At 32.6% G+C, this 119,398-nt stretch overlaps 4 protein-coding genes across 16 annotated transcripts; 1 reads left to right on the top strand and 3 right to left on the bottom strand.

Annotated features, from left to right (window-relative positions):
• The first annotated feature begins 2,077 nt into the window (after positions 1-2,077).
• Positions 2,078-33,405, top strand: LOC127712405 (G-protein coupled receptor 143-like). 2 transcript variants are annotated; one of them, XM_052218812.1, is made up of 9 exons: positions 2,078-2,145; positions 13,249-13,563; positions 16,936-17,030; positions 17,544-17,632; positions 19,290-19,382; positions 20,156-20,268; positions 30,794-30,902; positions 31,591-31,675; positions 32,443-33,405. In XM_052218812.1, exons 2-9 carry the CDS (start codon positions 13,290-13,292, stop codon positions 32,641-32,643), a joined length of 1,059 nt encoding a protein of 352 aa, XP_052074772.1. In that variant the 5' UTR covers positions 2,078-2,145; positions 13,249-13,289; the 3' UTR covers positions 32,644-33,405. The 2 variants fall into 2 exon arrangements, with proteins under 2 accessions (XP_052074772.1, XP_052074773.1); XM_052218813.1 differs by having other exon boundaries at positions 2,078-2,164.
• On the bottom strand, positions 21,434-30,787 carry LOC127712403 (uncharacterized). Its single transcript, XM_052218799.1, has 2 exons — positions 28,361-30,787; positions 21,434-26,076 (listed from the first exon to the last, which is right to left on the bottom strand). The coding sequence occupies exon 2, from the start codon at positions 25,956-25,958 to the stop codon at positions 23,832-23,834; it is 2,127 nt and encodes a 708-aa protein (XP_052074759.1). The 5' UTR covers positions 25,959-26,076; positions 28,361-30,787; the 3' UTR covers positions 21,434-23,831.
• Positions 33,406-34,958: 1,553 nt separating the features above from the next.
• LOC127712404 (VWFA and cache domain-containing protein 1-like) lies at positions 34,959-72,380 on the bottom strand. Of its 10 annotated transcripts, XM_052218801.1 has the most exons (25): positions 72,285-72,380; positions 69,588-69,781; positions 67,780-67,842; positions 66,107-66,280; positions 63,855-64,063; positions 61,682-61,847; positions 61,024-61,252; positions 59,323-59,448; positions 57,510-57,583; positions 57,007-57,151; positions 55,248-55,526; positions 54,219-54,330; positions 52,273-52,453; positions 51,007-51,143; positions 49,361-49,527; positions 48,818-48,928; positions 47,892-47,987; positions 46,440-46,551; positions 45,502-45,597; positions 43,057-43,197; positions 41,913-42,016; positions 40,643-40,762; positions 39,238-39,371; positions 37,844-37,962; positions 34,959-35,638 (listed from the first exon to the last, which is right to left on the bottom strand). In XM_052218801.1, exons 2-11 carry the CDS (start codon positions 69,720-69,722, stop codon positions 55,309-55,311), a joined length of 1,539 nt encoding a protein of 512 aa, XP_052074761.1. In that variant the 5' UTR covers positions 69,723-69,781; positions 72,285-72,380; the 3' UTR covers positions 34,959-35,638; positions 37,844-37,962; positions 39,238-39,371; positions 40,643-40,762; positions 41,913-42,016; positions 43,057-43,197; positions 45,502-45,597; positions 46,440-46,551; positions 47,892-47,987; positions 48,818-48,928; positions 49,361-49,527; positions 51,007-51,143; positions 52,273-52,453; positions 54,219-54,330; positions 55,248-55,308. The 10 variants fall into 10 exon arrangements, with proteins under 10 accessions (XP_052074761.1, XP_052074760.1, XP_052074766.1 ...); XM_052218800.1 differs by lacking the exon at positions 37,844-37,962; XM_052218806.1 differs by lacking the exons at positions 34,959-35,638; positions 37,844-37,962; positions 39,238-39,371; ... (1 more) ...; positions 41,913-42,016; positions 43,057-43,197 and adding an exon at positions 43,785-43,810.
• A 4,406-nt stretch (positions 72,381-76,786) lies between these two features.
• On the bottom strand, positions 76,787-118,529 carry LOC127712402 (VWFA and cache domain-containing protein 1-like). 3 transcript variants are annotated; one of them, XM_052218797.1, is made up of 24 exons: positions 118,469-118,529; positions 106,733-106,900; positions 105,478-105,540; positions 104,424-104,588; positions 103,681-103,889; positions 103,048-103,213; positions 101,056-101,290; positions 99,941-100,066; positions 98,332-98,396; positions 96,985-97,129; positions 95,553-95,829; positions 94,705-94,816; positions 93,268-93,448; positions 92,302-92,438; positions 90,385-90,551; positions 89,206-89,316; positions 87,652-87,753; positions 85,864-85,966; positions 84,836-84,931; positions 83,449-83,583; positions 82,676-82,776; positions 80,476-80,595; positions 79,417-79,550; positions 76,787-77,142 (listed from the first exon to the last, which is right to left on the bottom strand). In XM_052218797.1, exons 2-24 carry the CDS (start codon positions 106,865-106,867, stop codon positions 76,835-76,837), a joined length of 3,393 nt encoding a protein of 1,130 aa, XP_052074757.1. In that variant the 5' UTR covers positions 106,868-106,900; positions 118,469-118,529; the 3' UTR covers positions 76,787-76,834. The 3 variants fall into 3 exon arrangements, with proteins under 3 accessions (XP_052074757.1, XP_052074756.1, XP_052074758.1); XM_052218796.1 differs by lacking the exon at positions 118,469-118,529 and adding an exon at positions 116,868-116,976; XM_052218798.1 differs by lacking the exon at positions 118,469-118,529 and adding an exon at positions 110,194-110,308.
• Positions 118,530-119,398: the final 869 nt, after the last annotated feature.

Raw genomic sequence — 119,398 nt, 5'->3', positions numbered from 1 at the left:
ATCATGTTCATTGAAGACATCATATTTAGAAACGATGGCGGAATGTGTTTATGGCAGATATAAAACATTTCTAAACATGCTAAAGTCGACCTGAAAAATATTTTGTGATTGTCAAAAACGGTTGCAACTTGTCCCACCTAACTATTTATTAAAACATAAAAAGGATACCAAGTATTACGAAATATAGCTTAACAATGCAACAGGAATAAAAACCAGCAATACCCGACTCCTCCTAAATAAATCCCATCAAACATAACCAGCAATACCCGACTCCTCCTAAATAAATCCCATCAAACATAACCAGCAATACCCGACTCCTCCTAAATAAATCCCATCAAACATAACCAGCAATACCTGACTCCTCCTAAATAAATCCCATCAAACATATTCACACCTTAGTCCTATAACATAAGACCACAATATGTTTCTGTATATTTGGGACAACGTCGTTAGGACGTAAGAGAGAGGCGAAAGATACCAAAGGAACATTCAAACTCATAAGTCGAAAATAAACTGACAACGCCATTGCTAAAAAAAAAAAAAAAAGACCAAGAGACAAAACAGTACACACAACACAACATAGAAAACTAAAGACTGAGCAAGATTAACACGAACCCCACCAAAAACTGGGGGTAATCTCAGGTGCTCCGGAAGAGTAAGCAGATCCTGCTCCACATGTGGCACCCGTCGTGTTGCTCATGTTAGTACAAACCCGGTGATAAGTCTAATTCGGTAGGTCACATTCGGGAAAAAAGGGACGGGATTGTAGTTGCGACAATTGAAACATATCCGTTGTCATCTGTGAAACGAATATTCAATAAAGACCAACTAACTCGTGATGGCATAGTCCTTGTGAGCAGCAACCCTCTATCAAGGAAATCTTGATAGGAAATACAAGCCCTGGAATATCGTATCAACTGGGTATGCAGGCACTACCGTAATGTTGCTACATAGAAATAGAAAGTTCACAATTAGAAGCTGAAATCATCTCTTTTGACGTAAAGTTTTGTTTTCAACCGACCTTCATTGTCAATTTCTAGAAGTAATTAAGTCAAGATATGAGGAAGACTTAACTGTATCTGTTTTATCCTTTATATATAGTTCGATGGTATAGATGCGTTCAACATTGTCACCAAATGTTCAATTATCTAGTGAGAGAACAAGTATGAAGTCAGCCTCATATAAATAAAGGAACAAGTCGCCAAGAAGAGGGACACAGTTAGTTCCAATGGGAATGCCGATTGTTTGTTGAAAAACACGTCCTCCAAACGTAACAAATATGTTGTAAATCAAGAAATCAAGCATCTTGATAATGTTAGTTTCAGAGAATTTTTTGTTTGAATCGGAGTGATTTTTACAAAGTACGATTTATCCTTTCCTAAGACAAAATACTTGTATCTACGATGGGCGTTGGCCATTCTCAGGCTTTTATGAAACAAAGCAGACCAACTCTTTCAATTTGTCTTTTGGTTTGGAAATGTGCATACAAAACGTTGTAACAACGTTGAATAATGTTACTATAGTAACCCACATCGTTAGATAATTCTTATATTATTTGCATATTAGGGATCACGTTTACATAACTGGTCGAGGGGGGCTTCCGGTAGTGTCTCTTGAAGTTATTAATTTTTATGCCAATTTTCTCTGTTCTTTATAATTTTTGGATTTATCATCTATTTATTATATTTTAGCACAACGTTATTCTCTATTCTTTATATTTTTAGCCGATTTTTCTCTATTCTTTATTTTTTTGTCATTTATTCAGCCTATCTCGCCCATTATTCCTTCATGTAAACCCCATCCATCCCCTCCTTGATGTGGGTCGTCATTTCTGTAATCATTTTTTTTTCTCTTCTTCTTCTTCTTCTTCTTCTTCTTCCTACTTCTCCTTTATTATTATTTATAATATAATTAGTATCATTTTTTTCACATCAGATTACTATATTATTCAGTATCTCAGCTAGTAGTTTACCGAAAAGGAATCACCGTTTTAAAAAGCCAATAAAAAATTGGTATGAGCACGGATATGTATCGTTTCTTTTAGAGTGTTTCTACTGAATTTTGTTGTTGTTACAAAACAAGAAACCAGTCGACATTGTCACATGCCAAAACAATAAAAAAAAATCACAGACAAGAAAGTAAACAGTAAGCAGATTAATTGACTGTTTGACATTTATTAATTTATATGATAACATATTACTTTCATTACAGTGAAATGATTTGGATATGGGGAAAATAATCAAAATTCTAGTTAAACATGGGTCACACGGAAGTTGAAATAGATCCTGCATACAAATCTTCCTGATTATAAAACAAATGATAGATCATTAATATCTATACTTACTAAATACCTAATACAATTAACTGAGTCCGGAGCGATTTTCTGATTTGGTTGCCAATCTTCTCTCTGGATTTGCGGGCTGGAACGATATATTCCTAAAGGATAAGAGTGTCCTAATCCTCTAGTGAAACCCATCTTGTAATTCTTGCCGTAAACTCAGGGGCGAAACTTAACTTTGTAAGGCCAGTAGCCAGCTGGGCTCCTAGACTTGAAAATCAGTTAGCCCAGACAATAAGTTAGTAGCCCACTTCATTTCACTATGAGTGTCACTGGTGAAGCCCGCGAAGCGGGCTGAACTTGCTAGGGGGGTTTGGGGGCATGCCCCCCCATGAAAATTTTGAAATTTTAGACTCAAAACCCTGCATTCTGAGCATACCTGGAGGTGATTTAGATGCTTGGGAAAATGTAAATTTTGTCTTATTTTTTGTTGTTGACTTCAATCAAATTTAATTAAAAAAATAATCAAAATTCTAGTTAAACATGGGTCACACGGAAGTTGTAATAGATCCTGCATACAAATCTTCCTGATTATAAAACAAATGATAGATCATTAATATCTATACTTACTAAATACCTAATACAATTAACTGAGTCAGAAGCGATATTCTGATATGGCTGCCAATCTTCTCTGGATTTGCGGGCTGGAACGATATATTCCTAAAGGATAAGCAGTTCCTAATCCTCTAGTGATACCTATCTTGTAATTCTTGCCGTAAACTCAGGGGTGAAACTTAACTTTGTAAGGCCAGTAGCCAGCTGGGCTACTAGACTTGAAAATCAGTTAGCCCAGACAAAAAGTTAGTAGCTCACTTTATTTCACTATGAGTATCAGCGGTGAAGCCCGCGAAGCGGGCTGAACTTGCTAGGGGGGTTTGGGGGCATGCCCCCCCATGAAAATTTTGAGATTTTAGACTCAAAACCCTGCATTCTGAGCATACCTGGAGGTGATTTAAATGCTTGGGAAAATGTAAATTTTGTCTTATTTTTGTTGTTGACTTCAATCAAATTTAATAAAAAAAAAATCATTTACAAAATGGGAATCTTCATGCCCTGTGTACCAGTTTTTTTTTAATATCTTTTTAAGACAACTAAAGAATTCTCTGTCCTTAAATACATGTAGATGATCGATGAAATATTTAATTTTATTTCTTTAATAATTTAATTTAATTTATTAAATATCTTGATCGATTTATTTTTGCGTAACTACGTACATTTGTAAAAAAATGACCCCCCTTTTTTCTCAAAAGACTTGTACACGTATTTCAAAAGCATTGTCATAAAATTGATATCTCCTCTGATTTTCTCTTTTTTGTAAACTGTTCAGTAAGTAGGAAACTAAAATCATTTTGAACTAATGTTATTTATTTGTGGTCGACAATATTCTACTTTCGTTTTTGACCTTCATTCTCTGGACACTACGTGGGGTTTGAAAAGGGAACTACAAAAGGTATTGTTTTCCAGATTCTTAACAACATTATATATTATACGTTCTTTTATTTGACTGATATTATTTCATAACATGCTATTGTCATCTTCTCTGAATTTCTTCGCTTTCTTGAAGCCAAAACCGAACAGGGTATTTGATCGCTTCATATTGTAAATGACCATCGGAACGTCTCTCTTGTTATCCTTGCAAACATAGGATACTTTCCGGACTTTAAATAGACGACCAATCAGTGACCTGAATTAACGTGAACTATATTTAGTCAATGGTAAACACTGATTTTACATCCTTGTTTATCACGACCGCGACTTTGCGACAATACGACTGTCGACACTTGCCTGTATACATTTTAAAAAGATTTTTTTTTCTTTTTGAATTTATATTTTTGTCAGTGAAGTAGCCGGCACTTGGAGCCACAGTAAACAGCGGATTTCCGTCTGTCGAGTACTTTGTTTTCAATTCGCCACCTGGGCTACCACAACTGAATAAAAAGATCGCCCAGGTCAATTTCTGGTTGCCATGGGCAACTGGGCGACCGTTAAGTTTTTTCCCTGTAGACTACAGTACTACCTGTGACTTTATCTTATTAATGGTGGCCATAAAAACTATGTCCACCATGATGGCCCTATATGTCCATCATTATACCCTGTGTTGCTTAATTAATACACAAGGTATTAATCAAAAACTAGTCATGGATAAATAGAAATCAAGACTGCATTGAAGTGTTAAATTTATACAACTTACAGGTCAAGTGTCTCAGGTAAAATATTTGTCAAATTTAATTACTGTGATTATGACAAGAAAATTCAAAAATAAAATGAAATAATAAAACTAGTTGAACATATAGGTAAATAATTTTTTTTTTAAATTGTCTCATGACTGTTTGTGTTGAAGTTATAACACATGTATAACTTTTAAACAATTCTATCAATTTAAGTTATTTTTTACATGTATTTTTTGAAAAGTGAAGAATAAATGAATATTATCTTATATAATGCAAACTTTGACAATGCCTGCCTCTTTCTATTTAAAAAGGGTTTCTCAAATTAATTTTTCTAAAATCAAAATTGTTTATACTTAGAGAGACTGATCTGCATTTTACATTGTTTAACGAATGTTTTAAAAGATTATATTTAGGACATTATTCTAAATAAAATTTAGGCAATTCATTATTTCTCTGTTGAATAAATATATTCAAAATATATTCATTACACCAAAATTTGATGATATTTTTATTGTCATATAAAAATATTATAATTAGTTTTGTGACAAAAAACCCCAAAACAAACATTATAATGCAAAGAAATAACAATTCTAAACACATGGAAAAAAATTATTAGGTTCCTGCCCTCAGTTCTAATGACTATTTTATAAAGGAGCCAATATTTTAAACATGTTCCATGTTTTCTCAATAATAATAATATCATTGTTTAGAAGTTTAGCCATGTTAGCATTTCTTATACTTTCTGTTCTTGGGTAACATGGATAAGAGACATTATTATGAGAATGTAAACAATTTTCAAATAGATTATTTCTTAGTTGTTTTGTTAATTTTACAATCTAGGAGGAAGTGTTCTTCATCGTCCAACTAATGGCACAGTTTACATATTCTATCCTCTCTAGGAATTTTATATTATCCATTGTTTCTATTTCTTAATTATGACCACTAATTCTTTACCACATTTAAGCATTTGAGTTGACAGTTAAGTTTTCATCATAAGTTTTTATTCTATTTTCAAAAATATATTTATATTTTTTCTGTAAATTCATTTTTAATCAAGGGCTTTAAAGATACTAATTCATTCAAGTCCCTACTTTATTATTAACTTTATCTAAAAGGCCTGGGTTGAGTGAAATATTCTTGGCAAATGTATACCAAGAATATGTATTATGCCAGTCCAGCAGTTTCGAGAATATAATACACAGAACAAAAAATGATTTAATTCATAGATCATAAAAATGTCACAATCTATAGAAGTGTACTTTATATTTTCTGGAGACAAATTCTTTTCATAAGATTCACTTTATTCTGAGAGATAAGAACATTTTATTTTGTTAAGTAAACAGACTTGTTAAATTACTGGCTTCATGGTTCCTTTAAACATGTCATTTGATAATTATTGTGATTATAAGTTAAAATTAATAATAATTCATTTCATAATTAAAATGAACAATTGAATACAATGAACATCATGTACAATAACTTTTTTATTTCTTAAAAAATTATTATTTAAAGGATTTTCTGTTTTGTTTTCAAATGCTAGTCAATAACTTATCTTTGATTTTATTTTCCATTTTTAGGCAGTTAAGCTGCCTTATGCTAGCACCCTAGATTTGTGTTCTTCCCAACGAATGCTGAAAAAAGTGCCATTGTTATAATCCAGAAGGCTAATATGTTATTTATAACTAATTGGACATTTTTTTCATACTTTTAATTCTGGAATACAAAAAATATGACCAGAATAACCTTAAATGATCGTCGAACGACCCATAATGTTTGAAGTTGCACATAGGAAATAGTGCTCAATACAAATCCGTACGTAGTTTATTATCCCCTGTGCTTTTGGCTAGGATGTCAAAGAACAATTGTATGAAATATTTCATCGCCGAAAATCCGTAATTACAAATTGTTTATATTTCCCAAATGGCAAAATGCGCAGGAATATTGTTCATGTACAACAAATCTCTTTGATAGAGGAAATAAAGTGATATATCTTAGTTGGCAGTAATTTTAACTTATCATGCCAAATAAGGTTGTTTTTTTATGAATGAAACGAGGTCATGGAACAGATCCGGAAATCGACGTTGATGGGATGTTTTAAGCAATGTGGACAACTCATCCCCGAGACAAGTCGGACCGAATCCACTCGAACCGTCTAAAAAGACAACTCGGACGGCTTGTCAGATTTTCTTAGGGTTTCATAAAATGTTAGACTAACTTGTATAGCGGAGCCATAAGCTTTTGTTTGTGCATTGGGGTCTATTTAGGGGTGTTTTGAGGGGCCTAAAGAAGGGATGGGTTTAATGAAGAACCCCATAGGATTTTATTTTTTTAAATTTTCAAATGACTATTTTTCCAAAACAGTAAGTGATAGATACACGCAGTCTTCAGTAATAAGAACAGGACAATAAAACAAATCAAATAAAATATAGGATGAGTCCCTGGGGGTCGTCCCAACACCCTTCAATTTGAAAATGTGCTTTTATCTTGTAAACGGTCGTGATCCCCACCCCTAAACCACATTTATACTTGTATGGGACAATATAACAAATAAAATGAAATACATGGGGATTCCTTGGGGTCACCCCACCCCCTCCTTTTTTAAGAACTTGGAAATGGTCGAGATCTCCACCCCTAAACCATATGTATTCATGTATAAGACAATAAAACAAATTAAATGAAATATAGGGGAGTCCCTGGGGTCATCATACCCCTTCCTGTTTGAGAACTTGTAAACGGTCGAAATCCCCACCCCTAAACCAAATATATTCATGTAAAGGACAATATAACAAATCAAATAAAATACATGGGGAGTCCCTTGGGTCACCCTACTCCCTCCTGTTTGAGAACTTGTAAACGGTCGCCATCCCCACCCCTAAACCATATATATTCATGTATGGGACAATATAACAAATCGAATGAAATATATGGGGAGTCCCTGGGGTCACCCCATTCCGTCCTATTAGAGAACTTGGAAATGGATGAGATCCCCACCCCTAAACCATATATATTCATGTATGAGACAATAAAACAAATCAAATGAAATATAGGGGAGTCCCTGGGGTCACCACACCCCCTCCTGTTTGAGAACTTGTAAATGGTCGAGATCCCCACCCTAAACCATATATATTCATGTATGGGACAATATAACAAATCAAATGAAATACATGGGGAGTCCCTTGGATCACCCACCCCTCCTGTTTGAGAACTTGGAAATGGTCGAGATCCCCACCCCTAAACCATATATATTCATGTATGGGACGATAAAACAAATCAAATAAAATATAGTGGGAGTCCCTAGGGTCACCATACCCCTTCCTGTTTGAGAACTTGTAAACGGTCGAGATCCCCACCCCTAAACCATACATATTCATGTATGGGACAATATAACAAATCAAATGAAATATATGGGTTGTCCCTGGGGTCACCCCACCCCCTCCTGTTTGAGAACTTGGAAATGGTAGAGATCCCCACTCCTAAACCATATATATTCATGTATGGGACAATATAACAAATCAAATGAAATATATGGGGAGTCCCTAGGGTCACCATACCCCTTCCTGTTTGAAAACTTGTAAACCGTCGAGATCCCCACCCCTTAACCATATATATTCATGAAAGGGACAATATAACAAATTGAATGAAATATATGGGGAGTCCTTAGTGTCACCCCACTCCCTCCTGTTAGAGAACTTGTAAACGGTCGCGATCCCCACCCCTAAACCATATATATTCATGTATGGGACAATAAAACAAATCAAATGAAATAAAGGGGAGTACCTGGGGTCAACCCCCCCTGTTTGAGAACTTGTAAACGGTCGAGATCCCCACCCCTAAAACATATATATTCATGTATGGGACAATATAACAAATCAAATGAAATATATGGGGAGTCCCTTGGGTCACCCCACCCCTCCTGTTTGAGAACTTGGGAATGGTCGAGATCCCCACCCCTAAAAAATATATATTCATGTATGGGACAATATAACAAATCAAATGAAATATATGGGGAGTCCCTAGGGTCACCATACCCCTTCCTGTTTGAGAACTTGTAAACCGTCGAGATCCCCACCCCTAAACCATATATATTCATGAATGGGATAATACAACAAATCGAATGAAATATATGGGGAGTCCCTTGGGTCACTCCACTCCCCCCTGTTAGAGAACTTGTAAATGGTCGAGATACCCACTCCTCAACTTTATTTTTTCTTGTTCGTCATTTCAAAAAAGATTTGAATGACATACAGGGTCACATATGCATATCACGTTACTAGACCAAACCAATATGTACTGGACTTTGCCCAATGTCAGGCGACCATGGGAATGACGAATTATGTGAGCTTTGTTTGGGAGACTTCGTAACGGCATCCTGTTACAATTATTTCTTGTTTATTATAAAATTTTATTGATGCAAAAAATTAGTCTAGGTTAATTGAATTTACTTTAATTATTTTATTTCTGGGCCTATAATAATTTTCATGTATAGCTCATTTTAAGGAAAACATATAAATCTTTCAAGCAGTGTAAAGCCCAAGAATGATTGACAAACTGTTTTATAATCACCTGTCATTTTATTCCAAACTTGGTATGGAGTGACATGATGGACTTGGGGTGAAGATGGGGGTCATTTACATTGATATATGAGTTGCTTTTGAAAACCTTGATGAAATATTAATTAATTTACCTTAATAATCAATTCATTAAATAAACATAAATGTACAATTAGTTATCAAAGGTACCAGAATTATAATTTAATACGCCAGACACGCGTTTTGTCTACATAAGACTCATCAGTGACGCTCAGATCAAAATAGTTATAAAGCCAAACAAGTACAAAGTTGAAGAGCATTGAGGACCCTTAATTCCAAAAAGTACAATATACGAATGTTTAATGTTTGTTCTTTCAAATCTTTTTAAAAAAAATGAAGCAACACTGCCACAGTTTTCATAATTACATTTGCCTTGGTTTTTGGTTAACTGCCTACAGCGCTTACAGTGCTTTGATTACTCAACATAATTACCAAGAAAAATATTAAAAGAATAAGAAACTAAGACAAATATACGGGGGCCAATACGGCTTTTTATACGCCCGTTTACGGGACGTATTATGGTATACCGCTGACCGTCCGTCCGTCGTCAACATGTCGGACATTAATTCAAAAACACTTTAACCAATATGCATGAAATTTTAGTGAATTGTTTATATCTATTGACGTGAGCTCCCTTTCGTTTTTAATAAATTTCAGATTTACCATTTCCGAGTTTTGGGGTTTTATTCATTAAAAAAAGGGGGATTTTCCAGTTTTCGGACAATAACTCAAAAACACTTTAATCAATATGCATGAAACTTTTGTGAATTGTTCATATCTATTGACGTGAGCTCCCTCTCATTTTTTATAAATTTAGGATTTACTGTTTTCGAGTTTTGGGGTTTTATTCATTAAAAAAGGGGGGATTTTCCAGTTTTCAGACAATAACTCAAAAACAATTTCACCAATTTGCAAGAAACTTTGGTGAATTGTTTATTTTTATCGACATAAGCTCCCTTTTGATTTTTATACGACCGCAAAAAAATTTTTGTGGTCGTATATTGGTATGACGTTGGCGTCGTCGTCGTCGTCCGGCGTCGTCCTGCGTCGTCCGAAGACACATTGGTTTTCGCACTCTAACTTTAGTTTAAGTGAATGGATCTTTATGAAATTTTACCACAAGGTTCAATACCACAAAAGGAAGGTTGGGATTGATTTTGGGGGTTATGGTACCAACAGTAAAGGAATTAGGGGCCAAAAATAAGCATTTTTGTAACTTCCAGACATAACTTGTGTGTTAGTGTATGGATCTCTCTGACATTGTACCACAAGGTTCCATATCACTAAAGGAATGCTGGGATTGATTTTTGGTGTAATTGCCTCAAAATTTTAGGAATTAGGGGCCAAAAAAGGGGCAAAAAACAAGCATTTTTCTAGTTTCATGACAATAACTTGTGTGTAAGTGTATGGATCTTTCTGAAATTGTACTACAAGGTTCCATATCACAAAGGGAAAGCTGGAATTGAGTTTGGGGGTAATTGCCGAAACGTTTAGGAATTGGGGGCCAAAAAGGGGCCAAAAAACACATTTTTCTAGTTTCCAGACAAAAACTTGTGTTCAAGTGTATGGATCTCTCTGAAATTGTACTGCAAGGTACCATACCACAAAGGAAAGGCTGGGATTGATGATGGGGGTAATTGCCTCAATATTTTAGGAATTAGGGGCCAAAAAGGGGCCAAAAACAAGCATTTTTCTAGTTTCAGGACAATAACTTGTGTGATAGTGTATGGATCTTTCTGAAATTGTACTACAAGGTTCCATATCACAAAGGGAAAGCTGGGTTTGAGTTTGGGGGTAATTACTCTAAACGTTTAGGAATTTGGGGCCAAAAAGGGGCCAAAAAACACATTTTTCTAGTTTCCAGACAATAACTTGTGTTCAAGTGTATGGATCTCTCTGAAAATGTACTGCAAGGTACCATACCACAAAGGGAAGGCTGGGATTGAGTTTGGGGGTGATGAATCATAAGGGGGTTCAAAAAATTTGGGGGGGGGATTTATTTTTTTTTCCTTTTTTTTCTTTTTTTCCTTTTTTGTTTCTTTTAAAATTTTCCATTTTAAGTTGGTTATTTCTGATTTATATTTAAAATCAAATAATAATGATATGGTAGGAGATACACACCAAACAGGATGTGTAAATTATTATATAATAAGTATTGTGCAATAGCAAGAAATTTTCAATTGCACAGTATTGCACAATAGCAAGAAATCTTCAATTGCACAGTATTGCGCAATAGCAAGAAATCTTCAATTGCACAGTATTGCGCAATAGCAAGAAATATCCAATAGCACAATATTGCGCAATAGCAAGAAATTGTCAATTGTACAGTATTGTGCAATACCAAGAAATATTTAATAGCACAGGATTGTGCAAAAGAAGATACTTCCTATAAATTACTTATTTCTTGACCAATTTCAATGGGGTTTTATTCTTGATTTCATGGGGTTCTTTAATATGCTGAATCTAACCGTGTATTTAGTTTTTGGTTTTTGGTTCCGTTTTCAAATTGGTCTACATTAAGGTCCAAAGGGTCCAAAATTAAACTTAGTTTGATTTTAACAAAAATTGAATTCTCAGGGTTCTTTGATATGCTGAATCTAAACATGTATTTAGATTTTTGATTATGGGCCCAGTTTTCAAGTTGGTCCAAATCAGGGTCCAAAATTAAACTTTGTTTGATTTCAACAAAAATTGAATATATGGGGTTCTTTGATATGCTGAATCTAACCATGTATTTAGATTTTTGATTTTTGGGCCCCGTTATCAACTTTGTCCACATTGAGGTCAAAAGGGTCCAAAATTAAACTTTGTTTTATTTCATCAAAAATTGAATTATTGGGGTTCTTTGATATGCCGAATCTAACTGTGTATTTTGATTCTTAATTTTTGGTTCCGTTTTCAAATTGGTCTACATTAAGGTCCAAAGGGTCCAAAATTAAACTTAGTTTGATTTTAACAAAAATTGAATTCTCAGGGTTCTTTGATATGCTGAATCTAAACATGTATTTAGATTTTTGATTATGGGCCCAGTTTTCAAGTTGGTCCAAATCAGGGTCCAAAATTAAACTTTGTTTGATTTAAAAAAAATTGAATATATGGGGTTCTTTGATATGCTGAATCTAACCATGTATTTAGATTTTGGATATTGGACCATAATAGGTGAATGTCCAATTTAAAATTTTTAAGTTCTTAGACCACATTCATTCTGTGTTAGAAACCTATGCTGTGTCAAATATTTAATCACAATCCAAATGCAAAGCTGTATCAAGCTTGAATGTTGTGTCCATACTTCCCCCAACTGTTCAGGGTTCGACCTCTGCGGTCGTATCAAGCTGCGCCCTGCGGAGCATTTTATTATAAATTTCAGACTATACGTTTCAGATTTATTGGGTTTTATTCATTACAAAAAGGGGGATTTTCCAGTTTTCGGACAATAACTCAAAAATGCTTTTAGCATTTTTTATGAAACTTTGGTAAATTGTTTATAACTATTTTTGTAAGATCCCTTTTGATTTTTATAAATTTTCGATTTTATGTTTCCCAGTTATAAGATTTTATTTGTTTATAGTAATAAGATTTTATTTGTTTATAGTCTGACAACAGATTTACTAAGTGTTACACAACAGCACAGTGTATATTGCACAACAACAGCAAGAAATCTTTCATATAACCAATTTCTAGTTCTTTGACTACATTTATTCAGAAACCTATAATAGATCAAATATTGAATTACAATCCAAATTCAGACCTGTATCAAGCTTGAATATTGTGTCCATTTTTGCCCCAACTGTTCAGGGTTGGACCTCTGCGGGCGTATCCAGCTGCGCTCAGCGAAGCAGTTTATTCCGTATTGGCCCTGTCCGAAAACCAATATTAACTCCGGATTTATATCGACAGGACAACGTCACTAGTATTGCACATGCTGATTTATCCGTAATAGGGCTGATTTACTCATATCATTTAATAATACAAAGAATTATTTATTATCCAGAAATGATTAATTTCGCCAAATATGTATCTGTATATATATCTGAATTAACTTCGTATAGGAAGAGATCCCCCTTGGTAACATCAAGCTAGATAATGTAGAAAGTACATTTCTCATTTGTATAACACTAATGAATATTCCCTTTATGTTTTTATTTAACAGAACACAATGGAGGAAGATAATCTCTAATATCAACAGTAGCCATGGCATCACCAGCTTTCTTCCATACCTGTGCTGTTTACAATAACATCACTAAACATGATCATCATCATGAGGCGAGAGTATTGGTGGAGAGAGTTGTCACGATTGTTGCTATGACATTCTGTATGATAAGTTTGCTGGTTGTTATCTATCTCTTGTTACCTAGAGATGTGAGAGGATCAGAATGGTGGAGAAATCCTGGACGTATTCTTGTTGGACCAAATTTAAATGCTATAATAAGAGCTGTTGTGATTACAAGTTTCCTTGGCACTTTAGGTAAGAAAAAGATGATGAGTCTAGAGCAGCTGGTCTAGAAATGTTTCATTTTTGTGTTGTTTTGGAAAAATGTTTGTTTATGCACATGATACATGTACATGAGTACACACCTTCATTACACACTTATAGATTATCTATGGTTTTGAAATCTAGAGGGAGTTTTTTGGCAACCATCTCATTGATGTAGCCAAGAAACTTCCTGGAGTTGAAAGAATGTTGATAATCTGTTTATTGCTTTTCCCTAGGCAATGTCATTGACATTGACTTATGACATTATTGTGTTCTCGCACAACTTATAAATTTGAGAAAATCCATTCTCCTGATCCATAAGAAATCGTGAGATAGAGAATTATCACACAAAGATCAAACCAGAAAAACAGGGATACTGTGTCTTGTGTTTCTATGTAAAATGAAGTCTCAATAAATTAGCAATGTGATGAAGAATGTACTCAAGCACCCATTTACACAGATTGTGTATTATTAAGTTGATATGGACCTATTCTTTTCACTGCAATCGAGTCAGTCCATAGTCATGATAATTCTGCAGACAAATTGTATCATGGTATATTGTAATTAAAATTCATAAATGTAGTTCATATTATTTTACAGAGATTGTTTTTTTTTCATTTTGAAAATGTTGTTGATATAAACTTTGAACCCGTCATCAATATTTTTCATGGTGTATACATTATATCAATGCTGATAAAAATAGCCAAGACATCTAGAGGGCAAAATATAGTCTTCAGCAATGATAAAAATAGCCAAGCCATCTAGATGGCAAAATATAGTCTTCAGCAGTGATAAAAATAGCCAAGACATCTAGAGGGCAAAATATAGTTTTCAGCAATGATAAAAATAGCCAAGACATCTAGAGGGCAAAATATAGTCTTCAGCAATGATAAAAATAGCCAAGACATCTAGAGTGCAAAATATAGTCTTCAACAATAAGTCTAGCTCTCAATCTTTCCTAGTCTGTAAAAATTGTGAAACAACAATAGATCTGTCATCAACACCTAATTCTCCAGCATTCAGATTTGGCATAAGACAACTAATGACGAGGTTCATACCCTACTCAATAAATACATTTTTAGAGGCATAAGTACACATATTATTACTATGAACAATATTTATTTATACAATATATTAAAAGTCTCAAATAATTATTCTTCTTTCAATTAATTTCGGTATTGAATTTTGTTTGTTCCCTGAAGTTCGAGAGTCTCAGCATTAAAAATTCAAAATGACCTTGTACGATCTGTACTTAGTATCTTATTTGTTGTTGGGATGTATAAATACCCTGCCACGTCTGGTCTGTGTTTTTGTTTAAAGATGTCTTTCTGCTTTATATCGATTTAATGAGTTCAGCCCTTTTCAACTGATTTTTATAGTTTGTTCTTATTTTGTACTGCCACTATTCCAGGTTAAGGGAGGGTTTGGCACCATCAAACTAGTTTAACCCCGTCACATTCTGTATGTGCCTGTCCCAAGTCAAGAGCCTGTAATTCAATGTTTGTTGTTTGTTGCTTTACATTGTATATCATATTTGTTTATCTCGTTCATTGTTTTGTACATAAATTAGGCCATTAGTTTTCTTGTTTGAATTGTTTTACATTTGTCTTTTCAGGGCCTTTTATAGCTGATTATGCGGTATGGGTTTTGCTCATTGTTGAAGGCAGTAAGATGACCCATAGTTGTTAACTTCAATGTCATTTAGCCTCTTGTGGAGAGTTATCTCATTGGCAGTCATACCACATCTTCTTGTTTTTATATTATATGTCAGCATATGGTCTATAGAAATCTTGTACTTTATTGAGGATTTGGTCTATAGAAAACTTGTACTTTATTGAGGATTTGGTCAAAGAATTTGGTCTATAGAAAACTTGTACTTTATTGAGGATTTGCTCTATAGAAAACTTGAACTTTATTGAGGATTTGGTCTATAGAAATCTTGTACTTTATTGAGGATTTGGTCTATAGAAAACTTGTACTTTATTCAGGATTTGGTCTATAGAAAACTTGTACTTTATTGAGGATTTGGTCTATAGAAAACTTGAACTTTATTGAGGATTTGGTCTATAGAAATCTTGTACTTTATTGAGGATTTGGTCTATAGAAAACTTGTACTTTATTCAGGATTTGGTCTATAGAAAACTTGTACTTTATTGAGGATTTGGTCTATAGAAAACTTGTTCTTTATTGAGGATTTGGTCTATAGAAAACTTGAACTTTATTGAGGATTTGGTCTATAGAAAACTTGAACTTTATTCAAGATTTGGTCTATAGAAAACTTGAACTTTATTGAGGATTTGGTCTAGAGAAATCTTGTACTGTATTGAGGATTTGGTCTATAGAAAACTTGAACTTTATTCAGGATTTGTTCTATAGAAAACTTGTACTTTATTGAGGATTGGGTCTATAGAAAACTTGTACTTTATTAAGGATTTGGTCTATAGAAGACTTGTACTTTATTGAGGATTTGGTCTATTGGAGACTTGAACTTTATTGAGGATTTGGTCTATAGAAATCTTGTACTTTATTGAGGATTTGGTCTATAGAAAACTTGTACTTTATTGAGGATTTGGTCTATAGAAAACTTGTACTTTATTGAGGATTTGGTCTATAGAAAACTAGTACTTTATTGAGGATTTGGTCTATAGAAAACTTGTACTTTATTGAGGATTTGGTCTATAGAAAACTTGAACTTTATTGAGGATTTGGTCTATAGAAAACTTGAACTTTATTGAGGATTTGGTCTATAGAAAACTTGTACTTTATTGAGGATTTGGTCTATAGAAAACTTGTTCTTTATTGAGGATTTGGTCTATAGAAAACTTGAACTTTATTGAGGATTTGGTCTATAGAAAACTTGTACTTTATTGAGGATTTGGTCTATAGAAAACTTGTACTTTATTGAGGATTTGGTCTATAGAAAACTTGTACTTTATTGAGGATTTGGTCTATAGAAAACTTGTTCTTTATTGAGGATTTGGTCTATAGAAAACTTTATTGAGGATTTAATTTGTGTTTTACCTTAACCCAGATGATAAATGAATATTTGTATCCAGCAAATGAGCCTCCTCATGTGGTTTTTATAGTGATAATTTGATTACCAGACCAAATATTTCATGATTATTTGATTATTTCATAATTTAGAACTGTATTTTTGATTATTTGATTATCTTGTTTAAAAAAACAATTAATGATTATGTGATTACTTGGACACCCCCATGAGGGGCCTGGCAAATGAAAATAAATTAGTAATTTGTTTTTAAGGTTATAGCCATGCCTATAAATGAAGTGAAAATAAATATTTGAATTTTGACCTTGGTTCCTATATAATATTCTCATGATTATCAATACAATCTGTTTCAGGAATTTTAGTAAGATCTGCAGTGCAGATGGATGAAAATTTCCCTGGTCCAAGTGAGGTGGTTAATGGTGGTCATATATTTTGTATTGTAATTAATGTAAGTATTCTATAAATCTGATGACATTGATTATCTTTATATTCAGGATTTCATTCAAAAGATGTTTTGTAAATGTTATTTCATATATGAATATAAGGGATATACAGATGAGATAGCACCTTTTTCTTCAATTTGAAAGATTGTATAACATGTATGATATGCATTTTGGTAAGAAATAGTTATTTTTCTGTCTATATGAATTTAAAAAAAAATCAGTTGCCAATAATAACGAAGAATGAACCTTATCTTGTTTACTTCTTATCTAATCTGGAACTTAATTATAATCCAAATCAACAAAAAAAAAAAATTATTTCAGACCACTACTGTCATGGTCAATTGTTAAACAGCAATTTTCTTAATTCTAGATTTACATGTTATAATCAGACTCGCATCATTTACCTGCATGTGTAATCAATCAACCAGATGAAACATTTCAGTATGTGCATGGTGTGTCATTGGGTTTCTGTACCATTGATGATATTTCCTTTAATTCACCTACTATTATCACTGCAGGTATTTATAGAATACTTCTATGAGAGTTCTTACTTTTGGATAATTCTGTATGCTATAGAAGCTTTAATGGTGGCCAACAACAAAGAGCTGTAAGTATCATTAGATTTACATCCGATAGCCACACACATGACAGTTTCATCAGATAGCCTCATGCATGACAGTTTCATCAGACATCTTCACACATGACAGTTTCATCAAATAGCCACACTCATGACAGTTTCACCAGATAGCCACATACATATTACAGTTTCATCAGATAGCCACACACATTACAGTTTAATCAGATAGCCACATACATGACAGTTCTATCAGATATAGCCACATACATGACACTTACAACAGATAGCCACATACATGACAGTTGCATCAGATAGGAAAATACATGACAGTTTCATTAGATACCCGCATACATGACAGTTTCATCAGATAGCCACATGTATGACACTTTCAACAGATAGCCACATACATGATAGTTTCATCAGATAACCACGTGCACATGCATGACAGTTTCATGACAGTAACAAACATGACAGTTTCATAACAACACCACACACATGACAGTTTCATGATAGCTACATACATGACAGTTTCATTACACCACCACACACATGACAGTTACATCAGATAGCCACTAATATGACAGTTATTTCAGAATCATTTCACTTTTATGAATATAAAAGAGATCTGGGGGTTTACAACAATAAACCAAAATTAAAGGATAATTAAAGACAAAATTATGTATTTAACAATTCCATATGTCAAGCTCTAATTGATGGAGTGTATTTCTATTTCTGCATGAAATATTTGCCTTCATCAAGCAACAGTTACATTACTGTGGTGTAGAACTACATCAGTAAAGCACTTTTTAGGGGAGGGATCACCATTGATGAGTCTAATGTATTAGCAACATTGATTAGTCTAATGTATGAGCACCATTGATGAGTCTAATGTATGAGCACAATTGATGAGTCTAATGTATGAGCACCACTGATGAGTCTTATGTATGAGCACCACTGATGAGTCTAATGTAGGAGCACCATTGATGAGAATGAGCACCTTTGATGAGTCTAATGTATGAGCACCACTGATGAGTCTAATGTAGGAGAACGATCAATGAGTCTAATGTAGGAGCACCATTGATGAGTCTAATGTATGAGCACCATTGATGAGTCTTATGTAGGAGCACCATCGATGAGAATGAGCACCTTTGATGAGTCTAATGTAGGAGCACCATTGATGAGTCTAATGTAGGAGCACCACCAATGAGTCTAATGTAGGAGCACCATCGATGAGTCTAATGTATGAGCACCACTAATGAGTCTAATGTATGAGCACCATTGATGAGTCTAATGTATGAGCACTATTGATGAGTCTAAGGTATGAGCACCATTGATTAGTCTAATGTATGAGCATCATTGATGAGTCTAATGTATGAGCACCACTGATGAGTCTAATGTATGAGCGCCACTGATGAGTCTAATGTAGAAGCACCACCGATGAGTCTAATGTAGGAGCACCATGGATGATGAGTCTAATGTATGAGCACCACTGATGAGTCTAATATAGGAGCACCATTGATGAGTCTAATGTAGATGAAACACAGATCTGACGCCTAATGTTATAAGCAAGCTAGTATCTTATACAAGTTTTTTCTAACCATAATATGAAATGTTTCGTTCTGCATGAACTATTTGCTGTAATCATAAACCAATTGAATTAAATCTAATTACCTTTACTTTGTTATAGACCTACAGCTGTAAAGTATATTCTTGGATGGATCATGCCTGGAATTGTATGTGGATCAGGATTATTACTGCTATATCATAATGGTATTAAAGAGTAAGTATTAAAATTGTTACCATGGTAACTTAAGTTGTCTGCCTTGTTTATTCAAATTAGTCACTTATTATTATGCCACATAACACTATGGTTGCTTTTTCCAAGACATAAAAGTAGATCTGAGTTGTTAGCAGGTATGGGTGACCTTTTGGCGAACAAAGAAATAGTTTATGGCAGGGTTACTGAAAACTCAAAAGTTTGCAAGAACTTCACAACAAGCTTTACAGCAGTTTGCAGTAACTTTAACATACCTTAACCATAATATGTTACACATTATTTATTGAACATGCTTTATTGTATGAAAACAGATTTCTTAGTTGATAAAATTTGAATTTGGAGGAATGTGAGTTTGTTTGATTTGAACATTATGCAAAATACAGTTAGTCAACCTTATTATCATACTTTGTTATGTTTCAGGTATTTGGCCATTTAACTTTATTGATTCCAGTGTTTCTAATGCAACTTTTGTTTACCCAAATGCCCATCTAGCATACAAAATGAGTTTTTTTTATGTTTTTTGGTCTGTGCGTCCGTTGGTTCTTCCGTCATTTCGTCCGTCCCGCTACAGGTTAAAGTTTTTGGTCAAGGTAGTTTTTGATGAAGTTGAAGTCCAATCAACTTGAAACTTAGTACACATGTTCCCTATGATATGATCTTTGTAATTTTAATGCCAAATTAGAGTTTAGACCCCAATTTCAGGGTCCACTGAACATAGATAGTGTGAGTGGGGCATCCGTGTACTATGGACCCATTCTTGTTTTATTATGTTTCAGGTATGATGGAAAGACAGAAATTGAAAGAGCAATGTTATACTTCATCTTTCTGTTGCCTATTTTATTAGTGTTGATTTGTAATCCATTCCTGTTTTATTTTGCATCAAAAGCAGGTGAGTTTGTAAAGGCTAATTTCTTCTCAATTTAATTCACACTTAAAGATAAATCCTCTTTTACCTTTCATTGATATTTATGCAAACTAGTTGCAAATTTGTTTCGGAAATAAAAAAGACAAAGTTTAATTTTTTTTTGCTTTTATTGACTGAAAAACAGAGTCATGCTGTCTTTCAGTAATTGTTAAAAGGTGACTGGATGTTTTTGTATTCAGTCCATTTCTAAACATTTATGCATGTCTATTACTAACATTTATACATGTCTTTTACTAACATTTATCCTTAAATAACCATTCATTCTCTTATGGTTGTGGCCTGTTATCTATTTCTTGCATGAAGAGATATTTCTAGTATCACACTGCACGGATACAAAAAAGTGATATGAAAATTGTGTTAATGTAATTGGCTTATCCAGCATCATGAGACAATATTTCTATTGGCTATTCGTTAGGTCATCAGGGGTTCCAATTAGTGGTGGGTCAAGGTCTGTGACCTTCCATTTAAGGATTCAGACCTTCCCACTGGGAGTTAGTTACACTCGATGGACTTTTGTATTTTTGCAGGTTAAAAAAATTACACAAGTATTTTGAACAAAAAATATAATGATCTAGTAACTTATGTGTTTGCTTTAATTCTTCGCAATTGTTTTGAAGTGCAGTCAAGGGACTAGTCATCCTACAAGATACCGGGTGACTCCAGAATATATTTAATACTCAAGCATAACTAGTAATGAGTCTTTTTGGTTTTGGAGTGACCTCTTCCAAAAGAAAACCTGACGAAACAGGTGATACAGCACGGCTGATTGATGAAATGCAGCCAGAATGACAGGATCTGACTAAAGACCAAAAATATTATAGGGAAAAGCGAAAACGTAAATTTTTCAATGATTCAACTGGTTTATCCCACATACAGTGAAAGAGGAAGTGTCCTGGTTTATTGGAAAACAAAATCAAAACTTGCCCCAAATAAGAAATCCTGAAACGACCTCTCAGCATCTAGCTATCTTGCCAAAAACAGTGATTAAAAGAACTGAGTCCAAGTTTGAAAACAAAGTTGAGCAGTTGTCTGACACAAAGTTAGGCAAGGATGTTCCCAAGGGGCGATTGAAAAACAATAAAAAATGTACAATTATTATTTTTCACAGCGTATAGTGATAAAGGAAAAGTCTTTTCTAACTGAATTTATTTGAGAAATTCTGAAAAAAATGAGGTTGATGTAGTAAGACGATGTTAATTTGGTCAATAGCAATGGACATTTTTGATTTCTTCATTAATAAAACAAAACACTCACACTTTATACCTGAAAATCATCTTCTTGTCAAATTTTAATACATTCTGAATTAAGTGTACAAAAAGTTTTAAAATGCTGGATGTAAAGTTTGACACTGGAACAAGACATACGACGTCATATTGGGATGTGCAAAAGACAGGATCAGCAATTCACAAAAATTTTTATGAAACACAATTAGTGTTGGAACAGAAGAGAAATAATTTTGACAACTCATGAGAATTGGATGTTACTTGATATCAACTCTTGTTATTTAAATTTAATAGTTATAATAAATCACTGAAGATCTATTTTAATTTTTATATTGAAATTAAGTAACTGAAGTTGATATATATCAAGCGATATCCCAAATTGTCACTCATTATGAAACCTATTATTTTAAATAAGTCAAAAATTTTCCAATTGATATGTTTTGTTGAAGATTTAACTTATCCATCAGTGTAACATGACATAAGATTTATTTCAATATATCTAGGTACAGGATATACCAGAACTGTATATCTCACTCTCCTCATCAATAGAACGAAATACTATATTCATGATGATATTGAAAATGATCAAACAACTTGCTAAAATTTAAATGTGGGTCTCCTCTCCCCAAAAGAGCAGGGGTATGGAAATATTTGTTGTGACCACTTGTCCCTGGGCAAGTAAAATTGTAAATTTTAATAGTCTGAAAGAAAACTTACTTGCCCTGATTTCTTTATGAATTTTGGAATGAAGATGATGTATTTTACTGTAAACGTGGATGTATTTTAAACAGTACAATGTCATCGTGTTACCATTCTCAAGAACATGAGTTCATCCTTGGTTTTTTATGCCGAAAACAATTTTATGCCTATATATATAGCTAAGATAGAAGAAGGCATTACGTTGCCCGGTCTGTCCGTCCATCCCGAATCAGAATAAATTTTTTGGTTAAGGTAGTAAATGATGAAGATGTAGTCACATAAACTTGATACTTAGTGTACATTTTAATTATGATGAAAACTTTTTAAAAAATGTAAGGTTCACAAAACATAGAATTATGGGTACATTCTGAGGTGAAATGTTTTCGTTGAGGAATTTAACGTTAAAGCTATAGTCAGATCAACTTGAAACTTGGTACATATGCTTATCATGAGTTGAACGTTTTGAAATACTTAACTGATATTACATGGTTAACTGAACATGCATTGGCAATCTTACCACATCTTTTTATTTTTATACACAAGATAGTGCAAGCAGGGCATGGTGTCCTATGGACAAGATAGTGCGAGCAGGGCATGGTGTCCTATGGACAAGATAGCGCGAGCAGGGCATGGTGTCCTATGGACAAGATAGTGCGAGCAGGGCATGGTGTCCTATGGACAAGATAGCGCGAGCAGGGCATGGTGTCCTATGAACAAGATAGCCCTAGCAGGGCATGGTGTCCTATGGACAAGATAGTGTGAGCAGGGCATGGTGTCCTATTGACAAGATAGCGCGAGCAGGGCATGGTGTCTGATGGACAGGAGAGCCCGAGCAGGGCATGGTGTCCTATGGACAAGATAGTGCGAGCAGGGCATGGTGTCCTATGGACAGGAGAGCCCGAGCAGGGCATGGTGTCCTATGGACAAGATAGTGCGAGCAGGGCATGGTATCCTATGGACAGGAGAGCCCGAGCAGGGCATGGTGTCCTATGGACAGGAGAGCCCGAGCAGGGCATGGTTTCCTATGGACAAGATAGTGCGAGCAGGGCATGGTGTCCTATGGACAGGAGAGCCCGAGCAGGGCATGGTGTCCTATGGACAAGAGAGCCCGAGCAGGACATGGTGTCCTATGGACAAGAGAGTCCGAGTAGGGCATGGTGTCCTATGGACAAGAGAGTCCAAGCAGGGCATGGTGTCCTATGGGCTTATATTCTTGTTCTATGTAGTGTTTTGTTACTGCCTTTTTGCCTATTAGTCCCTATAATCTTTAACTTTGTGTTTTTCTTTTTCTCCTCCCTTTCGACATCAAAAGACTCATCATTGACATTTGAATCAAATAAGTTAAACAAGGAGTTCATTGTTTTCAGGTCTTGAGTTGAATTACGAAGTATATATATCTGCTCTGATTTTATAACTTTTAATTCTTTAAAAGTAATTTGAAAAAATGTGAGTTAATGAGGACAACCCTAATTGTTTTAAATATGAAATCATAAATCTGAACCTTGATATTTTGAGAGTATTCAAATGGTGACATTTATGGTATACTATACTTCTGTTTCAGAGACAGAAAAATCAATATTATTAATAACAATAGAATACTGAAGTTTATTCCTTATAACTCTCTGGTCTGTCGTCGTCATTATTTTCTTTCAGTTCATCTTGTTCATGTTCTTGTTCAATGTTTTCTAGTAAAAGCTTTTTATGACCATCCCAACATTTCTTTTTGTGGTCACACCTAGTCATGACAAATGGATTTTTGAGATGTGGACGGTATTCAATCGTCACACGATGGTCATGTCCACTGTCCTCGCTACTTCGAACTGTTAACTTCTTTTTTGATTTTAAAGTATTGACATTTTCTGCCGAAAGATCAACATAGTGATTATGCGGACCTGGATCGGACGATGTTGCCCTTGACATGATAAGAGTTATTCCCCTTTCAACTGAAAGTTTTATCTGGTTCTTTCTCAATTTATCACTTTTTCCATCTTTAGGTAGATTATGGAACATTTTTAGATAATTGTTATTTTCCAAAACTATGTCTTTTAAGGATTCCATTTCTTTATACGCTGTGTTTCCTTCACTGTACAGAGGCATGATGGGATATCTCTGACGTATGATCCCAATGCCTCTGATTTCCGGAATAAACACTCGGATTCCGGATGCTCTGGTATATCTCACTTTCCCGTTTTCATCTAACACACCGATGCCTCCGTGCCCCTTTTTATTTTCATTTCCACTGTAAAAACTCTGTGGAATTTGAAAGAAATACCAACTATTTGTTCCATTATATGCTGTATGAATATCATTCCCGCCAGTTCGTTTTCCATTTTCTGTTACAAATTTTGCTTCCGGGTCATTCTTGTAATGACCTTTATAGGTAATGTTATAAGGATTCCAATTTGTAAGTGGGTTAAGGTATATAATTTCAAAGGGAACGGCATATGACCATCGCTGGTGATAAGATTTGCAGGCTTTTTTCTGTAATGAGTCTTCTTTCGTGCAATAGTTTAAACTTTTCCCTGCTACTTGTGGCTGTGATGTCATCGACATAAACAGATTGCTGTCAGAAAAAGCTCGTTTTCTTAAGGATAAGCGCATGTAATCAGGTCGTATTTCCTCATAGAATCTGTGATAATATGCAGTGTTTAATATCGTCTGTTCTTTACCGGGACAGTATGCTGGCAGATTCAATGCTTCGTCTGTCAAATTCCCGCCATAATTGTCTAAACCTGGTATTTCGCTCATTAAGCTGTCAATAAATCCAGGACTTTGATCAAATCTTTCTTTCCATTCCTGTCTGTCCCTTTGATTGAGCTTAAATCGGGCACGTCTTGTTTTCATCTCCTCTTCTTCTGAACGTAGGAACATCATTCTCGAGCTCAAATCATCGATCATTCGTAAACGATTCAACGGAAGGTCGTGCTTTAATGGATGGCAAACAATTCTGTATATCCATTGTGCGTATGAAGGTGATTTCCCATTTTCAGTGTATATAATTGTTTTGGGAAGCCATCCAAAATTCTCCATACCATCCTTTCGTCCTCCGTAAGATGTAAACATTACTTTATCTTCGAGGTCCTCAAAAGTGCTAGCATCCAACTTGTGCCTGTCGCTTAAAAAAGGTTCTAATATATCAGTATTGTTATCATATACCCACATTCCCTCAAGATAACACAGAACAGGTTTGAAATATTTGCGGTAATCTCTTTTTTTGTGATTTTGATCTTTGAAAGCCATAAACCATTCACGCATTTCTTGTACTTGCTCAGCCACAGTTTCTTTCTGTTTTACCTCAGGTGGAACTTCAGGAAAAGGTATTTCCTCAGTTTCTAAGAAATTTGATGAAGTGGTACTTGGCATGCGTAGTTCAGGATCATTATGCCGTGTTCTGAATTCAACTCCATTTAAAACAGCAACAAATTCACCAACACCAATTGTGCGTTTCATATGTCCGTGATCATGAATGGCAGCTACCCCTCTTTTCGATCTTGTTGTCGGAAAGTGATATGGTTTAGATCCATCGTTTAAAATTCTCGTCTGTTTCAATCCAGAATCTCCTTCACTTCGAGTTTTTTCTTCTATAAATAATTGCTGTAGCATAACCTGTCGGGAAAGCTTACCAATTTCTTTCTCTAGTCTCTCTATTTCCTTATTTGTGGAGATCGTCCGTATAGATAAGATCACACACATGTATTGCAGTAACTTCACTGATAAATATTTTATAAACATAGCAAAAGAAGTTCAAATTTGAATATTTTCTTCAACGATATCTTGTGATCTTAATTAAAACCTTGTTGGCAAGGTTTATTAGAGTTGACTATCAGAATCTGTATACAATTGACATCAACTATAACGAAAATAAATAGCAATTAGACATGTCATTGTATTTTAATGGTTACATTTATAAAAATAATCTTTTTTTAAGAGTATATACGACTCCTTATGAAAAAAAAACCTGGTGCTGTTTTGCTTTTATTTTTATAAAGCAAAGGTCTTTCCTGAATTGAGAATAGGAAATAAATGATTGATGATTGATATGTGCTTTTCAAAGAAATAACCATGATAATAGAAAATTTTGGCGCGAATGATAAGATAAATGATTTACCGTACTTTGTTACTCGTAAGCTATCTCGGAAAAGAAACATTTTGTGCATTAGAGTGACTGAATCATTTGGAATTTGAGGCAATGACCGATAACCTCCATTTATTCATAATGATAATTTAAAACCTCATTGGTTATTTAAAAACCCTCACCTTGTAGTAATTAGTAAGTATTATTATTACTTGCAGTACCTAACATGTTTTTGAATTAACATTGAGGTAATTAACGTTTGTAAAAGATCATCTCCTGTTCACTTCTGCTGTCATAAGCCTAAAGTTTTAAAAAAACCTCTTTAGTCTTTAAAAAAATCGGAAACAATAATATAAACCGTAGAACAGGTCAGTTTTAGGGAGCTACCATTTGATTTTTATGGGGGCTAGGATGAAATTTGAAAAAAGGCAGGACAGGAGTTTTGTATATAAAAAAAGGCAGGATGGGCAACTTTGCGAAAAAAAAAAAAAAAAAAAAAAGGCAGGATGACAATTTATGTAAAAAAAGTCAGGATAAACTAATAAAAAAAGGCAGGACCGAATAGAGTGAAAAATAAAAAGGCAGGACAGAGATTACAACTATAAACAAATGCAGTACAAAATTTTTCACTTTAATATAATACTGAAATAAGAAATAACTTACTTTGACAGAACAAAATATTGTTCACTGAATATCATCGTTACAACCATCCTCTAAATTATGAATAATTGGTGTCTAATTTATGACTTCATGCACAAATTTAATTGCAATTTCATGTATCTATACTTATCATGAAATTTAGAATTTACATCATTCACTGAACTGAATTTGTTTTGACTGACCCATTAAATGTTATAAATGCCACGGTTATATACTAATATTCGTATAATGTGAGGATGTATTATAAAAATGACACATAGATGTTACAGTTCACGTGTGCTTAAGCCTTATTTTCATGGTTCACTATTGAACATTACATTTAAGTAATAAATAATCACACGTTCACTCTGTTTTTGTTAGATGTATTTCTATTTGTTTCCCTCTGATGAGTTAAGCCTTTTTCAACTGATTTTTATAGTTTCTTCTTATGTTGTACTGTTACACTTCTGTCCCAAGTTAGGGGGAGGGTTTAACTAGTTTAACCCCGCTACATTCTACATATGCCTGTCCCAAGTCAGGAGTCTGTAATTGAGTGGTTGTCGTTTTTTGCTGTTTCTCATATTTGTTTTTCGTTTATTGTTTTGCATAGTTTGTTCTTATGTTGTGCCGTTACACACCTGTCCCAGGTTAGGGTGAGGGTTTGGCGCCAGCAAACTAGTTTAACCTAACCACATTATGTATGTGCATGTCCCAAGTCAGGAGCCTGTAATTCAGTGGTTGTCATTTGTTGCTGTGTTGCATATTTGTTTTTCTCTCATTATTTTGTACATAAATTAGGTCGTTAGTTTTCTCGTTTGAATTGTTTTAGAGTTGTCATTTCGGGGCCTTTTATAGCTGACTATGCGGTATAGGCTTTGCTAACTGTTGAATGCCCCATACGGTGACCTATAGTTGTTAATTTCTGTATCATTTGGTCTCTTGTGGAGAGTTGTCTCATTGGCATTCATACCACATCCTTTTTATACATCATAGATGCCAGGCTTCAAATTTGTACAAAGTAAAATCACAAAAATACTGAACTCCGAGGAAAATTCAAAAAGGAAAGTCCCTAATCAAATGGCAAAATCATAAGCTTAAACACATCAAACGAATGGATAGCAACTGTCATATTCCTGAATTGGAACAGGCATTTTCTTATGTAGAAAATGGTGGATTGAACCTGGTTTTATAGCTGGCTAAACCTCTCACTTGTATGACAGTTGCATCAAATTTCAGACGCGCGTTTTGTCTTCAAAAGACTCTCCAGTGACGCTCGAATGAAGAAAAGTTTAATAAAAGGGAATTTCTAAACTGCTTTTAGTATTAAGCTAACTTAATAGAGTGATACATTTCAATATAGAACGTTTCATTTGAACGGTCTTAAAATCACCGGAAATTTAAAAGACTCATATTGACTTACCATTAAAAATGACAATAATCTTCTTTATCTAGTGTTATTCTCCGCTGTTATAAGATTTCAGTTGTAGTTCTTAATATAATATATATAGTTATTATTGTTATGACGTTTGCTGAATATGGATTACTAAGATGGATGAGTAAACGGTAACAAACCCTATTTATAGACTGCATAGTACTCGTGATCTGTTAATTACGATAATATACGGCACTTACTGTCGATAATAAAACTTTATTTACGAAGGCATGATCTCTATCATCTGTAAATTATTTACGTCATTTTTGATTTGCAGTGGGGTTATTGACATATTTTAAGAAAAAAACTTTATTTGACAACAACTATTGTGTTGACAAGTTTAATCCAAATACCAGAAAAATCCGCTTTAAATGATTTGTCTAAGAAGAAAAGGCATCTTGATTTACAGTCCGAGAGTCCGTTGTTGATGAAGAAAAAAATTCGGTTTAAACGTATCATGAAGTTTGGCTCACATAAACATGGAACGTAGATCATGTGTTCATTATGAATTGATTGAACGATAATGTTGCTTGCCTGACGTCCAGTGGAAAATATGTCATACATATTCAGGATTAGAACATTAAGTAGGTTCTTCTGGAATGTAGGTCGACCGGAATGAAGGATGGAAATTTTAACTGCCTCTTGAGATTGAGGAAATGTAGCAGATTGGGGTAAAGATTTGCCTTATCACAGGCTACCTATGGTCCCATCAAAGTAAGCATGGCACTATTGAACATCCCTATTTAAACCGAACTTACCTGCATATTCATACATCCGACACAGGCGAACGGATGCCCTATTAAAGCAATGGTTTAACTGCCAGACCGGAGAAAAACAGGGATGAAAATATTTCTGTAAAAACAGGAAGGAGATATAAAGGGACATTTAAAGCTCATGAGTCGAAAAAAAAAAGAAATGAAAACGCAATGACTGAAAAACAAAAAACGAATAGACACATGAGACAAGTTCACAAAAATTTTAATAGAAAACAAAAGACTGAGCATTTATTAGGTTCATAATTTTAATTAGAACCTTTTAATGTATATATATATATTATGTATTTATGATTTTACCAAGATTTCGAGGTTCACTAAATCTGTAAATGTGATAGTTATGTCCCCACCGAAGCGGAGGGGCATCAAGTTTTACCCTTGTCCGTCTGTACGTTCGTACGTACGTCCGTACGTCCCAAAATTGGTTTCCGTTCTCTAACTTTAATTTGCCTCAACCAAATGTTATGAAATTGATACACAATACTTGTTACCACAAAACACAGATCAAGTATGAATTTTGGGGGCGTCACTTTTACCGTTCTAGAGTTATGCTCATTTACAAATGGAAAAATTGCTGAAATATACGTTTCTGTTCTCTAACTTAAGTTTGCCTCAACCAAATGTTATGAAACTTATGCACAATGCTAATTACAACAAAACACATATCAAATTTGAATTCTGGTGGCGTCACTTTTACCGTTCTAGAGTTATGCTCCTTTACAAATGGTAAAATTGCTGAATTTTTCGTTTCAGTTCTCTAACTTAAGTTTGCCTCAACTAAATGTTATAAAACTTGCACACAATGCTTATTACCACAAAACTCAGATCAAGGACAAATTTGGGTAGTGTCACTTTTACAGTTCTTCGTTATTTCCCTTTATAACGTTATATTCAAGCCGGTGCATCATCTGTGTCCCATGGACACGTTCCCCATTTATTTGAGCGAAGCTGGGTGTTAATGGACACACATTGTTATTTGCTTTTGGCAGATTGCTCTTTCAAATCACAATCACACCACGCATTTGTTTTCATGGACACTCATTTTAGGAACATTTCACACAGTAATGCGAATTATGAATAAAAAGAATTGAAGAGATCTGATCGGACTTCTTTTAAACTGAGTTCTACTGTGCGTATTGCTGTGTGTTTGTTCATTCTACATTGGCTAGAGGTATAGGGGTTGGGTTGAGATCTCACAAAACATGTTTAACCCCGCCGCATTTTTTGCGCCTGTCCCAAGTTAGGAGCCTCTATCCTTTGTTAGTCTTGTATGTTTTTTAATTTTAGTTCATTTATATGTTTTGGAGTTAAGTGTGACGTCCATTTTCATTGAACTAGTAGTTACACATTTTTGTTTAGGGGCCAGCTGAAGCCCGCCTCCGGGTGCGGGATTTGCTCACTGTGTTAACCCATTGGTGGCCTTCGGCTGTTTTCTGCTCTTTGGTCGGTTTGTTGTCTCTTTGAAACATACCCCATTTCCATTCTCAATTTTAAGATTGCTTTACGAAAACTTAAAATATATCACAGCAGACTGTAGACTATCATTGACAAAATTGTTTTTTTTTTGAAAGTTTTTAACATTTATAATAGTGTATTTTATTAATTATTTATTGAGAATTGACTTAACTTTCTTAACTTTCCATTTTAGCAAAACGTGCGTTAATATGGCATTATGGTAGATACACAGCTAGTGAAAGAAAACTGATAGATTCAATCCACTTCAAATTTATCCTCATTTTAGCTGCTTTTCTTACAAGGTAATAAATTCAAATTGAATTAATTTTTTTTTATGTTGTGCGCTTTAAAGGTTCTCAAATGTTTATTTTTATAGGTTATACACACGATACTACTCAGTTTGTTTTTCTTTCCTGACTAGGTCTGATGCATAATACATTGGTATGGAGTTCTCATGTTCTTTGAAAGTATGTTTCAGTCTTTTGAGTTAATCTACGTTATAGGCTGACACAAAAAAAAAAAATCAATACAAAGCGAAGTTTCCGCTGTTCAAATATCGTAAATAGAAGTTAAGAAATAAGATGCTTCGGACTTTTAATTTAGAAGTTTGGAGTTTGTATTTTTGCTATACTTTTTTAGAATGAAAAAAAAAGTAAACAACTATTGGGATCATATGAATACAAAATAGAGGGTGAGTCCACAGGGTTAACATCAGCCGCCATATGAACAAAAACGACAACAGTGAATGATACAGTGGATACATTTTGTAATCAGACAAGTACTCTTGTTGCTGATAATACAAGATAGATAAAAAAAAAACAAATACATAATGTAACATGTTTCAGTGATTTGAAACACTTGACACACTGTATGCGTCAGCCAACCAAGTCATGTTTCGAAACAAGTCAAAATAACAAGACATTAGCACACATGTTCCCTCTGTTTTCAGCCTTGTTTAATCATATATCACAATTCTGCTTTCTATTTTAGCTGGCTGCCAAATATAATTGATGCTGTAATACACATGGCACAAAATGACAACAAAACAGCAAAATTAACAATATGGATCATTATGGTAGGCTTTGTACTTTAAATTAACGGCAATGAGCCATAAAAAGAAGAGATGCATGCAATTTTTCTGACAATAAAATTACTTAAAGAAGAAAGTTATCTCAAGAAAGCTGAAATAGATTGCAATCACCATAAAAAAAAATTTGGGTTATGAGTTCAATATTATACAGTATGTATGAAATAATTGGAAAATAATATTTAAAAAAAAATTTTTATAATGTCTTTTAAAAATGGAAAAAATAAGTACTAGTGTCCTTTTTCTTATTGCAGGTAAAAAATATAGATAGTTTGTCGAAAATTAATATAGAAATAGAAAATAGAAGTATAATTCACTTCAAGGTTTATTCTGAAACATTAAAAAATAGTTATATATCGGTGATTTCCAGAAAAATATTCACTACAATTATTCATGATGGCTATTTAATGTCACAGTTCATACTTAAATTAAGTTATTTTCAATGAGCTATATTTCACTGTGTACTCGCACCCCTGTACATGGAAGAGATTTGTAAGTAATTTGAAATAATTAAGAAAGGTTTCCCTGTCGTTTTATGTGATAGTGAAAATGACTCTATGCTTATTTGAAGGATGCATTTATATTTTTTTAGTTTAAAACAAACCAAACTTATTAAATTTGAAAAAAAAAGAATTTTAAGTGTTTTATGTATTCATAGTATGGCAAGGACTTTTCAGTTTGTTTTATGTATTCATACTATCGAATTGACTTTTTAGTGTGTTTTATGTATTCAAACTATAGCATTGACTTTTCAGTGCGTTTTAAATCCACTGCAACCTGTGTTGTGTGCATTAGTGTTGTGGGGACTTCCAGAAAGCAGAATCTCATTTTCATCTTGGTGGAATAACACATCTACAGATCTGTCTGATGTTTCAACCAGTAATGTGAACTTTTCTCGCAGCACTAGCAGTGAAACTGAACCACTTATCAGCTTCCGCAGAAAGGAACGTAAATGACTTGCTATATGAATAATCATTGCTACCGTTGATGCAAGGTTAAAACACTTATCTTTATAACCATTATAACAGTGAGTAACAATCAAAGTGATACTTGTATTTTTATTTATATTTGTATTTATATTTGTTATTGTTTTGACAATTGAAACATGAATCAGTTGTTCATTTTATTATATGTGAATTTGAAATCAATCAGAATATTGATTGTTTAATATATCCACTTTGGTACTACCTTGTCTTTTATTTGATTGATATAAACAACTACACACATTGAATTAGATAAATATTTACTGTTGTACTGGAAAAAAAGAATACTATTTAAATGAAGTGTATCAAACTAGAAAATGTTTGTCATTGTCTACGTAAAATTCTATTATATAAGAATTGAGAACTTGAAATGATTTGTACATATTTACAATGTTTTAAGAGAGTAATAACACATTACTTTCTGTTCCCATTTGCTTATTAATGATAGATCTGCTAAACCTCAAATGTTCCTTGATCGATGCATGTGTGGCTTAAATTAAAAAAAATCCTTTCCTTGTTTTTCTACTATTTTCCTCTTAATTACATCGTTACATATTCAAATAAATTTGTTACTATTAAATTTCGAAAAAAAAATGCACTCTTCAAAGGAGAAAAGAAAAAAATAACACATTCCAAATTCATTGTACTGCCAAATAGATCTGTTAATATGTTTATTATTTAATATTATTGATACAAATATTGTTTTTAGTTATTAAAGTTTTAATAATTACAGAATGAATAGTTATTTTATTTCACTGTTTGACCTTGACTTTTGCCAACCATTTTTATCTCCAGATGGAACAAGAGAATAATTTTATAATTGTTGCGTTAATTTGAAGGAACACAAGTAGCTATATTTACAACCCAAGGCAAAGAACTATAAAACACTGCACTTAAAACAAATGATTGATCATACAGATAGTCATAAAGAACTCTGGTGCTCCTGGAGTAGTACCTGATCAACATATAGTCCTACAAAACTTGGATGCTCTTGGAGTGGTACCTGATCAACATATAGTCCGGCAGAACTCGGTGGCGCCTTTCTTAATGGCATTGCATGCAATAATCCAATGATATCGGTTTATATTTCATAACAATCAACATATTCATGGGTTCTTTGAAGTTTCAAAGTGTTGACCACATTACCATAAGGGACTATTTGTTCAAGGGCTTCTTTTTGTTATCTTGTAAATTGTAATTTGAAATGCAAGCCTTGAATATCATATTAATAGGCCTAGGGTTATATATACTCTTAATTGCAGGTGCTTCACGAATGAACTTTACTGGTTCGCATCTTAACAATGGTAATATTGGAGTCATTGTTTTTGTAATAAAGTTTAGCTGTCTACCAACACTCAGTGTCCATATTTTGCTGTCAGTCAAAGTGACAGATGAGGCTGACAATTTTTTCAAACTTTCAATGTATGTCCCAAATGTAAAATATGTAGTGAGACGATATATATATACATGTAAGGGAAATAGTTTTGTTGCAAGGATTTTTTAATGTGCAGATATTTTGGATTCTCCCAATACGGGGCTTCGGATTTTAACTTTTTCTGACTAGGCATTCTGAACATTTATACATGTTGCCCTGTTAAACGGACGCTACTCTCTGTCATGGGTTTTACTGCCGGATGAGAGAAAAGTCCATGGATGTTTTTTATATACCGCAGTCAACACTTGGGTTCGTCTTTTGAATATCAATATTTTGTAGCATTAGAAAAATAACTAAGACTAATATATGTTGTATTAATATATGTGCAGCAGCCTAATTATGAAGACCAATATTTTGATATAAGATGTATCATATAATGATATTATTTTGATTAAGTCATTTCACAGAATAAAATTTATCAAAAATCATATGACATTTTTTTTTTTGGTTATGTTGTTTAATTGTGATATGTTTAAGACATTGAAATTTTCATGTATGCACTAAAGTTACATTATCAAAGTTAAAATCGATCATTACAAATTGAATAAGAAAAGTTACAAATGACTCTAAGAATGTTCATTGTAATTAAAACCATAGAAAACAGAATTCTGGATAACTATAAATTTCAAAGCTGGTTTAATTGAGCAAAATGAAGATTTTTCTAACCAAATCAATGGAATCTATTCATTTGAACTTACGCTTAATTAATCTAACGTTAAAATTTATGTGCCTTGGTTCCTCCTTATTGGTAAATTTCACAGTTGGTGCGCCGGGTTATCAGAGATTTAAACGTAAGTGGTCTTTTCACTACTAAAACATAAACAAATGAATAGATAAATAAAAAAAAAAAAAAAACCCAGATAGTATTTATTGTGGAAGAATGATCTCACTTATAGAATTTATTAATTAAATGAAGATATTTTTTAAAAAGTAAACAAAGTCAGGAAGTAACTTTCTGACTAATTGACTCAAATCTATGACGTCTAAAATTAACAACAAACTGAAAAAGGAAAAGATACATATAAAGATTCCGACACCTGCTGAGTGGGGTTCGTAAACGTGAAAATGAATATTAATGTGTTCCAGTCTTTAGCAAACAATCCTTTAAATCATTTTTAGATTTTTGATATAAGTTTAAACCAGAGTTGATCAGAAAGTATACACGGGTATTTGTTTACATTTTTCTTATACTTTTTAGTAACATTAGTCTATATTAAACTTTTAGTTAAGAAGCCGAGTCACAATAAAAGTTTTGATTAACTGCAGGTTGTATTTTGTAGGGTGGTGGTAGTGATTCAGCACTACTGAATTCCTCTTTTTCTGTGAATTGTCTAAGTTCATGACCTGGAACAGCATCTAAATAAGGATCCACATCTTCATTTGCATATTTAGATCGGAAATACTTTATTCCGAAAATTATTATAAGAGTGATTAGGATGCCAAAAAATATAGATCCACCAATTATTCCTCCAATTGTACTTGCTTCAGTACCACCTGACGATTTATCTGTTGAAGTTGGGTTTGGTAGTGGTGCTGAAAATATAACGGGTATATCATTGATTAACTTTTCGCTCAAATATTTATTTCTCCCTGTTAGGTGCATCGATGGCCGAGTGGTCTAAGTAGTCGAATTACTGAATCAGTATCAACACTTAGGTTGTAAATTCAAATCCCACTCGTAACAGGTGCACTCGACTCAAATCTTTATTGACTATGATTGTAAGTTTATCTACTGAAGGTCGGTGGTTCTCGCCGGGGACTCCGGCTTCCTTTACCAATAAAAAATGACGGCCATGATATAGCACAATAGTGCTGAAAGTGATGTTAAAAAAACCAATTGACCAATCAATCAATATTCCTGTTAGATACTCAGGCATGATGAAAGTAACTTTTTAATCGATTGCAATGAAATAACCTGGTCTGTCAGTTAAATAATCCGATGTATAGCCGTGACCTCCTTTCGTTTATAAGACTTTGTATTTGTTCATATTAACAAATTGTCCTGTACAATACTCAACCTATCCAGATGACATGGCATCATATAATAGAAGAGTTCCATCATGCATCAATGAGCGGGAAATCTTTTTCTTATCTATGACATTACTTAAAAAACGCTAAACCTTGTATGCCTGGTAAATGTAAATAACACTTTATAGATTTGGTTCTCTCGGAATGCTTTTTGTTATATAAATGAACAATGATGATAATAAGGAACGGACAAAAAACTTAAAAGTTGTAACACAAATACTGAATTCGATGGTAAGTTCAGAGTTCGGACTTAATCAAACGATCGACGATATCAGCCAACGGAACGAATATAAACTAACCGTCATATTTCTGACTTGGTACATGTATTCTCGGAAGAAACTGTTGGGTTAAACCTGTTTAATAGCTAAACCTACTGGATTTAGTGTAAAGGCGTCATTAACAGTAAGAGAAAACCATGAGCTTGTTCAATGCCAAAATATATGTATACACAGATTTATAAAAGAAGATGTATACAGCTCTCTTAACAAGCAAAAACCATAAAGGTTAAACATAAGGACATACACCACAGGCGCAGGTACACAATCTACTGCACCAATATAGTAAATCATTTCAACGGCACTTTCAAAACGAAAATGTTAAGATTTCCATATCGATAAATAAAGGCAACAGTAGTATTAGGGATGGGTAATCGTTATCTGTAATCGTAATCGATTGTAATTGATTACATTTTTTCAAGTAACCAACAGTAATCTGTAATCGACGACATTTTCGATTACACGTAATCGTAATTTAATAGATTACAGCAAAAAAACATGATGATCATCGATTACTTTTCGATTTCATTTCGATTACTTCAGTAAAATAGGTTGACGAAATATGACCTAGTTTAAATGAAAATAGACAACTGCATGCATTTACCAGTTAAAATAGAATGAACTAATGAAGTTCTTGAAATTTTTTCAAATACCTAATTCAGATCTGTTGTCTCAAGCTGCATGATGATTAACCAGATCTAACAAATTTTACTGTATTTCAAGCTTTTGAAACAAAAGTCTTTAAATTACTTGTCCATGTTTTAAGACCTTTTATATTAAAAAAAAAAGAAATTAATTCTATACTACATTGAAGTAGTAAGCTTATTTGTAATGAAATTCTTTAAAGCATAATTTTTAATAAGATATAGCATTTTAGCTTATAAATGATATTCTCTTGATTCTCCATTATGTCATGATATAAAAATTAAGAAAGTATACAAAATTCTTTTGACAGTGACCCATTGCATTGCAATTCTTGTACAGTAATAGATACATGTATGCCATATTGACACTGTAAATATATATTCTTTATAATAAGAATTCTCAACAACATTTTTGTTTTTACTAATCAGATGATCATAGACTTCTAATTAATTAGAAACAGACTTTGTTTTGATTTCAATAATGTGTAATTAAGTGAGAGATTTACATTATATTGCCCTAGGTTATTTATTGTTCTCCATTGGCAGTAGTTTTATATCCTGTAATCAGGAAGGTTATTCAAACAAAAGGATAAATTCATTCATGTAATTAGAAATTATTATTTTCCATCTTTAAAATAAACTGAACTAATTATTCTATTTTTTTATATATATTTTTCAGAGGAAACCTCCAAAACTGATTTGAATTATATTTAAATATACCTGTTTAAAAATGAAAAAAAAAAACCAAAAAGCAGTGAGACAATTGGCAAAATATGGAGAAAAGTACTTACAATATACAGAAACAATTGATGCGATGGTCGCTGTCATTTCAAAAATGTTCTAATGTTTATAATCAGTCACTCAAGAATGTATATATAGTTGAATCCTTGGTAAGAGCTTAAGCTTTCATCTAGAAAACAACTGTCAACATAACATTTGGAAACAATGCTTTAAAAGCTGTTTTTGTAAAGTTCTAAATTTCCACCATAAATACGTTGAACAACAGAATTATGTTTAAATTAAATTTTTTTTTTATATTATTATTTTTTATGTAATTGACAGTAATCGGAAAGAAATGTTATTGCTTTTGATAAAGTAATCGATAGCAATCGATTACATACAAAAATCTGTGTAATCGATTATTAATCGATTGTACAAAAATCCTTCAAGTAATCGATTATTAATCGATTACATTTGTCAGTAATCGTGCCCATCCCTGAGTAGTATACCGCTGTTTAATAGTTATAAATCGATTAAGCGTAAAGAAATCCGGGTTACAAACTAAAAACGAGGGAAACACATCAACTATAAGAGGAAAAAAACGGAACAACAGAAACACTGAACTGCAAAAAAACAAAACAAAAAACAACCCGCCAACATACATAGAAACAGAATTTTTAATGACAACTGCCATATTCCTGACTTGGTACAGGAGATTATAAAAAAAAAACTGCTGAGCTGAACTCTGTCTATAGCATAATTAGGAAAATGTAAATGTAAATATATTAGATATAAAGACAATTCTAACGCAATTATTAGAAAGCCTTTTACTGATAGTCATTCAAGTGTCTTCTTTGATCACATGACCTCTTTTGTATCTTTTCGAAATTTAATTGATATACAATATTTTGGACTATTTGTGTTTCTTTTTACGGAAACTACTGAAATAAGAAGATCTGCTTCATACCTTGATCTTTCCCTAGATTTTGACACAGATGGACGACTTGGATGTGAAAAGTTTAGTTATAACCAACATGGGTATTGAAAAAAAGCAATTCTAAAGCAACGATATCTGCTGTCCTTATTCAAAGATATATGTTTGTACCATATCATGGAACATGTAGATTTGTCATAACATGTGTGGAATAAAAGGTGCACAAAGAATCATTATACTTTTACACGGATATTTATGCAAAGAAGGATACACATACTCTTCCTTCACCGGGAGAGGTGATAATGACCCTAGATATATTTTGGTAAACATGTTTTCTTATTTATCCATATTTCATACATATGCTTTGTTTTTGCATTTCCTTTTTGTCAGGAATATGACATTTGTCATACATTCGTTAGATGTGATTGAGCTTTTGATTTTGCCTTTTGATTAGGGACTTTCCGTTTTGAATTTTCCTCGGAGTTCGGTTTTTTTGTTATTTTACTTTTTTCGACTCTTTTTTTAACGTACCACAAGTATCTCTTGTTGTAGATTTTGTTTTTCCGAAAGTGCATTCCTCCTTTAATCTACAACATGGCATATCTATCTGTTGGCCTGTGTCCGTATATTCACACCAGCTACACTCTGCCTCGCTAAAACAATCTCTAAAATAAAATTTAAAACATGACATTTATAACTGCGGAATCCTTACCATTAATATAGCCACAAATATTTTTTATCTTAGCAATATTTCGAATATTTGTGCATATTTTGGAAAGAGCATTTGATCTACATATTTCGGTACATATGTGCATCGGATTGTTTCTATATTTTTCAAGACTAACTAGCAATTAACGAACAAAAAAACCAGTATACACTAAATAAAAGACATCACCAACTTACGTCTCTATCTGCTATAAACTTTATTAGTTAAACAAGTTAATCAAAATTTGAATAAGGACCCAAAGATTAAGGAACGATGCAGAGAACATTCAACCAGACATCAGCATAAGAATAAAAAATAGATGTATATAATGAATACTTGCATCGGTCAGTTTAATCAAGGAGGTTTTATATGAAAATGTTCGCTCCGAATAAAATGAAGAGGTGCCGCGGAATGATTAATGAACATTTTTTAATTACATTGAACCGGTACATTTCATTTAGACAAACAATAAGAGGCACTATGAATGACATTTTAAACATCTAGACACTCGGATTTTCTTATCAGTTATACTTTGTAGCAACATTTTTATAGATTGCGGCTATACCACAAATAGGAATAGATATTGATAATACGCAATGTCTTTCTCTAGGGACAACTTCTGTTTTGCTGCTATGAAGAACAGTCAATTAAAATACAGCTCTTTTAACAATGTGTTGCTTCCGATGCAATAAACATCAGCACTAATTCTCAAACCCAAAACTTTGAAGACCCGGATGTAGAAGTACTCGAACACGTGAGGAATTACATAATCGCTTGGGGGAGATAAACAGAATAGCCAAATACATCCATGATAATTCTTTGTGAGAAAATTTGAAATCTTTTTCTTAATATATTTTAAATCATCAATGGAGAATTGTGTTATACATACATGTGATCATACGTATATGGTGTAGATTTATATACAGATTTGACAAAACGACGTTAGATTAATATTCATATAAAAAACGTGAAGAATGATTTACTGGAGAGATAAAATGGAATAGCCAAATACGTTCATTGTAATTCTTTCTGAGAGAATTGGAAATCTTTTTCTTAATAAATATTAAATTATCAATGGAGAATTATGTTATTCATACATGTGATCACATGTATATGTTGTAGATTCATATACAGATTTGACCGAACGACGTTACAGTACAGTCTTATTTTCTTTTCTTTTAAACATTGTTTTTATATCTTATAATTGAAACAAAGTGAAAGTAAACCTACTCATTTTTTGGTCGGGAATGACATGTCGGAATATAGCATGCTTCCAGTCCATCTGTAACATCAGGTTCACTCACTCCTGATGTATCAGGTAGTCTCGCACTGCATGGGAAAGGGGCAGATCTAAATATACAAAAACGTATTCTGTATGCGTACGATTTGATCTTTAATTTGTTTTGAAGCAATTGCAATAAGAGACATAACAATACATCGGTTCATTGTGAACCAATTGTCAAATAAGCCTATTTCTTAAAGTTTACATCCTGTTTGTCAATTCTTTCTGATGCGTAGGAAACATAAGATATATACTGTTCATGAGCGTGTATTTCGTTATGTCTTTAAGAATCTTTTAAATGACTTGATGATAGCAGGAATTCATTAGTAGTATGAGGTTAACATATTTGCAACCTTTCTAGCCTCGATCCGATCTAAAACTTGACAAGTGCATGGTTACTTTATTGTTGTTGGAACCCTTGAGCTGGTTTCTGATTATATATTTGTTTTTGTGTGGTTGAGCTGAGTCTCACTGAGGAATAAAACATATTTTATATCTTTTGTATAAAATCTTAAACACTGAAAAATTCCGAAATATAAGACCAGCAACAATTAAATTCGTGTAAATTGAAATGACTCTCATTTAGACCTACTTTGTTTTATAGTTGATTGTGCAAACATTGTAGATGGAATAGATAATGGAAACGGATAATGTGTCAAAGAGACAACAACCCGACCATAGAGCAGCAAACAACCCACGGCAAGTCATGGGCCTTCAACGCAGCGAAAAATCCCACACTCAGAGGCGGGCTCCAGCTGGCCTCTCAACAATAATGTATACTAGTTCAACGAAATGAACGCCGCAATAAACTCCGAAACATACAAATAAATCAAAATTAAATAGACTAACAAAGCCTAGAGGTTCCTGACTTGGACCAAAGCACAATAATGGGGCGGAGTTGAATATGTTTTGTGAGATCTCAATCCTCCTCTATACCTCTAGCCAATGTGGAATAAACAATTCTCAGCAAAACGCACAGTATAACTCTGTTCAAAAGATGTCCGAGTCAGATATTATAATAGGTCACAGAAGAAACTTAGCAAAATGACAGTGATAAACATAAACTAACGAAGGACTACTAACAGTTACTGACATGCCAGCTCCAGACTTCAATTAAACTGATTGCAAGATTATGTCTTTATCATATGGAAATCAACCGTAATCCCCGTTAGGCATGATATAGATGATACGTTTTATGACACTAACAGTTATACTTACTTTGTATCATATGTGTTGGCACACACGTTGTAGATGATAGGTTTATGACATAATCAGTTACAGTTGCTTTTACATTCCACAACATCTGGTGACTTAGAGTCATCCTATAATCAAAAGCTATCTGATGAAGTTATTGATTAACAAAACAATCGTCATTTAGGAGAAATAAACCTTTTAAGGAGTCGACCGTAGAGTTCAAACATCTACACAGACTTTAAGATCTTGTCTTGTTTTTCCGTGTTAGTGTCTCTTTGTCTACAATGGTTTTCAAGATAACGCAATGATGGTAATAATCGTAATTTAGGGGAAATAACTCATATTAAGAAACATCCAACGATTTTTGCAACGTTGACTTATTTGAAGATCTTGTTGATCATTTAAGCATCTGAAGGTTTTTATTTATCTATTATAATTTTCAAGATAAAAATCAAAAACTCAAACAAATGGAAACAATCCTCATTTAAGGTCAATAAGGAGTTGATCTAAGATTTTGGACATGGAACTTATTACTGATTATTTTTTCTTTTTAAAGTTTCTGTCTTTCTAATGTAGTTTTGATAAATATCGTCAATTAAAGGCAATACCTCGTTTAATTAGTATGCATGCAATTTCAACCATGTTGACTCATTTGTAACTATGTCATGTTGATTATTTACTGTATTCAAAGTTTCTCTCTATCTATTATCTATTTTGTATTTCAAAATAATTGGCAAATATGAAAAATATTGGGGAAAATTGTCAATAAAGGGCAATAACTCCTGTAAATGTATGAAATATTATGTATGACATATAAGCCACTGTTCCACCTAAAACAACAAAGGAGTCTTTATAAAGTGCACACTAATCATCATGATCATATTGGTATACATAAAAAAAAGAAAGAGACCGTATCAATGATATTTCATGTCAACACAAAATTGGTGATTTCCGGGCTGGTCATAACATCGAGGATGTAAGTCAATTAAGCTAATGAAGTGTTAGCAAACACAGCGAAAAATTTGATATAATTTGGTGATTCTATTTCAGCGACATTTGGAAAGTGTTGAAAAATTAAGCACGGTAAACGAACTTGATGACGTCATAGCAATGGTAAAGTGGTATTCTATGAAATATCAAAAACAAGTCTTAACTAGTGCAAACTTACACAAGTACATGTTAGCGGTTGATTTGACTGGGACTGGCTTCTGATAATAAACAGATTAGTTTCTGTTATAGGTCGCAACTCAAACGTGTCATCTGTATTGGCAAAATCTAGTCCACTCGACATTATTGTTGGTAACGTCACCTTTAATAAATGAAATTAACTAGTTGAATAAGTTTTAACTGTGTTGGCAACGTCTAGTCCGTTAGACGTTATTGTTGGTAGTTTCACCTTTAATAATTACAAATAACTTTACCTAATTAGTTTTATCTGTGTTGGCAAAGTCTATTCCGCTAGACGTTATAGCTGGTAAAGCCACCTTTATTAAATAAACTGTACTCTATTAAATGAGTTTCATCTATGTTGGCATAGTCTAGTCCGTTAGACTATATTGTTGGTAACGTCACATTTAAGAGATAAGATTAACTCTACTAAATCAGTTTTATCTGTGTTGGAAAAGTATAGTCCACTAGACGCTATTGTTTGTAACGTCACCTTTAATAAATAAAACTAACTCTATGAAATGAGTTTTATCTGTGTTGGCAAAGTATAGTCCACTAGACATTATCGTGGTACCGTCACCTTTAATGAATAAAATTAACTCTATAAAATGAGTTTTATCGGTGTTGGCAAAGTATAGTCCACTAGACATTATCGTGGTACCGTCACCTTTAATGAATAAAATTAACTCTATGAAATAAGTTTTATCGGTGTTGGCAAAGGATAGTCTACTAGACGTTATTGTTGGTAACGTCACCTTTAATGAATAAAATTAACTCTATAAAATGAGTTTTATCGGTGTTGGCAAAGGATAGTCCTCTAGACGTTATTGTTGGTAACGTCACCTTTAATAAATAAAAGTAACTCTATGAAATGAGTTTTATCGGTGTTGGCAAAGGATAGTCCACTAGACGTTATTGTTGGTAACGTCACCTTTAATAAATAAAATTAACTCCATAAAATGAGTTTTATCGGTGTTGGCAAAGTATAGTCCACTAGACATTATCGTGGTACCGTCACCTTTAATGAATAAAAGTAACTCTATGAAATGAGTTTTATCGGTGTTGGCAAAGGATAGTCCACTAGACGTTATTGTTGGTAACGTCACCTTTAATAAATAAAATTAACTCTATAAAATGAGTTTTATCGGTGTTGGCAAAGTATAGTCCACTAGACATTATCGTGGTACCGTCACCTTTAATGAATAAAATTAACTCTATGAAATGAGTTTTATCGGTGTTGGCAAAGGATAGTCCACTAGACGTTATTGTTGGTAACGTCACCTTAAATGAATAAAATTAACTCTATAAAATGGGTTATATCGGTGTTGGCAAAGGATAGTCCACTAGACGTTATTGTTGGTAACGTCACCTTTAATAAATAAAATTAACTCTATGAAATGAGTTTTATCGGTGTTGGCAAAGGATAGTCCACTAGACGTTATTGTTGGTAACGTCACCTTTAATAAATAAAATTAACTCTATAAAATGAGTTTTATCGGTGTTGGCAAAGTATAGTCCACTAGACGTTATTGTTGGTAACGTCACCTTTAATAAATAAAATTAACTCTACTAAATCAGTTTTATCGGTGTTGGCAAAGTATAGTCCACTAGATGTTTTGTTGGTACCGTCACCTTTAATAAATAAAATTAACTCTATAAAATGAGTTTCATCTATGTTGGCATAGTCTAGTCCGTTAGACTATATTGTTGGTAACGTCACATTTAATAAATAAAATTAACTCTATTAAATGAGTTTCATCTATGTTGGCATAGTCTAGTCCGTTAGACTATATTGTTGGTAACGTCACATTTAATAAATAAAATTAAGTCTATGAAATGAGTTTTATCGGTGCTGGCAAAGGATAGTCCACTAGACATTATTGTTGGTAACGTCACGTTTAATGAATAATATTAACTCTTTCAAATTAGTTTTTACAATAATAAATTAGTTTTATCTTTTGCAAAGTCTTGTCCACTAGACATTATTGTTGGTAAAGTCACTTTTAATAAATAAAATTAACTCTTTCAAATTAGTTTTTACAATAATAAATGCTAGATATTCATGCAACAATGTGTTTCAGTTATCTTACGTAGAAATGGACTATATGTAAAATATTCAAGTAAACCACTTTATATAATATAAAGGAACTCTGAAGTATGTGTTCTATCATGACGTGTAGAAAAATTAAATTTAATGACATTTATATGCATTTTCATCATAAGAGTATATAAATAAAAACCATTCAAATTTCAGAAAGGTCACTCTTATAAGAATGTTAATGTTTGTGTTGTCAATAGTGCTAAATATATTGCTTCATAATTGTAACTAAATGGTTTATCAGATATATTAAATGGACAACTTTTACCCTTGAATCGTCTTATAAATGTTGTACGCATTATTTTACCTACTTTCTAGCACTTTTGTTTCCAAATATAATAAACTAACCCTATAGGACGAAAGTTCTTTATTCGTAGAATAATCTTGACAGGATTTTGGAATTAACACGCCTTGACTTCGCAATATTTTTGCAATACGAGGTTCCTGCAATTATAAGATATTCAGTAAGTGGACTAAAGTAATGCGTATGTCGATTTTAAATGGCTTTCTACAGCAATTTATGGTGTCTTCCTTGCATCTATTAATCATTCATGTTTGATATCTGTATCTATCATTACCTGTTCTGAAGTAAAGAAATGACTATAAGCAATTCCAAAAATTGGAAGTTTCAAAAACATAATTTGATTGCTTTGTATTTCAAAGTTGCAGATGTTGTGTACATAATTGTTCATTGAAACAATATAGTGAGTATTGTGTTCCTACTGCAGGTTTCGTGATTCAATTAATGCAATTTAACGACGTTCCTGCTGCAGGTTTCGTGATTCAATTAGTCCAATTTAACGACGTTCCTACTGCAGGTTTCGTGATTCAAAAAGTTCAATTTAGCGACGTTCCTACTGCAGGTTTCGTGATTCAATTAGTGCAATTTAACGACGTTCCTACTGCAGGTTTCGTGATTCAATTAGCGCAACTTAACGACGTTCCTACTGCAGGTTTCGTGGTTCATTTATTGCAATTTTAACGACGGCAGTATACCGATGTTCAGTATATAAACCGTAAGTTCGGGTATAAACAATACAAAAACATAAGGAAAGCATAAATATCAGATTAAGTGAGATCAGGTGTGTCAGCAGGATGATCATCTCCTGCAGCATTCATCATCCATTCTGAGCGAACAACAAATGTTAATAAGCAGTCGCATAACAAAATTTGGTAACAATTGACGAACATATGGGAAGTACGACAGAGTTAAAATGTCGTAAGTGGGAAGGAATCTAAAATATTGTAACGAAAAACATATTTATCAAATGGTATTGTCAGCAAACCTCTACAGTGATATGTTTAGGTTCCTTAAATGCATTTTCGTCGGTTGTCTCTTTGAGTCTTGGGTGCATTACAACAAATCCACTGTCATCTATTATAATGCAACTGTAGCCACTAAGAAAAAGAAAAAAAAAGTTTATTGCTCTTTCATATTTTCTCAGAGAAAAAAACCGTAAGAGTAAGTATTAGAAACACAAATTTTGTTTATTTGAAGAACTGCGTGTTATTGGAAGATCCATTTTTAATGGGCTAAATGTATATTGTACATTGTAAATGACTGAATAATAGCGAACGATAAATCTTACGGGGCGATGGATCATATACGTATGATACAGTACACTACAAAATTTAATATATAACAAGTCTAAGAGGGTACAACATCACCAAAAAATAATAATAAAATGAACAAATGTTAAATATTTCGGATAACAGATATCCTTTATCGGTATGATCACGATGTAAAATCCATCATGTCAATCTAGTCTGATAATAAAACTATAAAAATCTTGAAATTTATACAATAAAACAGTCAAAACTGAACATCATAGAAACGGTTGTACAATTCTAATTGTACATTGTATATATACCTATCTATTGTTGATGACTGTGCGCTTACTAGGTGTCAGTTACACTACATCTCTTTTTTATAGTACAAACGAAGTAAAAAGTACCGAAAAGGAAAATTCAAATAAAAGAACACTATAACACGTAATTAAGATAATAAACAACGTCAGTACCTAGAATCTATACTTCAAGACCATCATGTATTATTTGTGAGTTTGATACAGAATATTTATCAACATGGTATTTTTCGAGGAAGTTTTTTTATGGAAAAAGAACGAGACGTTCTTTGACATAAATAAAGGCAACAGTAGTATACCGCTGTTCAATAGTCATAAATCGATTAAGCGAAAACAAATCCAGGTCATAAACCAAAACTAAGGGAAACACATCAACTATAGGAGGAAAACAACGGAACATAACCCTGGTTCATCAACTTTCTATTCAGACACTGGTGACGTTTGATAAAGTCTGAGTAGCAGCTGCAAGCTTTTGAATACCGAATGAGTTGGGAAATGTAAAAAGCTTATCGATGATACCAGGCACATAATTTTGTAAACTAAAGGTTCTTTTCGCCTTCATCTAACTAACCAGTGCCACTCGAATCAAGGATGAACTATAAAATAGTATAAAAATACCAAACAAATGAGTGAAATCTGTCTGATGTTGCTTAACTGTTATCGCCTCAAGATGGATACACACAGGTTATGAACCAATTAATATATTCCAATGGAAAATTTTGCTAACCTGTTATCGCCACAGGATGGATACACACTAGTTATGAACCAATTAAAATTTTCCAATGGAAAATCTTGCCTACCTGTTATCGCCACAGGATGGATACACACTGGTAATGAACCAATTAAAATATTCCAATTGAAAATTTTGCTAACCTGTTATCGCCACAGGATGGATACACACTAGTTATGAACCAATTAAAATATTCCAATGGAAAATCGGCAGCTGATGCAGCAGTTACTATATTCGAACTGAAAAAAAGCTCAAGCAATCAATAAATTAATAAGATTAAGATTTCCTCTACTTTATCAATTCATGTAATTCATAATTACCATTCCTGTCTAAAGACAGAGAAAATAACAGGAGTATTACAGATCAAGCAGACATTTCTTAATCGTAAAGTTGCAAAATGGATGTCTCATTCTTAACTTGGTGTTTGTAGTTTTTCAAATAGGAAATGATCCCGATTATATGCAACCATTGAAAATATTGATTTATAGTATGCGATCCAAAAGAAAATATCTAAATAAAGAGTTAGGTCTGATAATTGAAAGAATGAAAGGAGCATTTGGCCTAAAAAAAGAAAAGTAAAATAATTTAATGGAATGCTTTCAGCAATGCAAGAAAACAAACAAAATCATTTAATCTTTTTCTTTGATTGACAAATTGGCTCCTACCTTGGGCGACATAAAAAGTCTTCAATGCATTGCTTTGGAAAAGTTGCCACCCGATCAATTTAACATTTGTTTCATCATCATTTGATTTATGTGGGCCAAGCCTGAGAGTACAACAAGAAAAATTTTAAAAGTTAGGTTAAGAAAGAGAATGGTTTACACAACTACACACATTAAAACACTGCTTTCTTATCCTTTTAAAAGTTCTTATATCATGTTATGAATATGAAGATCGTATTTCCTTATTTTGATATAAAATCTAAGAACATCCTCGTTCTGATGCAACTTGCTTTAATTTTGGTGTTAGTTAAAAATTCTTTTTTTTTTTTTTTTGGATTTACTATCCTTTGCACATTATAGTGTTCTATTCAAAAACATTTGACTATTTCATTTGAGATAATAATCACCCTTTTTTATGTATCGTATGTACAAATGTTAGAACTATTCCTGATCCCCAGGCATCAACATAAGGTGTGGTTACGAACATGGAGTCTGGGTGTGCCATCGCCTGTCGCCACCTGTAAAATTAATTGTTTAACATCGTTTTTTCGTCATGGCATAAATTGAAGTCATAAATTAAGAGCAATTTTAATTTAGCTATAGAAATGTGCATCGACTGTATATGTACTCAATGATAAGTCATCATATCAGAAACATGTTTTAAATGAATTTCATTTTATATTTACATGTCCAGTTTCTTTTTACTATTCTTATTTTAAGTAGTATAACAGACTGAATTTAAAAGTACATTCACTAAACGTTATAGTGGTGTTAAAGATTGTATTGAAAAGGAGAATATAATAAATAACTATTTTGAAAAGTTTTAAATGATCTTATTTCTTGTTTTAAAACGCTGATTTTGCAGTTCAGTAAAACTTGAAAAGTTCAATAAAAATATATTTTCGACAGTATATTTAGCTGTTATTATTTTCCTTTAACGTAATGCTTACCAGCCTCGCTTTTCGTGGTCATATGATTTTAGTAGATTAACTCCAGGATAAATCCTGATCAGCCCTGCCTTTGTTGCAATGTATCGCCATGCCACGTACCTCGCCTTATGACTCTTCCAAAATTGTTCAGCTTTATACGTAGCCCAAACAGATGGCCGAAGTGTTGACTTTACGTGAATGTTTAAAAATACAAATTAATTAAAGTATAATTTTTAGATGTTTCTACTTATATATTGTAAAGATTAAGGTCGATATACTGTATACCGCCATCTTGGATTATAAAATAGCAGTACACAGTCAGTCTAATTCTTTGCTTAGATCAGCAAATGTTGAGACAGATTGGCAATTAATCAGTAACACGGTTATTCAAATAAAGAAATACGTGATTAATTACATTAAGACATTTTTAACAAATACCAAATACTTGTTTTTGTTCAATTCAATGTTTAACGAACCCATGTAAGGAATCAACAGAATATAGGGACCAAGCTATGAAATGTCATCCTTCCATGTTGAGTGCGGTACTGATCAATCATTGTTGCATAGTTTAAACCAGGTTTTATCCACCATTTTCTTTGTCAGGAATATTACAGTTGTTTTCCACTTGTTCCGTTAGTTGATAACGTCTGATTTTGTCAGTGTTTTTTACTTCGGTATATTTGTTATTCTTTTTTTTCCTATAGTCGAAATGTAAGCATGTCTTTTATTTTGTTTTGTATTAGTCATTGATTTGCTAGTTGACACGTGCTTTTTTATGAATTGAATTTTCCTTGTAAAAAATACTTTTAGGATTTTGGTATCAACGGATATCAAGCAAATTCCGTTAATAAATTTTAGTCCATTCGTATGTTTTATTAACCTCTGCATTATGCATTTTCTTTACGATATATAATTAAATTCAATATATACATTATCGAGATATGATAAAAAATGATTCTGCAGATGATTCTTTTCGCCTGTACATTGTTTACCTGTATATGATATAGTGTATATAAGTGTCTCCGTTCAACTGATGAATAGTATATACCTACGTCACTTACATGAGCAAAACGGCACACAATTATAGGCATGAAATCATACAAAACGCTTGTCTGGCGTTCTAAATTATGAACCTAGTATCTGTTATAGTTTTTGTTCCTCTACTCGAGGTGGACTAAGTAGTCGGTATATAAAATTCATTGGAACAATTGGTTTTTATGTTCTTTAAATGTTCATAAAACTTTAAAATTATTCGAAACACTAAGGTTTTTTACACTACATACATATAAAGACTTATCACAACTTTTTCAATTTTTTCAATTTATAGTGCTCTCCAACGTTGTAACTGATTTGACCTTTTGCACTGCGCGTCTGACGTGTTAAATTATCAGTCTGGTGTCTTAGATCAGTTATTTAAGACCCAGAAAACGCAAAAGGTAATGATTGAAGACTAGTGATGAATTAATATGATATGTATGAAAGAGTAAATATGTATGAAATATATCTTTGTATACCTTTCAAACTTAGCACTTATTCGGTCTAAAATCAAACTATAAATTTTATGCCATGGTATAACAAAAAAAATTTAACTATTTTACTAGTATTCAATTGTAATAATTACCTACAATTCTTTAAATTGTTTAAATAAAAGTTGAAAATCAATTTACCTTAAATCCAGGATTAGTGACGATCTTTTTTGTTAGAAAATCTTTGTATTTACTGACATCTGCCGCAGTCTCATCACGGTCTAAATATTGAAAAGGGTTTTCAAAGGCAGCTTGTGAAAACTTTACACAACTACGGTCTGAAAAGAAAATTAAAAAACGGTTATCGTTCAAATCTCGTAAATACATGAAATTGAACATCAAAGGAAAAAAAGAGGAAATACATCCGGAAACATAATAAATTACTAAAACTGAATGTCATAATCATTTCAATCTCATGTAAAGATTTGAAAGACTTTAAACACAAAAAAAACCTCACAAGCATCTACATAGGATTTGTACCAATATTTTTTTATGATGATAATGGCAGATGGACTGTAGCAATCTTGAATATGAACAAATCAGTAAAATGCAACTAGCACTTTATAAATATCGTGCATCCAAGCTCTTTTCTGGATTTACCTTCATTAGAAATGCTCAAACCTTAACGTTTGAAATCCAAGGATGCGTAAATATGCTACAACGTTAGGAATTGTATGACCAGAAAGAACCAAATCACTGACTACTGAGCTGCTTATACCTTCTCGGACTAATAAAGGCAACAGTAGTATACCGCTGTTCAATAGTCATAAATCGATTTAGCTGAAACAAATCCGGGTCACAAACCAACCAGTCTAGCAGCAGTGGAATCGAGCCGGTGCTAGTAAATGAAATAGACTCTTCCGTAGTAGACTAAAATCATTATCATAGAAAAACATATTAATCAATCAAATATAACGCACCAAGCTGAGTCGACCTTATATTTTTTTCTTTCTTAACTATTTAAAATATTTTAAAATGGTTCACTTAATCTTTCATGGGAGATTTGGTTACGTGATCTACATTCAAAATGTTGATAAAAGGTTTTACGAAAAGTTTACAATTTGCCGAAAATAATATCTGATGTATATAATGTGACAATGTGTTCAATGTACATACTAGTATTCCTGTATCCGGTTTTTTCCTGTACCTTTTGTCTTTGTAACAATAGAAAAACAAAGGATATGGAGTATCCATCCAAGACACAAAATCAGTAAATGCACCCCCCCCCCCAAAAAAAAAACACACACAAAAAAAAAACAAAGGGAACAGCGCTTTTATTGCTGTTCTTCATCACAAAGTCACAACAAGGCCTTCAACACGAAGCAAAAAAACAGAAAAAAAAAAAAAAAAACTCTCACCGCACTGCAAGTTTAAGACTTTCTGGTTTATATATTTGATTCCACCTACCTAATGTTACACGCCTCTTGTAGAATTTACAATCAGTAAAGGGATCAGTAAGCAAACTTCGATTATGGTACATAAAAACCTTGTCTATATCTGTGTCACTCAGTTGAAACTGGGATTCCGAAATTTCGGCATACGATTCGTTCACAAAAACAACACACACAGAAAAGTTACTCCTAGGTATCTGCAATTCACAACATATGTACATTAGTGTAAGTAAGGTTATACATTTTTCATACAATGATGACGTATCTTTAGTTACTAAATCAACATATACACACTATTTGTCAGAATAAGGGTCACGGCATAAAATTACAATCGGATTAACGTTAACAATGGATAGAAATTAATGCTTGCTTATGTAGTTGTCCATATATGAATCATGCAAAATCCAAATATTGTGACACACTTCACGGAAGGCTAAACATGTTTATTTTTTTCAATCAGTAGGAACATGGGTGTAGATGAAAGAAATGTGATATATTGTCCATTTATTGCCTTACCAGGACAGATAATTGGCATACATTTTTATACATATTCTATAGTATATGTACGAGTTATCTCCCTCAATAATTATATATCACCTGGTAAGGCCTGTTAAAAAAAAACTCTGTATGAATTTAAACATAATTTCTTCTAAATAAGATATTATTTTTCTTCTAGTCGTAGGTTTTTCATCCATGGATCTAATTTTGTCAATATATCAGAACTTCAAAAAAACTGTCATAGAAGTGAGAGGTTGAACTAGCTATAAAACCAGGTTTATCTCACCATTTTCTTCGGAAGATGCCTGTACCAAGTCAGCAATATCACAGCTGTTTTCCACTGGTTCCGTTGGTTGATAAAGTTTTATTTTGTCAGTTTTTATGAAATTCACCTTTTTGAATTTACCTTTGAGTTCAAGATTTTTGTTATACCTTTTTCACATTTTGCATGATTCGTATATTGACTAATACTGGTCAAACTTCAAGAAGAACTAGTGAATCACCACTCACCACCGGATCATGACAATTAAAATATCCACCTAAACTGTCTTTATAATGCTACCAATTGACCAAGTGTTTACCATCATGACCTTATATTGACCATTAAATGACGTTTTGTTGTTTGTTGCTTTATTGTGTCCGAGTTAGACTCTACCCTTTCGTCTATTTCTATTGTAAAGCTCTTCAGCGTTTGATTTTAGTTTTGAGTTTTTCTAATATTTGGCCTCTGTTTTCGGAAAGAAAGAGGAGCGAAAGATACCAGAGGGACAGTCAAACTCATAGATCGAAAATAAACTGACAACGCCATGGCTAAAACATAAAAAGACAAACAGACAAATAATAGTACGAAAGACACAACATAGAAAACTAAAAACTGAGCAACACGAACCCCACCAAAAACTGGGGGTGATCTCAGGTGCTCCGGAAGGGTAAGGAGATCCTGCTCCACATGTGGCACCCGTCGTGTTGCTCATGTTATTACAAATCCGGTAAATAGTCTAATTCGGTAAGTCACATTCGTGGTGAAAAGGGAAGTGGATTGTAATTACGACATAAGGAACATATCAGATATCATCTGTGAAACGGTTATTCCATAACGGTCAACCAACTCGTGATGGCGTCCGTAAAATTTGCGAAGGGATGATTTCAACTTCACCATTTGGAACTCTTGGTTTAATAGCTTCCTTGTGAGCAGCAACCCTCTATCAAGGAAATCATGATAGGAAATACAAGCCCGGGAATATCATATCAATTGGGAGATATATACTTCGTATGAAGGCTCATCATGTGTAGTACAATTGGTACTGTGAATGTTAATAAAATGCGGCAGGGTTAGGTATAATGATAAACTATGGTTAAAAATAATGCAGATTATTTCAGTTACTGGTACAACTGAGAATATTATTTCTTAATTTAATACGTTTGGGGAATTACTTCTGTAGCTAAAATGTTAATAAACCGTACCGAACCCCAAAAGAAATGTGCCTGGCGACTGATATCACTACTACCATCATTAACTAGTTTACCACGTGGTTTGGTGAAGAACTTCGTAAAAGATGTGGAACCAGTGCCTCCGCTAAAATAAAGAAATCTTCTGTAAAAACATTTGTTTCTTTATTACTATATATATAAATTTGCAAATATAATGTGGTTTGATAAATTTTAAATTCAATGTTTGTGATGGGTTCAAAATCATTTGCCTCTATCATACTAATGTTCCCGTTTTGCGCATCTGGCGTACCAAAGTATAGGCCTGGTATCTCCGATGAGTCTTTTCGAGCAAATATTAACCGGGGAAATCATCGTATATACAATTGAACAAACCAATATATTCCTAACATGATACACCAGTGTCTTTGAAATTTGCTTGACGTACTTAAAATGGATATTTACATGTATACATCTTGTGAAATCAAGATATGTGTTAGCGTAAAAAGTCTACTCATGGAAAAATTGAAATGAACAAATGTACTAACGTCAGTTTTTTTGTAAGTTTTGGTCTCCCCCCCCCCCCCCAAAAAAAAACCGGATCTTTTTCTTCAAAAGAAAACGTTAAATTTCCCCCTTAAAATGGAATGGCAGTATTTTCTTATATTTATCACATCAACAAATTATATTTGTGACAAGGGAAACAATTTTTCAAGTGAATGTTTTGTTTTCAGAATTGCACTATTAATTGATTGGTGTTGGTTTAACGTCCTGTGACAAATCTTTCATGCAAATTTTGGACGAAATTGAATTAATAATAAATGAAATGAATAGATATTGCAGAATACTAAGTAAGTCAACAAAGATAATGGGCAATTAATTTGAAATATAACTTGAAAACAAGTTGATAGTATAAAGTTGTGCACATATTTGTCTTGACTTCACTGTTCAAGAAGTCCAGATGAACATTTTTCTATATCCCAATCTACTTATGAAAACCAATAATTTCACATTTATTGAACTCAAACAATGCGATAAAAAAGATAACTAAACAACAGTGTCTACCTTTTCATTGATTCAATGACTGATTTGGCATTATCTTCTCGTTCGAATACACCAATATCGACTAAAACAGGGTCTTGTGTTGATTTACAAATGCTGCATTTGGTAACAAAGGATGCATAAGTGCTCTCCCTGTACCATCTATCATAAACGCATAGGTAAATTCGTCCTCAGAGAAGTACTCAATTTCAGTTAAGAGTTTACTTATTTTCACGTCTGTGCACATAACTCCATGAAAACCAGTCGACACATGAACACGGCGACATAATGATGTAATCAACCCTAAAAAACGTAAATCATATCATATACTGTAAACCAACTTGTTTTCGCGGATACTTTATTTCGCGTTTACCTCTTTCTAGTCAACTTCGCGGCAATTCAACTTCGCGATTTCAAATTTATTTGACGTAGTTAAATTAGGAAGGATTCAAGTTTAACATATTCGCGACAATTTATATTCGCTTTATTTTTCGACTCGCGAACGTCGCGAAAATTAGTTGGTTTACAGTATTGTATTTTTTGTATTCATACAGACACAAATTCAACGTTAGGGGGACATCATCTTTTTTTAAGAGTTTGATTTAATGAAAGATTTGAGATCAACTCCAATTTTTGGTGGGGTTCGTGTTTCTCACACTAAGTGTTTCTTGCATGAAGATGTTAAATAAATTACTTTTTCTATGCTGTTTTTTGTGTACTTTTGTTGGTCTGTTTGTCTATTTCTTTTTTAGCCACGGCGTTGTCAGCTTATTTTCTATTTGTGAGTTTGAATGTCCTATTGGTATCTTCGCCTCCCTTTTAAAGAGAAGACACAAAGAACCCCTCCCTACATACAAGTTCCGGTCTTACATTATACCTTATGCAGTCTTAAGGTCATCAGAAATGATTACATCTTGACAAATCAGAATATCGAAATCAGGGACATTCCTATTATATAACACCACTTCTGAAATTGTACATTCACGGTTTAATATGAATCAGATTTTACTACGTAAATATGGTAATGAGTCTCAAAAAAAAGAAATATACACTCAGATAAAAATTATGCTGTCAATATATCATAATGCTAGCATCTTTACCGTCAAAATTGATTGAAGAGGTGACCTGTCAAACCTCTGCGTGCAATTCAAAACTATGGAAAAGCTAAACATTGATACTATCAGAAGCTTTGAACACAAATCTAAACTTAAAAAAATTAAAATCTTCAGAGTTGAATACTACTTGAACAATATACCGTTTTTCTTCAATGCTGATTTCAGAAAATGTCAGAAAACAGGAAGGTCGTGTTTCCCAGTTAAAAGGTCAAATACAGTCAGGTTGAATCCGTTGAGTAAAAAAAAAAATGCCTATTATGTTTTTAAGTCATTGAAGAAATATCATTTTCACACTAAAACAGGAATACAAATTACTAAAAAAACAAATGCAAAAAAATTATTATCAAAACAAGTTACGAAAAGAAACTGATATTTCAACCGGTTTTTGAAATGGTTCGTATTGCTAAGTATTTAGTTTTCTATGTTGTGGTGTGTATATTGTTTGTCTTTTGATGGTTTCTCATTCTGTACCATGGCATTGTTAGTTAGTTTTCGACTTATGAGTTTGAATATCCCTTTGGTATTGTTCGCCCCTCTTATACTACGATTTGTCTACCATATCATGAAAACAAATGATATTGTTTTGTTTTATTAAAATGTGCCAACCCCATAAATATATAGTGTAGTGTAATTTTCATACGACTCCATTCTTATGTCATTATACGTACCAACTTCCGAGAAGGGATCCACATATGGTACAGTGAATGTTGATTGCCCTGATTGACTGCCTGTTGATAGATGTACATAAAATGTAGCCAATTTAGTTGGAAGAAATTTCTGGTTGCCTTGGTCAAAATATTCGAAGTTTCCAATCTGAAAATACAAATGATTTAAATGATAAGGTAAACAAATGAAGTCAACGTTGGATTTTCAATTTTCTAAATTAACAAAACGAACGGCTTCACATTTAAACTATTTCATGTCATCAACATCTGCCATCGATTGTATACTTTATCTAGCTATAATTTCCCATCTAAATTAATATTGACGTCAACATATTTTGTTCTTTCCATATGCACTGAATCCTCTTAAATTGTACAATGATATACGACATTAAATCGTTTGATCAACTACACTGTTGATTTAAATAATGGTAAAACGTAGAAAATTGACAGTCTCAGCACTGTTCAGAAAGGTGTGCTATTTCAAACATATATATACATATACCTACTTGTTTAGGTCCAAAAGAAACATTGTGTAGATCTTGATTTGCCATACTTTGTAACTGTGTCTTTGCATTTTGCTCTGTATGGAAGCAATTTTACTATTTAGCAGTTTAATCATCAGTATTGCATGATTTGATTTTGTTTTGTTTCAATTGATTTTTAGGAAACAACAAATCAACGTTATTAAAATATCAAAGATTTAGTCATTCAAACATTTGCATGTTAATATTTGATTATAAATGAAATTGAGAATGAAAATGGGGAATATGTCAGAGACAACAACCCGACCAAAGAGCATTTTTCACTTTAATTGCTTCAGACAAAGAAGGATGATCAAAATGATTGAAAGATTCTCTTTTTCTATGCCTCAATGAGAAAAAAGTTGAACGATAAAAGAAGTATATACGTATGGCCTTGTGTCAAGTAAACCGAATTAAAACTTAGATAAATAAATAGGAATGAGTAATTGATCCTGGCTTGGTTATTTCACATCCATGTGCAAATATGTCATGCATATTCAGGACTAAAACAAATTGAGAGTTTACACAAAATTTAGGTTCTGTCATTTAAGTTAACCGAGTTGAAAGACAGGGAATTTGGACTTCCACTGATAAGTTCGGATAGTGGATAGTGGTAGAAAATTTGGCATTATAACAGATCACCTAAGAAGTTATCAGATAATTCTTGGAAAGGTTCTTTATTGAGCAGAGACCATGGTACCCATCCCACAAGAGGCATTAATTTTAACGTCTTCATTCTGGCCAGATGTAACTGCACATTTGTACATCGAAAACAGGCAAGTGGATGTCCCACTTCACCAAAGGTTAAACTAACAGACGGTAGACATCCACTTATGACCATATTTCTATGCCACAGACAACCCTTTGAGAAATGTTTTTCCTTCACTTATAAATTAAAAAAAAAAAATTGAATTGTGGAAATCACTAAGTGTTTCTTGCATGAAGATGTTAAATAAATTAAACTACATTTATACAAAATCCATTGGATAATAGATGTGTACTGATTGATATTTTAGTCTTAGATACATAATTTTGTTGTTAGCTTTTTTTAACTAGCTTTCAGTAACTGCGAGTACTATCAGATCTGTTATTTGTGTCTCTTTTGTTTTTGTCAGTTTTGTTTACGCTTTGTATCGATAACTTAAGCTCTTTTTCATTGATTGTTATGCTGCGTTCTTATGTTTCACAACTTTGTTAGGTTAGGGGTAGGGTTCGGCGGCAGCAAACATCTTTAATCCCGCCACATTCTGTATATTTCTGTCCGGAGATTGTATTTCAGTGGATGTCGTTTGTTGCTGTATCTTTAATTGTTTTGTACATTAAGTGGCTGTTAATTTTTTCGTTTGAATTGTTCTTTATTTGTCCTTTCGGGGCCTTCAATAGCTTACTTTGCGGTATTGGTTTTGCTCATTGTTGAAGATCGTACGGTGAACTATAGTTTTTGACGTTTGCGTCATTTGGTCTCTGATGAAGAGTTATCTCATTGACAACCATGCCAAATCTTCCTATGCTTATATTCTGTTGGCTTCAAACATGCCAAGTTACATTCTAATATGGTTGATAAACAAAATGTTTTTTTTTGTTTTATAACACATTTACAATATTTTTTATTGGTTTACACATGTTTCAGAACTTAAGGTTAAGCGTATTTGGTCAGGTGCTAGCCGAAGCAAGTAAAATATAATTTATTTAAAACAATATTCATGCACTTGTATTTTTTACATCCCTGTAATTGATAAATTCGCTTCCAAGTAAGTATATAAAGCAAATAATTATATGCCACAGCAACAAATATTACCTTGTCCCAGCAAGTAAGTAAATATTGCAATTTTGTTCTCATATTTTGAATTCTCATCGCTGATAACTTGAACCGGGTTACTCCCTGATGAAGAGATACCATCACTGATGAAAAGAATGACTTGTTCTGAAAAACAGTAAATTGAAAAAGGGTTATGTGCCTTGTCGAAATGCAGGACAGTCGTTTGTGGCTATCTGTATAGATATCTACTTCACTTTAATTTTTTTGTCCATTCAAAAATTGACTTTGATAGCAAATCCTAAGTTTTTTTTTATCCACAAATTGTCTATATATAGTCCGGTTAAGAGATGGGCCAAAAGTTAAGACGTCTGTCCTTATCTTTTTAAGATTGCAAACTGTCCTCTAGATGTTTCATATGTATTATTTGAGTTTAAGAGCTCTAAATAAGATACAATGTGGAGAAATACCAGAAATTATTCGACTGATTTTAAGATTTAAACAAACAATCTAAACATAATTTCTTTCAGACATTCATAAATTACAAGGACATTCAAATCTCGTGAATAGATTGTTTTTTTGCAAAAAAGATTTAGAAAAAAATTTCGACTAATGATAAGCGGAATATTGCAATAATATTTCGCTATTAGCAACCAGTTGGTGTAATTCTATCAAAAAAACTCGAACCAACGACAGTGTATCATCGCTTCCAAGTGAATAATTCAATATCATTCGAATACGTATTCATTCGACCTTTAGTTTGACCCTTATCTGAAGATTGGTTACGTCTGCGATAAGCATGTTTAATCATAAAAAGAAAAGAATGTGAATATTTAAATGTGAATATTAATATGTGTGAATATTGAAATGTGAATATCAAAATGTGAAGCAAGATAAGGAAGTCACAACGAAGAACAATTTTGTTGACTGAATCTACCTACACACAAATAATAGTTATCCAAATAAAACAATAATTTACATATACCTTACATACACTTTAATCTATGTCAAACAGACCTTGAAAATTCGTCATTGTACGATTGCACTTGATGGTTAATAAGATGGCGTCTAGTCTAAAATACGCACGAAATGTTGATGCATTATAACTAGTACTTACATGGTTAAATGTTTCTCTTTGAGTTTTTTTTATTTGATATACGTTTGAGTACGTAATAAATCAAATATGAACATTTGAGTCAAATTGGTGAACACGATTTGACAGATAATGCCTATAAATATTCTCTAACTGTTGAATACCAAAATATTTGAAGATGGCAACAATTCAAGCTTAAACTAATAGATTTAAAATCAAGGTGTTTTTCTACATCTCGGTATATATGATATACAAAGCAATTGGAATCTGAATCAGTAGTTAGTTATCAAAGGTACCAAGCTTATAATTTGATACGCCAGACGCGCGTTTCGTCTACATTAGACTCATCAGTAGTCAGACCTTAAGTGTTGACACGAATAATCATTGATATGGTCATATTTATAAATCAACTGTTTTTATTTTTTTTCGAAATACTAAGGATTTTCTACCCCAAGAATAGATTACCTTAGCTTTATTTGGCAAAACCATTTGGAATTTTGGGTCCTCAATTCACTTCAACTTCGAACCTCATTTGGCCTTTTTAAAATTATTTGATTCGAGCGTCACTGATGAGTCTTTTGTAGACGAAACGCGTCAACTTTTAATCCTTGTATCTATGATGTAGAAAAACAAACAAAAACACACTTTACCTCTATTTTCCAGTGGAACACCTTCTTCAGAGGAATTATAGTATTTGAATGCAGATAATAACGCATTTTCAAAGTTAGGCTCAGCATCTCCTGGCTCTATTGAAAACATATATTGTTTTAATTTGTCCGTATTTTCTTTTGTTGCAAATGCAAGGTGGTTTTCATAACAGGAACTATAGGTACCTCCTGTTGGAGTATATGCATTTTTATCAAATCGAACAATCCCTACCTATCAAATAAATCAAAAGTGAATTATTAAAACAAAATACATATATTGTTTCAATATACCACAAAATAAAGAAGAAATTAATGTAAATTAAGAATTTATTTTTCAAAGGATAATTGTAAAAAATATATTTTACCATTCCCAGTTATTTCTGTGTTTTCAGTACTATCTACAAATGATGTTAAGTTGATCGATAAGATATAGAAATCGGATATATTAATTTTTCTAAAAGACGATAATTCACTGTAATGCTAATAGACATTTTCTAAATCTAAATGATAATGGTTAATTTGAATGGTTCAACATTCACATGTTTAATCATTTGTTTAAGTTAAGGGTTGGATCGATTTGACCTTGGGTAAATTTGAAAACTTTCACACTCCCCTTTCATTCTTGAACAAATATAACGGGAGTTTACTAAATACCAAATACCCTATCATTCGGTTTCAGCGTTTGTAAGACATTGTTTGCTGCTTCTTTGGCAATGACAATCTTGGTTTTGGCTGGTACTCCAGATGGCTGTCTCATAGATGAACTTGCATCAATCACTATTACAACATCCTTATCAGTTGGCGAAGCTGCTGCTGCGTATGAAGATCTGACGAAGACAAAAAGAAATACGAATGGAAATGGATGTGGAAAAAAGAAAGAAGAAGCGGAGGTTGCAATCAAAAATCGTTTGTCAAAGAAAAACGACATTACAGTCAATAAAAAGTAGGCGAATATAAACATACAATAAAAAAATACTGTATAGAAACAAACAAGAAAAAAACAACAAAAAATGTACAAAAACCCGGAAATAAACTAATACACAACGGACAAAATTAAACAGGTACTGAGTATATTTCAATCAGAACGCAATTATAAACTCAATTTAGATAAAAGCCAACACGGTGTATTTAATAATTTATAGGATCTATAAAATATGCCAAGAATATAATCGGTTAAAGTCACGAATAAACATAAATGATACTATACAAGAAGTTTAAGATAATACAATACATGCTAAATTTTTGTCCTAATACTTCCCTTTATGTTATTACCGTTTGAACTTAAAAATTACTTAATGGATAATTATTTACAATTAATTATATACATTTGATAGAGAAATTGAATTCTGTTTTAGTTTGAATGACTAATTCCTCATGTATTTGTTAAATCAAAATCAATTTACCACATATATGGACATGCTAGCGTGACATAAGATAATAAATCATATCATATGATACCAGAATTCAAAATGTATACATCAAACGCACGTTTCGTCTTCAAAAGATATCTGTATCTGTATGCTCATGAATTTAATAATATGAACCTTTTGAAATGAAAAGTTTTAATAAAAGTACAAACTGATGATACATTGACATTTCAAACGGTTTTGAACAAATGTTTAGCTTTTTACCAATAATCTGTTTGAACTTGTACTTAGTGTAGATATCTTAAGAAATTTTCTGTTTTATTTCTCGTATTGGCATCATTAATACGGTATTTACTTCAGTCTGTTTTTTCTTAAATTTAAATATCTGACTGTAGAACAGCAAAGTAACGTAAAAGCATATAACAAATACAAATGGAAGTGGATGTATGAACAGAACTGCGTGATCTCTAGATGTAGTGAGATCAGCCGGGTCAACAGGATACGCAAAATTAATAGGGTATGCATCTTACAAAGAAGGAGATTTGGCATATTCTTAACAGTTTGTTTAAATCCTAACATTTTTCTTGGCGTTAACAATGATATGATATGTTATCCCTGGCTTAGTATATTTCTAGGAGTTTGATTGGTTAACGCACGTCGTTACAAAACCCATAGCCCCTGGGTGTTACTAACCCATATCCCCGGACGTTGCTACCCATTACATCGGGGAATTTCACGCGCGTCTTTCTTAGTTCCATGGTTGTTACTTATGAAATATCGAATTCTGTAGATTTTCCATAATGTCTGTATAATTGAATACGTAATTCACTAACGATTTTATCTTATTATATCGATTATTTGCACTCATTTTAGTAAATACATCACTATGCAGACACATTGTCAATGAATGGTACTACTTTCCTAGCTATGCAAATGACCCACGTTGACGTCACACCGTTTATGATGTAACTCTCACAACATTGCGCGCCAAATTCGACCCATTTCAGTTTCTCTGTCTCTAGTTTAAAAACGTCTTATATTTGTCTACCTGTAGGGTTCTAACAAAGGTAGTACCCTACACCCCGTTAAAAATATGTCAAATTCCCAGATTTCAATAAAAGATATTCAAAAAATGAAAAAAACGTTGCTTTCACGTTAAACTTTTTGGTCGAATTTCTCTAAAAATCGCCAGATTGAGACTAAGACCGGGGATAAATTGTTATCTACGTTCATGTCCGTAGATATTGATATTTTAACACCCTTCAGTACCCTGTACACCCTTCGGCTGCGCCTCAGGGTGTACTTGAATACTTCAGGGTGTTAAAATAACCATATCTACGGATATGAACGTAGATAACTTATAATGATATCTATCTCATTTTTAACTTGGAACTAAAAAAAACCAAACGAAAACAAAAACAAGCAAGACAAGGACTGAGCAAACAAAAGATGAAGCAATATCCTCACTTAAATCTTGGATCAAAGTTCTGACAGTTATCCCACTTCGTAGCTGGGTAAATAACAGACACGCCGTCTGTTGTGCTATAGTGCTGCCATAACACATTCTTGTTGTTTTCATAGTTATTTTTCATTATATCACTGATTTGGTCTGTTGGGTATTTCAAATTGTTTGCAGCCAAGGGAGATGTGGTAACACATGCTTTACTTCTATCGACCTGAAAAGATATATTAAAACATTTTTAATGTTGGTTCATTTGTATGTTTCGGAATTTAGTGTGGCGTCCATTTCGCTGAACTAGTATGTATCATTGTTAAGGGAACAGCTGAGGCTTTCCCGTTTCCATGCTATTCTATTTCTTGGTGCAATTTAGTTTTTCATCATTTAGCATAGTTGTCTATGCTCACCTAGTTTATGGCGTTCAAGCCAATCATTTAATAGCTCACATTTCTTTTTGTTTAACGTACACTGGAAAATTATTCTTGCATATTCAAGACGAGAACAAATTAACAATCAATCAAAAAAGTAAACTCTTGATGAAAGCACAATTTTTGACTGTGAATGGAAATTGACGGCATGTGGGATAGGAAAATACATTTTACTTACGGTCCCCAGAAAGAGTTGTTGCAATGGCTCTTAGATAAAGGCAACAGTAGTAAACCGCTGATCAAAAGTCATAAATCGATTTAGAGAAAACAAATCCGAGTTACAAATCAAAACCGCGGGAAACACATCAGCTATAAGGGGAAAACAACGGAACAACAGAAACACTGCACTGCACCAAAAACAAACGCCAACATACAAAGAAACGGACTATTTGATAACAACTGCCATATTCCTGACTTGGTACAGGACATTTAAGAAAAAATGTTGGGTTGAACCTGGTTATATGGCTAGCCAAACCTCCCGCTTATATGGCAATGTTAAAAAATATCGCTAAAATGACAACACTACGTGACTGGAATACAGTACAAACAAACGCAAGAACACTCAGAAATGCATAAATTAATGATATGATAGTACAGTACAACATGTAAACCGCAGAATAACAACGGACATTTCCCATTAACGACAGCACAGGACACCACAAACAGTGACGTATTTTTGTGACGTATATATAATCTTGAAATTCATACAATTATATGGAACGAGATTAAAAATTCACAATTATTTTCACAATACTAGATCAAATAATGCTGTGACGACGTCATAATTATTTGGACTAACACAATACTTTATCCATGGAAAATGGAAAGTAACTCGACTATACTGACAAATAAGACATATGTGAAATGTACCAAAAATACAGAATTCAAACCACAAGCGATAAACATAACACAATATCTAACCGAACTTACAGAAAAAACATCATAACTGAATACATGAATGTTGGATGTATAAATACCGAGACACATCGTATAGAAATGCGAATTCACACTCGGCAAAACAGTCATATTCGGGAATAGGTCACGTTCGGTACTTAGCAGACAGACGTCGTAGATGGCAAACCACAATCTAAGACGTGGTAAAAATTTCGTTAGCTAGTTGAGACACAGACACAATGTATAGATCAACCAATTCGTGATGGTGTCCATAAAATTTACGGAGTGTCAATCTAATCTTTCCTCCTCATAACTCTGTTGGAGCAGTTTCTGTGTAAGGAGCACACTTCTGAATATGAAGTCCATAAAGTGTGAACATGCACAAGCATAACGTATCAATTGAGATACGACGGAGCAGAGGGTATGTTACTGCTGAGAAATGGGAAATTGATAATTGGGAAGTAGAAATCATCCCGTTAGTCATAGATTTTAGTGAGAAGTTTCTTAAACGTGAGGATAAATGTGATAGGACACTAGGTATCGGATTAAGCTTTGACAATTCGGCCGGTTATGGCTGCGTTTACATCCCGCACAACCCAGTGTTCGGCCCTCTTTAACACAGGTGTTACTGAATAATTGGGAGAAAACTAGGAATGACCATTTTTTTTTTATATCTCAGTCAACATTCTGGGTTCTAAGTGAAGATAAAATGATAATGAAATAGACACTATATCTAGTCGTGAACGTTTTTTTAATGATAAACTATCACTACGTAATTTAAACCAAAACGTGACCAATATTCAAACTAAAATATGATACCTATTGCTTATGACAAACAAAATTAATAAGCATTACGATTTGTTCTGCATAGAAGAAGGGAAACCCCGCATGTTTAATAGAAATTTAAATTTATATTGACACCCTTCGAACCTACTTACTTTTGACTGGAACTCCGGCAAGTACGTTACGTCAGTGTCCTGAAGATCACAGCATCTATCTAAATTTGTTAATTGAGAATCCGGAGTACTTGAATACACAGATAAAACCTTGGAATTTACATTGTCTAGAACTAAATTCAAGTCATTTAGAGACGTGTCCAGGCTGGATTGAATCTGAATAATGCAATCAATGTAAAAATGATACATAAAATAGGCTTTGCAGGATTTGTTATCGTTAAAACTAGTGTAAACAATTTGTTTAAAGTAAAATCAAATATTATTAGTTACATAGTGTGGTAGTGACCTAATACGATTTATCACATATTTGTTACGAATACGTTGGGTTTTGCATATGTAATAAACTCAAAATTGCCCTTGGCAAAAAAGAGGTTATTGTTTTTTGTGCCCTGATTCCAAATGACGTGACGTCATAGCGTCCTTAACGACAATGGCGAACAATGACGGTGCTCGTTTCATCGCAGTGGAGGAAAGCGATACGGCAGACTTTGTAGAGCAAATGGAAAAAAATTTAAAGGAGTGGTTAAAAAGTGCCGGAGAATTACGCAATTGGGTATTGCCATATTCCAAAATAAGTGGATATGTGACAATAAATTTCTATGGAGTAAATGATAAAAACTAAATATGAAAATGTGATAAAACTTTTGTGATAAAATTTTTAAGATTTTACCTGTTATATTTCATTAAATTGTTATAATTGAACTTTTTTCTCTTTTCTGCAGAACTTAAATATGTGATAAATAGATTATGACATGTCTTTTCCATACTGGCCCTGGTATCATCCCTCGACCCATATCGGCCCTTGGCTAAAGCCGTGACTATGGTAGCATATTAACATTACAAGTACTGTTATCAGTATTAATTGCTCACGCGTTTTTCATTCAGTTTGTTGGTATTGATAATATACTGAATTTTTCGCACGTATCATGTGTAACTTAGCTAGCTTTTACATTAAATTTCCCAGTAACATTCGAATGATTTATTTAAATCACTAAAACGTCACCGATAAACTGAACACAGATTGAAATAATCAACATCTTATTATGGTAATGTTTGATAAATGTTTTCCAATATTTACCAGAATTTTAAATTAATTATTTTGCAAAAGACCCCATATTTGTGAAATTAACTGTTTCAATTTGACAAAATTCTTGAAACTTTATATCAAAATTGCACATGTATTTAAGTTATGACACTTGTATAATGGAACTATTTGAAGATTTTACCTGGACTTGGGAAATAATTTCCTCAACAAAATGGTATGAATGTACATTTTTCAACAAATTTCCTCGAAATATCCTTAACATATGTATACATACTGAAGTTGTGCACCTAGGAAATGAGTTTTTTTGTTTCAGCTAAATTTCCCATAAAGTTCTACAAATTTGGTGTAATTATTTCCTTTGCAGTTTCAAGATACAAAATGTACTTAAAACTTTCCTGAAATGTTACTCAACAATGACGTCGATCAACTTTGATTATTGTACCTTAAAGATTTGCCCAAAATTTTATTATTTTACATTCCTATATTCAATGTAAACAATCTTCCAGTGTTTAAGAAACAGAATGTGAAAACCGGCAATTTAAGTCTTTTGTTCATTTTTGACTGTATATGGTTCGAAAACGGTTACTGTTTTGTTAATATTCTGTCTTACCCTGTTCAATAACTGTGTTCCTGTGTCCGACTTAATTTCATATTGAAAATTATTGAAATGTTCCTAAAAGAAGAAAGGTTCAAGTGTGTTGACAGACATCCACACACAAATATGGGTAAAACCATAATGAGACATAACAATACAAATTCAGCGATATTTTGTGTTAACATTTGCAGGTCAATTTTGTTGTATCCTGCTTGGTTTCTGTCATTATAAATGAGAACCCCCCTTTCCCTCTTTGACAGAATGATGCGTCTTGTGTATATGACTGTACTTTCTTATTAGCGTAAACTATATTGAAAAAGTATAAACATAAATACCGAACTCCAAAGTCAATTAAAAAATTGGGGAAATCCATGAAATTAAAAAAATTAATGTTCTAGAGTGCAAAGTAAAATCACAAAAATACTGAACTCAGGGGAAAATTAAAAAAGGAAAGTCCCTAATCAAATAGCAAAATCAAAAGCTCAAACACATTAAACGAATGGATAACAACTGTCATATTCCTGACTTGGTACAGGCATTTTCTTATGTAGAAAATGGTGGATTGAACCTGGTTTTATAGCTAGATAAACTTCTCACTTGTATGACAGTCGCATCAACATACAGTCTTAAACAAAATACAGGTGTCCACTATTCATGTACACTATGTCGAGCTCTACATCGTCCATAATTTTAACATGATGGGAACTAATCAAACACAAATGATAAAAGATATGCCATCAGAACCAAACCCCCCCCCCCCAAAAAAAAACACAAAAAAAATTAAAGGGGAAAATGCTATAAGATAATTTCTACAAAGTGTCCTGACTAAACGGGAATTTTGAATGTCCCCTTGGTATCTGTTTGGAAAACACATGATTATATGGCGGGATTAAACTTTTTAAGGTTTTAACCACTCATAAATTGGATCAGAAAACTAATAATTTTTAACATAAAATGCAATGCAAATCATTTCGTTTAGTGGTATAACAGTATTTGTACTGTATTGAATAATCATTTGACCCTCAACTCACTGTTTTGTAATCTGCTCAAAAATGTTTCACATATTTTGTCGAATCTTGGGGAAACAGTGATGTTGTGATTGGTTTAACGTCGTCACGTGGTGACCCCCTATGGATCACATGTTTTATCAATACTTGGGCTTTCTGTTGTTTTCAACTTATTTGTCAAGCAGTTACACTTGTAACTTCTAAACTGATAAAGGCATTTCCCAACCACTTAACTCATCTCCTTACTACTCACAATTGGTCAATTTTACAAAGACCAGATGCGTAAGAACAATTCCCTTGGGGCAGTGTGAAATAGAGACTTGCTAGGTTGATAGACATGTCATTTTAAAGACTTTATGTTGGTATAGGTGTTTTTGATTTTTAATGATGTCGGGTAGCGGTTTTTTTGTACCCAGATTTCCGTTTATGTCTCTTATAAAACTTAATACATTCATATGAATTTTTACTTACTTGTCATTTTAAAGAGATAACATAGTTGTCACGGAAAACGCATCGCTATAATTTTAAATAATGTGCAAATGAAGATGTATAAAGACCTTGATTTTATTGGGGGCTATTGTTTTTTCTTTATACTGCTTTGCACATATTTTTAATTGATATTTATGTATCACTTCAGAAAGTACAACATAATTGACCTGTGTCAACTTGTAAAATTTCATAAATTTAACTTTGAATAAGAATGTACAAACTTTTTATAGCTTTTATTTATCAATTATTTTCTATCAAATATATATAAATATTAGATTTGTCTTTTTCTGAAAGGAGCAATATATCTTTTTATCTATATATAGATACCTGCATATAATTGACACCAATGTCTTCTTTTATCTTTTTAAGTTCCTGTGCTAATTTATTGCCATCGACGCTATCAGTAGCATGTTCACCAGAAAACATTCCAAAAATATATACAAGCGCAAATAACATTTCCATTTTCTAAGTTTTTATTCTTGATCGATGACTCGTGCTCACTTGAAATTCCTCGAATTTTACTAGAGGTAAAGAATTGATTTTAATTGAATGGTATATTAGGCTATGTTTTGTAACATTTCAGTTATAACATGTTCAATGCATTGTCTAGCATACAGCCTGGGGAATATACACGGGTTCTACTCTGTGGTTGACATCAATCATCATCATCATCATCATCATCATCATCAACATCATCATCATCATCATTGTTTTGTGTTGTTCGGTTATTGTCCCCATGACTTTTACTCCATACCTCTTTTTGTTCATAAACGTGTCAAATACACAGTGATATTGCTTTTTTAAGGCTTTTTATTAGGCATTAACCATTCAGTTTTGACGGGTGCTATCACTCTTGTATTTGGGTGGGGGCTTTAGCGTTATGTTAGACTACAATATCTTATAAGGTACTACAGATTCATTAATATTTTCACTCGAAGTAGAGATCTACAGTACTACGAATGTATGATGTATCGCCTTGCGTATAAAAATATACGAACGGGATTTAATTTATTCCAAAGCAAGTTACATTTTCAATCATTTTGAAAAAGTATATATATGTATATACATGATATATATAATAAGTACGTGTAAAAGAAAGTTACTGTATAGAATTTAACTCCATCTTTTCTAAATTAGACAGGGTTCCACATATTTTTGAAATGATTGTATTGTTCTAATTTTTATGAATCAAATATCAAGTTTGAAATTGTCCCGGTTAACACAGCGTTGACAGAATGATTCTATACATATTTAAATAATCTGTTATAAGATTGGGATCGCGTATATACGTCATTTTTAAAATCTTATTTCTGATGCTTGTATTTAAAAAAAGTAAATATAATTTTTAGCATTTTTTCATCCTCACCATTTCGGCGCTTTTCGAGGTATTGCGCATAAAACCCATTTTATTTGTCAGGTTTACACACGTGCACGTCTCGTACGCTTTCCCTTTTTTTTTAACTAGACGACATGATATAATGTTTGCTGGAGTTTCAGTAACAAAGACAGTAATTATAATTTTCCATTATTTGTTAAATATCCAAATGCACGACTCCAACAAAATAAGAAAACTGCATCTGCATATATTATCTTGAGAATTTTTATGACTGTAATAAGGTCAAAAGAAGAACCCGCAAATGAATTTCAGCAAAAATAAAACAGATCGGAGTTTTTGATATAACTTCCCGTAGCACAGATCATTCCCAGTGTTATGCCTTAGCATTGTGTATATTGTAATTGTGTATAGTGATATGCTATAAATGCACTGGTGTAATTCTATAAATGTACTGATGTAATGCTATAGTTTAAGAATGTACCAAGGGTGATGTTATGAGAATGTATCCATCCAGTATGATGCTAAAAAAATGTAGCTAGTGAAATTTGATCAGAATGTACCCAGTGTAATGCAAGGACATTGTTGATAATTTAATGCTATACGAGTTGACCTAGTGTAGTGCCATACGAATTGTGCCTGTATATAATGCAAATGAATTGTTTTTTTGTTAATAAGGATATGTTGTATGATTGCAAAGGAGACAACTATCTGCCACAGTTTAAGGTAGATCGGGTGTCTTTTTCCGAGCGTCCGTTCTGGTCATGTTGTAAAATACTTTTTTGTTTTAAAAATATTTTACCAAGTATCATTCAATTTACCACAAAATACCTAAAACTTGAAATTTAAAGATTGAACTATCTAAATACTAAGTGTCGTAAAGTATATTTAAACTTTTTGGGAATTTTTTCAAGAAAATATTTGATATTTCAGAAGTATTAATGAAAAGCGATTCTCTCATTGAAATTTAGCTAATTCTATCGTTTAATGTTTCCTCAATCAATAAACTTCAGTTTCCCCTATATAAACAATATGAAATAACCCAAATTTCGTTAATTTCAATGTATTATTACGAAAAACCTAGGTCTGTGATCCCCAGTTTTTATATTGAAATTTGGAATAACATTGACCCAGAAGTCTTTTATAAAAGTTTAAGAAAAATCTATCTTCGAACATTTAGACACCCCTGCTACCTTAAATGAACTGGATGTAAGCAAAAGTTATAATTTTCCTTCATTATGCAAAAACAAATAAGTAATATAAATTACACGGATATTAAAATTAAACTCCATTCTTTCTCTCTGTGGAAACAACAGAAATTAATGAAAAGTAAAATAACAAAAATACCGAACTTCAAGGAAAACAAAAAAAAACGGAAAGTCCCTTATCAAATGGCAAAATCAAAAGCTCAAACACAACGAACGAATGGGAAACAACTGTCATATTCCTGAATTGGTACAGGCATTTCCTTATGTAGAAAATGTTGGATTAAACCTTGCTTTACAGCTAGCTGAACCTCTCACTTGTATGACAGTCGCATAGAATTCCATTATATTGGTTACAATGTGTGAGCACAAAAAAAGACATAATAGGTAAAAATGTAAAAAATTGGGGTACAAAAGTCAACATTGTGTTATAATCCTAATCACTTTAAAAACAACCACCAATTGATTTATAAATACATGACTAACCTTAAGATAAATCACCTAGTATTCCCATGATGGAAAAATAAATTGACAGCAAATATTTAAAATTATTAATATGTGTATAAATCCACTGAAGCGATTGCATACATTAAAGATAATGATCTAACTGCCGTAATTATATTTGTGTTTAATATAAAAGTACGAATATTAAAACACTATAAATTTACAAAAAAATCACCGTTACGGCAAATAAACCTTTTGTTCTTCTGTGCTTCAGTTTGTTAAATTCCCTATGTTCATGATCTGTGGACTTTAAATTGACATACTACAATTGATATTGATGCTAGGGAGTGGACGGATTCAAAGTTTAAATGTAATATAATATGTTTACTATTTTTCACAAATAATGTACGGCAAACAATACTGATGATATGTGAATTAGTATAGTGATATAAATGAGTTTTTAATAATTGACAATGTAGACACAAGCATGAAGATAATAAAATCAAAAAAAAAAAAAATACACCCGTTGCCTTTTAACAGATTCTGCTGAACGTAGGTCCAATTCCCTCTGACAACTTTACCATTTTCCAAAAAATCTGTCATTTTGCTTAGTTTCTTCTGTTACCTATTCTAATATTGGACTTGGACGTCTTTTAAACTGAGTTTTACTGTGTGTATACTATGTGTTTATGTATTCCACATTAGCTAAAGTTATAGTGGGAGGGTTCAAATCTCACAAAACATGTTTAACCCCCCGCATTTTTGCGCCTGCCCCAAGTAAGGAACCTCTAGACAATGTTAGACATGTGTGTTTTGTAATTTTGGTTAATTTATATGTTTCGGAGTTTATTGTGGCGTTCATATCGCTGAACAAGTATACATTTTTGTTTAGGGGCCAGCTGAAGCCCGCACTTTCAGGCTTATATTGATGCGATGAAGACCGATTGGTGGCTTGGGCTGTTTTCTGCTCTTTGGTCGGGTTGTTGTCTCATTGACACATTTCCCGTTTTCATTCTCAATTATATTTCAAGCTTTACACGAATTCATAGTTTCACAGTTAAATATGTGCACAATTGGGAGGTTAAGCCTTAATTTTCTTCAGAATATCACATCCTTATGTTTACGGTGATGTTGTTTAAATAGCGCGATTTAGTAAGATCGATGTAAACTAATCGATCGTTTGAATAAACTTTTTCTCAAGGTTTTCAATTTAACATAGTAGTAAAATCTTTAAATATTGTTGTAATCGGTACAAACATTGAATTCGTTTTTGAACAATTAAAACATAACTTAGTATACATTGATATACATGTTCAGTTGGGTACAGACCAAACATTATATTCAAACCTGCGCGAAAAGTTATTGCGGCGTCCACTCACTTCCACCCCATGTAAACGCCACATTAACTCAGTTTTAACACCAAAATTTCAGTAGACAGAGGAAGTAAGCGGGCTTTTTAATCTCACGTTTTCCGCCGCATTAAAAGGCGCGTCTTCTAAGTAAACACACGTTCCAAAAGGTTGTCAATGCATCCTGGATACACTGACTTTTCAATGACATGAATGCCCAGCTGTCAATTTTAGACAAACAGATTAACGGTAACAATGCATTTTCAATGACATAAATAATTTAAAATTCACAATCCGACATAAAACATGTAAAACACACCAAATTCTCAGTTCATTTTTGCGAGAGAGCATGTTTTTTTAACGATTATATGATTCGAAAATATTTCAGATATACGATAGTCTTGAAATAAAGCCTAATAATCTTGCCGTTAAGAATGTTGACCAGTTACTCTTGGTGCATGTATTTACAGTTTTGCAGTATTTGTAATTATGTTGGCATATTTTTCACACATGTTTGGGATATTCATTCATTTATCATTTGCAGCATCAGTATTTACAATTGAAGATAGAATTTCACAGTTGAATAAAATATGCCAAAAGACCAAAACAGACTCAAAATTCCGAAACTTTTTCTCAAATACAGCTAAGGTTGTCTATTTCCCGAAAAGAAAATCCGTAGTTTTTCAAACAATTCAAAGTTTTGTTAACAGTTTATTTACAATATACGAACATATGAATGATAACTAATGTTAACACAGAAGTGCTGACTACTGGACATCGCGTTACTGCATGGGTTGTTTGTGTCATGATTTTTAACGTGCTAGCTCACAAGATTACAGTCCGCAGGAAGACATATCACCCTAACTGGACATTGTATATTCTGACTACGAGCCAACTAGTCTTTGTTCTTTGCCCTTAATGCCACGTGATTAGCGGAGAATCAGCAAATACCAATTTTAGAGTCTTTAGTTTGACCCGGCCGGTGTTTGTTTGTCTTATGAATTTTGCGCTGGGCGGAAAAATTACTAACCAAGCAAAACTGTGCACCAAAATTTTTAGTTTGTCTTCCTATGCAATCTCATGACGTTGTCAAGGGAATTACGTGCTGTCATAAATGTTGTAGTTAGGGGGAAATAACATCTGATTTTGGAATGCCTCTCGATTGTTGTCGTCAATCAAAATATTGCTTCTTATGAGACAAATATGTAATGTATTTATTGATAATTAAAAGTTGAGATAACTAAGTGTCATTCTATTACGACTTTTTAAATTGTGCGATTTGAAAAAACATTTAATGTGCGGTCAGTTTTGACAAGATTATGTATAGTTTTAATTAATTAATTCTATTTATTTAATGGTACATTGACTAAAATGAAGGATGCATATAATAGGAATCGTTCTTTTATAAATTCTTGCTTAAACATACGCATCCACCAAAAGAATTGACTTCTGCAACCATATACTTTTATCAGTAACTTGCATGTCCAAAAATAATTAGTCATTTTGAAAAACAAAATATAAAAACACAAAAACAAAATGAAAACATTAAAAATGCAAGAGAAACACGTACTGTGAATTTTACATGATGATTCACGAATCATTCGACAACGAAAGAGAAATCGTTTTCGACATCGCCAGTATCCACATCATGTTTACAGATAAAAAAAAAATATTCCATATTTCATTTCATCATCAAAGAAACGACAGTTTATTTAGTACTCAGTTCTCATTTTTCTTTGCCTGGCTTCCAAGTGACTTTCACTGTTGAATATCTTTAAAAACTGTTCAGACCAACCCCTAATTAGTAAATTCTTTATAGTCTTCTTTTCATGATAGCCTTCACATTGAAACGTATGTTTTGTAGTTGTCTTTAATTTAAAAAAAAATGTTTGCTGTTGCTAAGCAACATGTGTGTTTCTATGCTCGATATAGAATTCATAAAAAAGATTAATGATAATCTATATGGTTATATTATAGTGTAACACCTTATGAGAAAGTACATGTATATTCTTCCAAAATTACTAAATTCATAGTTCAGATAACATAAAAAAAACACTACTGAACGGTTGCTAGGCACTTGTTTTCTAGATAAGTTGTTAATAAGCATTAAGTGAACTACAATTGAACTGACTTATCATTTATAACTAATATATTGTTTATAAACAAACAATCTGTATTGCATTTAATTTAATTTGTACTAGAAAATTACTAATTGATTAGTAGTTGTCTTTAATTCAAACCTTTGTTTGCTGTTGCTAAGCAACATTTGTTTTGCTATGCTCAATACGGAATTTGTTAAAAAGAATAATGATGACTTAGACAGTATATTGAATGCAATACTATATGGAAAAGAAAAATCTCGAAACAACTGCTAAATTCATACTTCAGAGGGGAAAACACCCATTTTTTAATCGTTGCTAGGTTGTTTTTTAACCATATAGGGACTTTTCATTTGTGACTTCAAATTCTTCTTAAACAGACCATATTATTTGGAATTGATCTAATTTTCACTGATCAAGCAATTAATATGTGATAATTTAAAATCTAGCTAAAACCGTTGCTAGGCAACCTTCCTTTCACCGGAACACAATAACATTATTGTTTTTTCAAGTTTCTTTACTAAGACCATCAATGATATTAATATAAACTTATTTGGAGAGGGGCAAACATTTATTTGTACCTTGTTTTTAATACAAGAATAAAAACATGATAAAAAAACTATATAAAAATATATATAATAAGGAGATGTAAATTATAAAAAATATGTTAAAAAACAGATTATGTAAATTGTTCCTCCTAGAAAAGGTCTTTGCATGATATGGGAAAAAATATAAAAACACACGTTATTAATTTCATGCGTTCGAAGCGCTTTTCTGGATTTACCTTAACCAGGAACGCTCAAAGCCGAATATTTGAAAGCCGAGGATATATAAGAACCAAAACAGCTGAAGAGCTATATAACCAAAAGTACTTAAAAAAATAGCAAAATCAATCTAAGCTCAACTTTGCCTGAGGGAGTTGCAACCTTAGTTTCTGTATAATTTTAAAATCTATAAACGAACAATTTTAGAAAGGTTTGTTATTAATCATGTCAATACCGAAGTACTTACTACTGGGCTGATCATACCCTCTAGGACTGATAGTCCACTAGCAGAGGTATCGACCCAGTGCTGTAAAAAATTGAAACAACACGTATTAAAAGCGGATGTTATGAAGAAATCTTTTATTTCACAATTGTCAATATCAAACTTTTTGTCCAGGAGATGAGTCAAAATAAAAATTATGATTAATTGCAGGTTGAATCTGGTATGGCGGTGGTGGTGAATCCGTACTACTACATTCCTCTTTTTCTGTGTATTGTCTAAGTTCGTAATCTGGAATAGCATCTATATACGGATCCGCATTTTCATTACGATTTCTAGTTCTGAAATACTTTATTCCACAAATCATTATAAGAGTGAGTAATATACCAAATGCTACTGATCCACCAATTATTCCTCCAATTTTACTTGCATCAATTTCGCCTGACGTCTTGTCTGTTGTAGCCGGTGCTAAATAAAATATTGGTATGTTCTGTTAACCAAATATATTTCGAGAATTTTGGGAGTTGAGAAATAACGCGAATATAAATATAGTCGCGAAGACATTATAACTGGATTTTGTCCTATATGAATAAACGAATTAAAATTAATAAAAACAATTACAAATCTCTGCGAAGTAGGCTGAAATGTTTGATCTGATGAGCCATAGGTATTTCAACTGATCTTTACAGTTGGTGTTTATGTTGTGCCGTTACACAACTGTTCTGGGTACGTGGATGGTTCGGTGTCCGTTTACATGTTTAACTCCACCACATTCTGTATATGCGTGCATGTCCCAAGTCAGGAACCTGTAATGCAGTGGTTGTCGCTTTTTGCTGTATATCATATTGTTTTTTTTCGTTTTTTGTTTGTACATTCATCTTTTGTTTGAATGGTTTGATCTTGTATGCGGTACGGGGTTTGTTCATTGCACATATAGTTGATATACATCATTTGGTTTCTGGTGAATAGCTGTCTCATTGGAAAGCATACAACATCTCCATATTTTCTGTTCAAAAGGGCTAACTGCGCAAAAACGTATTTGAAGGTTTTCTTGGATAATTATTAATCAATGTATTGCATTGAGCAAAATACAGTTAACGAATTAACAAAGACTATAAAGAAACAGTACATGGTAAAATTCTACCATACATCAGTCAAGGGCACATTAAAATTCATTAATCGATAAGAAAGTGACAACGTCAGGGCACTACAAAAACCCAAATCAACGAAAAGAAAAACGAGTCAACTAAACACTACTGAGTAAAATGAATGCCACCAATACAAAGGTGCTCCGGACACTACCTACAAAACTAGAGACTGAGTAAAATGAATGCCACCAACACATAGGTGCTCCTGACACTACATACAAAACACGAGATTGAGTAAAAGGAATGCCACCAACACATAGGGGCTCCGGACACTACATACAAAACACGAGACTGAATAAAATGAATGCCACCAACACATAGGTGCTCCGGACACTACATACAAAACACGAGACTGAGTAAAATGAATGCCACCAACACATAGGTGCTCCGGACACTACATAAAAAACACGAGACTGAGTAAAATGAATGCCGCCAACACATAGGTGCTCCTGACACTACATACAAAACACGAGACTGAGTAAAATGAATACCACCAACACAAAGGGGCTCCGGACACTACATACAAAACACGAGACTGAATAAAATGAATGCCACCAACACATAGGTGCTCCGGACACTACATACAAAACACGAGACTGAGTAAAATGAATGCCACCAACACATAGGTGCTCCGGACACTACATAAAAAACACGAGACTGAGTAAAATGAATGCCGCCAACACATAGGTGCTCCTGACACTACATACAAAACACGAAACTGAGTAAAATGAATACCACCAACACAAAGGGGCTCCGGACACTACATACAAAACACGAGACTGAATAAAATGAATGCCACCAACACATAGGTGCTCCGGACACTACATACAAAACACGAACCTGAGTAAAATGAATGCCACCAACACATAGGTGCTCCTGACACTACATACAAAACACGAGACTGATTAAAATGAATGCCATCAACACAGAGGGGTTCCGGACACTACATACAAAACACGAGACTGAATAAAATGAATGCCACCAACACATAGGTGCTCCGGACACTACATACAAAACACGATACTGAGTAAAATGAATGCCACCAACACATAGGGGCTCTGGACACTACATACAAACCTAGAACCTGGTCAACAAGAATGCCGCCAACACATAGGTGCTCCAGACACTACATAAAACCTAGAGACCGAGCAACACGAATTCCACCAACACATAGGTGCTCCGGACACTACATACAAAACACGAACCTGAGTAAAATGAATGCCACCAACACATAGGTGCTCCTGACACTACATACAAAACACGAGACAGATTAAAATGAATGCCATCAACACAGATGGGATCCGGACACTACATACAAAACACGAGACTGAGTAAAATGAATGCCACCAACACATAGGGGCTCTGGACACTACATACAAACCTAGAACCTGGTCAACACGAATGCCGCCAACACATAGGTGCTCCAGACACTACATAAAACCTAGAGACCGAGCAACACGAATTTCACCAACACACAGGGCTCCACTACGGTAATCGTATATGCATAACTACATACAAACCTAGAGACCGAGCAACACGATAGCCACCAGCACATAGGTACTCCTAAATGGTAAATTTTTGGTTGTATACATACCACACGTATTTCTGTATTGAGATTTTGTTTTACCAAATGTGCATTCCTCTTTAAGCCTACAACATGGTGTAGCTATTTGTTGTAAGAGGTCTGTATATTCACACCAGCTACATTCTAGTTCACTGAAACAGTCTCTGAAATGAGGTCAAATGAATAAAGTGTGTGACGTTTTTCAATACTATCCGGAAAAACCAAAATATATCTTCTTTTCACAAAATAAAGTAGATTAATTTATGTTCTTGTTTACTAGTTTTCGTGAATAGAGATGAGATTTTTCGTATATATTTTAGTTTCGTTAACTATGTGGTTTTGGACTATAAGACCGTAGAAAAATTGTTTTTCGTGATACACTTAAATTTGAAGTTCACGGAAATTGTTATATACCGAATAATAATGAATTTATAGTAACAAAATAAGTTCGATGTTCGCGAATATGACTTACTTCCATTGCCACAATGATCTAAGATTTGCCGAGTCTTTAATTTTATCATAATACAATGATGAATTATAAAAAAAAAATCAACAGTTTTATACATTATATATATTGTGACATAATTTAAAGCAATAGCAAAACACTCATCAAACTGTTATACTTTTATTAAGTAAAATCTTTTGAAATATTTTTTTTCTTTTTCTTGTCTGGTCGCTTCTGTGTTTGAGGGTAGCTGCAAGTGCCCGCTATACGCAAGTGGGTCAATCCAAAGCCTTTCAATTTTTGTTTTCGTATTTTCATATATTGGTTATGTCTGGCATACCAGGTAAGTAACCAATTTCTAGTTATGTTAAACGTTTTTCAACCCCTCCGTATAAACAATAGTTTCCATCTTGCTATTCGATTTATTGTTAACTTTTGCACATACTATATTTCAATGGACTTTTTTTATCCATCTTAAGACCACACACAATGAAATCAATATATTTTGTTCATGTAGTTATATATATGAAGTGAATATTATTACACTTTAGTCGTCATTTGTTGAATTGTTTAAAGTAAAGGCGGAAACCCATGACTAAAAGTTTTTGGAACTTTTTAGACAAAATATAGAGATTAACACATACGTCTTTGTTGATTTTTGATGACATTTCGGAACATAACATGTGCTTAGACCTTGTGTATCATCTGGCTGACTTACACCTGATGTATCTGGCAGTCGGGCACTACATGGCGGAACAGCAGACCTATTGAAACAAAATATCATTTGTTTTACTATACGTTTGCCTAGATCTATACATGGATTTTTAAACTTTTCCAATCAATAAAAGCATATTCTTAGAGTAAAAAGTTTTTTAGTCTATAATGATCATTTAATCAACATGTTGTTTCTATCTGGCCAATTACATGATATTCTAACATAAATGAATTTATTATTATGAGATACTTTGCTTGAGGTCAATCTTAATTTATGGTTTAATATATAAACTGTTTTACAATAAAAAGTAGAATAACAAAAATATCGAACTCCATGGAAAATCCGAAACGGAAAGTCCCTTTCAGAATAGCAAAATCAAAAGCTCAAACACATCAAACGGATGAAAAACGTCCTTTACATATTGTTGACTTGGTGGAGGCATTTCTGATGTAGAAAATGTTGGATTAAATCTAGTTTTATAGCTAGCAAAACCTCTTACTTGTATGGCAGTCGCATAAAATATTACATCGAAAACAATGTGTGAACAAAAGGAAAAAACATAATAGCTTGTTTTCAGTTTTCTATATTGTGTCTTGTGTACTATTATTTGTCTGATTGTCTTTTGCTCTTATACCATGGCGTTGTCAGTATGTTCTTATATCTATGAATGTTCCCCCGGTATCTTTCGCCACTCTTCTAAAAATGTCTAAAATTTTGTTACAGCAGTCAATAGTTATCAAAGGTACCAGGCTTATAATTTAATACACCAGACGAGCGTTTCGTCAACTTAAGACTCATCAGTGACGCTCACATCAAAAACATTGTTTTCTAATCTTAAACACAATAAAACAAACAACTATGTCAACTAAGAAAAATTAAAAAGCATAAGACACTCCATAGACAAAGCAAATAAGAAATTTTGAAAGAACTTTGTTCAACACATGGTTGGTTTTACGTACTAGTAACTATGTATACCACTTTGAGATCAAATCAAGGTTATTATTTAGGTAATACAAAAATAGTTTCAGCATAAAGTGTTATCGTTTTATAGTTTTAGAATTGGCCAAATAATCTAAAATAGATTTTTTTAATAAACTGTAGTTCATTGACACTATCGTATGCATAAAACTAAAATACTATAAGCCAATATTAGAAAATCCAAAACTTAAACAAAAATTGAAGGACCGATAAAACCAAAAAAAAAAAGAAAAGTTAGGCCAGAGCCGTTTAATACACTCTATTGAAAGTAAAATAACCAAAATATCGAGCTACAAGGTAAATTCAAAACAAATAGCAAAATCAAAACCTCAAAAACGAATGAAAAACAACTCCCATATTCCTGACTTGGTATAGACATTTTCTTATGTAAAAAAAAAAAGTTGAATTAAGCTGGTTTTATAGCTCACTAAAAGCTTCTAAAAACTACAACAGCTATGGCCGACTATGCAAAAATATATAAATATCGGGAATATGCTGTGGATTCATTATTATTCGTTGGATACCAATTTTCGTGCATTTCGTGGTCAGAGGGGAACCACGAAATTAAATGTTCAACAAATCACTAATTTTCTGAAGAAATGTATGCAGATCTTTGCAAACCACGAAATTAAATATCCACGAAAATGCAAGTTTTCTTCAATCCACGAAAATTGATACCCTCGAAACTAAATGAATCTACAGTAATGTGTTTATCTGTATATAACGAAAGACCAGTAGGAAGATTCCTTTGTTCAAATTAATCAGTTTAAAGTTGACATTTCCGAGTTCTTTTCAGTTCCTAAACAAAAAATATGGGAGAAATCACGTTGACATTTACCACATCCAACTTGGAATATCTCAGTTCCAACTTAAAAATTAATAATTTGTGACTTCCAACTGTACATTTGCCACTTCAAAGTTAGAATGAAGAAATGTTAGTACGCAAATGAGAGATGGTCAATAAGAGATAAATGTAAAATTTGAATTGAGATATTTCCAAAATTGCATGTCCCTATCATATAAAAAAAGAAGCTGTGGTATGACTGGCAATGAGACAACTCTTCAGGAGATCAAATGACATAGAATAACAACTTTAGGCCACCATACGGCCTTCAACAATGAGCAAAAACTTTATTTGTTCATATGCTTACCCTGTATTATATTTGTTAGAACACACATCATAAGTAATTGGACTGTGACATAAACATTGGCACTGGTTATTGCATTCTACGATGTCAGGTGATGTAGAGTCCTTCAAGATAACACAAATGAATTCAAAGATAAATTAGAAGTTTAACTATATCATATAAGAATATTACAGCAAATGAAATGATCCCCGATGTGTTATTTGAAAAAATAAAATTCACTAATGTCTGCATGTCAGTTTAAGAAAGCAATTATTTGTTATATTACTTTCATTGATAATGCACTATCGTAAAAAGATAGAATTGATGAAACGCTTTAACTTTATATTACTAGTAATTGAATAGTGTTTCTTTACAATTAAACATTGCTTTATATAAATTCATTATAGACACTCACACAAATAACAAAACACTCAGCAAGTATTAACGTCACGTACTGAGCACTCCATACGTTTTATTGACACTTCAGTTCAGACAATTCTAAAAAGATCACTATGTAATTTACCATCATATTTTGTATCAGCAGTCAACACACGAGTGTGTGTTTTGTGCTGTTCTTCCTTTCAAGACTAGAAATAATACAAAATATGTTTAAAATTCAATATGAAACATATCTTTGATTATTCGTATCAAGCAGTAGAGGAATATCAATTGTTTACAAGCTCTTTGATAATGTACATATAAGTACATCTCAAAGGGAACGCATTCCAAATAACTTACATCTACTGAAGCGACAAGAGTGAAATACATATATTGTAATGAAGATATGTGGTACTCACACATTTACAGTCAGTAGAAGGTTGCGTCTGTCTTCTTATGATAAATACATTCGTTTCTGCAATAGGTCGTATTTCAAATGTTTCATCAGTGTCTCTGAAATCTAGCCCTCCTAATTTGTTACCTGGCATAGTCACCTAATCAATAACATTAGTGAACGTTTGTTAAACTAAGACTTTTGATATATCTTTCCTCGGTATCTTTAATTCTTTAAGTTTTTCCTAACATCTGGTCATATGGGAACAAAATTTGTACACTGTAATTTTATTGAGGAAAAATGTCGTATTTGATCGAATAACATTGTAATTATATTTTTTCTATATCTTATTCTAAAATAAATCATCCCTGAGAGAAGGTGAAAAAAATGTATAAAAGAACCATAATTGGTCCTTTAAATGGGTGTAACAGGAAACGATTGGAACAAACAGTACCTCGTTTTCTTAGAATGCGATCTAGTCTGTTCATTAAAGTTCCTAAATTGTATGTAATGTCATATAGACGTCATAATCATGCTTACTAAAAACCTTCAATTATAATTCCTCTGCGCTAGACATATGTGTGTGTGGTGTATGTCATTAGGTTAACTCGAGAGAAAAACAATGCCAAATTTTTAAAGCATTTAACTCAGTAGAACAATAAGATCAGTTTAAAACTCAGCAAAGAGTTCAGGCTTTTAATTTGATACAATAGACATGCATTTCGTTTTCACAAGACTCATCAGTAAAGGTCAAATCAAAACAGTGAGAAAGACAAATTCAGTTTTTATTAAAAGTTTTGCAAAATACGATTGAAACTATATATGCCCGAGGTAGAAAAACCTTAACCTTTTGGCTTCGCAATGTGCAATTTTTAATTTCAGAAAATGTATGTGACAATAATATTTCATGTTAACAAAAAAATGCGTATTGGGAGAGTGATACCCTTGGTCCGTCTTACCAGTTGCATGGACCCAATTGGTATAAAATACTCTCAAAAGAGCATTGGTACTAAAAGATCCTGAAAGTTGTGCCAAATACGGCTCCGGTTAAGGCCGGATTTGGCAAAGGAACTTTATAATTAGATATTTGCACACCCTTCAAAATCGTAAATAACTACTTTATCCCTTCTACCAAATCCCGTAAAATGAAACAAACAAACCTCACCAAAACACAATCTATTTAAGAGTCATTTTCTGGAGAAATGTCTACGAAGTTTCAGCTTAATCTCAAACAACAAACCGTTTTCGAAGATGTAAAGCTAATAAAAAATTAAATGAAACACATAATAATTGATAAATATAGGTTGTCGGACCAAGAAGTCCACAATAAGTTATGTTACCGATTGATAATTATCCTTTATATCTAATTTAAGGTCAATTTATATCTTCTTTTTAACATGTTTAAAACTCACCCGAAAGGACCTTAAATTTGTATTCTTCGAAAAATCCTGGCACTCTTTCGAGTTAAGTACACCTTCTCGTTTCAGAATTTTTGCAATACCTGGTTCCTGAAAAATACACAGCAATAGAAAAACAAATTCATAACAATGTATTTCAAAATGATATTGAAATTTCAGAAGACGCAGGAAGAAACTTTCAATGATGAACCAAAACAAATTGACACAAAGAAAAAATACTTCAGTTCTATATAGTAAAGGATTTAGAAAAAAGAAGTAACATGAACATGATGAAAGCGATTACATATCTTCATTTATTCATTCGACTCTTTTTCTGTCTTGCTTTTACATGAATATTATTCAGAGTAGATAGCTGTCAAAGATGAAAGATTATAAGTATCTGAGGTTATGTTTTTTTTTTAAATTTCAAACGTGCTTCTAACATTTCAATAAGTGAACTTCTTATAAAATTGACAAATTCAATATGGGATTGAATTCATGTTTAAATTTGGATTAGCTTTGTTAGTTTGAGCTTAGGTGGATTTTACCATTTATTATAAGTTCCTTATTGTCATAAAGCTCCTGAAGATTTTTTTGCAAATGTTTATACATCCTTGGATTTCGAATTTTAAGATATGCATGTTCTAATGAAGGTAAGCCCAGAGAAGAGATTCAGAGAATTTTAGAAGTGTTATTTTCTATTCAAAAGCAGCACAGTCTTCAATCTGATAAGTTTGCATTTCAGTGGTCTTGGCGTCAATTGTTTAATTGAAAGCAGGAACATACACATGCTGGGAATGACAAACTGCAGTTTGAAAATAATTGTAGTGAGGGACAGAAAGTAACTCCTTTCTTTTTTTATCTCGTAAATTTGTTTAGTACAATATTTCTTAAAAAAAAAACAACTGTGAGAAAAAGCAAACAATAAAGAACATATAAAATTTGTATAATGAAAATAAAAAGTTTTTAAATATGAGTTGTAAAAGAGGCTGCTTATATGGATAAACTAATCCATAATTATAAGCGTTGAATTTGTTACAAACCTCAATTGTGATATGTTTTGGTTCTTTGAAGCCCGATTCGATTGTTGTTTCTTTAAGTCGCGGATGCATTACTATGAATCCACTGTCGTCAACAATAATGCACCTGTAAAATAGAAAATGTATATGATGAATATAAACCCAGAAATTGAGGTACGCCTAAAGTGTTATTTTGCATTGCATTGGTATAACTAATTAACAATAAGAGCAGGCGTTCAGAGGTTAAAGGTAATTTCGGTTTTTCGTAGGGAAATTACTTTGTTTTATAAATATTGTGACTATGTGTATGTTAACACAAAAGGCGTACTGCATGTACTATGCTTGAACATAAAGTGCGAGTTTATGGCTTTTTTAATTATCAAGAGAAATAAAAGTGTTATTTATTTCTGAGGTTTTTATATGTTCACTTCAGGGTTCCTGTTGTTCGTTTGTTTTCCTCTTATATTTGATGTATGTGTTTCCCTCGGTTTTAGTTTGTAACCCGGACTTGTTTTTTCTCAATCGATTTATGACCTTCGAACACCGGTTTACTACTGTTGCCTTTATTTAAATCAATTAGTGACATCGAAAACCGATAACATAAGAAATGTAGTGTTCAATCCTGGTATTTATGATGAGTTTATTTATAATTAAGTCTCTTTGAAATGAAAACATTTAAGTGTCAATCTGCCAACGAATCAGGAAGTGGTGAAAACATGACAATCAACAACCCACTCAAGTTGAAAATAATTTATGTTTAAAATGTATAAAACTGCACGAATATAACATTCGTTTCCTTTTCCTGTTCTCGTACATCAAGATATGATTTAGCTGAAATACACTAGAAATTACCAGTTAAGGGTAACTAGCTCTGTATTTTGTTGTCATTGTAACTAAAATTTATCTAGAGATTTCTCGAATTACCAGACACGCAGAAATGAAAGACCTACCATTTCTAACACAGGATGAGGGTAACTTCAAAATAGGATGGTTAGGTCGATGGGTTTTTCTCGCTCATGTTTTGATTTTTTTTCAAAATTGCCCGATTCTTACAAAGACTGGAACTTACAACAAAATTCTATGTTTGTTGAGTATTAACAAAATGATACAGAATCATCTTTTAATAGACTATTTTCCATTGGCCATTTATTTATAAAAAAAATTCTATGAATAAAAAGTGACTAAAGCAAGAAAGTAACAAGAAAATAATGATAAATGAAAAAAATAAATCCGAATCACCTGAAACAAATTGAGATAAAATAACAAATTATATAACTCTATCTTGTTCGGTACTTATGCATTCCGCCGATGTGTTGTTGTTTTGTGGTCAATGTTTGTAATATTGTCTTTCATTTTGCCTATGTGCTTTGTCTAAGCAATTTGGTTTTCTTTACTGACATATTTGTCTGTTTTTATAGTGATTAAGGGTATAGCACAATGTTGACCGCTGTAATGCTATTTTTGACATATTACACTTTGATGTCTGTTTGTTTTGTTCACACATTGGTGTCAACATAATGAAATTTTATGCAACTGTCATACAAGTGAGAGGTTTAGCTAGCTTTAAAACCAGGTTTAATCCACCATTTACCACGTAAGGAAAAGCCTGTACCAATTCAGGAATATGGCAGTTGCTTTGCATTCGTGTGACGTGTTTGATCTTTTGATTTATCCATTTTATAAGAGACTTTCCGATTTGAATTTTCCTTGGAGTTCGGTATTTTTGTTTACTTTTTAATGATTTACCACTGTAAAGCACTAGCTACACATTTGATGATACCCTACAAAAATGATATTAAACAAAACAATTACCAGTAAGTTACATCATCACAACTAGGATAAACACTACTGAACAACCAATTGAAGTATTCTAGTGGAAAATCAGCACCGACAGCAGCAGTTACTGTGGTAGAACTGCAATAAAATATCAGAATTTAATAGCTGCACACAAAATGCATGTTACAACAATTCTGAATCAGTGTATTAAAAGATAAAACCAAGAGTTCAAATTCAAAGTTTTCTTCAAAGTCGATATTCAATAAACTACATAAACACAAGCTCTAGAGAGCTTTTCAAATCGACTATGTATTACTGGTAAATTATTAAGCCAGGGATTTCGTTACCACAAATTACTTAAAACCTTTACTAAATTCTTCCACAGATATACAGATTTGGTTTTGAAGTTTGGTTGTACCTGTAGAAAACTTATTTCAAACGGGATTGCACATCCTCATTTTTACGGCAATATTGTTTACCGTGCCCAGAAATTTAGAAACGATCCTGGTAAACTTATCGATTCTTTAAAAAAACTTATTCTAAAAGGTTACCAATTCAACACTGTAATTAGATCATTAAATGTTGTTTTTATTGGTACTGATATTGACTTTGTTATCAGTAAATTAAAAGCAAACTAAATATTATTGTTATATACATATACACATTCATGGATCTACAATCTGTCGATACCTGTATCTTGGCATTGCACAAGGTCATGGTTTTCTCTGACTGTTTATGACGTCTTTACACTAAATCCATTGGATGTTGGATGTGTACGGATTGATAATTTAGTCTTAGATGCATGACTTTTTTTATTAATTGTTAGTGGCTTTGAACTAGCTATCAGTAACTGCGAGCACTCTCAGATCTGTAAATGTTACGGTACATTCTTTTTGTAAATTGCCTTTTTAAGATCTTTATTCATAAAGTGTGCAGGTGATTCTATTGATCTTCTTTTTTTTTCATTGGTATATGCTTGTCAATTATGTTAACAAATTCAGATTGAAAATTTGAATATGCTTCAACTGACAGCAAATTATCAAAATTTACACAATTTAGTTCATGTACAAATTTTTCTTGATTAAAAGTTTTAAAACTTCTGTAATTTATGAATTCATTTTTAATTTAAGACACAAAATCTTTTAACTGAAACGAAATTTTGTTGTATGATTGTCAATGTGTTTGATTGTCAATGTGACAAAAATTCTTATTATGAATAAGAAACAAGTTCGAAATCATAGTAACAAAAGTTTTCCGGAGACGTGTCATAAATTTCAATAGCAATGTCTTTTCCGCGTCATAAAACATACCAGCTAAATAGCATATAACAAAGAAAAGCCAAATTCAATAAGACACCATTAAGAAAATTCATTGTCCGGTTGTGTATACTTTTATTTGGTTCTGACCATTGCAGAAACAAGTCAAACACATGACTCAAAATATTTTTTATTGGGTACAGAGACTTGGCTCTATTACATTGACTTCTGAACTGGTTTTTTATAAAGAGGTGAACCAACGGTATATGATGACTCTCATTACTTTAATTTTTACCATACACATCTCTAGTTATTTACAACATACACAACTTACCCTTTCTTGTATATAGTGTGCACGAGAGATAAGACTATTCCAGATCCCCAAGAATCAACATAAGGAGTAGTTAAAAACATTATATTGGGATGTGCCATTGCCTGACGCCACCTAAAAATAAAACACGTGATCTTCATTGGGATGTGCCATTGCCTGACGCCACCTTTAAATAAAACACGTGATCTACATTGGGATGTGCCATTGCCTGACGCCACCTATGAATAAAACATGTGATCTACATTGGGATGTGCCATTGCCTGACGCCACCTATAAATAAAACATGTGATCTACATTGGGATGTGCCATTGCCTGACGCCACCTATAAATAAAACACGTGCTGTACACGATATGCGTGTGAAGTAAATCAGTGGAAAATAATGTTTTCCTTTTACTTTATAATTATGAATACTTTTAAAGCATGATCGTTAAAAATTCGATTGTATGTCATAGAATTAATTGCGGAAAAGTATAAGTAGGTTGAAAGCGTATTATCATAGTGTGAAACTCATACTTTTTTCTGAAAAATTCTATCGCTTATTTGTATTTCTAGTCCAATAACAGTATTTGTTTTTTGGATAATCAACACACTAAGCGAAAATTTTTCCTTAAGATACATTGAAAACATTTTGTCACGTTCAAAGCTTACTGTGATGTATAGGTTTTGCTAATTGTTGAAGGTTGTACAGTGACCTTGACTTATTTAAATCCAGGTTATTTATACGCTGGCAGATAAACATTATTTGTCTGTTATTTGAAAGAAAAATATGTCCTGTTTTATTTTGTCCCCAATACTACCCTTCACATATATGTATCTGTTAAATTAGATGAATATTAAAATTGCTGTTTATTTAAAATAATTTATATCAGTAAAATATTATGTACTTAAACGTATTTCTTGTATTCAACTATTTTGGAATAGAATTTTATCTTGTTTATAATTTTTTAATTATACAGTAACTAAGGTTTCAACTTCCTCGGGCAAAGTTGGCCTTATATGGATTTGGCTATCATTTAAGGTCTATTTTGGTTTACAGCTCTTCAACATTTTTAGTTCTTTAACATCATTGGCTTTCAAATATTCGTCTAATGAAGGTAAATACAGAAAAGCGATTAGGGCGCATGAAATTAATAACGTTTTTTTATTACATGAGATGAACGTAAAATGCATCGATGGCCTACCAAGCTCTCTTTTCGTGATCATAAGGTTTCTGCAATGAAACTCCAGGATAAATTCTAATCATTCCTGCTTTTGTTCCAATGTATCTCCATGACACAAATCTCGCGGGATGAGATTTCCAATACTGCTCAGCTTTATATGTAGCCAAAACCGCTGATCTTAACGTCGACTGCCAAAATAAATGTAAAGAAAAACATTTATACTTAAATGTTAAGTGCAATGCGTAAAAGCGAAAGTAATAATGATTATGCAAATACGTGATTTGCAGTCTGTGTAATGCCATTTTTGGAGCTATCATACACTGCAGTCATCTTATCATTATCAATATTCTTGCATTGTTATCTCTTTAGAGCTATGAATGTGATGATTATTGATAGTTCATTGAGTACAGCAAAACTATAATTCTATGAAGGGAAAGAATATTTGACACGTGAACGACAGGCAAATATGCATTAAAATGATACGAAATCATCAACATATTAGAATAGGCGTTCTTCAGTTTGCCCAATGCGGGAAGATCGGCAGTAATGTTGTAACCTCGTTTTGCCATTTTTTACTGTTTTATCCAAGTGAAAACAACTAAGGAATCGCACTAACTCCAAATAGAGATATACTGGAAGCATCGACAGGATGAACACTTATGATGTCATTCTTATATATGGAATAAGAATATGGCATTTATTATCAGAAGGTCCGTTGTTATGTATGGTGGCGTTTGTTCTTGTTTTTCAGTTAAGGGTTTCTATTGTAGTCAGCACTTCGGTGTTGACATGAATATCAATTATATGGTCATTTTTATAAATTTCCTGTTACAAAACTTTGAAGATTTCGAAAAACTAAGGATTTTCTTATCCCAGGAATAGATTACCTTAGCCGTATTTGGCACAACGTTTTGGAATTTTGGGTCCTCAATGCTCTTCAACTTTGTACTTGTTTGGCTTTATAACTATTTTGATCTGAGCGTCACTGATGAGTCTTATGTAGACGAAACGCGCGTCTGGCGTATTAAATTATAATCCTGGTACCTTTGATAACTATTTATACCACTGGGTTGATGCAACTGCTGGTGGACGTTTCGTCCCTGAAGGTATCACCAGCCCAGTAGTCAGCACTTCGGTGTTGACATGAATATCAATTATATGGTCAGTTTTATAAATTTCCTGTTACAAAACTTTGAAGATTTCGAAAAACTACGGATTTTCTTATCCCAGGAATAAATTACCTTAGCCGTATTTGGCACAACTTTTTGGAATTTTGGGTCCTCAATGCTCTTCAACTTTGTACTTGGTTGGCTTTATAATTATTTTGATCTGAGCGTCACTGATGCGTCTTATGTAGACGAAACGCGCCTTTGATAACTATTTCGTTATTTTGTTCCTCTCGTAGTTGATGTGTTTCTGTTGGTTTTGATTTGTGACCCGGATTTGTTTTTGCTTAAACGATTTATGAATATTGATCAACGGTACACTACTATTGCCTTTATTTAGCGTTCATGCCGTTCGTATCACGATGGAACAATATAGTATAATGTAGATTGGTACATAAAGGTTGTATGTAGTTAAGTTCTGACATCAAAAGATATAAGACCATAAACACACGTTATACTTATGTGTATTAAACAAATACCGATTTTCAATTTAGAAACTGTGAAGAATTGTTAAATTATTCCTTTTAACTATAAATATTCTCTTTGTTAAACAACATATTTTATCCAATATCAAAATCAAAATGCAAACGTTTTCAGGAAAAAGTTAAGGAGCAAAATTTAAGAGAGTTTTCACAAATAGCAAGTAAATATAATTTTATAATGAATTCAGCTTTACTTAAAAAAAAATAATGTTATAATTACTTAATACAGGTATAAAGATACATTATCGAAACAGTTGTTGTTGTAATGTATACTATCATGACTATCTCACCTTAAATCCAGGATTAGTTATTTTTTGTCTTGTAAGATAATCGCGATAATTTGTGACATCTTCAGCCGTCTCATCGTGGTCTAAGTACTGAAAAGGGTTTTGAAATGCAGACTGGGAAAATTTCACACTACTTCGATCTAAAATGTATAAGGTATTCATTATATTGACACAGAAATGTAAAAAGTTTTGTAATTATTTAAACAGCTACCTTGTGTAAAGTAAAATTTGCTAACAATATACCTTTATCATATGATTCCTTGTTTGTAAAAACATGAGAAGATTCGGTATGAATAGCAATGAGACAACTTGTCATCAGAACAAAAGTTAGCAACCCTAGGTCATCGTACGGCCGTCAACAAAGCCTATCCTGCATATCAAGCCATACCATGCCCCGAGTTGACAAAAATAATTCTAAAATGAAACGAGAAAAAAAAAATCGGCTTGATTTATGTACAAATTTAATAATAGAAAAATGTACTCGCCATTCCCTAAAATAAATATTTTTTACGAAATCGTCATATAAGAATGGAAATGGGGAATATGTCAAAAAGAGAACAACCCGACCAAAGAGCAGATAACAGACAAAGGCCACCAATGGGTATTCAAAGTAGCGAGAAAAGTCCGCACGCGGAGGTAGGCATCAGCTGGGCCCTAAATAAATTGATTAAAATAAAAAATGTGTATTAGTTCAGTGACAATTAACGTCAAACTAAACTCAAAAACATATAAACGAACTAAAATTTAAAAAAACCATGCAAGTCTAACAAAGGCCAGAGGCTCCTGACTTGGTGCAAGCGCAAACAAGCGGCTGGGATAAACAAGTTTTGTGAGATCTCAACCTTCCCCTATACTTCTAGCAAATGTAAAATAAAAAAAACAAAAATAAACATATCACAATGCACATTACCTTATCTTAATATTTAACAACTATAACAAATTCAGATGATTCACATCCTTTTGACATACCTGATGTTACTCGTCTTGAATAAAATTTGCAATCGGAAAAGGAGTCCTTCAAAAGGCTTCTGTCATGGTACATGAATACATTTTGTAAATCTACATCGTTGGGCTTGAATTCAGTTTCGTCTATTTCGGAATACGACTCATCCACAAGAACAACACACAAGGAAAGATTACTCTGTGGTATCTACAGATAAGGCAAGAAAATTAGATTGTATATGACTGAATACAAGAATATACATAGAAAAAAATCAAATTGCAAAATCAAAAGCTCAAACACACAAAACGAATGGAAAACAACTGTTATATTCCTAACATGGGACAGCCATATTCTTATGTGGAAAATGGTGGATCAAAACTGGTTTACAGCTAGCTAAACTTCTCACTTGTATCATAGGCTTAAAACACTAAATGAAAGGATATAAGTAAACGTTTAATCTTTTATAAAATATTATGACACACTATTCATCATATACAATCAACCAGTTCAAACCAAATTAGACGTTTGAATGGGTACTCATCACTATTTGAAATGTTTATTCCTCATTCAATTGGAATTCTTTTATAATTGTTTCCTGTAATGATAATTTCTATGTCAGTATCGCATTTATGTTTTCTTTGTCTGGTTTAGACAACTTTCACATGAAAGTTCTAACAATCAGTCAGTAGACATCATGCATCTGGGCGTCTTATCTCAATAGTCAGTTCATTTGTGGCAAATCATTCATACTGTATTGTAGATCAGCTATTGATGCAACGCTTTTCTAGTTTTGGTAAACCTGTATTTTATTTTTCACCAACGTTGCTTTTATTTTGCTTCCTTTACCTTCTCTTTGATTTAAGCGCTTCCAATAAGTATTATGTTAACGAAAGGTTTATATACATTTAAGTTTTCTGTACTTAGCAGTTGAAAAACTTAATTAAGCCATTCTGATGTGTTAAGCTGCTATTGTCGAATTTAACAGGTTGATCGGACGTTATGTTTTTACAACATTGTCCAAGGTTTGGGGAGAGATGGGCGGTTACAATTTTGTTTAACTAGTAAATTCTATACATTTGATTGTCTACAGCAAAGGGCCATTAGTTCAGAGTTTTTTGTCTGTCATATGTGTTTTTCGTTTATCATTTTGTTCGTATGAATTGTTCCATACTTTAGCATGCCGGGCCTTTAATGCTAATCAAACAATGTTGATTTTACTCATTTTTGAAGGCCTTATACAGTTGCTTAAATTGGACCCTGGTGGATAGTTCTTGTGTCTGCATTCGTCCCAAATCTCCGTATCTTATAATGCTGTTTGATAAGCGATCAGATATAAAGTTTTCATTTCCTGTAACTGTAACATATACAGACTTAAAGAGTGAAGATCCAACATTATATGATTTTAATGAATGACTTTCGAATTATAAAAATGTATAAAAACAGAATGATTTGTAAATTCTTACTGAGCCCCAATAGAAATATGCTGTAAGACTAATATCTCTGCTACCATCATTCACAAGTTTGCCACGTGGTTTCGTAAAAAACTTCGTTAATGTTTTCTTTCCCATGCCACCACTAAAACAAAAATTGAAAACAACACTATATAAATGCAATACGTAATGAGTTATCTAAGTATTTTCATCAAGAACAACTAAAACCGAACATTTGAAAACCTGAAAAGTAGAAGAACCGTATCATTTTTCTATGTTCAGTTGACTGTGAAACTAGGGTCAAATCTCTATTTTGGCATTAATCGAAAGATCATATCATAGGGAACATGTGTACTAAGTTTTTAGTTGATTGGACTTCAACTTCATCAAAAACTACCTTGACGAAAAACTTTTTTAAAAACAGTAATTATTAAGACAAGAATGTGTCCATAGTACATGGATGCCCCTCTCACACTATCATTGTTTATGTCCAGTGGACCATAAAATTAGTTAAAAACTAATTTGGCTTTAACGTTAGGAAAACTATATCATAAGGAACAAGTTTACTAAGTTTCAAGTTGATTGGACGTCAACTTCATCAAAAACTGCTTTGACCAAAAACGTTAACCTAAAGCGGGACATGTGGACTGACAGACGAACAAACGGACGCACAGACCGAAAAACACAATGCCCTTAGGTGGGGCAGAATAAATAAAATCGTTCTAGATTATCAAAATTTTGAAACTTTGGAGAAAATCCGCTTCATCGTTTTTCAATTGATTCAATTTCTCTTTTATTAAGTAGTCAAGATGACAGCCAGAAACTGTAACAATTCCACTGCGACGTAACGTGCATTACTTCTGTATACTATACGAAATTACCTTTTCATTGACTCAATAACAGATTGGGTTTGTTGTTCTCTTTCCAATACACCAATATTAACTAACACGGGATCCTCGGTAGATTTAACAAAGGCTGCATTTGGCAACAGAGGGTGCATAAAAACTCTCCCGAGTCCATCTATCATAAAAGCATATGAATATTCGTCTTCTGAAAAGTACTCAATTTCAGTTAAAAGTTCACTTATCTTCACATCTGTACACATGACTCCATGAAAGCTAATGACGTTAACAGGACGGCATAATGATGTTATCAAACCTACAAAATAGGTAATGTACATGTACAGCGGTGAGGCAATACTTATTACTTAGTAGAAAAAATGCATATTTTCACGATAGTGTACCATTTCTAAAGTAAACACTAGTACTCCAAGATCGAAGAATCCCTTTCTTTATGGTTTCATTTCAGACATACCAATAGAAGAAAGAAATCGAGTAATACTTTTCATTTACAGGAAACTCTAAACAACAAAGTGAATGTGCGTTAGTATTCATATTGCATGAACACATCTGTTATGAGCGCATTATATACTCATCCACATGTAAATGAGTACATTTTGAATGATTAAGATGTTTTGAATGAACAAACCAGTATGTAAAAATTTCGTAAGAGTTTGTAAAATCATAAGTGACTTGTCGTGTAACAAAATGCCTTGTTGTTTGTTATTCAAGTACATGACTCTGAAATGACTATTTACACTACAAGTACCAGTTTTCCTGTATCCGGTTCGCATTTTGTCATTTAATCTATCAGTAGTAATGCTAGAGTAATAAAATGTTTAAAAGTTCAAAACCTAATACAAACGTTAAAGACCTAAGAAGACCAACAAGTATAAAAAGAAAAGCCAACCAAAGAAAAGGGATTGGAGCTTTTCAGATTTTACCCTCCCTCTTTGGTCCGTATGGGGTCAGTAGTGAACGAATTTATAGCACGTGGGACATTTTCTGCCGAGTTTTGTAGAACAATAAACAATGAAATACAACAACATCAACAGATGACGTCACCATTAATAGTAGACGTGAAGTCATGAACCCCATATGAAATTTACTAACCCCCTATGGATCCATCACCTAGTCACGGTGTTAAACCAATCAGAACGTCATAATTTACCCGCGGTGCGATAATTTCTTATTTTGCCCAACAATATAATAGGACAGTTCCGTATGGTCATGCCTGTTACTAATGCACTGGGTACTGGGACTGGTACTAACAGTTCATCAGCAGATATATCGACCCAGTGCTAGAAATAACATTAATCAAGTTTTTACTTTAATTGATGCGTTTTCGACAATAAGTATGAAAAAGTCAAATTCAATAGATATCCTTGACATAGTGTCAATTTATGACACGGAATCATTGAAAAAAAAGTTGACGGATACTGATATAATCATGTAATATTGCAATAATTCTTACCAACTTCTGAGAAACGGTCGACATAGGGAACAGTGAACGTTGATTGATCTGACTGACTACCTGTTGTCAGATGTATATAAAATGTGGCCAATTTAGTTGAAAGCAGTTTCTGATCAATCTGGTTAAAACCTTCGAAATGACCATCCTGAAAGAATTGGTTACATCATTTCTTAATATCAATAAAGAAACTGCATTATTTAATTGTGTCTGGTTTATGAATATAGACTAATTTATCAAAATAATAAAAACAAAACAACACACATTTAGACATGTTAGATAAAAAAAAAATTTTAAAAAGGCAAACTATGTTCCCGACTTAGAAAAAAGTAAAATCACAAAAATACTGAACTCCGAGGAAAATTCAAAAAGGAAAGTCGCCAATTAAATGGCAAAATCAAAAGTTCAAACACATCAAACGAATGGATAACAACTGTCATATTCCTGACTTGGTACAGACATTTTCTTATGTAGACAATGGTGGATTGAACCTGCTTTTATAGCTTGCTAAACCTCTCACTTGTATGACAGTCGCATCAAATTCCATTATATTGACAACGATGCGTGAACAAAACAAACAGACACAATAGGTAAAAATGTCAAAAATAGGGGTACAGCAGTGAACATTGTTTTATCATCTTAATCACTATAAAAACAAACAAATGTAACGAAGAAGCACAAAAAGGCATACATCAAATTTAACATCCTCATTTTGCTTATATTATACGATTTTATTTATTTATGTAAAATCCACCCATAAGAGATAGAAGGTTTTAAGTACTGGAGTAAAATCGCGCGTTTGAAATTCGCACAGGTAGACATAACATAATTTTGTCGTTCAAAGTAGGACAGACATATGAATATGTATTGGGGTTAAAGTATTTATAAAAAAAAAACAAAAAAAATGCTAATCTCCGTTATTGGGCTTATAATGGTTACATACACTAAGATTCACATTTAATTCAGTATTAGAAAATCAATTAACTATAACTATCGACAGTACATAATTGAATAATAGGTAATCATTTTTTAAAATTAATGCCTATCCAACTATTCCCGGATTTGAAATACGAAATCGGAAATAGTTTAAGTGTACCATGTGAATTCATCGGCATTATTGTGTGAGCTGCTGTTATTGTTTTTGCAAACTTATATACAAAATTCCAAGCTTTATACCTAAAAGAGTAGGAATGATGTTTTCGTTGTTGTTTTTCTGTTATATATATATATATATATATGTCGCTAGCATCGAATCGATTGTAAATTTCAAATTCCCTCAAACGAATTTTTTCATTGATGCCTGCATTGACTGATAAAATCAGCATGCACACAACATAATCAGATACTCACTGACTTAGGTCCAATTGAAAGATCTTGATTAGCCATGTCTGCTAATTGCTGTTGAGCATCAAGATCTATCAGATTTAAATTAAGAAATTAATATACTATTTATACATATTTTTAAGTTAAAATAATTCTGGTAGAAAAAAATTATAAAGAATTTTACAGACCGAAAAAAAAATTCTTAATAAATACTATGACAATAAATATGTAAAGAAGCTAGCATTCTCTAATAGTAAAAGGAAACAATAAAGAACTAAGAGTTTCAATCGGAAAATTACATGATAGTTTTGTTTAACACTAGGATAAACTGAAGGAGTTTTGACGATATGTCATTTTTTTTTAGATTTAATATGTTTGTATATCAATAAAGACAACAGTAGTATACCGGATTTGTAATAACATAAGCAACACGACGGGTGCCACATGTGGACCAGGATCTGCTTACCTTCCGGAGCACCTGAGATCACCCCCAGTTTTTGGTGGGGTTCGTGTTGCTTAGACTTTAGTTTTTTATGTTGTGTCATCTGTACTTTTATTTGTCTGTTTGTCTTTTTATTTTTGGTCATGGCGTTGTCAGTTTGTTTTCGATCTTTGAGTTTGAATATCCCTCTGGTATCTTTCGTCCCTCTTTTAGTATACCGCTGTTCAAAAGTCATATATCCATTGAGAGAAAACAAATCCGGGTTACAAACTAAAACCGAGGGAAACACATCAACTATAAGAGGAAAACAACGAAACAACAGAAACACTGGAGTGCAACAAAAAATCAAACGACAATGCAACATACATAAAAACGAACTATTAAATAATATATGTATGACCGTTCAGCGAAAGTGATGAAAATTACAGTTTTTGGACCTCATATTTTCTGAATTACATTTGAACTCATGATGAAATACTTTCCAATGAACGTTTGACAGACAGCCCTGTAATTTTTGTACATGGGAGTTCATTATACAAAATGGAATGAATAAAAAATATTGAGTGTAACATCATTAGAGTATAAGTCATCAGAGTATTTTGAGATTACAGTAATATAAAAAAAAAAATAGCAAAGAAAATTCAATGAAAGTCCTTTATCAAATGACAAAATCAAGAGCTCAAACACATCAAACGACTGGAAAACAACTGTCCTGTTCCTGACTTGGTACAGGCATTTCCCTATGTAAAAAATGTTGGATTAAACATGGTTTTAAAGCGAGCTTAACATCTCACTTGTAGGACAGTCGCATAGAATTCTATAATGTTGACAACAATGTGTGAGCAAAAAAAAACATCATCGGTATAAATATCAAAAAATGGGAGTACAGCTGTCAATATTGTGTTTTATTTTAATCACTATAAAAAACAAATAAATATCTCAACAAAGAAAAACAAATCATCATATAGACAAAGCACACAAGCAAATATTAAAGACAAGAATACATAATAAGTTCATCGCATGATATAATACAGATGCATTTTACTGCACTTGCGATCATGAATATTTCAGGATTTTCCCCTCATATTTCTTAACTGAGAAAATATTTCGTAACTGGGAACATATTTTTTATATAATAATTATAAGTCAATTTAACCAAAAGTGTGGAAGAAGGAATAATTGTAAAAAAATAACCTTGTCCTATCAGGTATGTGAAAATTGCTATTTTGTTCTGTAATTTGGCATTCTCTTCGCTTATTACGTGAACAGGATCTCTTCCCGATGTTGATTTCCCATCAGTAACGAATAAAATCACTTTCACTGAAATGAATTTATAAATGTCTATGTAATCATATCAATGTTATAATCAACCTTTAGATCGGTTCTTTGTATATTTTGTAATTTTGTAACTTGTGCTTAAATTTGCGATCACCTGATACATTGTAAGTCAAATCATTTTGGAAAGATTTTTACAGTGTGCTGTTACATCAATCTTCATGACAGCACATAATTGACTGCTAATATATTTTACCCGTCACATTCTCTGTGTGCCTGTCCAACGCCAGGAATCTTTATTTCGGTGGTTTACACACTCATAATGTTGGCCCAAAAATTCAGATTGTTTTTAACTGCGATGAAGTTGAGAAAATTATGTGAAAACATATCTTAATATGTCCAATTGTTTCAGTTATGAAATATTCTTGACCAATCACTTCTTTAGTGATGTATTTCTGACGTCATAAATGTAGATGAATTTGAGAACGCCTTATTTTTGGCATAATTTGGTAAGATACCTTTTTCTTTACTATTCAACCTAAATTTGAATAGGCGAGGGATGGCACCACATATGAAATCATGAAATAAGGTCGGAAAGATAATAAATTACAAGAAAATTGACTAAAATGAAATCTATATCTGTTTCTGGCTAAAAGTTTTAAAAATGCATTTTTACAGGGCTGTTAATTGGGGTCACTGGCTCTACTCTTTCTCTTGTAATATGCCGCCGAACATGACACACTCATCAATCTATGAATAAGCTTATACATGTATTTATAATCATAACTCTACAACTTTTTCACGGACGAGCGCCATTTAAATCATAACGAAACCACCACTGATAAAAAAAATGAAGAAACATGCTTCTTTTAGTATTTAGTAATACAGTGTGAACAAGATGTAAACTGTGAAGTCTGACAGTTCTTAAACGTATTGAAATTACAAATCTTTCGTTAATGGCGTCAAAATGGCTTTTATGTTCAATAACAGTCCATTAGAGGTTCTTTTGTACGATGTGACAAAATGTACTATACCTCTGTTGTCATTGTCAAAAGTGTCGTTTGAGGAATGAAAGTAATTGAAAGCCACTAACAGGGCCTTTTCATAGTTTGAATCTCCTGTGCTACCAGTGTTTAATGTAAAGATATACTGCTTCAATTCATCTGTATTTTCCTTCGTTGCGAAGGCTAACTCGTTTCCATAACATGTATGACTGGTTGACGGCACCGATGGTGTTTTTGCCTCCTTATCAAATGAAACCAGTCCAACCTGTAAAAATATTTAAGTAGAGAAATTATGTTTATAAAGATCTCCATAATGTTAACATATCACAGTACTTAAAACGTTGAAAAGAATTCAAATTATAAATGAGTGTTGTTCTCTTGGAAAAGAAAGGATATACTTTAGTGTATAAATTTATGACACAAAATCACTATACAAACACTAAAGTCATATAAACACAAAATCACTACACAACACTAAAGTCATATAAACACAACATCACTACACAAACACTAAAGTCATATAAACGCAACATCACTACACAAACACTATAGTCATATAAACACAAAATCACTACACAAACACTAAAGTCATATAAACCTAAAATCACTACACAGACACTAAAGACATATAAACACAACATCACTACACAAACACTAAAGTCATATAAACACAACATCACTACACAAACACTAAAGTCATATAAACACACAATCACTACACAAACACTAAATTCATATAAACACAAAATCACTACACAAACACTAAAGTGATATAAACACAAAATCAATCCACAAACACTAAAGTCATATACACACAAAATCACTACACAAACACTAAATTCATATAAACACAAAATCACTACACAAACACTAAAGTCATATACACACAAACACTAAAGTCATATAAACACATTACTACACAAACACTAAAGCCATATAAACACAAAATCCTTGCACAAACACTAAAGTCATATAAACACAACATCACTACACAAACACTAAAGTCATGTAAACACAAAATCACTACACAAACACTAAAGACATATAAACACAAAATCACTAAACAAACACTAAAGTCATATAAACTTAATATCACTACACAAACACTAAAGTCATATACACACAACATCACTACACAAACACTAAAGTCATATAAACACAAAATCACTACACAAACACTTTAAGTCATATAAACACAACATCACTACACAAACACTAAAGTCATATACACACAAAATCAATCCACAAACACTGAAGTCATATACACACAAAATCACTACACCAACACTAAAGTCATATACACACAAACACTAAAGTCATATAAACACAAAATCACTACACAAACACTAAAGTCATATAAACACAACATCACTACACAAACGCTAAAGTCATATAAACACAAAATCACTACACAAACACTAAAGTCATATGAACACACATCACTACACAAACACTAAAGTCATATAAACACAAAATCACTACACAAACACTAAAGTCATATAAACACAAAATCACTACACAAACACTAAAGTCATATAAACACACAAACACTTAAGTCATATAAACACGAAATCAAAGGGAAAAGCTTGTTTACCGATGTTCTCCATCTCACAATGATTATGAAGCGATAGCACTAGTATATTAAAAAGAACAAATCATACAAACATCATTTAAAGGTCAAAGTTCTTTTAAGAAAAATAGATCGCCAAAACAATTATTTTGAATTGGTGACTGGGAAAATAAAGACATGTTTGGTAGAGTTTTACGTTTTCCGTTCAACCCTCTGAAGTTGTGGAAATGATCTGATGATGTGTTGAGAGGATAGAATTCGATACAATCAATAAACCGATAAACCCTGTCGTTGTCAAGTTTCATTCTTATTTTGTTGTATCAAAACTGACTTGGATATTGCAGTTGTATATCAGGTACAGTAAAATAATTTTCCAAATAAAAATTGACTCTGCCTTGATATCTATGTACCATTCGTAAGAATATGTTGGTTTTACAGCCATGCATACTTACTCTGTCGTTCGGTTTCAGCGTTTGAATGACATTATTTGCTGCTTCTTTAACAATGACCATTTTGGTTTTGGCTGTAATACCAGATGGTTGTTTCATGGAGGAACTAGTGTCGATTACGATGACAACATCCTTATCTGTAGGCGAAGCTGCTGAAGCATATGCGGACCTGTCATGATAGAATAGTTAAAAAAAACCTAAACATTTTTACACATGTATGACACACAATAGTGGTTTGCGTAAATCCATGTCAATTTATCTTTGACGGATAGTTGTCTCATTGGCAATCGTATTGCATCTCTTTACTTTTTATACCAAATATCTGTGTGTGTAGTGTGATAAATTGTTCATGATATCACACTTCTTTATTCTATTTCGTAACATCGATAACAGTTATATTATAGCATTTCCTTCTGTATGCTAAGTTTTTACCCTGTCAACGTACCTGCTGGAGTTCTAATGATTCCTCGTTTTTTGGTTGTTAGCTCGATTTGTCTCTTTATTATAAATTTACAAAATTAAGACATTGCTAAACTAATATCGCCTTAAATTAATAATATTGAGAGCATTATATTATGTCTTATTTGTATGTTAGAGGTACTTAGTTACAGATTTAACAATTATATTTAAACTTACGTGTATCTTGGATCAAAATTTTGACAATTTTCCCAATTAGTTGCAGGATAAATAACTGATACTCCTTCTGATGTACTGTAATGCTGCCATAAAACATTCTTGTTTAAGTCGTAATTGTTTTTCATGGTTGCACTGACTTGATCTGTCGGATATTTTAAGTTGTCCATTACAATAGGTGAGGTTGTTACACATGCTGTACTGACATCTACCTAAAAATGTTTACGGATGATTGCTTCTGACATTTTCAGCCATGACATTTAATTTATAACTTCTAGAGTAGTCCTATGCAATGATTTAAAACATTTTATCAAGGAAATTTTATTTTATTCAATCTGATTGCAGTATAAATCCGTGTATGCGGAGATTTGTCTGCCAAAACCTTTAATGTTTTGAATGACTGGGGTGAAACATATTAGATTTAAATAGACGTTATTTTTAAAATGTTTTATTAGATTTTACTTTTTTGAGGTAAAACAAAAATATTAGATTTAAATAGACGTTATTTGTTAAATGTTTTTATTAGATTTTAGGCACAAAATATTTAAGTAAAAGTATCAAATAAGATATTTATATAACATAACAATGGTTAGAAAGCGTTTGAGTAAGTTCCTCATTGTTTTCACTCTTCTTGCTGTGTGAGTACTTGGAGAGAAAAAGAGCTTGTTAAAGGTTTTGGGCAGATGTCTTTGTTGGTTAATTTGCTTTGTCATTGCCGCATAAAAGAAATTTATTCATGTGTTTACCTTTGTTTGGAACTTTGGTACGTAGGTAAGCTGGTCGTCTGGTATATTACAACATCTCGGAAGACTCGAACTATCAGAATCTGTATTAACGCTCACTATTTCATCTTTTACATTGGTCAACACTTTGTTCAATTGTGTTAACGATACATCGAGACTAGACTGAATCTGTGATAAAATATATTGTTACATTACAGATGTCATTATTAAATTAGATTGATTGATTGCTATTGCCGATGCCTTGGCAATACCGTTACGATTTAAAAGAACTAATAAAATGTAGTATTTTAACAAAATAGTACAAAGCTATTACAGGCGTTATAAGAACAGTGGTACTGTACATTGTTTAATAGGTTAAAGTCCTGTGCAGCTGAAATCAAATTTGAACTGTTGATTTTACAGACTTTGGTCTTGAAGTTTAAAGGGATGGGTTCACAAACGCCATTTCATCCTTAAGATGTGTCCCTAGAATGTGTATACACAGACCACAATATTTTTCTTTAAGTTAACACATCACATCTTATTAAAATGGTTAAAAATGATGATATTTGTGAAATATGAAAACGGCAAAATTAAAGTATTTTTCAATAATTAACACATTAAGAACAACATATTTACTTGTAATTGTCTCGTTAGTAAGCACCCAGAATGTACAGTTAGAACTTTCTAATCGATGACTGTAGCTATTGTGACAACTACATCATTAGAATTAGAGGATACATGCGTATTGTAATATTGCCAATGAGACAACCTTTTACCAAATACAAAAGGACAATGATAAGAAAAACTATAGATCACCACACGACATTCAACAAGGAACAAACAGTATATAGTATTTTAATATATATAGAAAGGGCCTCAGAATAATGTGTCTAATGTAGTTTTTGAGGTGTAATGTCAGGATCGCCGCAATTTTAAACCAATTGATTGTTTGCAATGCAATAATTTAGGTAACTTTTCTGTACATCTTTACATCTCATCGACATTTCATCATAGCAGTAACTCTTGTTCCGTTTTTTTAATTTTAAATACATCATTTACATTTATGTCTTCTTACCCGTTGTAACAACTGGTTTCCTGTGTCTGATTTTGTTTCATAAGGAAAATTGTTAAATTGCTCCTGAAATAAAAAGAAATTACTTAACAAATGATTATTTAATCACATTGTATTAGATAACGTGTTGTTTTAGCTCATAAGAAACCATAATGTCGTCAACATACGAAGTCATTATAAAGGACTGTAAAAATATGTGTGTGTTATTCTTTAAGAAATTACTTAACTAATGATTATTTAATCACATTGTATTGGAGAACGTGTTGTTTTAGCTCATAATAAACCATAATGTCATCAACATACGAAGTCATTATAAAGGACTTTAAAAAAAATGTGTGTGTTATGCTTTAAGAAATTACTTAACTAATGATTATTTAATCACATTGTATTGGAGAACGTGTTGTTTTAGCTCATAATAAACCATAATGTCATCAACATACGAAGTCATTATAAAGGACTTTAAAAATATGTGTGTGTTATGCTTATCAATTACGCAAATGATGTATATGTAAGCAACCGTAGATCACCGTACAACCTTCAACAATGAGAAATTCCTATACCGGGTATAAGCTATAAAAGGCCCTTAAAGAAACAAACTGTAAAACAACTGAAACGAGAAAACCAACGGACAGATGTACGCACAAAACAATAAACAAAAAACAAATATGATAGACGGCAATTAAACCAATGAGAACCACTTAATTACAGTCTTCCATATCTTGTTTTAAAACAAATGTACTGCATTTGCCGCGGTTATAATAGATACAAGATTGTTAAACAGTTGTTCAGTAAATTCTGCGTTTATTTGATTCGATCCCTTAAGTTCTTCAAATTGTTTTAGACTGAAATGGATTAGCGAGTCTTTACTGTAAAGTCGATTATGTTGTACTATGTCTAAATTACAGTCAATAATCATTCAAAATATGCATTCCTATCTGAATTCATCTCGTTAACAAAAATTTAGATTTTAAAATGTTTTAATGGTTTCAAAATGGAAAACCATGTGTCTTCCCTTACCTGTAAAAAGTTTACACCAATCCCTTCTTTGAGCTTTCTTAGACCATGCGTCTTCCCTCACCTGTAAATAGTTTAAACCAATACCCTCTTTGACCTTTCCAAGACCATGTGTCTTCCATTACCTATAAATAGTTTACACCAATACCCTCTTTGAGCTTTCTTAGACCATGTGTCTTCCCTCACTTGTAAATAGTTTACACCAATAGCTTTGACCTTTCTAAGACCATGTGTCCTCCCTTACCTGTAAATAGTTTACACCAATACCCTCTTTGACCTTTCTCAGTTCAGCTGCTAGTAAATTGCCATCTATACTGTCAACTGCAGTTACAGTGGTACATGTATATAATCCAATTAGAAAAGTCAATATAAGAAGCATTTTCCTCTGTTAACTAAAAACTAAAACTGTTTCCTGCAAAAGAGAAGGACATGTGACTTTCTACAAGTTTGTACAGATATCTTACTTATTGTTTGCGATTTTTTCGCTTTGTAATTTTCATATTTTCCCAAGTCTGTTTCGAAACGAGCATACTTGTATCTTAAAAATTTTGGCAGTAAATGTATACAAAATTATATATAAAAATAAGGGGAGATGTGATTTGATTGACATGCAATGAGACAACTATCCACTAAAGTTCAAATGAAGTGGATATAAGCAATTATAGCAAGCATACGGCCTTCAGCAATGGGAAAAATCCATACCGTATAGTCGGCTATAGAAAACCCCGACATGAAACAATTCAATTGAGAAAACTAACGACCTAATTTATAAGAAAACAGTTTACGAAAAAAAAAATATGACAGACAAGAAGCAACGACATCCACTGACCTACAGGCTCCTGACTTGGGACTAGCTAGACATGAACCAACGACATCCACTGACCTAAAGGCTCCTGACTTGGGACTAGCTAGATATGAACCAACGACAACCACCGACCTACAGGCTCCTGAATTGGGATTAGCTGATTTACGTAAGGGTTTAGATTCGAGGACAACGAGAAATTACGATAACTTGTTACAAAATGATTTCCTATATACCTTTTTACTAATATTCAGTTGCTTAAATATGTTTTTTTATCCTTTTGAATACTCTTGACTGAGAACATATGAATATCAAACTGACTGCTGACAGCCGGTTGGATATTGATATCAAAAAAGAATCTATCGCTTTCACAAACATACAGAAATCGTTATTTTTTATTTTTTTTTTAAATCCATTCAAGTTTATTTATACTATGGCCATGGACTTACGTACAATCTTATCAAGAAAAAGTTTTCATATTTAATTAAATGGTTTTTTGAAAAATCTCATTAAAAATTTATTTGCTGTAACTCGTTTAAAGCCTTTTTCTGTAACGAAAAAGGAAAGTATGCAAGATACACTTACTTGAAATGTGAAGATATGATTGAAGCTTTAAATTTTCTCCTGGACAACATATATGTACGCTTTGGCGATAAAGTGTATCGACAAGTAGTAGGTATTCCTATGGGCACTAACTGCGCCCCTTTAATAGCAGATTTATTCCTGTATTGCTATGAATCTCAGTTTATGACCAAACTCAGTAAAGACACGTCATTGTTACATTTGGTTGATACATTCAACAATACCTTCCGTTATCTGGATGATATTTTTTCGTTAAATAATCCAGAGTTCTCTAAATATACTACCGTTATTTACCCCAAAAGAACTTACTTTAACTAAATCTAACATAAACAGCAGTAGTTGTCCTTTTCTAGATTTGGACATTTCAATCTCTAAAGGAAAATTCCATACTAAAATTTACGACAAAAGAGACGACTTTTCATTCCCTATTGTTAATTTTCCTTTTTAAGACGGCGATGTTCCTTTGGCTCCATCATACGGTGTTTATATATCCCAACTCGTTCGTTCCTGTGTGTGTAGTGATGTCATAGATTTCAACGAACGTAATCAATGCATCACTGGTAAATTATTAAGTCAGGGATTTCGTTACCATGAATTACGTAAACCTTTTACTTAATTCTTTCATAGATACAAAGATTTGATTAGTAAATTTGGCTGTGCCTGGAAAACTGATTAAAAACGGTATTTCACATCCTAAATTTTACGATAATATTGTACTTAAAGCGCGGAAATCACTATGTGATCCGTGTAAACTCATCGAACCTTTAAACAAACTTATTAGTAAAGGTTATCTTACCAATGTTGTAATTAGATCTTTGAATATAGTTTACATTGGCACTTATATCGATTTTGTCATCAGCAAATTAAAACATAACTAAATTTGTATTTTTTTCAAACGGGATGTATAAAGACACATCCACGTTCATTTTGATCTATACAGAGGTTAACTCCTAACTAGCCTACTGCCTGTCGATACATTTATTTTTGGCATTGCACAAGTCATGTCTTCTTTGACTGTCCATGACGTTAAATAGTAAATCCCTGGGATGTGTTTTAGTTGCTTTTAGTCTCTGATGCATGATTTATTATTATTAATTGTTTTTGGCTTTTAACTAGCTGTCAGTAACTGCGAGTACTCTCAAACGTACTTTCTTGTTTATCTGACCTGTTACTAACTGTAATGCTTTTTTGTTATTTAATGTTTACTTATTCAGGGTTATATCTGATCTATATACCAGCTTTGATAAGTGTTTGGTATAACTATAAATTTTCACTTCTTCGTACTATGAACATCAAAATTATTTATTTTGTAAAAATATTTCCTTTCTCCATTTGAACTGTACACGTATACCTAAAAACAAAATTATTTTCATTTACTTGTGTTTAAAGTAATTGCAAATGGCTGATATTTTTGTTCAAGCATATTGTTTTTCTTAAATTGTTTAACACTTCACAGCGGTATAACATGTTACTATTATTATTCTTCCCTTAGTTTATTTATTTTGTATTTACATTGTATCATAGATCAAATGTATTTGTTCAGTGTATGTTCACAGATGTTAATATGTCTTTTGATTGAGTTAAGCCATTTCAATTAATATTTTATAGTGTGTCTTTCTATGTTGTGATGTTACACTATTGTATCAGATAAGGGTGAAGGTATGGTACCACTAAAACGTTTAAACCCGCTGCAAATGTTTGCACCTGTCCTAAGTCAGGAATCTGATGTTCAATAGTTGTCGTTTGTTGGCACTCATACCACATCTTCTTATATCTACTTACATATGAAAGGGAATATCGTTTAAAGAATACATTTAATGTGTGTTTTTGAAAGTTATTATACCCGACTTTAGATTATAATATTTTGACAAAGTTCCTGCTGTATTAGCTGTATTACAAAGCGTTAAAACATTTTCATTAATCATTTATTTCACAGTTGTTTTATTTATTGCTTTAAATATTTTATCTACGTATATCAATTTACAAACCATTACCCCATATTAAGTCGAACATTACATTATATATGATTTTTAGTGTTCAAATAAACAAATATATTGTTGATTTTTATGAATCTTAATAATGAAATTACTGAAGTTAAACAACCTTTCATCGGAGGTGACGTGGACTTATGGGTATAGTTTAAAAGGATTGTTTACCAAACACTTTGGGGGTGTCTTTCTTAATGACGCAAAGGTAACAGCTAAATAAGAACAACTTATGCACATAACATGTACTATAAGATTTATATAATATATATTCGAGCACGTAGAGATTTATTATTTCAATTTTTCTTCGCATATATTTTGCCTCATTATACTTACGTGTAAGTATACTGCATTTATTCCACGAGAAGAAAATTTAATTTCCAATGAATCTGCATGTAGTTCTTTATATAGTGGATAAAATACGAAGATGTCTTTTATGTTCGGTACACCGTCAAATTTATGTAGCAATGAAAAATTGTATTCAACGTTATTCAACAAGAAGAAATCGACGCTTATGGTATAAAGAAACTATGAAAATATTTAATGAAATTAATATAATCAATACAGATAAATTTATTAAATCTTCAGCCTTGTGTCCATTCTTTCCTCTAGGTTATTACTGGTAAAAGTAGATGTGGGGTAAACGTCGACGAGACAGCAAACCAACGACAAAAATAACCAAATAAAATCTAAAAGGCAACATACAAACAAGTATTCAACCAGAGAAAGGTGTCTATAAAAAGGTGTAGCTCAAAATCGCCTAGAGGCTATTAAAATGTGTATAATATCAACAAACATTAAAATATGATATACAACAACTAATGTCGAAGTTCCCGACTTGGGACAGGCTTATGAAAATGTGGCGGTGATAAACTAGAATTTTAAAATCTCAACCCTCCCCTTTTTAATCTTGATCATTAGATTAGCAAAGTGTTCAAACAGGAACATAGAACAAAAACTAAATATAAAGACACTTAATTCTAAAAATGATGTAATAGCCTACAAAATTGAAAAATAAATAACGAATTGTAACATTATATAAATAACACATAGCTGAGAGGGTGATAGAGCAGATTGTTACCCCGAGAAAACATTGTCAACTGAGGCGAAGCCAAGGTTGACAATGTCTTCTCGAGGGGTAACAATCTGCTCTATCACCCTCTCAGATATGTGTTATTTAATTTATTATACTGAATGTTCTGTTATTACTGTCTATTGAGTTTCAAATTAAAAGAAATCACTATGACGTCTTGTACAAAACAACCATCCGTATTCAATAAAGCGCACATTTGATCAAGCGTCTCCGTGAAGTGTAATAAAGTAAATTGTCTCCCTCGTATCAAACCAATCAAAGTCTGGCATTTTGACATGAAGTACAATAAATAGAATTATAAGTCTGGTTGTAACGCTTAAAATGATCACAACACGTTATAAATGTCATGCGTCCGAATGCGCTTTTCTAGATTTAGCTTCAGCAGACATGCTCAAAACCGAATATTTGAAAGCCAATGATGTATTAGAACCGATACAGTTGAAGAGCTTTATGACCAAACAAGACATAAACAATAGCCAAATCCATCTAAGGTCAACTTTACCTGTAGCATCTGTTTAAACGTATAGTGCTTGAATAATATTAATTTTATTATCAGTTACATTAGGAAATTATTATTTCTTGACCTGTATAAACTAAAAATTATCACTAAAAGTCTTATGATTATAGTTTCTGTTTCCTAGCATGTACATGTAGTTAGCTTTGCAAATACATTTGTTCCTGACACTTTTTGTATCTTACTATTAGTGGTTACTGGACAAGTTTACCAATGGTACAGTATACACATTTATTCTACACTTTTAAAAAAAATCACCAAACAAATATTTTCTCCATATCGCATGTCTACTTGTTTAGCTCAAGATATAAAATTTAAAGTACACATAATGTTAATAACGAAAAGTGTATTTATATTTTGAATGATAATATCATTATGTGATATAGTTACATGTAAAGTAACGCTGTTGATTTGTCTAATTTATCTCACAGAAAGGAGAAATATAAGATTTTATTAAGTTTAAACTGTTATATGTATAAAAGGACATTTACGTGTATAATGTAAATAAAGTTGCATGCCACATAAAAAGGTCCGGATTACGACCTTGTATTATATATAATTTTTATAGTACAGTAGTTTGAATTAAATTGTCACTGACAAACACTTGTAGGTATGATTTGCAGAACATATATGTATTTGCGGATACTTATATGATTCCACAGAGCTCTTAGTTCAAACCGATTTTGACAAACGATTGCATGGTCTGAATCTACCCAGATCTTAAGATTATACAAAGTATGTAGGCGCTATTATCAGTATTCATTGTAGTATAATAGTTGGAATATATTGATATGACATTGACCATGGATACTGTTAAAACGATATTTATGGTTCCATTTGTAGCCCAAGTGAAACAAAGTTCAAGGTTGTGTTATAATTTGACAATATACAGATAATCTAATAATGTCTTCTTATATCTTATTTCTGAATTAAGTATTGTAGAAGCACGTTCAATCTCTTTGTTCTTGTTTCGTTTTCAGTATTTCAATATCAACGTTTCTAAAGTATGAATACAATGGTATTTTTCTTCTTTGTCTGATACATTTTGATACCATGTTTTGTATATGAGTGAATTTCTCATCTAAGTGACTGGTGTATCAATAATAGCATTTACTAAAACTTAATGTTTGATCAGTCATGATATCGATTGGTTGATTGGACAGTGGGAGATATTATAAGTTATCTACGTTCATATCCGTAGATATGGATATTTTAACACCCTGAAGTATCTAAGTACACCCTGAGGCAAAGCCGAAGGGTGTACAGGGTACTGAAGGGTGTTAAAATATCCATATCTACGGATATGAACGTAGATAACGAATTTATCCCCGGTCTTAGTCCAAATCTTGCGATTTTTAGAGAAATTCAACCACAAAATGTAACGTGAAAGCAACGTTTTTTTCTTTTTTTTAAATTCTTTTATTGAAATTTGGGAATTTGACATATTTTTAACGGGGTGTAGGGTACTACCTTTGGTTGAACCCTACAGGTAGTCAAATATAAGACGTTTTTAATCCAGAGACAGAGAAACGGGAATGGGTTGAATTTGGCGCTCAATGTTGTGAGAGTTACATCATAGACGGTGTGACGTCAACGTAGGTCATTTGCATAGCTAGGTCAGTAGTCCCATTCATTGACAATGTGGCAGCCAAGTGATGCATTTACCAAAATTGAGTGCAAATGATTGACATAATAATATACAATCGGTAGTTGATTAAATATTTAACTATTTACTATATACTCATGGATAATCTACAGAATTCGATATTTCACAAGGAACAACCATGGAACTAGGGAAAACGCGCGTGATGTTCCCCGTTGTAATGGGCAGCAACGTCCTGGTATATGGGTTAGCAACACCCAGGGGCTATGGGTTTTGTAACGACGTGCGTTAATCAATCAAAATCCTAGAAATATACTCAGCCAGGGATAAAGCGTGTAAATCATCGGAGTTTAAAATCAATAATTCAAACGGAAAACGGTCGCCCGTTTCGTGCGTTTAGGTTTTACAGCCGATTTATAGAAGTGAAGAGTCTATTCATTTCTTAATTTGGCGTATAAATATTTGCATATGCCGAGACTCGGTTATTCGGTTTTCATACATATATATTTTTCGATTTCTCGCCTTTTCTCTTGTCGAGAAAAATTCATTGATCAGATCGACACGTATATTTTGCATTCGTGATATGTTATTAAATAGAGTTATCTCTTTTTCTGATTGAACATTTTTGTTTCTGTAGATTTCCTACCATTTAATCGGAGATTTGGAGACCATGATGTACAGAGTTGTCACAATTTATTATTTAACTGATCAGTGCATTTTCTCATCCCACATTGCTTTTTTGTTTTATTTACGCATTATTAAGACAATCTTTACGTTCGTATGAGCATAGCGAAGGAGAACATAAACGGTATTTATACAGTCGGAAAGCTGACCCCGGTTTGACCCCATTTCTTAAAGCAACAATGGAAGTCATGTGATTACCATATATGGGCATTTTTTTATCAAAAAAAGTGAAGCCCGTTTTTTGGAATTTGTAGTATTTTGCATGAATTAAAACTAATTTGCTTTTAAGTGAACGTTCTTGAATATATGAAAAATATATTGATCCACTCAATTATGTATTAAACTAATTTTTTCTCTCAAAATGTGTCTTCAAAGTCTAGGAGTTGACCAAAAAAATCGGTCACTGGAAATTAAAATCGTAATTTTCTTTCTTAACTTCTCGGGAAGCTATGCTGAATTTAAATTATGTTATGTAACATAACTTTGACTATGATATGTCAAATTTGTGCCACTTAATACGCTGTAATACGCAAATGTGCCACTTCGATGTGTCGATATTTCTGACGAAGCGGGGCCGATAGTAATTTACGAGTTACGTCCCTTTGATTGACACTCTCATGATCAAACTATTATTATATTAAGCACCATATGCTGTTATTTACATGAGGATATTATTAAAATAATTTTATTGAATATATTTTGATACTAAAGACATGTGCAAAAAAATTAGCGAAACACATTTTATCACTTTTCAGAACTCAGTCTCACTGAAATACTCAAATACTGAAATAGGCCCTATGTCAGTATGTGCCATAATATTATTATTCCAAGAGTTAATTTAATATTTATATTTTGGTTATAAGTATTTATACTGCTGTAACCAAATTATTTCAACACAGAAATAAATTTCTACTTTAATCATACAAGGGGTAGCCAAAATATTCATGAATAATGGATCAAGACGGGATTAAAATTATCAAATACAGGAACTCCTTTTCATTACTGATACCTACCTTTTTCATTTAAACTTAAACGAGACCATAATGAAAGTATTCTGAATGTAAATTCTTCATTATTTGAAATAAAAGGAAATTAGTTTGCAATTCTTGTATGAACAAACTAGATATAACAATAAATTTTGTCTCACTGATTCCATGCAGATTCTAATGAATGGACTCAAATTATAAAAAAAAAACACTAAACCAACAAATAAATGGTTCTAATCATGAACTTGAAAATAGATAAGAACAAAAAAGACTGGGTCTAATATTTTTCTTCTTCTATTTAATTTTTTTTAACAATTATGCAGTTTATATTTATATAAAAGTATTTCAGAGCAGATTCTGAGTGCTGGTCAACAATATTATGTTTTAGATCACAAGTCATAAGTAAGTCACACTTCATGTCAGTATGAACATGCTTTGAATAAGAGTGATTAAAATGCTAGTCTGAAAGAGATTGTTTTAAGTTCATATTTAGGACAAGACTTTTTCATTCACCTTTGGCAGTTCTGCAGGATTACTTCATCACAAATTTTTTTTAAATATTATAAACGATGAATGAGTTTTGGTTAAGGTTGTGTAAAGACAGTATACGATTTCCTGACCTTGTTTTAGTTAAGTCAAACAATTCACTGACTTAAAGAAAATAATTAATCCAGTCAAATATTCACAGCTGAACTCGCCATTGCTTTTTCAAACAAACACACTAAATGTGTGTACATTGTGTAAAGATGCAAGTTGACATCGATGTGTAAGATAAAAAAACTACAATGTCAAAAAATGTCTTTCGTTTGGAATTTAGTTCGAACGGGGTTTCCTAAGGGGTGATAGAACGTAAGACTTGTTTTTTGTTTTAACTTTGAGATACTTATTAATATTTTTTATATAGTTTGTATATTCTTTGTTTATCTGGAAAAAAAGAAGAAAAAAATAACAGACAATTTCGCATAATTCTTAAACGACGATCAAAGGCATTACGTTATTTTTACAAGACGGACAATTTATAACATGGTTAAGTATTATTTTCTTTGATAATAAGAACCATGCTTGAAAAATCGAAAGAAATCTATTTCTGACCCTAATGGCAAGTAAGAAACAGAAAAAAGAAAAAATTCCAAATTGGCGCCAAATTATTTTTTCCGCGAAATTAACGCAATTTCAGAATGGCGGGTTTTAATATCAGTCCCATTGTTGTCTTAAGAAAGTAGCAACAACGGTCGTTTCTAAGGGCTTGCTTTCCGACTGTATATGCCTCAGTCAACCGTTAATGGATACATGTTTAAACTAATGGAGATATAATCAATACTGAAAATCATTGGGTGGCAAACTAAAGCCTTTATACATTATATGTTCAATCTATAACATTGTTTATGCATTATTTGCATGTAGTTCAGTGCCTTTTAAAAATTTCAATCAGAGACATACTCTATCTCACCTACAATTCAAATGTTATTATATTGGTTTTCCTTGTGGTGTTTTGTATACTGTGATAACTTTTAGGAGAGTAAATTACAATTATTGTCTATTAATATATCAATTTACAATTATTTATCATGAGAATCAAATATGACTACGTTAATGTATTAGCTGACTATGCGGTATGGGATTTACTCATTGTTGAAGGACGTACGTTGACCTATATTTGTTACTTTCTGTGTCATTAGGTCTCTTATGGAGAGTTGTCTCATTGGCAATCATACCACATCTTGTTATTTAATAATAATTGTTGATTCTATCTTAGAACTTGAGGTCAAACCGGTACTTGGTGGCAACCCTCATCGTCGGGATTCACAACTTAACGTTTGCAAAATTAAGAAATGAAGACTTTTATTTTACAAAAATGACCTCCTTAAAAATTACTGTACTATCATTATGATCGTGGAAAGTGTGGTGAGGATGATTTATTAAAACAAACATTGTCGAGTGACAAACCTTAAATTTACAAAAAATATATAATTTTTACAAATCAAAATATTGTCAACATCATTGTACCTCTGTTTTACGTAGTAATCATGTTTTCAGTAGCGATACAAGTTGGGAAGATACATTTCTCTGCACCTAAATCTTAACTTTCTCAAGAAATAAGAATTGCATCTAAGTTTAATTTTACTCTACCTCATTTGGTGAAACTCCTGTTGACCTCAGCTTTTAACGATTAAAAATTCGTTGGATATAATACAGAACATAAGTGCAATAATAGATACCACAAATACAGTAATTTAAGTCAAAATGATTTAATAAAGTTTAATAAAGCAACAAAACATCACACCTACGCATACATGAGTGACTATGCATGGCCTATTTTGACACAGATTTCGTCTTGCAACGTCTCGGGCTATTAATTTGTCTCTTTCCACGAATCGAGGAACTGACATTGGGAATACCCGATCTAAATTTAGATTGTAATTGTCCTGTAGTCAACCGTTTTACTATTATGAATACAGTTTTATTTTTATTTTGTTTCATACATTAATGTAAGCAGAATATTGAAACAATATTTCGATAAAAGCAGCCAGTTTAGTTAACTTTTTGTCAAAATAATTTCAAAACATGGCTAATGTATTCACGGTATTTATGGCTCCCGAGTCAATAATTTATTTAAAACTTATTTGAATCCGTTTTATGCGACCTTTAGTTTGACCCCTAGCTGGAGATGGGAAAACAGGAAGCCACAAGGAAGCCACAAGAAAACAAAAACATATTTCGTTAAAAATTCATACAAGTGAAATTATGATTTACATGATTAAAAAACTTGGTCTATGATATGAAATAAAACCAACTTACAATTAAAATCGTCATTATACGATTCCTCGTGCTTGTCTGTCTACTTATATTTATGTTTACATCGAGCCGTATGACCATCGGCAGTTTTCTTATGTCATCTCGATGGTTAATTTCACGGCTCATGGTAAAAAAAATTTGCACACAATATTAATACAATATATCGAGTGCATGCATTAATATTTTTTTCTTATTTTGATATACATTTCTATGTTTTAGTATATTATAAATCAAATATTATAATTCTAAATCTGTGATCATGATTTTGACAGCTTATGTCCCCTTACCAAATAGCGTCTTCTGTTTTCTTGCATCAATTTCGAGTTAACAATAATATTTAAATAAATTAAATGTCACAGTGCAAATACAACAAATGAATTTTTAACATTGTTAGGCAAAATTATAAACTTATAATATCATTAAGTTTGTTAAAAACACGGTATTGATAACCCCATTGATTTTTTTTAAAATATTCATTTTTATTAAAATTAAACATACATAAGATACTTGTACTATGCTGGTTATCTTTTGTTATCTTATTCTTAAGGTGTGTTATAAAAATAAGATGTAGTATGATTGCCAATGAGACAACTCTCAACAAGAGACTAAATGACATAGCAAGTAACAACTATAGGTCACCGTACGGCCTTCCACAATGAGCAAAACCCATACCGCATAGTCCGCTTCAAAAGGCATCAAAATGACAAAAAGCAACAAACGACATCCACTGAATTACAGGCTTTTGACTTGGGACAGGCACATACAAAATGTGGCGGGGTTAAACTAGTTTGAAGGTACATACATTTTACATACAAAACCACAAAAGAACAACAAACATGTACTCTGAATATGTTTGCTGCAAGTCACCATGACATATTTATATGTGATTCGGTATAAAATTAGAAGATAATAACAAAATATAAATAACTTCTTACCTTCACGTTTTCAGTTTAAAATAAATATAAAGTGATTTATGTAAACATTTGAATGTTTATTGCGTATTAATGTATTCTGAATATCTTTTTTCAATTCACTGAAGCGCGATATATCTCTTTATGTTGCGGGTACATTTGCATATACAGTATTTGTATGTTACGGTTAGAAAGTTTTCCGAAAGTGCTTGATTATAAAAGTATTTCCCGTTAAGGTCATCAGTCAGGGTCGTCTGTGAAAGCACGAACATTGATTTTAGCCAAGAGGTAACATAAAGTTGCAGTTTATGAGGATGCAGTAAAGAACCCAGTAAAGATATTATTAGAAGTAATAGTTTAACATTACTTGATCCTACTTTTTCTTAAACTTTTAACTTAAAGTACATGTTCTGTGTTGATTGTTATAGAAAAACTTCCTTATGTTTTTTGAAAAATATGTTATTTAATCTTTGTCTTGTAATTTGACATGGACATCTCGAAATTTATATATCTTGACCAATCTGGGCCACATAAATATATCTTGACCAATCTGGGCCACTTAACATTTTTTTTCTAAATTAAAGGTTAACACTAGCCTTACACAAAACACGATATTTTTTCTCATAGATACCAACATATTTGTATGAGGCATTTTATGAAAAAAACTAAACATTTTTTTGAGCCGTTGCTCATGTGTATTCAATAATGACAACGTTTCAAAACACAGCCCTTTTTTTACAACTTTTGTATTTTTCATTAAACATGCAGAACATTTTCAAAGCTGCTCCTTGATACCACAATATGTACACTTTGTGTTGGCTTCCTGAAATAAATTAAAAAAAACCTTAAAAACTGTATTTTATATATGTAAATTCGCACTTTTTTTTTTATTATCCAGACCTCAATCGAAAAGGCTCACAACATAACTTTTGAAAGTCAATCGTGTAAAAATAT

The sequence above is a fragment of the Mytilus californianus genome, unplaced genomic scaffold (genome assembly GCF_021869535.1).
Source record: "Mytilus californianus isolate M0D057914Y unplaced genomic scaffold, xbMytCali1.0.p SCAF_8, whole genome shotgun sequence".
Lineage (NCBI taxonomy): Eukaryota > Metazoa > Mollusca > Bivalvia > Mytilida > Mytilidae > Mytilus > Mytilus californianus.
This window is presented reverse-complemented; position numbering and strand designations above follow the sequence as displayed.

What these genes read in the sequence shown, in the direction of transcription:
- LOC127712403 (XM_052218799.1), bottom strand. Translation starts at nt 25,958, where the DNA reads ATGTTTATAAAATATTTATCAGTGAAGTTACTGCAATACATGTGTGTG.
- LOC127712402 (XM_052218797.1), bottom strand. Translation starts at nt 106,867, where the DNA reads ATGCTTCTTATATTGACTTTTCTAATTGGATTATATACATGTACCACT. An exon ending in CAAATTTAAGGTCCTTTCGG is followed by an intron (nt 83,584 to 84,835) that starts GTGAGTTTTAAA and finishes GTTATTGATTAG; the next exon opens with GTGACTATGCCAGGTAACAA. An exon ending in TCAATACAGAAATACGTGTG is followed by an intron (nt 77,143 to 79,416) that starts GTATGTATACAA and finishes TATTTTATTTAG; the next exon opens with CACCGGCTACAACAGACAAG.
- LOC127712405 (XM_052218812.1), top strand. Translation starts at nt 13,290, where the DNA reads ATGGCATCACCAGCTTTCTTCCATACCTGTGCTGTTTACAATAACATC. An exon ending in TTATTTTGCATCAAAAGCAG is followed by an intron (nt 20,269 to 30,793) that starts GTGAGTTTGTAA and finishes TTTCCATTTTAG; the next exon opens with CAAAACGTGCGTTAATATGG. An exon ending in TTAGCTGCTTTTCTTACAAG is followed by an intron (nt 30,903 to 31,590) that starts GTAATAAATTCA and finishes TTTCTATTTTAG; the next exon opens with CTGGCTGCCAAATATAATTG.
- LOC127712404 (XM_052218801.1), bottom strand. Translation starts at nt 69,722, where the DNA reads ATGGAAATGTTATTTGCGCTTGTATATATTTTTGGAATGTTTTCTGGT. An exon ending in GAACACAGTTATTGAACAGG is followed by an intron (nt 66,281 to 67,779) that starts GTAAGACAGAAT and finishes TGCATTATTCAG; the next exon opens with ATTCAATCCAGCCTGGACAC. An exon ending in TACTTACTTGCTGGGACAAG is followed by an intron (nt 57,584 to 59,322) that starts GTAATATTTGTT and finishes GCTTCCATACAG; the next exon opens with AGCAAAATGCAAAGACACAG.